Source organism: Engraulis encrasicolus, chromosome 11, assembly GCF_034702125.1.
Source record: "Engraulis encrasicolus isolate BLACKSEA-1 chromosome 11, IST_EnEncr_1.0, whole genome shotgun sequence".
Lineage (NCBI taxonomy): Eukaryota > Metazoa > Chordata > Actinopteri > Clupeiformes > Engraulidae > Engraulis > Engraulis encrasicolus.
In genome coordinates, this window is record NC_085867.1 from 55526944 (window position 1) to 55629443 (window position 102500).

At 42.0% G+C, this 102500-nt stretch overlaps 2 protein-coding genes across 4 annotated transcripts; one reads left to right on the top strand and one right to left on the bottom strand.

The window, feature by feature from the left end:
• Nucleotides 1-20177: 20177 nt before the first annotated feature.
• gsna (gelsolin a) lies at nt 20178-48364 on the top strand. 2 transcript variants are annotated; one of them, XM_063211034.1, is made up of 17 exons: nt 20178-20347; nt 28525-28722; nt 29212-29366; nt 31624-31785; nt 31990-32139; nt 33275-33364; nt 33965-34097; nt 35888-36192; nt 37300-37433; nt 37862-37952; nt 39077-39103; nt 41438-41608; nt 42197-42371; nt 43085-43206; nt 45308-45385; nt 45546-45606; nt 46475-48364. In XM_063211034.1, the coding sequence occupies exons 2-17, from the start codon at nt 28530-28532 to the stop codon at nt 46642-46644; spliced, it is 2217 nt and encodes a 738-aa protein (XP_063067104.1). In that variant the 5' UTR covers nt 20178-20347; nt 28525-28529; the 3' UTR covers nt 46645-48364. The 2 variants fall into 2 exon arrangements, with proteins under 2 accessions (XP_063067104.1, XP_063067105.1); XM_063211035.1 differs by lacking the exon at nt 39077-39103 and having other exon boundaries at nt 20179-20347.
• A 959-nt stretch (nt 48365-49323) lies between these two features.
• Nucleotides 49324-67639, bottom strand: stom (stomatin). 2 transcript variants are annotated; one of them, XM_063211037.1, is made up of 7 exons: nt 67480-67639; nt 64962-65071; nt 59322-59394; nt 55046-55128; nt 54340-54543; nt 51364-51498; nt 49324-50974 (listed from the first exon to the last, which is right to left on the bottom strand). In XM_063211037.1, the coding sequence occupies exons 1-7, from the start codon at nt 67523-67525 to the stop codon at nt 50783-50785; spliced, it is 843 nt and encodes a 280-aa protein (XP_063067107.1). In that variant the 5' UTR covers nt 67526-67639; the 3' UTR covers nt 49324-50782. The 2 variants fall into 2 exon arrangements, with proteins under 2 accessions (XP_063067107.1, XP_063067108.1); XM_063211038.1 differs by having other exon boundaries at nt 67454-67638.
• Nucleotides 67640-102500: the final 34861 nt, after the last annotated feature.

Here is a 102500-nt window from a genome sequence, read left to right on the forward strand (position 1 = left end):
TGCCTGTGCAACTCCACCGAAGCAAGGACACGTAAGGCACATTTTGTATCTCACTACTGACCTACATTGACAATGTGTTTCCAGAAAATCCCAGTAATCTGCAGAAGGCGCAGGCCTTTCAAACCCTCCAACCAACGGAGAAACCTGGCCAACCTTCAGCCACTACAACCGAACACAACTTCAATCACCTCCTTCACTGTTGGTCTCTGGAACTGCCAGTCAGCTGTCAACAAAGCAGACTTCATCTCTGCTTACGCTAGTAGTCTCTCTGTTGACCTGTTGGCACTAACAGAAACCTGGTTGAAGCCTGAAAACACAGCCACTCCAGCAGCACTCTCAGCTAACTACTCATTTTCACACACCAGTCGGCTAAAGAAAAGAGGAGGTGGAACAGGGATCCTTATCAACAAGCATTGGAGCTATGCCCCCCTGCTGCCTGCCAACAACTACAGCTGCCTGGAATACCATGCCATCAAAGTCACAGCCCCAATCAAGGTGTCTGTACTTGTGATCTACCGTCCTCCAGGAACACTGGGCGACTTTATTGACGAATTGGATACGCTGATCTCCTCCATCACGGACCTAGACGGCCCCCTACTTGTCCTCGGCGACTTCAACATACACCTAGATAAGACTTCAAGGCCCTGATGAACTCATTTGACATTCAACTGGCCAGCTGCCCCCCGACACACAAGAGTGGTAACCAGCTCGACCTGATCATGACTAAGGACTGCCAAGCGGACAACATCAAGGTAACACCAATGCATGTTTCAGACCATTTTTTCCTCCATTTCACCACCTCCCTACCCAACCCTACACACACCCCCCCTCCCTTGGTCACATATAGGCGGAATCTACTCAACCTGTCACGCACTACCTTCGCATCAGTGGTGGCAGATGCCTTGCCCTCAGCAAGCGTTCTCTCCTCACTCGATGTTGACACTGCTACGGATTCGCTCAGCTCCACACTGACCTCTTGCCTCGACAACCTGTGCCCACTAGTCACTAAACCTGCAAGACCTTCACAACCGCGACCATGGCTGACAGAGACCATCCGGGCTCTACGTACCACCCTCAGAGCAGCGGAAAGGAAATGGCGCAAAATCCGCAACCCATCTGACCTCGAAAAACTTAAATCTCTACTAGCCTCCTTCTCCGCCTCTGTAACAGCTGCCAAGACGACCTACTACAACGACAAGATCAGCAACACTACAGACCCACGTAAGTTGTTTTCTACATTCAAGTCACTGCTCAACCCTCCCCCCCCCTCCTGCGCCCTCAGACCTGAAACCAGACAACTTTGCCACCTTCTTCACGGAAAAGACGGAAAATATTAGCAAGCAATTCTGTGAGCCAACCTCCCGCCCAGAAGACATCCCCGTGGGAAACACGCCGACTCCTGCAACACTTAAAGAATTCACTCTGCTCTCTGAAGAAGACGTTTCCAAACTCATCACAAGAAGCCGTCCCACTACCTGCCTACTAGACCCAGTGCCCACGAACCTTCTTCAAGACATTGCCCAAACAGTGGTCCCAGCAATCACATCCATCATGAACTCCTCACTCTCCTCCGGCACTGTCCCCTCCGCCTTCAAACAAGCAAGGGTGACACCACTACTGAAGAAGCCTACACTGAACCCTGCTCATGTCGAAAACTACAGACCTGTCTCACTGCTTCCCTTCCTATCCAAGACGCTAGAAAGGGCAGTTGCAAAGCAGGTCACCAACTTCCGAAACCAGAACGGATTACTGGACCCAAAACAATCTGGTTTCAGAAGCGGACATTCAACTGAAACTGCGTTACTCTCAGTGACTGAAGCTGTAAGGACTGCAAGAACGGAAGGACTATCCTCGGTCCTCATCCTACTAGACCTGTCTGCAGCCTTTGACACAGTCAACCACAAGATCCTCCTGAGGATACTCACAGCCATGGGAATCACAGGCGTTGTCCACTCATGGTTCAACTCCTACCTCTCTGGACGCACCTTCAGTGTGTCATGGCAAGGGAAACTGTCTACGACTCACACCCTCTCCACAGGCGTACCCCAAGGATCAGTGCTGGGACCCCTTCTGTTTGCAATATACACCTCCTCCCTGGGACGTGTCATTCAAACACATGGGTTCTCCCACCACTGCTATGCTGATGACACCCAGATGTACCTGTCGTTCCGTCCAGATGACACCACGGTTTCGGAACGCATCTCTGCCTGCCTCACAGATTTGTCAACATGGATGAAGGACCACCACCTACAGCTGAACCTGGCCAAGACAGAGCTCCTGGTGATCCCAGCTAAAGAGTCGCTCAGTCACAACATCAACCTCAAGATAGGCTCCACCATCGTGACCCCAAACAAAGTCGCCAAAAACCTTGGCGTCATGATTGATGATGAGCTGTCATGCTCCAACTACATCAACTCAGTCACCCGGACCTGTCGATTCCAGATGTCCAACGTACGGAATATCAGACCTGTGCTGACACAATATTCTACACAACGACTGGTGCAGGCCACTGTCCTGTCCCGCGTTGACTACTGCAACTCACTCATGACAGGCCTACCTGCTTGTGCGCTAAAACCTCTGCAGATGATCCAGAATGCGGCGGCACGGTTGATATTCAATCAACCCAAAAGGACCCATGTTACTCCTCTATTTATTGAGTTGCACTGGTTACCGATCGCTGCCCGGATCAAGCACAAGGCATTGACCCTTGCCTACAAAACCATCACAGGAACGGCCCCAGCTTATCTGAAGGACGTACTAACGCCCTATGTTACTGGAAGAGAACTGCGCTCATCCAGCACAAGCCGTCTGGCTCTGCCATCCAGTCGCTCTAGGTACTCCCAGTCAAGATTGTTCTCCGTTGTGGTACCCAAGTGGTGGAACGGTCTCCCAGAGGCAGCAAGACTAAGCACATCTCTTGCAGCCTTCAAGAAACAACTGAAGACCTTCCTCTTTCGAGAGAATCTACTAGACTAATGCTTGAACTGGCCTTGCCCCAGGGCAGACTCCTGACATGATGTTTAGTTTAGTTTAGTTTGTGTGTGTGTACTCGTTATTTACTCTTTAATTTAAAAAAAAAACGAAAAAAAACAAAAAAAAACAAAAAACTAACCCCTCTGCAACTGCACTTGTTGTTCTGTATATCTCCTGTGCACATTGTATTTGCTTGTGATGTTGGCTTGAATATGTCCTCTTTTGAAAGTCGCTTTGGTTATAAAGCGTCTGCCAAATGCAATGTAATGTAATGTAATGTAATGTAATGTAATGTATGCCGCTGCAACAAATGAATTTCCCCACTGGGATGATAAAGGGCATACATACTTAGCCTACAGCAGGGCTTCATTCTTTCTTGCTTGAGCTTTTGTTTGTTTTCTCATCATCATTTCATTTCTCAGAATTGAATTGTTCAATTAATGTCATTGTGTAAGTCAAATTGGTAGTTTTTGTACACAATGGTTTTTGTTGTATTTTGTTGTGTATTTTGTGTGTTGAAAATACAAATACTGTATTTTGATATTAGATGCTGTTACAGTTATGTATTTTGTATCTTATTTGTAACATTTTTTGCTGTTTTTTTGTATTTTGTTTTGAAAATACATGTAACTGTATCTTTGCCCATCCCTGCTCTGACTGAACATCACACAGGCAATGCACAAATTTTAAAAAACCTATCACAAAGCTAATACCAGTAAAACAATGACACAAAGCACGAGACAACTCGTCCCTCCTCTTTCTTTCCCTTAACGTCTCTTTCTCTGTGTTTTTCACTTTCTTTCTTTCCTACTTTCCTCCTCTCTCTCTCTCTCTCTCTCTCTCTCTCTCTCTCTCTCTCCCCCCTCTGTCTCTCGGTACAGATGTGGTTAATAATTTGATCATGCACAGGCCTTTGGCTGCACCATCCACTAGATTCAAGTAACCAAATAATCAGAATATCTGAAAACAATGGCTTCCTGACTTCTGTCTGAACCCTCATCTTATCATCCCGGGGTCACGGAGCCTATACTTGACCCACTGTCACAGTGTCTCAGAATACCTTCAAATCCACCTTCTCTCTCTCTAAGGAGGAGAAAATTGGGAAAACCTCTGGCTGGTTGCCAGCTTCCATTGTAACTCTTAGGCTGCCAAAATTCAGAAAATGTATGGAGTGTGAGTGCTTCATCAAAGGTCTGGAGCTCTCTCTCTCTCTCTCTCTCTCTCTCTCTCTCTCTCTATCTCTCTCTCTCTCTCTCTCTCTCTCTCTCTCTCTCTCTCTCTCTATCTCTCTCTGTAATCTATAAATACCTTTATAAACTGGCTTACAGCTGAGGGGAATGGGCAAAAAGCAGTCCATAGCAATAGGATGTGGTTTGAATCAGTACAAATTCCTTATAAAATACTTAACTGTGTGTGTGTGTGTGTGTGTGTGTGTGTGTGTGTGTGTGTGTGTGTGTGTGTGTGTGTGTGTGTGTGTGTGTGTGTGTGTGTGTGTGTGTGTGTGTGTGTGTGTGTGTGTGTGACGTGAATGCAATTGTGCATTTTATTAAGTGATTCAGCAGCCATGATGAGTGACCATCCTTATTAACAAAAAAGAACACAGCACACATACATACATGATGACGTTGGATCACCAAGCCTCACAACAAATCGAGCGTCCTGAGAGGCACAACAACAAGTCAGGCAAAGATAGCAGCACAATGCGCTATTTGAAAACAACCACAATACCCACACTGGCAATTGGCAGATAAAACCGATAGGCCTACATGCAGACTGATTGAATTCACTCGGCAGACCTATAACGCTCCACTATGTCGGTTGAAGATGTGGGATTAATCTCACACACATGCAGAGGAACAATGCCGCAGTATCGCCAGGCTGATTTTTGCTCCCCCTTTCAACATATGGAACCACTCATAGAAACAATGCACAGTCTATTCTCCTGAAGCCCATATATTTACATTATTAAATAAACATTTGCAGAATAGACAGCAGATTGCATTATGTAGAAAGGACAGGAGGGGCCCTTAAACAGGACAATTAATCTCTTTTTATACCCATATTTTATTCTGTTCCAAAGGGGATTGCATGATGCCACATGCAAGCTGGAAAAAGTTGCCTCAACCAGTCATAAAGTCCTATTAAATAGTCCCTGTTTGAACAAAACAGACAATGTTTGTTTCTGCATTCATTTTCCCTTTCCTGCCTGCCATGTGAAAAGAATGTGACAACTTTTTAGTTTTAAAAAGGCTTATAGAAGTCATATTTTGAGAAAAGGGGAAAGTGTCAACTTCAGAGAACCTCACATATTGCCCCAGACAGTGGTCTCAACATTTTGGATGAAGTAGGTTACCTCTTCATGTTCATTGCATGGACATTTCTTGATTGAAGCTAATTTTCCTCTTCAACAGAGTAATGACCAGTTGGTTTGGTATTGTTAATCCAACAGTAGTTACTTTCAGGGAAAGCATCAGGGTTGGCCAGACGATGTGGTGTAGGCTATTTTGCTTGTTTTTCTGTTTTCTTATATTATATTCTTATATTTATGATGTGTTGCAACATATGAATGAAAACAATGTAATTCTATCAAGCAACAGTGGAGTGGATGAATCGCAAGGATGATGGGTCCAATTTATATAATAGCCATTTACATTGTATCGACTGAAGAGCTTTTTCATTTTTTAGGGGGTGGAGTTGCATAACCAGATGATTTAGCATTTTAGGGATTGCATTGTGCAAGTACTTGATAACTTAATTCATTTGCAAAAATGGAAATGGATGGATTTTTTTGTTGAAGAAAGATTTGATTTATATGCATCATTGCTGTGTGTGTATCACTGTGCGAACCCATGACTCCACAGCCATTGTAGTTTCTGATTAATCTCTGTTTGATCTCTGTGTCTCATCTCTGCTCAGAGGTAGATCATTACAATAGACATCTCTGCAACTCTTTGATATGGTCTCTTGCCTGCATGTTCTCTCCCCATCTCAGATGACATGAATATTTTAAGCCTCCGAATACACGGATACGGCCTCAGTAGGACTATTAGATAGCAGGTATTAGCAGGTATTAGAATCGGTGTGAAGCGAGCCAGGCATCTGCCTGTAAAATCCTCAAACCAGATAAGCCTCCTGATGTGCCTCCTAAATCCTTGTTTGAGATAGTGCTTTACGCTTCCCAGCCGTAACATGTCCTCCCCTCCTGTGACAGTGAAAGGCATAGGGTGTGTGATTGTGCGTGTGTGTATGCGCGCGGGCGTGTGTGTGTGTGTGTGTGTGTGTGTGTTCGTTCACAGTCCACTGATGAAAGATCCAATGACGAAAACTGTGGAAAGGTGAGCGAAAAGCAACTCACTCCCACACACTGTTCACTGGTCCCTTGGTTCTCTCACAAAACGGAACACATTACACATGACATTTTGAAATTGTGAGTCTAAATCCTCTCGTTTAAACCCTCTAATAATTATACCAAATGGCATGATCACATGCCAAAGTTCTCAATCCAACCAACAGCATCAGCATGAATGATTGCTTCAGACGACAGCTACGACTGGGACCAGAAACCCACCCAGGCATTTTAGCTTTAACTGGCCCCTCTCACAAACAAAGTCCAAACCATTTTCGTACTTTATCCTTCCTCAGTCTTCTGATCCAGTCCACTGTAGATATTGAGATGGATGAGATGGCGTCCCTCTCTAAACTGAGCGCCCGTCCCTAAGAAATAAATAAAGAAAGAAAGAAACAAGCAAACAAACAAAAAAGCATCATCGGCACATGAGGACTGTCGACCCACCGGGAAAATGCCATGTATGTCAGATGACCAGTACAGCCCTGGTTCCATCAAAATCCTCCAAATGAAGCCTAAGAAAGCTATTACAAACTTGGCCCCCTACCCACATTCAGCCCTGAAGCCAAGCATTACCTAAGGTAAGTTGCTCATTAGAAAATATGAGAACTTAATGATCCTTACCCACTTTCATTTTTTTTCACTATTAGAATTACTGTGTCTAGTGTACTGTGTCTATTATCAACTGTGTATTGAGGTTTTTTTGTTCGTATTGTCTTTCTGGGACGTCCAGCCTAAAAATATGGAAGGCAAAATGAAATACGATACAGAAAATTGCTTTTAATCCTTCCTGAGAACAACAAAAATGAGTCGGTCTCTATTCCTCCTTTCCAGTGAGGCTGTTGACCGCTTAATTACAATAACTGGTGCTGCCAAGGAAATGAAAAAGTCATTATTTTCCACACCAATGCCACTGGGCCCTTCCCTCAGCAGAGAAAGCACAAGTGAGAAAAAGACAGAGAGACACTGACTAAGAAAGAGACAAGAAGTTGAATCCAAGACATGCTTTGGCGACTCGTATAAACACAACAAAACTCTCTGAGCTACCAGAACCAGAGCATGGCCAGAAATGTCATCTGCTTCACAATTAGGCTGTCTCGTTGCATCAATTCATACCAGGCCAACGGAACAGTGGGTGTGGCTGTGGTGGTGGTGGTGGTGGTGGTGGAGTGTGTGTGTGCATGTGTCTGTGTGCGTGTGTGTGTGCATGCATGCGAGCGCGCGTGCGTGCGTGTGTATGTGTGTACTGCACCAATCTACCTTCGTGAGGCCACTGCTATTGGAGCACACCAACCAGGTGGGGCCTTCGCTCCATGTGGTAGCCAGGCCGCGCCCTCCTAGTGATGCAACACCTTCGGCGTTGCAACTAGTCAGGTCAAGAGCAATGCAAGTACTTTCTGAGTTCCCGAAAATACGGGAACTCCTTTCACTGTGTCGGGAAGCAAACAACCATATAGCAAACCAAGGGAGGCGGGTCAACCATGCCGTTTGGGAAATCTTAACTGTTATGGTCTTGGTCAGACGTTGATGATAATCAGGCTACCATGTGGGGCCCAAATCCTGAACCACACATGTTTTGACCCCTTTTGCTGTGGTAGTTTTGTTGTTACTGGTAAAAGCAAAAGTGTAAAACAACAATTCCTCACTGACAGGTTAAGGTTAAGGATTGTTTCGGTTTGGGCACAGTTAAGCATTCTTTAGCTATATTGTAAGGGGTAATACAGTATGAATGGAAGTCAATGGGAGGGCCCCACAACGATATTAAGGTGGGGCTGTTTGTGTGTGTGTGTGTGCGTGCGTGCGTGTGTGTGTGTGTGTGTGTGTGTACATTTGTGAATGTGTTAACAAAAAAGGTGGAGAAAGTGTTGATGGAGTTGATGCTCAGACTTGCTATAATCACTGCCACCAACAATTTTCTTTCAACATGAAGTAATGGCAAGATAATGGAAGCCATATAAAGCCAGTCTTCATTTCAGAAACCTTCGACTCCTCATGAAGAAAATATTGTGAAAGAGGGGGTGAAACCCATGTGATTGAGGAACAGAGGGTGAAGGGAACGCGTGTGTGTGTGTGTGTGTGTGTGTGTGTGTGTGTGTGTGTGGGTGTGTGTGTGTGTGTGTGTGTGTGTGTGTGTGTGTGTGTGTGTGTGTGCGTGCGTGCGTGCGTGCGTGCGTGCGTGTGTGGTGTCATCTAAAGGAACTCTGAGATGGCAAAACATGCTACCCTATCGATGGTGCTCTCTTGTGCGACACCCTTGTGAAATTATTCATTGCTTCATTTCTTGTTTATAGCACACAGTCAGTGCTGATAATGACCATTTATAATGGAAATGCTTGTCTGCTGCTGAACAAGAGTACTCTGCGATGCATTTTGATGCTATTCAGCAGGACAGACAGAGGTTGGTCAACCAGTAATGGTTCAGGGATGGGATCTCTCCCTCCACACATTCTGCTCTAAGCCATCAGGAAATGAAATTAATCCCCAAACATAAGCAGACTATGATTTCAAAATTCAACCTCAGACACAGCAGGGGGAGAGATCAATTTCCTGGATGTGGCAAGAGAACAACTTGGGAAAGAATGAAAGAAAGAAAGAAAGAAAGAAAGAAAGAAAGAAAGAAAGAAAGAAAGAAAGAAAGAAAGAAAGAAAGAAAGAAAGAAAGGTGAAGTGATCTGGGATATACTGTTTGCATGACTTGAAAGAAAGTAAGTGCAATTGAGAGGCTGAAATATCTACATATACAGGTACTGTGCTGTACTGTGCAGCAGTACATTGCTGTAGTGGTGAACGACTTGCTTCTAAAAGACTCCCTTTGTTCTCCCTGAATTTCCAAATCGGTCAGTGGTTTTAAGACAGTGGCACGCCGGCAGAGCACAAAAGCTTATTCTCCGTCACTTCTTTGGTTAATGCAATTTACCTCAGCCTTCCCAGGGCCTGTTTCCCGCTGCCGGTCCCCATGAACTCATTCCCCTAGCGTCCTTAAATATCCCTCAGATAAATGGTGAAAATGTGCCTTGTCCTACTCACATGTGTCACTAAGACAACATGGGCCAACAGCCCATGTAGTAAACCATAAAGTCTTGTGTAGCAAACCATAAAGTTTTGTGATGATTTCAGGACCCGGGAGGAATAGTTTTATGTGTCATTCATCTGATTGGATGGAATCAATGGAATCAAAGAACCACAAGCCCAAACAATCCAACTGGTGTTAAAATATATGACAGTAAAAGTAAACAGAAGTACCGTACTTGAAAAGCCCAGGCAGGTGTCTGGATGATGCTATGTCACTTGTGTGGATACATCGCCATCACTCAGTGGGTTGCCCTCTTGGGGACATTGGTGGCATTGCCCATGACTGAAGCCTTGAGACGGTGAAACCTTTTAGTCTGCGGCAATAACTGTGGCCATGGCCTGCCTATCAGACAGCGTGGTAGCTGCACTGATGCTTCCCACCATGACATTATCCCTGGCCTGGCCATGGCCCGCAGGGAAGTATAGAGTTGGAAAGACAGGTTGACAGAGGAACAGAGAAGGGAGAAATGTGTATGTCCCGTCTCTTGCCTTGACAAAAGATATGGCAATAATTGTTTGTACAGATGACAATAATTGTAGACACATGATTAAAAAAATCGGTTTCAAAGAAGTATTTTGGTTGCATGATTCGTGAATTACTGATGACATTTATTTTTCCTTTCAAATTCAGTCAGCACTCCCTATTGGTTCACAGAGTGCAAAACCTTGAGCTTTTCCTACCCTGTGTAGTGTGTAGTACACACAGCCATTTTTTTTTTTAAGATGCACGACACAATGAGGACAGTCATACATACAGTAACTTTTGTTTGTACCTTACTGTATTTTGATACAGAGAGACAAAATAAATGCAATTAATGTAATTAATTCATTTATTCATTAATTTATCTATTTATTTATTTACAACGATCCTCCCACCAGTGTGGGTCTCAATTGAGACAATGATTAAAAAGGTATAATGAGGTACACTCCTCAAAGGGACATGCCCCAACAGTGTATCTACAGTAGGCCTATTTTGTTTCCTTCTTACACTGGTACTGGGGTGTCTTCACTGACAGGTATTGCTTTGACCTCATCTGTGTGTCATTTGCCCAAACATTACGAGTGTCTCTGTGTCACATGAGGTAATTAAAAAGTTGCCTGTTGCAGTGTTGGCCCGATTGGGGTTATAGGTGTTCATCTCTGATTGACTTTTTTTTTAGTCAATTACAGCCTATGGTGTAACTTCCCTCTTACTTTCCATCTAATGCTGTTTCTTTCGTGAGCTCTGCATCTAAATTTTACCTCAGACATTTGATTGGCATCTTTGGAGGACCAGTGGATGCATGTGTGCCTGCACTCAGGATCCTGTCATTTTCTCTAGCAAAAAAAAATCCTTTGTCTTGTCCTTCACAAAGTCAAAACAGCTATTGAATGATTTTGTGCAGTCTTTGATGTCAAAACGAAAGGCAATTCTTTTGATCTGTGTTGAAACCTGTAGGAAATGTGTCAGATAAAAGTATTTGTTCATTTTCAAGGGCTGCGGCTCCCTGTTCCAAAGAGTGAGGGGAGGCCTAGTCTTGGTGGTGCTGAGGTGATGATGATGATGGTGATGATGATGATGGTGATGATGATAATGATGATGACAGTATTGTTTTCTTCTTGTTTTGTGGTTGTTATCTCATGAGGATGATCAAGCTAAGCAGGGTTCCTCCACCTTTGAGCGAAGAGAGAGATAATGAGAAGCCAGGTGTGCTGTGCTGTGCTGTCGACTACTGTACATCCTCATAGACAGCAGGGTGACAGCTGTGACATATTTCGTGCCAACCACGACCTAGGGCGCTTTGATGTAATCCAAAATGACACAATAATAACTTAATGTCAGTACCTCATTGTCTACCTTCTGTCATTGACATTAACTGTGAAGGTAGTGATGCAACAGCCTTGTATTTCAAATATCCATGACATCTTTTTCGCATACCCAAATATGGCAATAGTATTCTGAAAGGGCATTGCCCCGTCAGATTTCTTTCTAAATCTCACTGACTATTAAAAGCATCTCATGACCAGTAATCAGAAGGCACATTACCAGTTGCATTCCCTCGATTTTTTTTTCTGAGCAGAGCAGCAATCTCAAACTAAATATCTCTGAATGACTCTTGCCTAAGATACATGCACCCATATGGTATGGGGCATTCATGCGCTGCACCGCAGCAACCCCATAAAAATCACATTCTTGTGGCACAAAGTTGCACTGCAGAGTACTGAACTATGGCCTGCCGACCTCAAATCTGTTTTCATGAGCATAATGTTGAAAATCTCTCTAGAGCCTCCTAACTGTCCATGTGGACAAAATTATAACCGAATCCTAGGCCTTAATGTAGGTGCTGTTGAATGACAAATCTGGAGAAGAGTCTCTCTTGAGCATGGGTGGAGATCAACTACTTCTGAGGGTGCTTACCTTTTATTGACAGTAGCATCTGAACCTTCCAAGGCAAAACACGGAAGCCAGTTGATTGTCTTAGTTGGCAGTTACTATACCTATGGCACCGTCCCATACGTTTCCAATAATCTTGTCCCAGAAAATATTTACTGCAGTTGGCAGTTACTATATCTACAGTACAGACCTATACGTTTCAACTAATTCTGGCTCTGAAAATATTTACTGGAATAATTTGAACAAACAGTAACATTTCAGTTCTCCGAATCCAAAACGATATTTCCATTTTTCACCACATGGGCCTGCTTTGACGTACCTGCAACGTAAAGAATAATCTAGATGTGGCGTTCCTGTTGGGGCAAACAGAACGCTGCATCTATGGTATACGTATATGCCTGCCACTGCTGCTGCGGCGAGGGGGCCCAAGTACAAAGACGGTTTTGTGCTTCCGTTGCACTGCCAAGAGCAATATTTTCATCTGGAAGCTATACCTGTCCACAGGCTTCCTGCCTCATGTAAAGCCTGCCTTATAAGCAAGATAAGACTGGCCTGAGTGAGAAAAGAAGGAAGGGGGAGGAGAGAGCGTGGCTGGGAGAGAGCCGGGTGATTTAATGTTGCCGCAGGTCCAATCGCTCCCCATCCAGAGCCCAGCTGTAATTAAAGCCTTCACCTGTGCTGCTGTCTTGCCTGCAGCCACACCAGACAGAGAAAAACAGGGAAAAGAAAGAGAGACGGGGAAGGTAAAAAAAAAAACTGAGTCATGAAAGAGCTCATGTCTTTATGCTGCAGAACACACACACACACACACACACACACACACACACACACACACACACACACACACACACACACACACACACACACACACACACACACACAGAGTAAAAATTGATAAAGCTCTTGATTGTTGCTTGTCTCCAAGCTTTCACTAAGACAGCCTGGGCCCACAGCACGTTCAGCCCTTGTCTGGTGCTGGGGTGCGTTTCTCGACATCTTAGTTAGCAACTTACTTGGTCGCAACGCAATTTTCCAATGGAAACCCAGTAAGTTGCTATCTGGTTAGCGATGATGCTTTAGAGAAACGGGGTCTTGGTTTTGTTCTCAGTCTCTCAGCACTCAGCAGCAGTGGCAGCCACAGTTTGTTACCGTGGCTACAGTGGACTCGATGCTTTGGCCTCCTGACAGGCCGAGGAGGACAGCATCACTCAGCATCTTGTACTGCGTGGCATTCTCAGTTAGCCTAGGAAACAAGACAGACCCGACTTGCAACAGAAAATATTGTTGCCTGGCGAATTGGTCTAGTAGCGCCAACATTAGATGTCAGAGCCAGACACAAAAGGACAGCCAACCCGTCCTCCAATTACAACGCAAGCTTTCTTTCTTCTTTCCCTTGCTTGAATCCTTGGGGTGCAGGCACTGTTGGGGTGAATCACTCTCTGTTGTTCTGATTTGCCCTAGCATGCCCAGACAGTTTCAATGACGATTTGGTCCCACCCCGTCCCCGACAGCCCTCAGTTTTCTGAACCATGCGGTGCCAGACTAAAGTTTTCATGTCATAGTAGCTTGCATGGCATTCAGTGTCCTGTTCCAGGGAGGGACTAATGGCCATAGTGCCAGCTGACACTGACACAGCATGCAACCAACTACACAACTACACAGGCAGCGGGGTGATCAGTGTTTCCCTTGTGTTCTGCGGCTCTGCCTCTGGCGTTCTCGTTCTGTCTTTCATTACTCCTTGGACATCTCTTTTTCACATCCACCACACCTCAAATCACATATCTGGCTTTCCTTTTTTTGCTTTCTCCTATTTTCTATACCTCCTTGGGTGAATTATGTTTCTTGGCTTATCATCTTTCTCCCTAATGTAGGCCTATCTTGTTTTTTTGTTGGGTTTTCTTCAGGCCTGTTTTATTTTTGTCCATAGTCCAGAAAGCCTATCTCGAAATATATGGCATTAAGCTGTCACTGCGATTTGGACTAGCCGTCTAGCTCCAGCAGTGGGAAACGAGGCTGAGTCGAGTAGCCTATAAGCAGAGAGCGAGCAAGTGTAGGAAGGGAGAGACAGGCATGGGATGAAAGAAGTGGGCAAGTGGTGAACGGAACATCGGAAGAAAAGAACATGACTGGAGCGCGGTGGCTGGAGCAAAAACTAAACGCACTTCCACACGTTAAAGCAATTATGGTGCGGCCACGGTAACGGCATCCGCCACATTATGAGTACCGCAGAATGGAGGCGAGGGGGAGATTTACGATAATGCGCCGCCATCATTTTTACCGCTTTCCCCCTATTGATGCTTTCCCCGCATGTCTAAGTTCCATCAGTGGCTGTCTCTTGCTCCCTCTTTGCCTTCGTTCTCAATCCATCTTCTTCTGTGTTTCTTGGCCCAACCATCACCACTCTTCCCTGTGTAAATAAATAAAACATTAAAGAGAGGTCTGTCTCGCTCTCAAGTTTTCACTTCCCCAGGCATTCTCATGTCTGTTCACATCTGTTTTCACTCTCTACCTATCCGGCTCTCGCGCTTAATCACAAGCTATACGCCTAGATATTTGCTCATCAATAGTCTATCATTAGCCGACACAAGTGAATGTCAAGTCAAAACTTGGGAGGAGAAAAAGAAAACCTGAACGCAACAGAATACAGATGGGTTTCACACAGGCGATTTTTACTCAATAAACTGAGCCAATAAGTAGCCGACCGGAACCCCCTTGGTTCCCTAGGCTAGCCTACATCAAGAGGCCTCCGTGTTAAACATGAGTGCGTCAAACAAAAAGGCCCAAGTCTGTGAATCGCTATGAAACAACACTTTAACCTCAGTTTGAACTCCAGTCGCTTCCCATTGCAAGGGTCGCAGAGTTCAACTCAGTCATATTGGCGTTTTATGCGCTGGTCCATCCTCACTCGAACACGCTGGTAAATGTCTCCACCTTGTGGATAGAGGAGTTGCACTGTTTGTTCCCCGTTGAATGAAACATCTCTATTTATTACTCTGGTGGAGCCTAAAAGTTCTCCAAGGAAGCCTAAAAAGTTCTGGGGAGTCTCAGACAAACCTGTATTGGCAAATTAAGGTTCCTCAGAGAACATTAGTTTCAAAGCTTTCAAGTCAAGGGGCTCCATTCGATCACAGCAGGTTCCATTCCAAGTTAGCCAGGTTGTAGTCAGTTGTAGTTCTAGCTCTAGTTTAATTTTGTTCCCTTGATTACAAACAAACAAACCAACAAAACAAAACAACAACAGCAATAATAATAATAATAATAATAGTCATATAATAATAATGATGATGACGATGGTGATGATGATGAGGAAGATGATGGTGATGGAATAATAATAACAATAATAATAGTACATTTTATTTGTTAGGCCTAGCCTACATGTTACCTTTCACAAACAAACAAACAAACAAAAGCAAAAACAAAAAAATGAAAAGAAAATAAAGTCAGAAGATAAAAAGAGAGAACAAATGAATTTAAGTCCATAATGCTACTTTGAACAGGTCTTCAGCCCACTTTTCGATCTTGAGTCCTGTGATTGCACTTCAGATGGCACGGCGTTCCATAATTTAAGAGCAATATGTGAAAAAGATCTGGCTCCTATTTTGGTCAGTAAGGCCTTTGGTTGGACCAATAAACTTGCATTTGATGAGGGTAGAGTGTCATGGTGTGTAACTCTGTAGACTAACAGATCGGTAATGTATGCAGGGGCAAGGTTGTGGAGAGCTTAAAAAGTTGAAAGAAGTATTTTAAAGTCAATCCTTTGAGTTACTGGACGGCAGTGTAATTGACACATTGGAGTAATATGCTGGGAGGACTTTGTGCGGGTGATAATTCGTCCTGCAGAGTTTTGGACAAGCTAAATTCGGTGAGTGAGCTTGCATGGGATAGTCTACCTGATAGAAGAACTGTTTTGCAGTAGTCGACAATAATTACAATAACTGTATTTGTATAGTATAATTCATACAAGATATGCATCTCAATGTGCTGAACAATTAAATGAACATCAACAATATTAACAAATAGTAAAATGTAAATAAATAACAGAAAATAAAAATGAAATAGATTTAAAACAAGACAAGTAAAAGGGAAAAATTAGGGTCAAAGTATGCTGAGTAAGGCCCTTCTGCTATAGGGCACTCGACCAGAGAAGGTTGCTACTAGAAACCATCTCTGACTCGACTGCTACATGGCTGACCAGGGGTTCGATTCCGGCCTGGGTCCCCCCCCCCACCCCCCACACACAAGAAAATAGAATAAAATAAAAAAGTATGCAGAAAAATAATAAAATATAAGAATGGCATACAATTCACTATAAAAAGAAAGGCATATAATCACAAGGATCACAGAATGTAAATGTGGCCCCCTGGTGGAGATTTTTGCAGAAAATGTCAATGCGACATGTTACAAAACTGTTCACAAGTATTTCAGTTGAGCGTTGGCTCAGTGCAGGTTGGGGTATTGGGCGTAGTGGACAAATAAAGATGGTTGTCATAAGCATATGAGTGAAATCATACTGGCCATTCCATACTGGCCATGCTTACATGATGTTTTTAATTCCGAATGACTAATTCTGAATTAAATAGTTCTATCGAGTTTACATTGCACTTTCAATTTATTCCGAATTGTGTGCGATTGTTTACATGATGTTTTCAAAGCAAAATTGAGTTTTATTCAGAATTTAATTGAGTCAATTCTTAATTAAATGTGTCATGTAAATAAGGCATTGTCTAAAGGTGTTACTAAGGGGAAGAACATAGAAACAGAAGAGGTCCCAGATCCTTGTGGAACTGTACTGATACTTAGTGTGGAACTTTCAAGTCGGTAGTTCTGTATCTAGGCAAAATACAAATCCCAACTCTGATGAACTTGGGACACTTGGTAAACATAGGCCTATTAACTGTTAAAACTGAGAAAAAAAAGTTTCTCAGGACATAGCTCCTTTACAAGTTGACGCAACATGCCAAATAAAACAGTAACATGCCAAATAAGTTGGGACACGGCCAGCAATAGAATAACCTCAAACAACACAAAGAAGAACATTTCAAAATGAATTATATTGTGGCAGTGAAGTGAAGTGAAAGTTCAACTGGGAAACTCCAACTCCCATTGTCATTGTGACACAGCACTCCACAACACACTAGTGCACACTGCACTCAAGGAAACTGCATTTATGCCTCACCCGTGCAAGGGAGCAGCACCCGAAAGGGAGCAGTGTGGCGGGATGGTATCATGCATCAGGGTACCTCAGTCATAGAGGAGGATGGGGAGAGCACTGCTTAATTACTGCCCCCACCAAGCGGGTCGGGAGTTGAACCAGCAACTTTTGGGCCATAAATCTGATGCTGTACCGCTTACCCATGACTGCCAACATGAAATTCTAGGTATAAGACCATAACAGAGAGGCTGAGTCACTCAGAATTAAAGATAAAGAGGGAATAATTACTTAGTCATTGCATAATTCCCTTTGAATTTCCACGATTGAGTGTGTATAAGACATATTTATGTCATTAAATTCATTGTAGGCCTATATAGGTTCATGAGATCATGAAATCTGTGTTGTCTGTACTCCACACTCCAACAATTAGAGCTAGTGAAAACGTGACCATATTATGTAAGAATGCTTCATGCTTACAAATGATGCAGAGGTTTAACATTTTTCTATGTACCTGAGCTCAGGTGAAAGAGGTGAAATAGGTGAAATAGACCTAGAAGACATGGGGAAATTGTTCTTTGGTCACAGAAGTAAACAATGTCAATCTTGTACAATCTTGTATCAGTCTTGTACATTCTGTGCAGTGAAAATGGACTTTTCTACCTTTTTAGTGCTCATTTTGAAAGTCAGTATCTATGAAGGCATGGGGGTGCAGTAACAAATTGGTTAAGCTCTTCTCACTTATCTGTAGACTTAATGATAATGATGAACTCTTAAAGAGTATAAGACGCCGCTCAGGCATTATATTTTGAAGGGAGGCCTTCTATTATTTCCCTATTCCCTATTATTTCTATTATTTCTATTATTTCCCTGTCTCAACTCGTTAATTTCTCTTTTTAGTTTTTCATATTCATGAATATCCCTAAAACAATAAATTTGCATAGTTCTGACGGCTGATATATTAAAAATGATTATGTTGTTATTATTCACAATTTGGAGTTGATGTTTGTAGGTTCTTTTTGGTGAGTATCTCTCCAGCCACATTCCAATACTCTATAGAACTTAATGATTACAGACCCGTTGCCCTCACCTCACACCTAATGAAAACTTTTGAACGAGTGCTGCTGCGCAACTTTCTCAAACCCCAGGTACGCCACGCACTGGATCCTCTGCAGTTCGCCTACCAAGAGAACGTGGGAGTGGAGGATGCTATCCTGTATCTTCTTCACAGGGTACACGCTCACTTGGATAAGGATGGCTGTGCTGTGAGAATCATGTTTTTGGACTTCTCCAGCACATTTAACACCATACAACCACTGCTGCTGAGAGATAAATTGGTGCGGATTGGAATGCAGCCTGGCCTGGTAACCTGGATCACTGATTACCTCACAGAGCGGCCCCAGTTTGTAAGGATGGGTGACATTACATCTAAGACAGTGATTAGCAACACAGGAGCGTCACAAGGAACGGTGCTCACCCCGGTCAGCTACAATTCTGGGACATGCCACATGCAGAAGTTCTCAGACTACACTGCAATTGTGGGGTGTATAAGAGACGGCCAGGAAAAGGAGTATAGGGGACTGGTGGATGACTTTGTAGGATGGTGCCAAAACAATCAGCTGCACCTGAACACCACCAAAACCAAGGAAATGGTGATTGATTTCAGGCGCTCCACCCCGCCCTTGGTGCCTGTTTCTATTGGGGGAGAGAATGTGGAGACTGTCTGTACTTACAAGTACTTAGGAGTGCACCTCGACAATAAACTGGACTGGTCCACAAATTCAAATGCACTTTATAGGAAAGGCCAAAGCAGGCTCTATTTCCTCAGAAGGCTGAGATCCTTTAATGTCTCCAGCCAACTTCTGCTTATGTTCTACCAGTCTGTCATGGCCAGCGTGCACTTCTATGCTGTGACTTGCTGGAGTGGAAGCATTAGGAAGAGAGATGCGGTACGTCTTGATAGACTGGTGAGTGAGGAAGGCAGGGTCAGTGGTGGGCATGGAGATGGAGACTCTCACCTCAACAGCTGAGAGCAGAGCCCTGAACAGCCTGGACTGTATTATGGATAATCAGCTACACCCCCTTCACACCACCTTCAGTAACTAGCTGAGTCTGTTCAGCCACAGACTCTGTGCTCTCACTTGCAGGACAGACAGGAGGTCCTTTGTCCCATGGGCCATTCAACTGTTTAACAGTATACAGAAGGACACTAAGAAGGACATCATTATTGGGGATTGGACTGTCTGAGATGCCAGAGCTGGCCCAGATCGGGAAACCTCTTGGCTTGTGTGTGTGTGTGTGTGTGTGTGTGTGTGTGTGTGTGTGTGTGTGTGTGTGTGTGCGTGTGTGCGTGTGTGCGTGCGTGCGTGCGTGCGTGTGTGTATGTCTGTGTCTGTGTCTGTGTCTGTGTGTTTATTTATGTAGCTACTTGACACCTGAATTTCCCCCTGGGGATCAATAAAGTTTCTCTACTCTACTCTACTCTACTCTACTCTAATAGGCCTATGTGTGGCTCTGCAGTCATATCCTTCTTCAGTTTGGGGGGAATGTATTTCTCCACAAATATTCTTCGGAATTGGGGGAAATCTGTCTCAGGTCAAATCTGTCTGGTCTGCGGCTCTGCTTCGGCACGAATCTTTGTGGCTCTGCTGCCGTCAGGGCCTAACATGACTGAGTTTGGGGCCAGGTTTTTTTGTGTGGAGGTTGGTGGAGGTGTGCTATTTTTAATGGAAGTGTCACTGATTTAAATTTCCTTTTCATTATGTTTGTCTCATAGTCTGTGCCATCTTTGTTCACTGTATTCTTATCTATTTTGGTAGCCTCTGTAAATTCCTTATTTGCCTGATTGCACAAAGAACGTAGGTTCAGACCTATGTAGGCTATCATTGCATGTGTTTCCTCCGTTTCTCTGCAAGCCTGGTAGGCCTATGCCTCTCCTGTTTATTTGTGTTATTATTGTATCTTGGTTAGGACGAAGAGAAGGGGGAATAGCCTAGGTTTTAAGGCCTAGGCCTATCTCTCCATAACCTGGTAAAATAAAGGTCGAATAAAAATCGAATGAAAATGCTTAAATAAACGTCACACGCGTTAGTTCTGTTACGAATCTTCAAACCAGACTGCCGACTGGCACTACGGCGCCATGCTGGGAGAGACGAGTCGACAGATTTGCGGTAGCAACTCGGTCGTCGCTCGCCCCCAATCCAGTCTAGTCGCTCTTGTGTGGGGGAGGAGTTTGACATTCCAGGCTTCCCTCCGCAGTCAGAGTGCTCAGTGACTGGAGGCAGTGAGTCAGAGGGGTGTTGCCCTAGCCTGAGAGACGCAGACAGACGGCCAACACCAGCGACCGAAATTCTGCTGCTAAATCTTTTCCACTCATTCGATAGTTTAGTTTTACAGACAGCTGCCATTGTACTCTTGATTCAGTAAACATAAGGTAAGAAAGCGCTTTTTTTTTACCATCCATAGACTGATCCTCCTGAAATCTGATGCTTCATAGTTGTTACACTCGTAGCCTATAGTCGCAGCCTCGTTCAAGATCATATGCAGGCTGGAGCGACCCGTTATTTATTCTTTAACTTCCAGTTTTCATGTGCGATGTAACCTGAAACAATCGGCTGCAGAGGGCTGCAGGTCACTTCATCAGTGTAGAACGCCCTGAACAGCCTAGGCCTACTTTCTGTAGCAAAATAATCATGCAGCAAGCCACTTCCTTGCACCTCAAAACAGTTATAAAAATGAACTTCCATGAAGTCAGTTACTGTAGGCTAGCCAAAGTCCATATTTAGACAAGAAAAGCAAGTGTCACAGAGAAAGGTAAAATAGATTAATCTGGTAGCAAGCCAGTAGGCTAATGAGGCCCAACTTTACAGCTGTGGTGTCACACCTTGGCCTCTCCATGATGGTGAATAGCAATGTCCAGGCACAAGGAAGTGTGAAAATAACTGTTAAATGCTCTAGGCCTATATTAACATTTATGTGGCTTTAAATTACAATCTGGAATAGATGTAGTATGTTTATCTGGATAAATGTCAGACTGTTTTCCCCTTGCGCATTCGGAAACCTGATAAGGCAAAAGCTTGCTATCAGCAACAACATCCATGTTAGGACAGTGCAAACAAAGAGATCCAACATCTGCTAGGTGACAGCAGAGGGCTCCCGATTGATCTGTCACATCTGTTCCTAAAATTGTAGGCCTACATGTAATGTTTCAATTATGTCAAAGTAGGCTACACGTTCAGTGTTTCCCACACTGAAAACAAACTATTCAATCATGGCACAGGTGAACTGCAGCAACAAACCCAAATCCTTGCTTTTTTGCATATGTTGCCGACTTATGTAAATGACTTGTTGCCATAGAAACGCACAGTTACTAAACATAATCACACTCACAGATGTCTAGGGTGGGTGACACTAAATATATCCATGAGTGAAGCATTAGGAAGTTGATGACTGTACTTGCTTGACAAAGACATAGTCATTCTTCTAGCCTGTGTGGGAGCAATCAGTTAGGAAAAAATATGTTATGGGAACACTGAAGTGTTAGGCCTATACAATCAGGCCTAAACAATTAAAGTGTTTTGCAATTAGAAAAATCTGTGCAGTTAGTTGACATCCATGACATGCAGTTAGTAGTTGACATCCATACTCTGTTCTAGATGGGCTACCCACCGCAATCAGCCAATTTGGTCTCTTTGAGAAAGGTTGCAGACTCAAAATGAAAAGCATGCCCTCCTTCGCAACACAAATAAAATATCCTCCCGCTTATCAGATCTCAATCCCAAAATGTATCTTGCGGATAGGCTTGACACATATTGTAGTTGACTGAAAGGGGAAGAGGAAAAACAGGAAGAAGGATATGAGCAGAGATGGTAGCATAGATCAAAGCGTTCTGTATTGTTAATTCACTACAAGCACACAGATGATTGACAGTGGTTTGAGGGCTGGCTAATGGAGGACAAGCCCATTTAGGGGCATTGGTACTCTCCTTTAAAACATGGCATTTTTCCCGGATGGATGAGGCAAAAAAAAATCGCTTGATATGGCCTGCTTCAGTCATGACACTAACCACAGCCAAAAATGTATCTAAACTTTGCCATAACCCTAATGGTACCCTTATCATGTACACTGTCAGTGGAACGGTGTTGAAGTTGTTGAAAGGACTTTACCGATAGTTTGGCACTACTATGACATTACACAGAGCCTATAGTAATACACTATGACTTGGTCACTGCTATTCTGGTAACAACAACATTTATAACAGGGGCTTATACCTTAGTCTGCCGTTGAAAATAAGCATATAATATGATTATCAGGGGTACTAGGTCGCATCATTTACTCACAAAATGTTGATCATTCACATTATGTGTACTATTACTTAGTTAAGAAGTCTATCACTAGTCTAATTGATCTCTGGAAATAGAAATTTAATGAGTGGCACACACAGGCATGCAGTGCAGAGATAAAAGAGAAAGCTAGATGTCATGTAGGGCAGAAGAGTTTTTCCCCATTCAAATAACACCTCAAACAAACCAAGTCCAAGAAGTGTTACTAAACAAAAGTTTGGTGTAAAAGTAAATCATGAAAGCTGCAGTGCTTGCAACATTAAAGTATAGGCCTATCAATATGGAGATATGACCATAAATCTATTTGTCTTTAAACACTATCGATATTGTGATGAGCTGGATATATTGCCTCGCCCTAACATGTAGGCATGTAGGAAGGAGCTGAACAGATGGTAGGGTGGTGGTTTGACCAAAGCAGCTGTGTCCAAAGACTGAGGAACTAGTGCAAAAAATGCTTTCCTCTAATTGCGCTTGCCAAGTTTACCACGCACTCTGAAACAAAGACCGGCTTGGTTGACAGCATGTGTAGGTCAATGTTGCAAAAGTTTGCATGCGCTGTAATGGATGTTGTGTCTTTATTCCCGGCATTTGCCTCAGTACTAACTGGTAAATAGCAGAGCACAGCCACAAAAATGCAAAGCAGCCAACTAACTCCAGTCGGCACGATAATAAACCCCCCCAAAACTTCTTCCTGCTGCCGGCCCCTTAATGCTGAAGAATTCCTCTGGAGACAACAGACCTCAGATGTAAACAAAGCAGATACGTAAACAACCGCTGGAGCCACCAAACATCAAAATTGATCTTTTACATTTCGTAATAAAAAAGAATTACCCAATGCTCATTGAACTGCATTGTATTGTCATATTAACAATGGGACAGGCTCCCATTAATAAATAGAAGGACAAAGTGGAAGACAAAGAAATACACACGCACAGATATGCACACACACACACACACACACACACACACACACACACACACACACACACACACACACACACACACACACACACACACACACACACACACACACACACACACACACACACACACACACACACACACACACACACACACACACACACACACACACACACACTTTTCACTGGAGGGAAAAAATGAGTCATCCTGGAAATACCACGAAGCAGAGGGAAAATACTTGAATCTGCCCTGCAATCGTCTGACTGACCAAGGTGCAAACAATTGAACAGCAGTCACTGGACACCACCAGCAGCAGGTTACACACTTGATTTAAACAGTATATGCCACACTGCCCACAGCAATGACGGCAACCAAACCTGCAGACCTTGTCATTGCCTGGTCCATTATTGTGTTAGGCATTCCAAAACACATGACTATCGTTGTATCTCTTTTGCTGACCTGTACCTCCATAAAACTAAACTGCTGCATCTCTGCCTGGTTTGTATGACTTCCATTCCTGTGCTGCAAAAAAGTGCTCTTCTGAACAAAATCTGTAGAATAAAATATGCCATTTCAACCTGGGATGAGTCAGTAGCAGGATGGGCCTGCCCAGCTATCTCTTCCTTCTACCCATGTGCCAGCTACAGTACCAGAAATCATGTGACCTAACTCTGTTATTTATATCCTGAGTGGAGGGATCTCTCTCTCTCTCTCTCTCTCTCTCTCTCTCTCTCTCTCTCTCTCTCTCTCTCTCTCTCTCTCTCTCTCTCTCTCTCTCTCTCTCTCTCTCTCTCTCTCTCTCCTCATAGAGATGGGTGGGATTCACAATAGAGCTCCAAGATACCTGAAACTACTCAGTCCACAGGGACACCGAAGATTTAGAATTGAACGCAATTAGTGAATTTCTCCCTTCTGACACGTACCACTACTGTAGTTCTCTACTGTAGAACTTTATTGAAGTAGGCTGTCTGGTTGTTGAAGATCAACCCTAAAACCACTATGTCAACAAAGATGTCATCATGTCTCCTTATCAGCAAACTTGGGAGGTGGGAAGTTGATATGGTGCCATGTTTGATTTCCTATGCCAAGGAGGATGTTTCTGTTGGCATGTGCAAGATTACACATTTAATTACCAGGGTGGCTCAGAAGCTTGCTACTGTAAACCTTGGCAGAATGTGGGATTTAGACAGCCAGACATAAAGGATGTGAATGAGTACTAAGGGAAGGGAATTGAGAATAAAACACGCTACCCCACACTATGACATCATGTTAACACTTCATGCAATTACACCCCAAATCTAAAGGTTTGCTTACCGGTAAGTTGATTTCATAGCATCTCAAGCTATTTGCAATGAAAGTGGCCAATGCCCAAAACATCATGCTTTTGCCTAGTGGCTACCCTAACCTCTCGGACCTTGTTCAGAAGGAAGGCTTTTCTTTTCTCTGCCTTTTCAGAGGCAACACAAACAGCTGCAGCATTCTTCATATAAACAGCTATTATGTGGGCAACATGGTTGTTGAAATGTCTTTTAACATCATTAGACAGACAGGACAAGGGATATGTCCCATCTCACATTTGAGTTACTCAAAGATGTAACTCATTGCATTTTCTAACAACTGCTTAACACCCCATAAGACTAAACTTTGTGCTTCACTTGAATTACATGGGTGAATTACATGTTTCTGTCTGTGAACTGAGAGAGATGAGAGGCACAGGGAGCTCATATTGATTGTAGGCTGGACTCCTAACTTTTGCAAGCCATACAGCCAAGCCATACAATATACAGACAGCAGAGGAGAGCACTGTCTACGGTAGCCTATACTCCTTACTGTACATCTGGTTATGGATTTGCTCTGAAGTCATGTGTTATAGATACTTCATCCAGTGAGTAAGCGATCAGGGCGCTGTTCCACCTTTATGAAAAAAAGGCAGTAGAGTTTAAAATAAGATGCTGGGTGGTGTAGTGTCAGTCCACTCGTGAAAAGAACTGTGTAACAATGAGAAGTCAAACTTTGATTTTGAAGTGATTTAAGCTCTCCACTTAGGTCTACTTGTTCACATGCAGTATGTTATTTGCAATGAAAGTGGTCACTGCAGTCAGGGCAGCTGACAGCTTTTGCTGGGCCTATGACAAAGTCATCTGAAAAGGCCCCATATCCAGTACAAAATATGTAGTGAGGACCCATATTTGGGGCCCCTGTCTCCCTGGACCCGGGACAAGTGACCCCTTTGTCCCCCCTGTCGGCTTCCCTAACTGCAGTACTCAGTAGGTGAAACTCATACCTAACACAAATTAGACTGGAGACTTGAGTCAGAACACACATCTGACAGGGGTACTACTAACTAGAAGATCATTAATGGCATTCAGATACACATAATTGTTCTTAGTAATATTAATTATTATCTATAGTAATATTGCATCATATTTTATGACATTGAATATACAGTACCTTCTTTATAGTTGCCCGATTACTGGAGCTATGGTTACATATTAACAGAATCAGAAAAGGCACTGTGATGCTTATGGCCCTGCAGTAGTAGAGAAAGAGGAAATGGTTGGCAAGGGAACCTTTTCATAACAATGGCAAACATCTGTAACCTCACAAATTACACATCAACATCTCTGTATGACTCGTGTGCTTGCATACATATGCACGCACACACACACACACACACACACACACACACACACACACACACACACACACACACACACACACACACACACACACACACACACACACACACACACACACACACACACACACTCACACACACACACACACACACACAGACTGGTCATCAAAACAACCATAAAGGAATACAAATGGGGAAACACCTTAAGGGGAACAGGCTTATACGGTCTCCCAAAAACCAAGCTACTTCCTTTTCTGAGTGAGGAAACCTCAGCATATACACGTGTGTGTGTGGGTGTGGGTGTGGGTGTGGGTGTGGGTGCGTGTGTGTGTGTGTGTGTGTGTGTGTTTGCGTGTGTGTGTGTGTGTGTGTGTGTGTGTGTGTGTGTGTGTGTGTTTGGGTGTGGGTGTGGGTGTGGGTGCGTGGGTGTTGTGCATACGGAAAGATTGGCACACAGGGGGTTGATCTCCTTGTCTGAGGGGAAGTGCCATACCAACCACTGCATAGCAAAAGAACATGCAAGCACTTCCATGTTTATGTGCTTTGAGCAACGCTCTTGGCTTTTCGTCTCAGCGAAAAGAACTCAAGAGCACTGGAATGTAAACCGGAGACTTTAATTGCCTGCAATGTGCAGAGTGGTGAAGGTTTACAAGGGGTCCCTGGATCCAGGTCTTTTAGAAACATCTTTTGCCAGTTTAAGCTGCTCTCTTTTGTTGGACACTAGCGGTGTAGTGCAATAGTAGTTGTAGTGCTGACTTATAGTGTGTGGGGGTGAGTGTGTGTGTGAGAGAGAAAAAGAGAGTTCCTGGGGCATAGTGTGGGTCATGAGAAATGCAACAAAAAGTCATAAAAGCCCACAACTGTGTGAACTATGGACTTGTAGTTTACTACCCTACCTGTTTGAGAGAGAGAGAGAGAGAGAGAGAGAGAGAGAGAGAGAGAGAGAGAGAGAGAGAGAGAGAGAGAGAGAGAGAGAGAGAGAGAGAGAGAGAGAGAGAATTGGGTTGAGGAGTTGCTGTGTAGTTTCTTTTGACTATTTTGAAGTTTGACTCACAGCCCAGGCATGCGAGACCTCTTCACAGCACGCACATCTACAGTGCAGCACAGTAAGTGGGTGTCAACTGGGCCCTTGTGTGCAGGGACTGTGTTCCCTCTTCATAGGCACAAGGCCTCCACCTGCTCCCTCTCACAGTTGGCACCACCATGAGCTCACACTCTATGACTACTGCATTTGTATGTCTTGAGTGTGAGTAGCTACCTTCAAGTGCTGCTCTGGTCTGTGTGTGTGTGTGTGTGTGTGTGTGTGTGTGTGTGTGTGTGTGTGTGTGTGTGTGTGTGTGTGTGTGTGTGTGTGTGTGTGTGTGTGTGTGTGTGTGTGTGTGTGTGTGTGTGCCTGCGTGCCTGTGTGCGGGTATGTATTTCCATTATAAAGTATACACTATATGCAGTATACGTAGTAGCCTATGCAGAATTTCATTATGTACAGTATATCTAAATTGAATGGGACACACCATAAATTATTTTACTAATCTGTAAAACGAAGCCACTTTGCCCACTGGGACACAACTAGTCATAAACATCCCTCACAGTTCAGTTTGCTCGGCTGGATTGACAGGAATGTCCTAATGCATATGGTTTTTGGAAGTTCAAATACTGTATAAGACTGATATAAATCACCTTAAAGTCACCTAAGTCACCTAAAGCCTATTTCAAATTAAAATGTTAAATATTTCAACTCAACGTATTACTCAGAACTAAATGGCGAGCATGGCTTTAGTTTGAACACAGACCTGAAAAATTTGGCACAAAATACTGATTTAACAAAAGTGACCTCAGTTTTCCTGTGTATAAAAATGACAGAACTGTCAAAAATTCATCATGTCATTAAAACTTTACACTTCTGTATTCGTATTCGTATTCGTATTCGTATTCGTGTTCGTATTCGTATTCGTATTCGTATTCGTATTCGTATTCGTATTCTGTATGCCCACTGGGCCCCCTATTTTTCTCTCCCTCTACAGGTAGAATTGTGCGTGTGAACACCAGGTTATGTAGAAACAAAAGTAACCTCAATTATACTTTGTGAGAATGAAAGCAGTCTCAAAAAGTTCATCTTGCCTTTTATAAACACCTACTGTCAATTACACGGATTGTTTCAGCCTACATGTAGAATGGTGTACCAAGACCCACACCAAATTCATAACAGCAAATATTTTCAAATAAAAGGAAGCTTAACAATGCAGCCAAGAGATAAGAAGCAAATTTGGTGCTACAGAATTGTTTTTATGTCTGTTAGAGTTAAGACATGGGTCGAACCCGAACACAAGGGAAGGTAACAGGAATGAATCAATAATTAAAGGAAACATTGGATTTTTCGTCTATGTGTTTGCGTTGCCTTAAACAGTATAGCCAAATTAAGCATAGCAACGCAAGCCTATGGGATCAAACAAAACATAATCAAATGTACTTATAAACTACTTTAAAATCTGTGTAAAATTGACCAGAACAGCTATTTAATCCCATTTACTTCCTTCCAGTGATTATGCTAAACTATGCTAAATTAATCTAAGTACTGATAACACTGAGAAGAAAATGATATGCACATTCATGAATAATGCTTGGAAATGCTGCAAATACCGGTATATGAAAATAAAAAAGCGTGGACTGTTCCTTCAAATGTGTGTCCTCTTTTCCACACACCCCTTGCAGGTAGAATGGTGTACCACCCCGAGTTTGAGCGCGCTGGGCAGCAGCCTGGTCTGCAGGTGTGGAGGGTGGAGCAGTTTGAATTGGTGGCTGTCCCTGAGAACCTGTATGGAGGCTTTTACAACGGAGACGCCTATGTCATCCTCAACACCATCAAGCAGCGGTCCGGGCACCTGCAGTACGACCTGCACTTCTGGCTGGGTGGGTAAAAGTCCAGTAATCCAAGACAGTGCAAGACTGTAACACATGTATGACTCAAATTCATTTTACTGTATAGTTTCTTTAAGGATGTGTCAAATCCTGACTTTTAAGGTTCTACCAAATACCAAATCAACTGCTTTAGATTTGGCTGAAACAGAATACAAAATTCTACTCCCATCACTGAAACGAAACCGAACTCCGTCAACATGCTGAATCTGTTATCTGGGGCAGACTTTGTGCCAGACAGGCACCGTCTCTGGAAACACTTTGGAATTAGACAAACTTTACAGCAGTTGAAATAAACAGGCAAAATCAATCAAAATGGCAAAAATCATGCCGCCTCAATTTCTGTGTGTGTGTACACGCTCGCACACTTGGGTGTGTGTGTGTGTATGTGTGTGTGTGTGTGTGTGTGTGTGTGTGTGTGTGTGTGTGTGTGTGTGTGTGTGTGTGTGTATGTGTGTACGTGCGCACACTTGTGTCTCACAGGTGACCACTGCACCCAGGACGAGAGTGGATCAGCGGCCATCTTCACTGTGCAGATGGACGACCACCTCGGTGGGAAACCCATCCAGTATCGTGAGGTTCAAGGTCACGAGTCCAAGACTTTCCTCGGCTACTTCAAGAAGGGACTCAAGTACATGGTGAGAGTCGGTTACACTTTACTTGACGCTGGCTTCATACGTATGACATAACAATATCATAATAGTGTCAAAAGGTGTCATTACAGTCATGGACGAGTCATAAACATGGTGTCAATGTCATAAATGTGTCATGGTCATGAAAAGTGGACTTTTTTAGGGCTGCCTTTACCATAACCAAATGTCTTGTCATGACGAAGTCATAAAATGTTTATGACTTTGACATAATGTTTATGACACTGTTATGTCATACGTCTTATGGTGACAGTTGTGGCTGCATCAGGTTAAGCACTGTATGCAGTTTTAAAGATAGGAGTGTGCAATTTTAAGATCCTTTTTAGTTTTGGTAGAGCAAAACTAAAAAAAAAAAGATTTTAAGTATGTGGACGCCAATCAGTGTGTCCTGCACCTTAACCTTACCTACTTTACCTTTACTTTATTTCACAATCTTCCTCTTCAACTGTAAGTACTGTATGTACCGTCACATATTTGAGTAGCATGTTGTGTCAGTAAAATAAGGTTTAGCACTTTTCCTGAAGGAGTCCTGTGCAAACAGATGTATGCATTTGAAAGACCCCCTATGATACACTTTTTCGAATTGTTACTGTTGCGTTGGTATAAAGCTATAAAAACATTTTTCACAATACAAAATCTAGCCAAGGCGGTAGGTGGTTCTGTTATCAAGGTGGCCAACATAATTGTGAAGTGCTGGGGGAAACCCTGACCTTTCAGAATGACTCATTTGGGTCAGTCACATGATGTTAGCTTTTCACATAGTCTAGATCCTAGATGTCCTAAACTCTAATCGACTAATGATTGACAAAGTTCTCCAACATTCCATACAGTAGTTGTAAGCAACTGTACACATTTCATCAGCAGCCAGATAACATAGGCATGCATTGGCAGCCAGATAAGAATGACTGTATGAGCAGAGTTGAAGAAGTAGAAGTACTCTTACATGTAATAACACCACATGATTTCAACTTTGTAATATCATACTTTTGTCATTGTAACACGTACAACGAAATTGAGCATTCCTTGTTGATTGAAGCAATAAATAATTAAAAAAATGTTTTACTTATAGATATTAAATCTATGCTTTAGTAGCAGAATTTAGTGCAGTGATGGGTAACGCTAGCCTGGTACTCACCATCCCATAATACTACAATTTCATTTAATGTACGGAGCCAAGGATGTAGGATGGCGCCGCGAGACTAGGTAAAAGCTGTTTTTCATTCTATTTTTCCTGGTTTTCTAGGATCTGTATCTACTGCCAGATGGCAGCAGTTCAAACAGCTTGTGACCTGGGTGTGATATGTCTCTTAGAATGGAATTTGCCTTTTTTAGGCAACGGGTGCTTGAAAGGCCCTCCAGAGATGGAGGAGGCTAACCAAAGATGTTCTCTGCTGCCTTTTTGAAAATATGAAATGAAATGTTCATTGGAGAGTTCTGTACTCAGGGATGGACAGTCCTAGCTTCCTTGCTGTCTGGTGGATCGACCAGTGGGTAGAGAACAGAGAGAGAGAGAGAGAGAGTTCACCATAACTGCTGCTCACACAGTGATGCTGGAATGGATGTTCTCAATAGTTCCTCTGTAGAATGTGGTCATGGCGGATGGTGCAATGCTTGCCCACTCTAGTTTCTGCAGGGTGTGGCTCTCTTTAAAGTACCAGTGAAAGAAGTGTTAAAGTTGTCTATTATTACTAAAACATCCTTTTGTTCCTCAGCTCTTCAGCACACGGCCTAGGATTTATTACTTGTTTCCCTTGATCCTTAGACAATTGTATGATACATACAATGTAGCCCTGCCCAATTTTCCTGGAAAATAAACATCCTGACAAAATGCACACAGCCTTTACTCACAGAAACATACATATAAAACACACATATGCAAATGTATCAAACAGAACAGTTTTCTTGCTCACAGGTACCATTTACATGCCATTTCCCATTATTGTGCAAGAAGGCCCCTACAGTTACTTGCAGATATACAGAGTTAAGTTCTTTTTATAGCAGCTGGGATGGGGCGAACATTTGTCAGGATCAAAGAAGGGCATTCAACAAGTTTAAGATAATGTTTCTTCTCTAATGGTTCTCAACCTTTTTTGAATAAACCTCATCATAAGCACGTAAATGCCCCCCTTAGTTTTAAAAGATAAAAAAGACGAATGCCACCCAATTGCAGCTAAGCACCACCCCCTCTCCTTCTCAACAAACATTGCAATTTATGTGTCTTACCATTCTGTCCTTCTTTTCTCAGCAAGGAGGAGTGGCATCTGGATTCAAACACGTGGTCACCAATGAGGTTGTTATGCAGCGTCTGCTCCAGGTCAAAGGTCGCCGCGTTGTCAGGGCAACAGAGGTGCCCGTCAGCTGGGACAGCTTCAACACTGGAGACTGCTTCATTCTTGACCTGGGCAGCGTGAGTCCACAAATTTACTTTCTTTCTTCTTGCGTGACATACGTGTTGCATCACAATTACGTGTACCCTCAACCCGAGTTCCCTCCTAATGTTTGCATAGAGATTCATGAAAAAGCTCTCCTTCCTGTAAACAATCTACTGACAAAAAGAGCTTGTCCTATGTAAACTGTGTTGCTTAAAATTTACCTTCTAACATTTCCACAGGAGATTTATCAGTGGTGTGGCTCCAAGAGTAACCGCTTTGAGAAGCTGAAGGCCACCCAAGTGGCCAAAGGCATCCGAGACAATGAGCGCAGCGGACGTGCGCGAGTATATGTCTGTGAAGAAGGGGTTGAAAGAGAGAAGATTATTGAGGTACGTAAGGTGTGTGTGTGTGTGTGTGTGTGTGTGTGTGTGTGTGTGTGTGTGTGTGTGTGTGTGTGTGTGTGTGTGTGTGTGTGTGTGTGTGTGTGTGTGTGTGTGTGTGTGTGTGTGTGTGTGTGTGTGCAAGGATGGTGATGGGGGGGGTTGTCATTTGTCCCGTGCCCAGGGAGACAGGGGGCCCAGAAATGGGTCCTCATTACATTGTGTTTATCGGATTTGGGGCCCTTTCAGATGACTTTGTCCTGGGCCCAGCCAAAGCTGTCAGCGGCCCTGTGTATGTGTGTGTGTGTGCGTGTGCGTGTGCGTGTGCATGTGCGTGTGCGTGTGCGTGTGCGTGTGTGTGTGTGTTGTGGCGATCCTATAGTGACTGGTGCCCCCGGGCGACACCCCTTGCCGCGCCACGCCGCAAACTGCAGCCGTGCCACCAGCAAAAAAAGATAACATAAACGAACGCTTATATCTGCTGATAACAGTTAATGCCATGTTATTCTTTCAATAGTGTAATAGCATGGAAATAACGTGTTAAAAGCGTAAATTCGCTTTATTCGCCATGTCCTTGGGGGCGGGGATTTGCAATGGTGCAGCCCCCTCACGGGTGCTGCCCCGGCCAATTGCCCAGTCGGCCCGCTCCTAGGACGTGTGTGTGTGTGTGTGTGTGTGTGTGTGTGTGTGTGTGTGTGTGTGTGTGTGTGTGTGTGTGTGTGTGTGTGTGTGTGTGTGTGTGTGTGTGTGTGTGTGTGTGTCTGCGTCTGCGTCTGCGTCTGCGTGTGCATATAGGGAGCATGTTCATCTGGAAGAGAAGATGTTTCCTGTATCCTTAATGATGCATTTCCATAACAAGATGTGTCTTTTGGTCAAAATAGTTGTTGGATTATTCATCATATTTGGTTCCTATTGATTTTAACTTGTAATGTGGAATCAAATAAAGTACATGAAATGTTTGTGTGTACAAAACTGGCAAAACCTTGTACACTCATATTTGTGTTGAATGTGTTCTGTGTGTGTGTGTGTGTGTGTGTGTGTGTGTGTGTGTGTGTGTGTGTGTGTGTGTGTGTGTGTGTGTGTGTGTGTGTGTGTGTGTGTGTGTGTGTGTGTGTGTGTGATCACTATGTCGGCACATGTTCAGGTTTTGGGGGATAAGCCAGACCTGCCAGAGGGAGTCTCTGACGACATCAAAGCCGACGCCTCCAACAGGAAGCGAGCCAAGCTGTACAAGGTGACTGTGTCTCGGCACACGTGCCACATATTAAAGGCACCTAAGGCCTGTTGTAAACACTTTTGCATTGATTATCACCACATCAAATTGACATGTGTTCTAAACAACAAGAAATTCATTTCCAAGGCAACACATCAAATCATTTTCAAAGCATAGTTGTTGCATAATTTGTTAACCTGTCATGTCCATGGTGCAGATAGAAGAGAGGGGCAAGCTATAATGATGCACAGAGCTCAGGCTTCGGCAATTAAAGCCAGGCTCAAACTACACGACTCCTTGTTTTGTGTCCGATGTTGACGTCGGATTGCGCCGCACATATAAAGAGAGTCGCAACTGTCAATCTTATCCCTGATCGTAAACGCAGAAACAATGCCCGACATTCTATTTCGAGTCGTAAATATCAAGCTGTGTTTGATATCTACGATCTGCGACTCTTTGACTCTTTTCTATCGCGTCTATTCTAACGTCGCACACAACAAGGAAATCTTGCCCGTCGAGGCAATCTTGCCCGACAATCACTTGCGATGGTCCTGGGGGGGGTAACGTTCCACTGATTGTCCAAGGGGGCTTAATTTCTACCTTTGCTTTTTGTTTTCTCAGGTGTCTGATGCTAGTGGGGACATGGCCATCGCCCTGGTTGCAGCTGAGAACCCGTTTTCCCAAAGTGCTCTGGAGTCCAGCGACTGCTTTATCCTTGACCATGGCTCTGATGGCAAGATCTTTGTCTGGAAAGGTAAACAGAATAGTGAAGGTGTAAGCTCTACTTTACTTAAAAAAACACTAACCCTACTTTGCATTTGCACTTGTTGCTGTCTGTATATTTCCTTTGCACTTTGTATCTGCTAGTGATGTTGGCTATGATTATATCCTTGATTGTCACTTTGGTTAAAAATCAAATGCAATGTAATGTAATGTACAAGCGGATTCCAAAAAAGTTGGGACACTTTGTATTTTGTGAATAAAATCAAAATGCTGGTATTTTAAAAACGTCTAATATGTTAATAAGGTAGAGCATTATGTACAGATAACATATAAGTTGTTAAAGTCGAGCAGAATTATTGTTTTTAGGTAATTATGTGATCATTTAAAATTTGACCCATGCAACAAATCTCAAAAAAGTTGGGACAGGGCCAAAACATGTTGTAATAGTTGGATAATTCTAAAAATTACACAAGGAAGAATATTTTAAAAGGAACTATATTGACTGCCAACATGAATGCACAAATAAAATACCATCACATAGAGGCTGTGGCACTCAGCAGCGAAGATTTTGAGGGACTAATTACTTATCTATTACACAGAAAGATTGAATTATCAACATTGCAGGTATATAAGGCCTATTTCCGTAATATAAAGTTCTGTGTATCATTGCATGAGTTATGAGATCATGACATACTCGTGGTAAATAAGCAAACTATGACACTCCAACAATGACAGCTCTCGAAAAAATGGCCATAAACACAACACTTGATTAATGCACATGATGCAGACATTAAACCGTGTTGTGTGCGGAAAGGCTCATTCTATGGACCTAGTAGACATGTGAAACTGTCCTCTGATTACAGAATGGAAAATATTGAATCCTTTTTGAAAATTATGGAGTCATGCACCCTCCAGGTTATATAGAAAATGAATACTTCAGCTTGATTTAGTGGTCAGTCTGAAAGACAGCATATATGATGGTAAGGGGGTGCAGCGGTGACTTGGTTAGGGTCTCCTTACTCATGTAGAGCATTAAAATGAATGCTGAATGATGTATACAGAGTTTAAACAGCAAACACAGCTACCAAGGCCTTATATTTTGGAGCACCGCCTTTAGATATTGCCCCATAATGGTGGCAAATTTCAATCTCTACTATGTTCCAACAGTGTGGTTCCATCATAAGAGTAAACAGGTCACAAAATTGTTTTCTTGCAGTCAGGATATGCCACATAATAAGCATAACAAAAAGGTAAACAAGTTGAAGAACACACCTATCAGTTGAGCTGCTGAAATCATGTCTCACATATCAAAATATCTAATTTTTGAATAAAATTATGCCAACAGTGAAAGTATTTAACTGTTCAGTCTCATCCCTTGTGTTGTGTTTAGTCTTATCCAATATAAAAAGCATTTTATTGGCCCTGTCCCAACTTTTTTGGGATTTGTTGCAAGGGTGAAATTTGAAATGATCACATAATTACCTCAAAATAATAATTCTGCTTGACTTTAACAACTGATATGTTGTCTGTGCATAATGTTCTACCTTACTAACATATTAGATGTTTTGAAAATGCCAGCATTTTGATTTTATTCACATAATACAAAGTGTCCCAACTTTTTTGGAATCCGCTTTTGTAATGTAATTCAGTTTATGGCTGATAGAAGTCCAGTGGGGAAGGTAGTGGTCTAGAGAAATACGTATAACATCAACCAGAAACTGAGGACGTTGCCTGGATTTTTTACATGGGAACAATTCTCTCATGTGGTTTCTCTTCTCTCCAACCCCCCTCCCCCATTTTCCTTTCTACACATCTCTCTAGGAAAGGAGGCCAACATGGATGAGCGCAAAGCCGCCATGAAGATGGCAGCTGATTTCATCAAGAAGATGGGCTATCCCAAGCACACACAAGTGCAGATCCTCCCAGAGTATGGCGAGACCCCGCTCTTCAAGCAGTTCTTCAAGAACTGGCGCGACTTGGACCAGACAGAGGGCCTGGGCGTGGCTTACATCGCCAACTCCATCGCCAAGATCGAGAAGGTGCCCTTCGATGCCGCCACGCTGCACGAGTCCACCGCCATGGCCGCCCAGCACGGCATGATTGACGATGGCAGCGGAGAGAAGCAGGTGAGGAAAGGTGCTGCGGTCTGAAGTACTGAGCAAAGTCAATGAAACAATGTGGTCTGAAGTACTGAGCAAAGTCAATGAAACAATGATGTGTTCTTGGCTGGAAAGTTTTTAGTTTTTCCAAGTTACTGGATGTTAACTCAGTGTTTACACTGTCTGTTCCAAGGATGCTCCTTTTATTAATTGATGGCACTTCATTGTCAATTGTGTAATGGCTTTTAACAAAGTTAGTGTATACTTTTTAGTTTTTTGGTGATGTCATTATTTTATACAAATATTTTTTATAAGAGACAAGTTTTTGGCGGAGGTTGGAGCAACTTTTTTTGTCATGACTAATCGTTACTGGATCTATAGATTAGTCGACTATCAAAATAATCGTTAGCGGCATCCCTACTATTTATCGGTTGCACATATCGGTTATCGGCCACCCATTTCCATAATTATCTGTATCGGTATTGGCCCTGAAAAAAACATGTCAGTCGGGCCCTAGAAAGGAGCTGCAGTCTGAAGTACTGACCAAAGTCAGATCATAGGTCCTCATAAGTACTTATCTTTGAACTTTTTGGGGTCAGAAAGTCTTTGGGTCATTGTTTATATGTATATATGACTGTTTATGCACATTTCAAAGCTACTCAACCCATGTCGAAGCAAGCAAAGATTACAGATCAAAGATGATTAGAGCAGCAGCAAGTGATGATGTGAGGAAGTGACAGTGGAGGTCCTCATATGGTAGGCACAACTGATTTGGTACTACTGATTTGACTGCACCTTGATTGCAAGGTCCAGCTAGGAAGTCACATGGTTTGAGAAAAGAATAAAGGACTCCTACTGTAACTACTTTTTTTGTTAAATTCTTAGGGCCAGGAAGGGAAACATTGTTTACATGGGGCAGTTAAATACATATTTCAAAGCAATTAAAATTTCTGTACATATTACAGATACAAGATTACACTGGAATGGTTAACTATGGCAATACAGTAGTGGGAAAATATGTCTGGACATCTCAAACAAGTTTAAGGCATCATTTGGACCTACTGTACATTTAGCTTAACATGCACTACCAACAGGATGAAAAGGCACAATGTAATTTGAACTTTGACCTTTTAGATCTGGCGCATTGAGGGCTCAGACAAGGCTCCTGTTGACCCATCTACTTACGGACAGTTCTATGGCGGGGATAGCTATATCATCCTCTACAACTATCATCACGGAGGACGCCAAGGACACATCATCTACATATGGTAAGATACAGTATGGCTTCTGCTCAATCTCAATGAATGGGCAAACTTCATTCTGTTTCAATTCAAAACAAAGAAACTGTTTCAACAGGGTTTACCATTACTATTTAGCTCTGAGTTTCCTTTTGTCTTTTTTAGTTTGTTGTTGAGGAATGTTTTAGCCCTGTTGCATTGATGTGAAAAGGTCCCACTTTATGTCATTCTGATTACACAGTGCACAACACACAGTTCACATTACACTTCACAAAGTTGCATTTCTGCTTAACCCAGTGCAGGAGTGACAGCCTGATAGGTGTCCCAGGGGGAGCCGTATGTGAGGAGAGTACCATGCTCAGGCTCTGGTGTCACAGGGGAGAAAATTGGGCCCACCTACAAGCCCATCTCCTCAACCACTCACCACTTTTGCATTGATGTGAATTTATTTTCCACAGGCAGGGAGCAGACTCCTCTCAAGATGAGATTGGTGCTTCTGCCATCTTGGCGGCGCAGCTGGACGATGAGCTGGGAGGAGGACCTGTGCAGGTAACATTAGTGTTGCAGTACAATGGAATAATTGGATAAATCTTAGGTAGGGGTGTAAATCAGAGCCTTCTTAGCGATTCATTCAATTCCATATAGATTTATTAGGCCACTGATTTGATTTTTTTGATTCTTAGGAATGCTAATAATAATTAATCAATTCATTGAAATGCTGGCCGTAGGATCGATGTATCGAAAGAAATCAATTATTTTTTACACCCCCAACGTTGGGTCACATCTGTACTATAGTAATTTAATGTAATTATACTCATATTTAGGTCAGATACAAGTTACAACTATATCGCCTATATGGCTTACTTAATGACAAAGCAGCAGCACTCATGTCACATTTATTGGTGAGTTACTGCACCAGAAGCACTTCCTGCTGTCTACACAATGAACAACAGGAAATCTAACCACAAGCATACAGTATGATTTGCAGATGCACTTACTAGACAGACAGGCAAGACAGACAAACACCTTAGATAGATAATAGATAGACAATTACATTACATTGCATTTGGCAGACTCTTTTTAACCAAAGTGGCTTACAATCGAGTACATAATCATAGCTGACATCACTAGAAGAAACAAAGTGCACAGGAAATATACAGAACAACCAGTGCAACCTGTGCTAAGTAGGTCTACAGGAGGGCTAAGTAAGGTTTGTAATGGTAACACACAAAATGGTAATCATTTTTTTGCCAGCAGAGCAGTCTGGCTGGCTCTAATGGGAATTATAGTGTACCCATTGGAATGTGTTTATAACATTCCCACAGGAAAGAGTCCAGCAAGCGCGCTCTGACTAAGCCATGGGGGAACGCCTGACCCAGCTTCGGTTCAGAATATTCACAATAATCTTGAGTGTGTCATGAGAAAAACACAATACCACAACACCCCTCTCCTTCCCATTGCTCTGTCCATCCACACCTATAATATAATAGAGTTATTGTCTATTTATTAGAGTGCTGTTGTTCTCTGCTGTGTCCTTTCCTTCACCCCTGACTCCTGCATCTGCCTAACTTTCTGTCGTCTATCCATCCACCCGCTGTAATTGCCTTTTCCTCCCTCCTCTCCTCCTCTGCAACCTTGTTCATCTTCCTGCTTCTTCGTTTCTTCGTTTGCAGATTGCTGGTGCTCGTCTCACCTCCCAGGTATCTGGCGTGTTGGTTTAGATGTTGTATGGTGTACAACAGGGTTGGGGGGGGGGTTGGGGCTTGGATGTTAGCACATTGAGAGCCAGTATCCTAGAAAGAGATTTGATTACATTTTGGATGGGACTTGAGGAGTGTGATTTAAAGCCAAATGAGTTGTACAGCTTGGCAACAAGCTTTGTGTGTGGAGTGCAGATGCACAGTGGCCCTCACTGTCTCCTATTACGGGTTTAAAAATGAATCCACCCGGTCAACATTTCAATATAAAGCTCTCATAGATCACACGTAGATACAGGTTGGACACAAAACAAAGTACCCCTCAAAACAAAAGGCCACCAGTTTGCCGGTAATTTATGGCAATTCTGGTAATACTGGATACGCATCTGATTGGTTTGGTAAACAGGATACGACACTGAGATATCTGTGAGGGACAGTGTCATGTGTTCCCCACTGCTCTTGTATACAGTATATACTTATTCTTGTATACTTTATAATGTTTTAAAACAGCTTTTATCCCAGTTCTTTCCATGGAGATACAATATACACTTCTCTGTAACACTTTATTTTAGGGATACATCTATTAGCACTAATACATACAATGTTCCTGTATAAGTAACTTGTAAGGCATGTACAAAGCAAAATCAAACATTTGTTAGGCATGTATACGCAAATGTCTTGTTCATGCACAATAAGAAATTTATTACCAATTTAATCTTAGTAAAGACCTAGTCGGCCTTTGCATTTGCTTAGTACATGCCTTACAAGTTACTTATGCAGGCATTAACATTGTATGTATTAGTGCTAATAGATGTATCCCTAAAATAAAGTGTTACCCACTTATCTTACATACCTAGTTTCGAAAGCTGGCAAATACATTCTCTATTCTGTAACTTAAGACTTCTTAATATCTGGCATCCTCTGCGTGCTCTTCCCAACCTCCAACTGCATTTCATCTCACTCTGCATGGCTGTGTGTATTTTCATTTCATAATTGTGTGTATGTATGTGTGTGTGCATGCCCACCAACTTGTCAAATGGTCCAACTCTATAAAATGGCTACCTGTTTCATTAGGATAATGGCAGTCACTCCAAAATGGGAAACAGGTAGCCATTTTATAGCGTTGGACCATGTTCTAAAGGGGTAGGGGATTTGTTTGTACACACGCTTCTCCTGCACCTCCACATGTTGACTCCTGCATGTTTACATTCCTCACCACATCCCATTCCAGACCATGCCACCAAAGTGACATAATGTCCGACAAACAGGGTGCGTCAATTTCAGTTTCCTGAGGTTGAGTGCCCTCAAGTAACCCACCATGGGGTTTTAGACTTTTATATAATATCTAGCGCTGTCAATCGATCAAAATATTAAATCACGATCTTATCTTATGAAGGCCACAGTTAACTTGCGATTTATCACATTTTAATCGCATAATCATGTCCATTTAAAATCATTTTAATACTATGAACAATGTACACAAACATGGGATAGATTTTTTTAAAGTTGATCCCGATTGAAATGTTAATTAGTTAATCGTGATTAAAACTCATTTTGGTGTCCGTAGTTTGCTGGGGTGAAGTGAGATTGCAGCCAGACCCAGCTAATGTAATATGAAGCAGATGGGATCAGACTCATGATCCAGCTTGGCAAGATATGGAAACAGTGGAGTAAACAGACAGCCTTTCTCTGTGTTTCTGTCTAGTGGGAGGGGATGAAATTGCCTTTTTAGCTCCACCCTGCACACTCAGGCCAGAGCAGGGCAAGCACACACACACACACGCACGCACACGGGCGCACACACACACACACACACACACACACACACACACACGAACACACACACACACACACACACACACACACACACACACACACACACACACACACACACACACACACACACACACACACACACACACACACACACACACACACACACACACACACCCAACTATACAGTATATATACCACAAAGGCTGCAGCTGAAAACTGATGCTCTTGGCTCCACTGCAATGTTCTTTTTGGTGTTCACTACTGCCACGTTGTGGTCACAATGATTGACACAGGCTACAAAACAGCATGTTTACTGACCATGCGCATAAGCATTTGAATGTCCTCCTTTTACACTGCTACAAAGTTTGTGTGAAGTTTAAAATATTAAAGTCTGAAATGTGTAATGCTGAGATTTTGGGGATTCTCTGTATCATGGCTCCCAGCATGCAACTAAATATGCAACTAACTGGGTTTTTTTCTGTTCACCTATTTCCACTGTGTGTGTGTGTATGTGTATGTGTGTGTGTGTGTGCGCGTGCGTGTCATGTGTGTGTATTGCAGGTGCGTGTCGTCCAGGGCAAAGAGCCTGCCCAACTGATGGGCTTGTTCGGAGGCCAGCCCATGGTGGTGCACAAGGGGGGCACCTCCAGAGACGGAGGCCAGTCTGCACCTGCAGACACGCGCCTGTTCCAGGTCCGCTCCAACTCGGCCGGACACACACGTGCCGTGGAGGTGAGTGGGCCTGCTCTTTTGGCATAATAAGCAAAATGGTGTCAGGTGAGTGGTGACACAAGTATTACAGGCTGTGCACCACTGGTAGTTTGCTATTTTCCCCGCACCTCTGTGTTATTTTGTGGCGCATTCAGACGAGATAAGGAAAAGTCTGTTATTTACTCAATTTACAGATATTAAGACCGGATTTGTCGTAATTTAACAACTTACTGTTTATTTTTGTAGAGTTCTTGGAGTTCATCTTAGAGCTGATTTTGTTTATTTGGCTCAATGTACATGGGATAGGCATACTACCACAGTGAAATGCTGTGAAAAGTTAATCAAACTTTTATCTGTAAAAGACGGTAAAAGACCAGGAAAAGACAAGAGACATGCAATGGCAATATTTTCCCTTCTCTTCTTGTTTTGATTCTACTAAATGTGTTCATTTGTCCAGCTTTGAATACCAGCAGAAAAATGATAGATAGATAGATAGATAGATAGATAGATAGATAGATAGATAGATAGATAGATAGATAGATAGATAGATAGATAGATAGATAGATAGATAGATAGATAGATTTTATCTTGCCTTCACTTTTCCCAAAGGTTGACGCTTCGTCCTCTAATCTCAACTCTAACGACGCCTTCATCTTGGCGTGCCCGTCCGGAGCGTTCATGTGGGTGGGCCAGGGGGCCAGCGATACGGAGAAGCAGGGAGCCCAGCAGCTCTGCGACATCCTGGGTGTGTCTGCCTCCGAGCTGCCAGAGGGTGGAGAGAGTGGTATGTGGCACGCATGGCAACAACACCCACTTACACACCAACCTGTTCACAGAAATAATAATGATAACAACAATAACAGCAACAACAACAACAATAATAATAATAATAATAATAATAATAATAATAATAATAATAATAATAATAATAATAATAACAGTGATAAGAGTATAATTAACAGTATAATAATGGCTGTTTATAATCAATATTATTATCAATAGTGGTAGTAGTAGTAGTAGTAGAGGTAAAAGAAAAAAATATTAAAAACTAGGAAACTAGGAAAGGCAAGTGAGTATTTAAGTTATTTTATTATTTAAAGGTGCACGGCGAGGATGGTGACCAGAGTAGGTATTGCAACTATGCCTCTCATTGAAACTGTGCTGGCTATTGCCAAATTTAACCTTTTCATGAATATGTACTAAATAATTAACTAATATTGACTAGTACCAAAGTACAATAAGTGTTGTGGATCAAAATGGGAGACATGGAGAAGATCCACCTTATCATGTATGGAAAGTGCAATTTTCCCAGTCATAATGAATACTTTAGGGTGGTGTTAAGTATTTTTGAAAACATACCATTAGTGAATGGGCAGCATGAATTCTGGAAAGAAACGAAAAAGCAATGGAGCAGGCCTCTTTTACCTTAGGTTAAACAACAGTGAGTTTCTTAAGCAGAGCAGACATTAATCTCTTAGCTTTTATTTGCTGGCACAGATGACTTCTGGGGGGCGCTTGGAGGCAAAGCTGACTACCGCACGTCTACCCGACTCAAGGACAAGATGGATGCCCATCCGCCTCGACTCTTCGCCTGCTCCAATAAGACAGGCAACTTCATTGTAAGTCCTTAGCGTGCCCTAGCCTGCTACACATGGTACAAACCCCAACTCCGATGAAGTTGGGACGTTTGGTAAACAGTGAATAAAATCAAAATGCTATCATTTTCAAAACATTCAATCTATTCATTAGATGGAGAATAGTGAAAAGACAACATATTAAGTGTTCAAACCGAGAAAAAAGATTGTTTTGGGGGACATATGTACTCATTTCTAATTTGATAAATCCAACACGTCTCAAAAGAGTTGGGACGGGGACAATAAATGGCAGCAAATGTCGAGGAAGACTACAAACAAAACAAAAGATAACACTTAACAGTTAAATACATTAACCGATGAGATGATTTTATATAAAAAACAGTGTTAATTCCTATCTTGGACATGATTTCACCAGCTTAAAATGGTGGGTGTATTCCTTGTCATGTTTTGCAATGTTTTCCTTTCTGTAGTGCTTACAGTGTGACAGGTCTTGACCAAAAACCCACCATTTTATCACCTGCTGGTCCTTATGATGGAGCCAAACTGTTAAAACATAGTAGAGAATGCAATTTGACCTTACTATGTGGCAGTAATCGAAGATCTCCCTTCAAAATATAATGCATGAGTGGCTTTTCATGCTGTTTAAAACCCATTTATACCATTCAGCACTGTATTTAACTCTACAGATGAGTGAGAACATCTTAACCAATGCACTACTGCACCCGCATGCCATCATGGAGGCTGACTTTTGAAGCTAGCACTAACACAAGTTGGATGGTCCATTTTCACTGTAGCACAGGATGTGCAATGCTCTATTATTGTCAAAAAGAATGGACGTCTACAACTTTTGCTGACTTCTGTAAGCAAAGGACAGTTTCCCATGTCTTCTGGGTCTATTTCAAGTGAGCTCAGGTGCTTAGGAGAATGTTACACCCCTGTATCATGTTCATGCATTAAGCATTCTTAATATGGTCAATTTTCAATAGCTCTAATTCCTGGAGTGCTAGAGTGAGACTACAGCCAATATATATTTCATGATGTCATGAACCTATACAATGATTTTATTAACAAAAATATGTCTTATATACACTCAATCGTGCTAAATCAAAGGGAATTCAAAAATGTATGTAATAACTATGGTAATTATTCCCTTTGCATCTTTAATTCTGAGTGACTCAGCCTCTCTGTGATGATCTTATACCTGGACACCTATATTGTCCGTCAGTACAATTCATTTTGAAATGTTCTTCTTTGTTGTTTTATCTTATTTGGATGTTTACTAAATTTCACTGATCCCCGTCCCAACTCTTTTGAGACGTGTTGGATTTATCAAATTGGAAATGAGTACATATGTCCCCCAAAACAATATTTTTTCTCGGTTTTAACACTTAATATGTTGTCTTTTCACTATTCTCCATCTAATGAATAGATTGAATGTTTTGAAAATGATAGCATTTTGATTTTATTCACTGTTTACCAAACGTCCCAACTTCATCGGAGTTGGGGTTTGTAAATAAAACTGTTCAGAACAGAAAAACACCAGGCATTGCTGGCCTGGCTAAGGACTACGTCTACTGTACGCACCTCTGCTACTTCCTTTCTATACTGTAAGCCAGGTGTGTCAAACATAAGGCCTGGGGACCGGATGTGGCCTGCCAGCTGGTTCAATTCAGCCCAAGATTTGTAGAGAAAAACAAATGTAAAAAAAAGACTTTCCTCTGACCATTACAAAGTTGCTGCAGGTTTTCAATACTTGACAGCAATTAAGTTTTTTTTTGCTCGTGATTTATAGTCAATGCTCCTTATCATCCACCTCAAGATGTGATGCCGATATGAAGCATAAATTTGTGATATTTTGCAATTATGTTACTGGGGTCCGTTTCTCGATTATTGTCGTTGCTAACCGTCTAAAGACCGTCTAAAGACCGTCTTAAGACGTAACACCATTCCCTTGGATTTAGTGGTGAGCGTCGCTGTCAAGATGCAGTTGAGTCGCTCGTACGAAGGACTTTGCTAACGACGATAGCAAAGACGCTTTCGAGAAACGGACCCCTGGTCCGGCTGAATGTGGCCCCCGTGTGTCCCAATGTGCATCCCTGATGTAAGTTCTTCCTCTTTTTCTTAGATTGAGGAGGTACCTGGAGAGCTGGGACAAGATGATCTTGCCACAGATGATGTCATGATCCTGGACACCTGGGAGCAGGTGCTGTTATCTGAGGCTTTTGGATAAAAAACTGTCTTTTAGTCTGTTTGTTCTTGTGCACAGAGCCTTGTAAACTTGCAAATGTTTTCATCACATGAGAGTACAGATTAATGCATGTTATGCAGCTAATGAAGAGCAATCTGACTTCCCTTCCGTGCAGGTGTTTGTATGGATCGGCAACGAGGCCCAGGAAGAGGAGAAGACGGAGGCCATGGCTTCCGGTACGTTCCAACAAATACTACCTGAAGAGTTTTGTTGCAAAATGACTCAAAGGCCAATGTTGGACTTTTACATTTTATAACTGGAAATGATTGTTCAGACGTCCTTTTATCTATGTGTTAATTCTTGTCATTTAAATATTTTGAGAACATACTTTTTAAACCTACATAAAATGCATTTTGCAATGCACTGCCCAATACAAAAATGTCAATTTCCCAAAATGTTCCAAAAAGGATACAAGTCATTTTGCAACAAATCTCTTCACATCCATCATTGTCTCTGGGCTATGTGTTTGTCTTAAGTAGTGATACCATGTCTGATATTGTTATTAATGAATGCCCTTTCTCTGTGATTGCAAAACAATTTGACATTCTGGACACGAATTTTGAGGCATTTCAGAAATGTCTTCAATGTTGCGATATCAAGAGCTATGCTCTGAGAGCTGTTCTGGGGTGCGTTTCTCGAAAGCGTAGTTGTTAGCCAGTTAGCAACTTGGGTAATTGTCTATGGGATATTGCATTGTAAATAACAAAGTATATCTAATATAGTTGGCAACTATGGTTTCGAAAAAAGCACCCCAGGTTTGTCACCACGTTGCCAGACATGACCCAGACTAGTCACAGTTAGAGGGAGATAAGGCAACATTTTCAAGTTAATTAATAACCTTCACAAGGCATTTCATGCTTAAATGAGTCATTAACAGGTGAACAAGGATTCCCCCGACCTCTTCCTTGGGAAATGCTGAGCATAGCTTTAAAGCCTCTTTTATAACAAATACACTTACTGTGTTTTTTGATGGCTGTGGATGGCTTATCGCCATTAAAAGAGGTACATTCAACTCAATCTCTCAAACTCCATTATTCCCTCCAGCTGTCCGCTACATTGAGACGGACCCTGCCAGCCGAGACCCTCGCACGCCCATCGTGAAGATCAAGCAGGGATTCGAGCCACCCACATTCGCCGGCTGGTTCCTTGGCTGGGACTATGACTACTGGACCAGCGACCCCTTGGAGCGTGCCATGGCTGAATTGGAACTGTGAACTCTGACCCCCTTGACCTTTTGTACCCTTTTCGCTCCTTTGCCTTCATCACTCTGAGATGCAATCACAGGCACTCCTGAAAAGAAAAAAAACTGCTTTTTCTGCATGTCGCAATCACATTTACAGTATAATATTTGCTCATTTTTGGAAACATTTTTTATTTATTTATGGCAATTTGAAGCATATGAGGCTTAGCGAAGGCTTTCTTCATAGAAGTAAGATCTTGTCATTTTTGTCTTGCCAAACCACCACAAACGCTACCATATACAGTAACTGTTTTAAGGATTTATTACGCATCGCTGATTGATTTGTCATCTTCCGCAGTTTGTAGAAGTCCACTGTGTGTTTTTTATACAGTAGTAGGTAATTTACTATATTACCTGTTTTAAAGTAGACTTAATCAATTGCAAGGGCTTACTTAGAAATACCATTCAGGGTGGTCTTGACAGATGCTTTTGCAAAAGGCTTATTCTCACATGTAGGGTTCTATGTAGGTATGCTATTATTTTTTTTCTTCAGCCAATTGGCTGACAATCAAACCGAAACAGGCTCCTGAAATCTGAAGGCACGACTAGTTGAAAGATGAAATTCAAAATCTAGTCTGCAATGGTGGAAGAATCTGCAACACTGCCAAGTGTCCTTACCAAATGACTACAGCTGTCTACTGCAAAATATTACAAATTCAGTCCTCATTCCCTTTTATACTGACTGACTGTTAAATCACTGAAGCGACATTCAAGCAATAACTGTGAGTGACCACGAGAGGGCCAAGTTTTTCCATTCCTTCACTGGCGCCTCGGTGGCGGAAGTCCACAAGGCTCTCCATCTATTCATAGCCCTCTCAGAGCCATATTGCAAATGAGGACACTTCAGTCCCCCTCTCTAATGGGACTTACACATACAATTATGGAGATTCACTGTCATAAGCTCCAGAGACAAATGGGAGTGCTCTTGCACAGTTCTTGTTTGCAATTGAGTGAACAAGCCCTACAGCCTTAATTACATTAGTTGTGCTCTTCATGCGTCAGGGTTGATGAATGGGGCCTTTGGATGGAATGGGTTGGGGTCTAGTGTAGAGTGGGTGCTGTAGGATCCTAGGCTTGAATGCTGGAGCACTTGCTAGCAGTGGCACTTTAAATTAGTATTGCTATTCTGACGTGATTAGATGGATTAGATGAGGTGCAGGGAATAAGGTTATGGGTGGAGCTGACTCGTTCCATTGGCTGTAGAGTCCATCAAGAGGAAAGGGGCTCTCTCCATTTCATAATGCCTACCGTGTGCTTTCACCCAGTCCCCACTCGCATGAAGAGCAAGTCAATTCAGCTCATTTCACTATGCTGAACTGAGTTTGAGGCCAGATTGCATAAGGTGTTGTCGTGGATGGAGAAGCCATCAGACGCAGTATCATCACACATCTGGCAACTCCAGTTCGCTCTCTTTCAGGGAAATTTGAAGCAAGTGGAAGTATAAAACTGGCGTGATCTACGATAAGATACCCAGCTAAGTGACTAAATTATTTTCTCCGGAATACCACCGGACTCAAATGGCCTTGTCTGTAGCACAGGCTAGTGAGGGGATTAACCCTACTTTGCTGCTTTCATGTTCACAACTTTGAATCTCATGTCAACTGCAATCTGTTCATTTGATTTGCCTTACCTTTTTGTTACAACAAAAACCCCTGATTGATGCAAAAGAAAAATAAACACATTTGTGGTTCAAATCACAACTGGTATTTTGCTGAATTTCATTCTAAAACCAAGAACAAAATCAGTCTCAGAGCTCTTTTGGTAGAACCCTCTGTTTTGGTTGTTTTATTTCCGTTTATGTTTTTTATACAGTGTCAGATTTTCAATAACTGTAATACAAGGCATATGGTATGACTTTTTTTTTACACATTTAGGCAATGCGTCACATAAAAACATCTCAGTTAATACAAGGATAATTATACCTTTCTTTAGGCAATATGCAGTACCTTGGCACATACACAGGTAACATCAAACAAAAAATCAGAAAGCAATAGCAACAGGAAACAAGCTGTTGCATTTTCACCACACGAGCACGCACGCACGCACGCACGCACGCACGCACACACGCGTACGCACACACACGCACGCGCACGCACGCACGCACGCGCACGCACGCACGCGCACGCACGCACGCACGCGCACGCACGCACGCACACACACGCACACGCACACACACACACACACACACACACACACACACACAGGGGTTACGTGGAGGTGTAAGCCTGGCACAAGTAGAAAATAGGCACAGTAACAGTACAGGGCACAGGCATCAATACTGTCAAAATCATTCTTTGGCGAGTAATTCTCTACTCCACTACAACTTGCTATGACCGTGATTTAGAAAGGCTGTTGATTTGACCCATACTTACAGTATGAACAACTCACCTGTAACAATTTGCTGATAGCCTGGCTATCACGACTACAAAGTTCTTCGGAGCTTATAGTCTGGCCAAGCTGCTGAGGAACTTATTACATCTATGGACCTTACACATCTAAGAATCCAGGTCCTTTCCTACGTTGACCTTATGACTCTACATTCTCTGTCTATCTCTTCTTCCTCTGCCTTCTGCCTCTCCTCTATACCTCTCCTTTTAAATCTATCTCTAAAAATGTTTTTTTTTCCATTTGTTAAGCACTTTGAGTTAGATGCCTTGTATGACACAGTGCTATACAAATACAATTATTATTATTATTATTATTATCTATCAAATACTTATGTATGCCACTGGCCAACGCTAAAAATCAATCAGACCCGTCTTTCCTCTGACTCAGCTACCAGCGGAGTCAATGACAGAACTAGTGCGTCTCACCTTCAAATAGTCTCAAACAAGTTCCTGAAAGTGCTCGATTTTTATTGGAGCCTGAATTCCGGCCATGATTCGAAATCCATTTTTTCCAGACTGACTTCACTACTGCAGCGTCGAAAGAGGTACCTACTGGCAGGCCCTAGCTACTTTGATCCAACATTTTCCCTTAAAACAAGCTAAAAGTAAAATCAACTAACCCTATTCAGTAGTATAGAAGTAAGAATATCCCTGTTCTAAGGCTTTATGTTGTCAAATATGGGCACATGAGGGGGGGGGGGGTGTTGAGGGGGGAGAGAGAAAGAGAGTGAGAGGCAGAATTAGAGCAAGAACAAGTGAAGTTGAACAAGAGGGAGAGAGAGATATAGCAAATATGATAGAGTACAATACACAAGTTTTCAATTTCAAGTAGGTTGACCACTCTTGGCAAGAAGTATGTACATATACCGCTAAACACTTGTTCTGTATTATATTATGCAATAATAATTAGATGTTGTCTCAACAGAACTGATGTGTGGCAAGTAAGAAATTACCTAACAACTGCATTTTCAATTGTAAAAAATATAGTACAAATGTACATAGGTTTCACGACACCTACACATCACACTTAACAAGTAGTAATATCAAGAAAGCCTGTATGCTCACATCATATAGTATGACATATATCATGGCATATACGTAGTCTCCAAATTCAACACAATCTTTTCAAAATAAAGGCTTTGAAAACTCAGCTATTTCTTTCCAACCATTAACCACACATCGGAAACGGGGCTGCATGGTCTCTGAAATCTGGTGCGGGACAGTAAGATACGTTATTTACAAGTCGATGATCCTAATCCTAAATGTTTTGGAAATTTCAGGCACAGTAGAGATACTTGTTGTTTAAAGTTAAATGTTTTGATCATTTTAAGACAGGCATAGAATTTTTGTCCTGATAGAGTGGGAATGACTGCCTCATGCCAGATTGGTGATTCAAGCCTTTTGTTTTTGCTGCAACACCTGGGGCCATCTGAGTACATACAACAGTAAAATATTTCTGTGTGTGTGTGTGTGTGTGTGTGTGTGTGTGTGTGTGTGTGTGTGTGTGTGTGTGTGTGTGTGTGTGTGTGTGTGTGTGTGTGTGTGTGTGTGTGTGTGTGTGTGTGTGTGAGGGATATACGAAGAAGCTGGTTCAGGAGTAAACCAGGTTAAAAGAGGTAAATCATCTAATAGAAGAGCATGGAGTCCTCAGGTTGGTTTGCTCCTAAACCCGCTTCTTAGCATAGGCCCCTGGTGTTTGTGTAAGCACAACAGTAGAGGGGCGTCTTATTGTTGTTTGAGGAACACCTGCATCATGTCAATCGGCAGTGGGAAGATGATGGTGGAGTTCTTCTCGGCGGCGATGGTGTTGAGGGTCTGCAGGTAGCGCAGCTGCAGGGCTGAGGGAGACTCGGCAATGATCAGAGACGCTTCCTTTAGTGCACGGGACGCGTTCATCTCCCCCTCTGCTGCAATCACCTGCAGAGGAGAAAGAGGACAGAAACAAATGGTGAGAGATGGAGGGAGAGCAATGAAGAGAAGCAGTGTCTCTACGAAATAGTTTTGCTTCATTCCTGAATGTTTCTGTGCTGGTCATCAAACCTTTATGAGCAACAAGGACATGGAATATAGTTTATGCTTTAGCTTTAGTCATATTTTACAGCCCACTCAGGTCAGCAAAGAATAATCATGCCTTTTCAACTATTTCAATGGTGGTTTGAACGGGCTGCCCAGACGGGCACTGCATAAACTAAAATTAAGACATTTGGGTTGAAACTGTAAGACAAAAAAGACTTTCAAGCCCTTCTTTTTTTTTAAGGACTCGTAGACACCCTGTGTATGTGTGCAGGTGTGTGTGTGTCCCATACCTTGGCTCTAGCCTCCCTTGAGGCCTCTGCCTCAGCGGCCATGGCTCTCTGCAACTGCATGGGCAGCTTGACGTCTTTAATCTCCACGCGCTGCACCTTGATGCCCCAGTCATCTGTGGCCTCGTCCAGGGTAGTCTGGTGACAGACAGATGCACCCACAGCACTGTCACACACCTACTTAATAGCTATAATGAACTCCTCCACCTTCACATTACATTACATTACATTACACTTAGCTAACGTTTAATAATCCAAAGCAACTAACAGTTACAGTTTTTAGGTACAAGGTATTGGTGACAGGCCCTGGAGCAATGTGGGATTAGGTGCCTTGCTTAAGGGGGCTTCAAACATTGTGTTCCTTTTTAGTGGCCCCAGAACAGAACCCCAGAACTGCTTTTGCATGAATCTGGCACCAATATTAAAGGAGAAACAGACAAAGAAATTCTTCATTAAGAGGGCAGGACACGGAACATTCATCGTTGATTATTTCAGTCGAATTAAGTCACACACGGATGTTTTTGGTGCTTTTTGAAAGTTTTTTTCTTGATCTTACAACAGCATGGAATAAAATAATCATCTGACTATGAATTATGATATATCAAAATATTATTATTTTTATATACAAAGCGCTATATTTTAAAATTATTCATTCCCCCATTAAGTTAGGCTATAATACCAGAAACGTGAAAATGTGGTCTTTGGTTCTTGAGTCATTGCAGAGATAATGTGACTTAAAGGTTGAAATAGGTTGTAATAAAGTAGTAATAGAGTAGGGTTAGAGAAGAGTACTTATTTTGGGCAGCGTGATAGGTGGAGTACTCATGTCAGGTGGAGTAATCTCCTCTATCACTAGTCTGTTACTCTTAACTACAACTCATCTCATCTCAGTCACAATATCTCAGACTCAAGAACCAAACAACACATTTCCAGGTGTTGTTCATGACATTGCAGGCTAGGCTTACAGGTGCACTGTGTAAGATTTTTAGTTGTTTATTTCCAGAATTATGACTGGGAAAATTGCACTTCTCATACATGAAAAGGGGGCTCTTCCCATGGTCCGCCATTTGGAATTTCCAGAAATAGACATTTCTAGCTGCAAAATTGACTGTACTTTGGCCATACCAGTAAATATTAGCTCATTACTTAGTAAACATTCATGAAAAGATCATATTTGGCAATGGGCAACCCAGTTTCAATGAGCAGCATAGTTGCAGTACCCATTTTGCCATATTCTACACAGTGCACCTTTAAGCAAGAAAACAAATGGCCATTTTAAAATAGTTTTTTTATGTTCAATAATATCGTATCAATATTCATGCAGTTGTGAGGTTGTGTTTGTCATAGGTCAGTTTGTCATGGGTCATTCCACAAAGTGGAATAACCCATGCGTTAGTCATCTTGATTGCTTTAGCCAATTTTAAACTGGTATTTAAAATTGGCTTTCATCACCATCTTGCTTTCTATTTGCATTGATACATTGAATTGAATACATTCATACATTGGACACAGTTTTTGGTAAACCATTAACATGGGTTTCAATTCAGTAGTACACCAAGTCCCCCACTAGTAGGCTAAGCCCCCCACATTTGGGCCTTCATGCCCGCCCCGGGGTCATTTCCCAATCCTCCCCCATCTCTCTCTCGCACTCAATTCCTGTCAGAATCTCATACTATCCTGTCAAAAAAGTAGTACACAATTCATTGTTTAACTTAAATCAAGCAGGACATCCATATCTGACATTTAGAAAGTACCTCACATCCCTGAAGCACCTGTTTGGCAACCCCTCTCAAAATCTTTAGTTAGAAATCAGTCTGCAAACACCATGTTTTGTTGTTTGTTCCCGGCAGGGAGAATTATTGTATTAATGTAACTCTCTTGTTTTTATTTCACTGGACTTTCCATTTCCATTCCATTTCTGACACAATAATATATTTCCTGTAATATTTGCTCTTAACACACAATTTGATATGACGTCCAGAGTGTTTTTCACAACAGCATTCTAACAACATCGTTCTTCCCATGCCACCTACTAATCAGGAATGATATTTAGAAAACAACACAATAAAGACCCCACTACTTATTTATGAACATAAAATTATTAAAAAACTATGGATCGTGTTCTGGATCACTACCAAAATGTAATCACTTGTTCTTTTTGTCATTTCCAACTACTCCACAAAGTTTCATCCAAATCTGTTCATATCTTTTTGAGTTATCCTGCTAACAGATAAGCAAACAGACCAACCCGACCGAAAACATAACCTCCTTGACGATGGCAACAAACTCCTTCTGGCTATGTGCACGAGTTGTACCACAGCCCTTATAGAACAGGCTTGTCACTTCCTATTAAGCCCCATTGTACCGTTTAAAAAAAAAATGCTATGGTTTTTTGGCTGCAGTTCCAATGAGTTCACTAGTCGCGCATCGGAGACCAGAATGAATGGGACCCAATGGAGCTAGATGCTAAAAATCATACTTTTCACAGATTTTCAAAGATCTCAGATTTGAATGTCGTTCTGGAGACTTCAATAAGGGTTTTACTCAAAAGTTTAATAAAAAAGCACATACAGTATGTCCGTTTGATTTTTACAGGAGGAGTTTTTGTTGCTCACTACTTGCTAACATTTTGCTAAAAATGTGACGTCATAGACACTTAAAATCACTTCTTAAGCATATGCGTGGCTCAAAAAATCTAAAACTCAGCCGTGGGTATTTTCTATATATACTCTTTCGAAAGCAACATTCGAATTACAAGAGAAAACACCATATATTGAGATAAAGGCACCATGAGGGGTTTTGCTCCATAGGACTCCATTCATTCTGGTCTCCGGGCCGCCACGTGGATAAGGGTGGGAAGGCAACTAGAGCTCTAAACCTGCCATAGAACTAATACAAACCTGCCTCGTTACGCAAACCGGAAATACACCGTGAAACCAACAAGTGCCGTATCTGGACTTATACAATCTGTGGTTCTACCATCATGCTGTGTGCGATTTCCTCGCGGTCGGACAGGATCTCGGCCAGATTCTTGGTGCCCAGGACGTTCCTCAGGGTGGTCTGGGCCAGCAAGCGGGTGGCGGCGTCCGCATTGGTGATGTTGGCTACAGCCAGAGTGGCATTCTGAACACGGTAATACACCACTCCGTCAACGCTCACCGTGACCGAGTCCTTGGTAAGGACCTGGGGATACACAAGTTTTACACACACACACACACACACACACACACACACACACACACACACACACACACACACACACACACACACACACACACACACACACACACACACACACACACACACACACACACAAACACAAACACAAACACAAACAAAAACTGCAGTTAATCAGAAGTTTTGCCGTTCACTTCTTCAAATTGCCTCCGACTCCGGCAGGGGCCTGACCTTTGTTTTTGGTAATTGTCTAACTTTGCTTAAAAACAACGAGACATCAAGGGCCTAAACTAAGAAGCTGGTTTGGGAGTAATCCAGGATAAGTTAAGAGGTAAATCATCTCATAGAAGAGCTTGGAGTCCTCATATTCTTAAGAAAATGAGGACTCCAGGCTCTTCTATTGGATGATTTACCTCTTAATTTAACCTGGCTAACTCCTGACCCAGCTTCTTAGTATAGGCCCCAGGAGCTCTTCAAACTGTGCATGTGTATCCACAGAATACTTCACCTCTTGTGGGGGAATATCAAATGAAATGGTCCGCATATCCACTTTGATGAAGTTGTCTGTGCAGGGCAGGATGAAGAACAAACCTGTGACATACAGAGGAAAGAACGGGGGAAACGCAAACACAAACACATTATTACATTACATTATATAGCATTTCACAGTCACTTTTTTCACCAAAGCAACCTACAATCGAGGACATAATGGGCAACAGGGCATTCAGTGTTGTTGGCCCCAAGCTATGGAACGCACTGCCGCTGTCAATTCGTCAACGTTCTGCACTTTCTGCTTTTAAATCCAAGCTCAAGACGCACCTCTTCACTGTGGCATATTCATCACACCACTGACATGCACTTCCACTTCCTTTAATTATCACTTTATCATTTTATTTTACATACATATGTATTCTACTTTATTCTCGTATAAGTGTTTTTATTTTTATATTTTAGTCATTCTCCTATTTTTATGTATAAATTCATGGATGCTTTGTTATTACTTTTTCTACTGTTATTTCTCTGTTTTAATGTAAGGTGACCTTGGATATCTTGAAAGGCGCTTGAAATAAAATGTCTTATAATTATTATTATTATAATCATAGCTGACATCACTATTAGAAACAAAGTGCACAGGAAATATACAGAACAAGTGCAGATGCTAAGTAGGGTTAGGTTTTTATAAATATATTTTTTTAGGTACATTAACACAGGGTTGAGTACACACACACACACACACACACACACACACACACACACACACACACACACACACACACACACACACACACACACACACACACACACACACACACACACACACACACACACACACACACACACTTTAGTACTTTTATTTGGATCGCAGCACATTAATAGTTATACAGACCCAAATACTGATGGAAATCACAGAGTTGAATGGGGATGATAATGTTGTTATTCAGTCCAATATTTATGGATAAATATGCATCTCCGTCTCCAAATGGACAATGGCCTATGATGGCAGAGATGGGACAGTATTTTGCCAGTCTCTTTGCTGTTGTTTTGCGCAGTCCAGATAGTTGCAGTCCTGTAAGGACAAGTTTGTGTACATGCCCAAGGCTCCCAAATACTAAAACAACTAATCTGCATTGGTACCCAAGGCCCACAATGGTATTGAGTAATGGCTGATATTTCAACATTTTAGAGTTAAAACATATGTCCATATACAGGTCAAAAGAGCATTCTATTTCTATAAGTGTTACAGTTCTATTGTCTTCATTAATGATGGCTATGTCAGGGCTATTTGGAAAGTTATGCATGTCCACATTGATGTTTTCAGTATTAAACCAGTGGATTTGCACTGCACTGTGTGTATACATGTCTATTGACTCCACTAACGTTTCTTTAATACTTTAATTTGTAAACGCTGCAGCCGTTCAGTATATGGGCTATTGTTTCATTTTCATTTGTGGAAGAGTGGAGAATGCAGTGTGGGTCATGGTTTAAGGGGTACCAGGTGGCCAAGTTATATCTTGTCTCACACACACACACACACACACAGACACAGATACAGACACAGACACAGACACACACACACACACACACACACACACACACACACACACACACACACACACACACACACACACACACACACACACACACACACATTTTTTTAATAGAATTCACAGTTAAGAAGCAGAGAAAAAAGGTGAGATAGCTGTCGGAAAATGCATGCGGAAAAATTAACTTCAGCGGAAACACAAGCATGCACACACACCAACACTCAACATTTTGGTTCACATGGAGCAGTCTCTCCATCAGGAGCTTTAAGATCCAGCTAAAATATTTACTGAAAAACAGTCAAAACTGTAAGCACTGATATATGGTGATGATGACAGTGTTTTATGCTCAATGTTTTTATTTTATATGTATGTTCATATGTTGCTGATGGTTTTACTTTAATTTTACTTTTTATTTTCATGGTCTATGTCCTGTCAGGGACTACATATGTAAATTAGCCTAAGGCTAACACTGGTACAATGCATGAAATGGCAACATTTATGTTTTACTGTAATTGTACATGGTCCCTATAATAAAACTGAATTGAATAGAATCTATGGAGTTTGCAAGTATGATCAAATATGGGCTAGGTATGGATGATTACAGTGCAGTATGACTAATTGTGATTGACAATATAATTTTTAAACTATTAATCTCAAGATAAATCCTATGAAGATTTTTTTCACCATAGCCTAGAGATGACCTTTACCATTCACAGTTAAGAAGGTGTGAAATAAAGGTGAGGAAAAAGGTGAGATAGCTGTCGGAAAATGTAATTCGGAAACTAGCTTCAACGGAAATGTCACAAAATTAGGTGCACGTTTGAAGAGTGCAGAGTCTGATAAATGTGCAATTAGAAGCCAAAAATTTTAGACCTCCAGGTTTCTCATATTTTGGTTAGGGGTGTGCAAAAAATTGTCATGACAATGCATCGCGATATTTAATTTCACGATATACTGAATTGATTTATGACAATGTATCGCCTTAGTTATTGTCATGATAAACTGCATCAATTTATGACAATCAATTATTTAATAATAAAAAAATGTTATTTGCCACTGGTTCATTTTGTTCGCTAGAGAGTAGGTAATATTTCTGTTGTAAAGGACGCTCTCTCCCAGATGCTAAAATGCTTAAATAAAATAAATTGACTTATGAATATGTCAGGGCAGTCATGGGTAAGCGGTTAGGGCATCAAACTTGTATCCCAAAGGTTGCCGGTTCGACTCCCGACTCCCAGTGTGCAGTGTTCACTTGTGTGCTGTGGAGTGCTGTGTCACAATGACAATGGGAGTTGGAGTTTTACTGTTGGGCTTTCACTGAATGCTACACAGCAACTGACAAATAAGCTGTATTTTGACACATTTACTGAAATAAATATCGCAATGCATCACGATAGTACTGTCCATGAATCACAATGCATTGTGATAGAATCGCATTGTGGTATGTGTATCGTGATGGGCATTGAATCGTGAACCCTTTTCCAATACCACCCCTAATTTTGGTCTACAGCTGCAGGCTTCCCTACGACTGAAGGGAGCCCTCCGACAGCTGGCCAACAGCTCATGTTACCAGTGGACGTTGTCCATTGTCCAGGCTATCCCCTGCTCCGCAGTGGTCAAATAGCTTTCTAAAGATAGAGCGGTTGGGAGAGCCACGTCCATCTCCTTCAGTTATCTTAAGGCAGTCATGGGTAAGTGGTTAGGGTGTCAGGCTTTGGGCTTGTGGGCCTTTGTGGCCCAAAGATTTGCCGGTTTGACTCCCACCCCGCCAGGGCGCTTGGGAAATACCATAGAAGTAATACTTGTATTAGTTCTATGGGGAAATACATTACTGACTGTCAAAGTGGGATTCTAAATTCTAACTGCTCCAACTTTGAAACACTTCAATATTATGTTGTCAGCACAAAAAATGGTGATGCACAGTGATGCAAGAAACTATTTTTCTGTGAGTGGATAATATTTGCAAAACTATTCATGTACACGGACGATGTGAACATGTGCTCTTGTTCCTTCCCATGCTGATTACAACAAAGTCAATAATAACACAGCCAGATGAAGTGTACAGCACTTTGTTTACATCAGCTTGAATCTTAGATTACATATTTGGTCCCATGGACATATGGGATGTATATGGGCATCTATATATCGTATATGGGCATCCATGTTTGGTCCTGCATGCCAGTTGTTTATATTCGATTTGAACTGTGTGGCAAGACCCCAGTGCCAAATATCCTACGTTGGAAGGCTGCACAAGTCTAAATGTGATGTGTTCTGTTAATGTTGTATACTTATTTTACAGTCACCATTTTCACATAATTAAGCATTTAAGATATTGCTATTTATCCTAGATATTGCAGTGATTCTTATTATTTTGGATTTAGATTTAACTTTTATGTTGGTTCAGCAAATAGGATTGATGAGAGTTAAGCAAGTCTAGCCAGTCCACACCCTCCTAGTGACGCAACACCTTCAGCGTTGCTACTAGTCAGGAGCAATAAAATATTGTTTCTTAGCTCTGGAGAAATCGGGAACTCCACCCACTTTGTCGCGAAGCAATCAACTCTGCCTTAGCCTTTTCTAGCCTCGACCAGCAGTAAACCGAAGGAGGCTTGTCAACCATGCCGTTTGGGAAACGTTAATCGCTATGATCTTGGTCAGACAGGTCAGACAGGTCTCGAAAAGAGATTTGAAAGTCAATGATAATAGGGCAAACGAAAGTCCACTTGACATGATACTCACCTGGCCCTTTGGCACCTCCTCTGAGAATTCGTCCTAAACGAAAGATGATGGCTCGCTCATACTCCTTCACAATCTGCAGGACAATAAAACATAAGACTGTTATTTGTAGCAGCATGTTTAAAAACATTAAAGGAACTCAAGTCTTCTACAAAGAACACTTCAATTGAAAGCCACAAGAAGCAATGATAGGTAATTGCATGCTCAGCTCTACAATTAATGACATTTACAGTAGTTTTGTTTACACTATTTTTTTAGTCCACTTTAACTATGCATTTCATCATTGCCAATTTGCCAGGACATGTGGTTTTCATACTAGAGATACTGAATAAAGACTTTTTTTGCTAAACCATAGCGAGGGGAATCTCGAATTTCGTTAGATATCCAAAACGCCAACCCAAAACAACTGGGAGGTTCTCTCTCTCTCTCTCTCTCTCTCTCTCTCTCTCTCTCTCTCTCTCTCTCTCTCTCTCTCTCTCTCTCTCTCTCTCTCTCTCTCTCTCTCTCTCTCTCTCTCTCTCTCTCTCTCTCTCTCTCTCTCTCTCACACACACACACACACACACACACACACACACACACACACACACACACACACACACACACACACACACACACACACACACACACACACCATCAGAGGGTGCTGGAGCATGTTGGGGCATGGAGGTGGTCAGAAGTGTTTGGGCTGGGGTTCCCCTGGGGTTGCTGGAGGTCCCTGTACAAGCCTCCCATTGAGAAGCGTACTGCTGATCTGCAGTGGAGACTTGTTCATGGGGCGATCGCTAAAAACAGACACGTGGCATACCTGGACCCAGCAGTGGGGAGGGGTTGTCCATTCTGTGGGGAGGAAGAGTCTTTAACTCATTTGTTTTTGCATTGTAAAAGGTTGGAGGGTCTTTTTCACTGGTTCAGGGAGGCTTTGGGAGGGTTTGGGGAGGGTTTCTCAGAATCCCTTTTTATTAGTGGCCCAGTGTCAAACTCAAGAGGGAGGTTTGTCTGGTTAATTTCCTACTAGGGGTGGCAAAGTTGGCTATTTGGCTGACCCGCAAAAAGAAAATGCTTAATCTTGACTCTGTAGACCCCTTGGAGAGTTTTCTGGGACTGGTCAAAAATCGTATCAAGGTTGAGTTCATGTACTACCATTTGGTCAATGATGTAGGGACTTTTTCAAGCATTTGGTGTGTGGGGGGGGGGTGTAATGGATGTATTGTGAGAATGTACTATGAGTAAGCGGTGTTAAAATAAAGGCATTTTTAAATATCTCTCTCTCTCTCTCTCTCTCTCTCTCTCTCTCTCTCTCTCTCTCTCTCTCTCTCTCTCTCTCTCTCTCTCTCTCTCTCTCTCTCTCTCGCTGTATAGATCAGCAAGTTGCAGCAAACCTGCCTCAATCAGTTGAAAATGTCTGAATAGTCTATGATGATATAGTACATTTAATTTCTAAGTCAGGGATTAAAGCAAAAAAAAGTAATCTGACTGAACTTTTTTACCGGTTAGGCACCCGATCGAGTATCACTCCGTAACCCTACGAAAACCAATGTAGCCAGGCTCTGCCCTCATGACGAAACATACATGCAAGGAATGGTGCCAGAGCCAGCGGCATAGGCAGACGGGGCAGTCGCCTAGAGCAGAATAGGCCTATGTCTTGAGGGCGCCAGTAATACCAAAAAGTGCCACAAAATCAGAACTTCAACCAACATAAATCTTTACACTTCACATGAACAATGAATATTCATTATACACTCAGTATGAGTGTACCTCTAGGTACTAGATCAGATGTGCTCAATCAGATGTAGGCCTACAATGCTATGTTTACAGATGCCAATTTCTAAATACAAAAAAAGGAAAAAGGGGGGGCAGGCCTAGGCCGCTCACCAGATTGACTAGAACTGGCCGAGAATGGAGGGATAATGGATACTATATCAGACTGCAAAGATTGAACTGAAATTTGGGGCATGTTTTGGTTATTTCCTCTTATTTCTACCCATTGTTTATGAATTGTTCCCAACATCATGCAGAATGGATTCACAATGAATGCTGCTTCAAAATGGTAGCTGATCTCACAGAATTATTGACTTGGAATTGCAATGTGTTGATACAGTGAGTGATCCCATTATGGGTTTTTTTTTTTGTAGTAGTAGGCTATATTTTGTCTTTCACATTAGAATGGGCAAACACTGTTCTGGTGAAAGCACTGGTGCGCATTGCTTGCAGTTGTATTTCTGACATTTAAAAAGCCCTGATCATAGCAATCAGAGGGAGAAAACTAGCTTTAATTATTTGTATGTTTTTCACTCTTCGGCCTTTTTCAGTATTCATCCTGTTACAAATAACTTGTTGACGTTTACAAACAGGGTGCGGTATGTCTACCTCTGTGTTCTACCGTTTTGAAAACTACTGGCTACTTTTTTGCTTCTCGATGTGCGGTGCCAAGCACACGCTTACCATTGATTTAAAAAACGTCCCCGATTCTTCCTATGCGCACGTGTTCTACAAGCTGACAGGACGCAGCAGACACGACAGTCACAGACATACGTCTATCGTTTACAAAAGTAACACACTTTCCCAAGCTTGTCGCGCAGCTTTCCACTCGAATCAAGGGAAATCACCCACCCATCAGTCCTGAGTGCGCAGTGCGCAAATAGGCTAACTGAACTCAAACGAAACGCAGATGGGCACAGACGTTGAGCCACTCAAAAACAAGCGCACACACAACTGTTGCTGCTGCACACTATTCCAGTTAGCAGAAATAGCGTCACACAGTAACCAGCCTTGAAAGTGAAACAAACGTCGAAACGGCATTTATCGACCATGAGTCCACCCATCAGAACACTGCTTCCCAGAACAAGACGCATAAATTGGCTCTGCCAGGGATAGCCTATCCGTGACCCAAATGCAACCCATTTTAACTTATTTCTTGAATATATATATCGGCAACAACAAAGTTAATCTGCTATGAGTACAGATGAGACTGTGAATTATCCGTTGTCAAAAGACAACTAGCTCTACACGCAGCCAGTCAAACGCGCTAAACTTTGAGGATGAAACGCATGGTAGGCTATCCTAGTTAGCTGCCATAGTCGTCCCATTGGGGCTATGAATAATGCTAGTAAGAGTCACAAGGCAAACCCTTCATGAGAAGGACATCATACGCAGTCGAAGTAAACTATTCATTTTTTTTTCTAAATATCTGCCACGGCAGGTGCAATGATATGGAAACGTCACTGCACTTTATACATTATTAAGCGGGCTTGCGGAGCAAGGACCATGCAGAGCATGGCCCTTGCAGAGCAAGGCCCGTTTATAGTAATCTCTAAGTCCTGTTTCTTATTATTATTTATTTATTGCTTGGTCTTGTGCAGGGGCAGCAAAAATAGAAAATGGATGTCCTCCTAGGCCTTTCGAGATAGAGACACCGTTCAAACACTAAAACGACCGGCTCGGCTTGGAGATCGCGTATATTAATAGGCTTTTTCGTGTCTCTTGTCGTTTTCCCGTTTTTGGCGATTTTGTGAAAGCCTGGGTCTCCATTGAAAACTGTGGTGGAACCTTCATGAACCAAAGTTCCGCCACTCTAGAGATTAGAGTGTAGGAGGCTTTTTTCGGTCATAAAACATCAACACTTTCACCTAGAAGTTTAGTTGACGCGTTGTTAGCGAGCTCTATGGGATGTCTCCAAATTGTCAAAGTTTCATCTCCCAACTCCCAATACTTTTTAAATGGCAGGTTTGTAAAAAAAAACAGACCTGGCTCTATGGAGAATCCCAGTCTTTGGAAAAGTGCATTTTTCAAGAGATCAGCGCATGTCCCACACGGAGGTCCATTTGTGCCTGAAAAATGTAACCTATAAACTTCATTCAAAGACTGTTAGAGACATCACAAGCATGACTCCGATCTGTGAAAAGGACACGTGCCAACTCCTTTTAGTTTTTTTACAACGATGTTGTAAAGACAAAAAACTCATTCTCATTTTCTCCCCTGTTAAAGGCTCAATACTAACTGTCTTTCAGTCAATCACAACAGGTTGCAGCCAGTGAAGGATTCCATTTCAACTGTCACTGTCTCAAGATTCCATTCTTAACGAGCAGGTGCGAGCAAGCATTCTAGAAGTCCATTGTTCAGCTCTGCAATGCAATGTAATATAGTCTTGCTGGACTATGCATGACAATTAGCTGCTTGGCTTAGTGGTAATGCATGCTGCTGCATTAGAGATATGGAGGTTGAGAGTTCGAAACCCACACGAAGCAATGTTGATTTTCTAAATTATATCATATGCAGCGTTCCTTGGCCGACTTAAAATGCCATACATGTATATCATTTAGTATGAATGGCAAATGTGCTGAATTACAGATATTGAGGTTGGGGGTTCGAAACCCAGTCAAAGCCATGTTGATTTTCAAAATTACATCATATGCAGTGTTCCTTGGCCAACTTAAATGCCATGTATGTCATTTAGTATGCATGGCAAATGTGCTGGATTACAGATATGGAGGTTGGGGGTTCGAATCCCAGTCAAAGCCATGTTGATTTTCAAAAGTATATCATATGCAGTGTTCCTTGGCCAACTTAAAATGCCATGTATGTCATTTAGTATGAATGGCAAATGTGCTGAATTAGGGATATGGGGGTTGGAGGTTCGAACCCCAGTCGAAGCCATGTTGATTTTCAAAATGATATCATAAGCAGTGTTCCTTAGCCAACTTCAAATATCATGTATTGTATGTCATTTAATATCAATGGCAAAGGGGTTGGATTACAGATATGGAGGTTGTGAGTTCTAATCCCGCTCGAAGCCATGTTGATTTACAAAATTATATCATATGCAGTGTTCCTTAGCCAACTTAAAATACCATCTATGTCATTTAGTATATCCCCAAAACGCAGAGCTACAACACTTTCAAGATGGCTGAATCCAAGATGGCTGAATTGTTTGGCCCATAACTTCTGACTGGGTGGATGGAGTTTTTCCAAGATTTCTTTTAGCTTTGTTTTCTCAATAGTACTTTGTTTCATCTCTGCCCCAAAAGGCAAGCCCGCTTCCAGCATTTTCTGTGAGAATGCATTTCTAGTATTACATAATTATTTTCTTTTCTGCCATCAGCAACAATTTTGGCTATTTATTTTTTTAATCTCTCGCGTTGCGCTGCCACAGAATTGTTGACCGCTCGTGTACTTTTTTTTGAAACACGGAAGAACAGGGCATGACCCAAAACTAGGCTACTGATGAGTGAATGTTGTATCACACCGCCAATGGTGGAGTGTATAGCCTAACTACATCCGTAGGCCTACACCAAACATACCTCTCGTCCCCTTCTCATGACCAGGAGTGCTCTCGATTTGAGTTCAGTTGGAAAGTAAAAATTGTAAATTAATTGACATAAATTATACGGACGGAAATCCGTCAAAACGAAAATCCAGTTGACGGAATTCCGTCGTAGTGACGGAAAACTTTAATCCCTGCTAAGTGCTTGTAATTAATACTCTGTAAGTCAGTGACAGCCAAAACAACGGCAGGATTCAAGTCCACCTTTCTAGAGTCCGAGACCAGGCCTAGTCAAGAACGAGACAAGACAGAGTCCAAAAACTTCTTAGTACACTGGACGTATAAAATAAAGTAGAAAAAACAATGTTCACACATGCTTACCTTGACACACATCCATATTGAGATAGGCAAGGTGGCCAAAGTCAGCAAAATAGAGCATATAACAATGAACCATCCACAAAAACCAAGGCTTGCGTCTGCTTCCTCTAGGGCTGAGAAAAGAGATAAAAGAAGAGAGAGGGGGGGGATTCACTCACAGAAAAAGAGAGAGAGAGAGAGAGAGAGAGAGAGAGAGAGAGAGAGAGAGAGAGAGAGAGAGAGAGAGAGAGAGAGAGAGAATAAGATAACATAACATAACATAATAATGATAGGGTCATTTCACGTGAAATCAGACACTTCGGGACCCGACCGACACAGATTTCAATCATACTTGCTGTGCCTGTTTACTAGCAAGGTAGCACCCCGGAACTGTATTTGTGTGAATCTGACACCAAGATATAGACTAGGAAAGGTTTACATACAGTATGAAGGTAGGACACTATACATTCAGCCTTGATTATATCAGTCAGTGTAAACAAAAAGATGTCTGAGGTGTTGTTTGAAAAGTCTTCTCTGGTTCTACAAATTACACACACAGCATGTGTGACGGAGGTCATCTTGCACCTGTTCACCCCCCTCGGGGATCGAACGTGCGACCTCGTCAACTACAACGGTTCGGCAATGGGAGACACAGTACGATACCGCTGGGCCGAGAGACTAGTCTCTCGGCCCAACGGCACGAGACTGTATGAGGCTATCGGAGGGAGGTTTACCAACGTTCCACGCCAACTCTGCGCTAGTTAGCCTCCGTTACACTCTCCCCCTTAAACCTCACTCCCATCCGGGTCACGGCACCACTGTGACGGAGGTCATCTTGCACCTGTTCACCCCCCTCGGGGATCGAACGTGCGACCTCGTCAACTACAACGGTTCGGCAATGGGAGACACAGTACGATACCGCTGGGCCAAGAGACTAGTCTCTCGGCCCAACGGCACGAGACTGTATGAGGCTATCGGAGGGAGGTTTACCAACGTTCCACGCCAACTCTGCGCTAGTTAGCCTCCGTTACACATGGAATACAACAACCTTCAGAATATGAATTATAGTACAGCGGATTGGTGAATTGATCATGCACTTTTGAGTAAAAGCATGAAAATTGGTGCACATATTCTTCTTCCTATGCTTATTAATATAAGCGTTGGAGGCAATAGCATTGATCAGCATATTAAGAAGGACATGTGTACCAATTTTCAGGCCTTTACTACAAAGTGTCAGGTAGTTTCATTAATATGGGTTGGCCATATTGGATTTGGCGGCCATCTTGAAAATTCATAATTTTTCGCGGCGCCTCCAAGTCTAATATTAATCAGCATATCGAGAAGGACATGTGTACCAATTTTCATGCACTCAAAAGTGCACGATAAGGCCCTTTTGTGTGTCTAATCTGCGGGACTATTATGATAGGCCTTACATTGAAAGATTAAAAATTGAATATCAAAAAAATTATAGGCCTATTTCAAAATGGCCGGTTTCTTGTCTAAACATAGCCTGTAAGGTCATAAACAACACCTGAAAATGGGGTGTTTGGTTCTTTGTTTGGTTCTGTACCGCCCCCGTTGAGAAACACTAGTCTGGACCCTACCCAACAAGTGAGCTAAAACCTGTTGACGTTTCAAGCTCAGTCAGTAGTCAGTAACCCTAGCAAATGTCTTGACATTGTTCTGGCATTCATTTTACCAATAAAAATGCATTCATAGCACAACAGGCTACAACTACAAAGCTGACTCAAAGTGATTTGCACAGTCACACCATTCCAAAGCTATATGCAATTTCTCTTATTTCTGTAAACGTGGATTTTGTATCAGAAGTTAAAAAATATGCAATTATTGAACAAAATTTACTGTATGTCTACTTTGGGTCAGTCAGTCATAACTACCAGTAAATAGGCCTATTATTTTTTAATATTTTTTAGCTTTTAAAAACCCACAGCAGTATGAAAGCGGGGATACCTGTTTGGCACTCCCTTTCAAACACCTTCAATAATCAGTCTGCAGACATCAATTTCGCAAAAAACAAAAACATTCGTCAAGCAGAAAATAGGCCTAATAGGCTATTTAGGGGATGCAAGTCCATTGCTTAATTCATTCTGCACTGGCTTGCGAACACCATCCAGCTGCAGTAGCCTACCACCCGGAAGAGTTCATGATAGCACTTTATTTATTCTTCATTCACTTATAACGCAGAGGGCATGTTTGTTTGCCGATGCTGCCCCGTCCCGTCCCTATAGAATAGCCTACATGTCCGACAACACGCCCATGTCCATGAGAATAGCTGCTGCTACGGCAGTCGACTTAACAATTTCTTCATTCCAGAAGTACCGACATCGCCGTAGTATGCTTTGCAACACAGCACATGAATCGTTCGGTCCCACTGACAGGGAAGCGAAAGCGTAAATAGAGTTGAGTAGCCTATACGTAAACACACCACCGCACGGAGACTCAATCGAACGCCAGATAAGACAAGAGAGGGATTTCCTTGTTGAAGAAAAAGTTACCCTGTGTGGCTCCAATTAAACCTTACCGCGTCGTTCGTCTTTGTCCACCGACAACCGACTTCGTTCTGCCATAGTTTGGGAAATATGGCGCAATATTAGGCTACTGCTTCTGAACTTTCCTCTTGGCGCAGCGGTGATCAGGCGCGTTGGCTCCTCTTCTTCAACACAAGCTACTGTTAGCTGCAGGCGTTCCTCATTGAGCGAGGAAATAATAAAAAGGGAGGAGTTTTAAAGGTACAGCACATTTCCGACACAAGTCGCCCAATGCAATATTCAATAGGCTAGGCCTAGGCCTTGGTGGCCTGTCATTAACCACAGCTGAGTGGAAATGTGTAGGTCTATAGGAAAGCTGTCCCCTATCAGCCTTTCTACTCCATTATTAGGATATACAGTATACGTAGGCCTATCCCTTATCCAGTGCTGTTTATTATTTATTTAATAGAGTAGGCTAAAAACAGGGACGCAGAGCCGTGAGGCTCAAGTGCCAGTCGGGCCGTATGCGCGCGCCAGAGGAGGCGCACAGAACATGCTGCAATATTTTATGTCCTTGTAGGCCTACTCCAACTCCAAGCAATTCAGTAAGCTAGAAATAAGAAGGGGTTCCCAAACTTTACCATGGCAAGGCCAGCCATATACCGATAGATTCCAGCCAAGGCCCCCCTTACATGGGTCATGCCACACTATTTGTATGTGCATGCCCTTTCACAACCATAGTCTAGGTCTTTTAGTCAGTGCCAATATAACATAACAAATAAGAATATTGTTCTGCTTATTTTTGTTTATTTTGGTGTACATTAGTTATTTCATTTATTAAAAGATTTATTTTGTTTTGCTATGTGTGACATCCCGGTCACGGCACCACTGTGACGGAGGTCTTCCTGCACCTGTTCGTCCCCCTTGGGACAGCAAACCTGCGACCTCGTCAATTACATCGGTTTGGAAATGGGAGGCACAGTACGATACAGCTGGACTAAAGGACCAGTCCCCCAGCCCAACGGCATCAACACTGTTTGAGGCTTTCGGGAGGGAGGTTTACCAACGTTCCACGCCAACTAGTCCTTGTGAATTAGACACAGTTACATATGCTTTTCCTGCCAACCTTCTGCAGTCCCCCAACCACCTTCTCTCGGCCAGGGGTCAATGGCCCCCACTTTGAAAACCGCTGAGCTAGATAATAGACGACAGCATAAGTGTTCTTTCTTTTCCAACAATATGCAAGAGATGGGTGAGTGATTATCATATAAGTTATTTTATTCAGCTATTTCATTTCCTCTTGACGTCAAAATATACAAGTTTATAAAAACAAGAAAATAAGTTTAGTTGAAAAAATGACTTCATCACCTTTTTTAAAAACGTTTACATTTTATTTTTGGAAATGACTGTTCAGACGTCTTCTCATCTATGTGTGAATTTTGCCAGCAAAATATTTTGAGAGCATAGTCTTTAAACCTCTATAAAATTAATTTTGCAATGCAATTCAATGCAATGCCCAATCTCTTTGACAATAGCCACGTTTATGATTTTTTTTAAAATTCAGAATTATTCTGTCGAGTTGCATTGCACTTTCATTTATTTCTGAATTGTGAGGTGTTTGCATGATGTTTTCAAAGTGGAATGAAGTGTTATTGGTAACACTTTATTTTAGGGATACATCTATTAGCACTAATACATAGGCTACAATATTAATGCCTTAGTAAGTAACTTGTAAGGCAAAATCAGACAGTTGTTAGACATTTATTCGCAAATGTCTTGTTCATGCACAATAAGGGATTTATTACCAATATAACCTTAGTAAGGACCTAGTAGACCTAGATTTCTATTTATGAGTAAGCAGTAAGGGCCAGAATACAATGTGTATAAGCTCCTGGTACACTGTGTGAACAAACCCTGAACACTGTGAAAACAGATGTGGAAAAAGGGTCCCTATTCTAAAGTGATGCATTGCTCAGCCCAGATGCCTTAGGGCCCCCGCATTACCTAGGGCCCCCACTCTACCCCTCGGGAAGGAAAGTGCAAGAACATTTCTGATTTTGCATTAGTCTCATTAGATATGTAGATCTCACTTATTCTACTCAGTGAAGATGAGTGTAATTGGAAGCATTATATAGCAAGGATTGGACGTAAACTTCTCAATGACGGTGGGTGGTGAGATGTCATTTTTTCATACACCAATTAGTTTTAATTGTAAAAACCCTACAATAAATGCAGAATATAACGATGAGTAATAGTTTGGAAGCGAAACTAAGCTATTCCTTTGTGATAAATAAGTTAATGTTTGAGAAACTTAGCTCCAAGAAGTGCAGTGCATGATGAGTACGCCCTTAGTCAGAAATGGCCAATGCAGCAATGATAATATTTCTGTTGTTACGTACATGGCAAATTGTTTGGATAGCAACTAAATTTCACGAGTGAGGGGAGGAGCTAAGGATGTAGGCTCAGAGCTGGGTAGGTTGTCTGTTGGCCTAGATTGCGTACCCATCATGCACTGCACTTCTTGAAGCTAATGTTCTCAAACATTAACTTAATTATCACAAAAGAATAGTTTAGTTTTGCTTCAAAACTATTATTCTAATGTTCTGCATTTATTTTGGGTTTTTTTACAATTAAAACTCATTGGTACATGAAAAAAAATTACATCTCACCAACCCACCGCCATTGACAAGTGTACGTTCAATCCTTGCTATATATAGGCCTCTTCCTTCCGAACATAAGAGTAAGAGAAAACTAGATATTTCAGCTGGGCCAGTATAAATTATTTAATATACCCTTACTCTTTGTAGATTGGGGGTGGGGCTGGATAGTGTGGGCCTGGGTGGTGTGGGGGCCCTAGGTGACGAGGGTGACTTTGGTAGTGCGGAGGCCCTGAGCCGTCTGGGCTGACCAATGCATCACTTTAGAATAGGGACCCTTATTCCGCATCTGTTTTCACACTGTTCAGGGTTTGTTCACACAGTGTGTCGGGAGCTTATACACATTGTATTCTGCCACTTACTACTTACTAATAAATAGAAATATAGGCTTACTGGTCCTTACTAAGGTTATATTAGTAATAAATCCCTAATTGGGCATGAACAAGACATTTGTGAATACATGCTTAGCAACTGTCTTATTTTGCTTAGTACATGCCTTGCAAGCTACTTACACAGGCATTAATATTGTATGTATTAGTGCTAATAGATGTATCCCTAAAATAAAGTGTTACCGTGTTATTCTGTAAAAGGGCAGCGATAACATGGTGGAGGAGGTTGAGTGATGGTCTCATGGCTCATACCCAGGAATTAACTAAATTAACTAATTGTTCAAAGACTAAAACTACTTGAAAAGTGGACAGAAGAATTAGAAACCTCTCGTTTGAACATTGAAATGGCGGGTAGGTCTAAACAGGAACCCAAAATAACGCAATCCATGACGTGTCCTACAGGCCTACTGTACTGTACAAAGGCTGGCCCATGCATCACCCAACAGACACAAAGACTCTGCACTTCACTTATTCACTGTGTGTGCTGTGCCCGTGTAATGATTCGCTGTTCTCTGCAGCACAACACTACATCATTAGCCTCCCGTGCCATCCTATGTACTTCGGCCAAAAGATTGGCTGTGTAGCCTACTAGTCTGCCCGCTTCCTGCAATCGCGTCAGATCAAACAACCTCCAGACCATGAATACGAAATGAAATGGTTGTATTATGGGATGGTCAGGACCAGGTTACTACATCATTACCATGGCATCGACATTCTAATGATTTATTTCATTACTATTTTTCCATTAGGCCTACCATTACGGCTGTAATAAATTAATTTGTGAATGTTGTTAATGTGTAGGCGTACTAAGGGATTTAATTAATTTATGGGTCACACCAGCAGTCAGAAAAGAATTCCTGACAGCCAAAGATTTCAACTTTATCATAGAAGCTGTTCAGTGCAATATTAGTTTAATTAGTTCCATCATTCACACCTGTTGCTGTCTTTCATCTGTATAGAAATACTTCAGCCTACTGTGAAGTCTTCTCTAGCCTGTGCTGTGGACGTGGAAAATGTAATGGAAATCCATTTGATAATTTGGTAACAATTTACTTGACGCCGGCGTCATACCTATATATGACATAACAGTGTCATAACAGTGTCTTTACGCAGTCATGCATGTATCATAAACATTGTGTCAATGTCAAAAACAATTTATGACTGTCATTAAGAGACATTAGTTTATGATAAAGACAGCCCTAACAAAAGCTTTCATAACCACAAAACGATCATTACATTCACATCACGTCTATGACTCGTCCATAATAGTGTCATGACACTGTTTATACACTAAACGCCGGCGTCAAGCAAAGTGTAACTCATAGTTTAATCTAGATTTGATATAAGATAAGATAACATGATAAGATAATCATTTAATCTCTGTGTTGGTATCTCTCATAAAAAAAGGAATATTGTATTGGCCAGAAATTAGAAAGCCCTTTCATGCAAAGCGTTAACCTTATTGTCACCAAAATGACAATGACCATGGGTAACACTTTCTATGAAGGCCATGTCTGTAGTGCATTATAAGCTCATTTATAATGAATAATGTGCATGATAATTAGTCACAATGCATTATGACATAATGCTCCACGATGCAGTATGTCAACAGTTATGAATAACTATGAATTCAGCTTATAATGCATTATAAATTCAAGGATGAGTGCTCGTTACTGGTTATAAACTACAAGGGAAGGGAATTCTCACAACTATAGACTGAGTTATGGGGCTTTTAAGGATAACGCTTATACACCATCTGGTGGCGAAGAGCTACAGTATATATTTACATTTATGATTGGCCTATAAGTTATATCTGTAGATGTATATAAATGTTCAGTCGACAATAACCATGGCTAGCAGCTTGTTTACGTCATCCTTTTTAGGAGCTTTGGGTAAAATGATCTATGTAAGGCCATATAGACATCCTGTAGTCAAGTGCATTTATGACTTTACCCCAAACAAACCTAACAAAAGGTTTCTAAGTGGTTTACAGTACTTATCAGATGTAGTTGACAACATATTAAAAGTATACCAAAGTTTGACTTCAGGAAAGGCCTCATTTTCAAGATGGCTGCCACTGGGGCCTAAAAGTATTTAAAAAATTCAAAAAGAAGTTCCTGCGCCTTTCAATATGGCTTTAGTTATGTGGTGGTGCGTTGGCTTGGAATATGGAGTAATGCAAAGTCAGAAAGTCTGGAACTCGCACTCAAAAAAGACTTGAAAAGAGATGCCCAAATAAAGTGGGGTTTTAATGATCTCACATATGCCGTGCTATATTTACAAAAGTGCAAACGTTTCGGGTGATCCCATCCTCAGTGCAAAAAAAAAAAACAGAACAAACATTCACATAGGTTTAAAAAGGAAGTGACATCAGAAGCCAGGAAGCAATCAGTTACGAATAGCCAATCAGGACACGTTTTCAATAATGGGTGATTCAGTTGCTGTATGGAGAGATGACAGTGATTAACAAGTATTTAAAAAACAGTAGATCATGTGGTCAATTACAATCACTGCAAAACAGATTAGACTATTGTATCATGCTGTGTCTATATTTCAAAAATCATGATTAAGCAAGGCAAGAAACAATTATAGGAAACAGGTCCAGTCCAAATCCTCATTGAGGCCCTTGGGAGACAATGTTTGCATATAAAAAAATCCATTTGGCTTCACATTGTAATAATTTGGATTCCACAGCACGGTTTCTGTGGCTGGGGGTCAAACGGTCAATCCCGATGAATTGCATTTGGGCCATGTGATGCTGTGGAGAAATGTCTGGCAATGGGTGACTTTGGGTCATTCCTAGAGATCGCGCTCCTGTGTTCATTTATGCGGACCCTCAGTTGCCTGTTAGTCTTGCCAATGTATTGTAGGCCGCAGGGGCTTGAAAGTAAGTAGATCACAGAAGAAGAGCTGCAAGTGATGAACTTGTTGATGTTATATTCTATGCCCGACACATTGCACATGAATTTGCTGGTCTTCTTGATGCCTGTGGTGGTACAAGATGTACAGTTACGGCAAGGAAAAAAACCCACAGCAGCATCAAGTCTGTCTTTTGGCTTGCAGTGGTCAAAGGTGTTGGCATGGACTAGAGTGTCCCGAATGTTTCTCGACCTGGAATGGGTGAACAATGGAAGCTCTTTGAACAAGGCTGAACATACAGGATCTGTGTTGAGAACATTCCAATGTTTTTTGATGATCTGTGTGATCTGGTTGCTGAGGGGGGTGTAGGTAGTGCAACATATCAGAGAGTGTTCTTTCTTTTTCTTCCTAGTTAGGGTCCCCATGTGTGTCTGGTTCACTTTGGTCAGTGCCTGGTTCACTGTTTTCCTGCCATACCCAATGTCCAAAAATTGTGTGTTCATTTTTTTTTTTCAGACTCAGTCTGGAAGTCATCGTCATCATTGCATATTCGCCTGACCCTTAGAAATTGGCTGTAGGGCAGTCCTTGTTTCAAAGAGGAAGGGTGAAAGCTGGAAGCATGTAATATGCTATTCTTATCGGTAGGTTTGACATACAGGGATGTGTGTATGGAGTTGTTTTCAAAAATCACCCAAGTATCTAAAAACTGACTTTGTGAGGGTCACACTCCATGTTGAACTTAAAGGTGTTGTGCAGGCAGTTCATATACAGCAGAAAGGAATTGAGCAGTTGTTCCGAGACCTGCAACACCAGAAGACAATCGTCAATGTAACGTTTGTAAAAGAGGATGTTGTTTGAGCAACCCCCATCTTCTGCAGGTAAAAGTCCTGGCCAAAAAGAAAATAGTTCCTGCTCAGGACTATGTCTGTCAGCTCCAAAATAAATTGAGTCGGGGGAGATTCATTCTCACGCTTATCCAAAAAATGCTGAAGTGCCATAAGACCACTCTGATGTGGAATGTTGGTGTACAAAGATGAAACATCCATGGTAGTAAGTATTATGCTGTTATCAGTTACATTCAACTGTGACAGCTGGTCCAAGAGGTCACCAGTGTCTCTGATGTATGAGGGCAGATCAGTCACCAGTGATCGTATGTGGTGGTCGATGTATTTGGAGAGGGGCTTTGTCAAGGAGTTGTTGCTTGAAACTGTAGGACGTCCAGGAGGGATCTTAGTAAATTCCTTATGCACTTTGGGCAATGTGTAAATCACAGGAATGGTTGGGTGCTCATTGATAAGAAACTTCTTTTCTGAGCTGGTAATGTGTCCAGCTGCAAGAGCTGAATTCACAAATGTGTCAATTTCTCTCTTGAATTTGGTTGTGGGATCACTAGGGAGCTTGCTGTATGCGACTGTGTCTGCCAGTGGTTTAGCAATCTCTGTCTCATAATTGACTCTGTCCATGCAAATCAGACCACCTCCTTTGTCAGCGCCCTTGAAGATTATGTCTGACTCTTTGGATAATTTCTTAAGACAAACCCTTTCTTGAGTATCAAGGTTGGAGTAGTGCTTAGTGCCTGCATTCTCAGTCTGCCACTGGGGCCTTAAATTCACTATCATCTTAAAATTACATTGAAATGACCAGGAATAGTGCTGTATGGTGTATGTTTCGATCATTTAATGTTGTAATTAGAATTTTTCCTTGATATTGAATGGTCATAAGTGCGGTTTGATGTTTAAACAATCCATTACAACTGTATGGTACTGTAATATTAGTCGAATTTGGACTACCATGTGTAGACTAAGTAGGCCTCCTGCTGACCTCTTCTTTGTATGTATTTTAGTTCTGCTGATTGGTCATTTTCAAAATATTATTAACCATATATGTTATGCATGTTTTAAAGTGTATTTATTTATTTAATTAATTATTGCACGTAGGCCTATGTTATTTAGTCAGTGATGATGAATGGTGAAAAAGCAAGGAATCCATACGAAGGGTTCAAATTTTCACTTTTCACTGCCCCCTGTATAGACAAGACATTGGCATCCTGGTGGGTGGCCAAAGTAAAGAATTAAGCATCCTAACAATGCACCAATGCAACAAAGTGGGATCAAGTTCAGTCTCCTAAATTGGGGTGACTTTCCTTTCCTCCATTCATTCTCCTAGTCTCCTAAAGTGGCATGGCTGCCATAGGAGTGGTAGATATCCATGAACCACCTTATCAATCGTCTCTGATGTGTATTGCAGAGACAGGTACACCAATGATCTTGGCTGCGCCTGCAGAGCTCTATTGTAGTCAGTGTAGCTCCTTGTCCATACTGTGGTGAAAATGGAATGGATGCTCTCAATTGTTTGTCTTAGAAAGGTGGTCATGATGAGTGGTGAAGCACTTGCCCGGATTGAGATTGCTCTGGAAGTTGAGCTACAACTTGGCTTTCTTCACTCTCTACTGATGCAGTGTTGGTCCAAAAAGGTCCTTATTGATGTGCAAACTCACATCTCTCATCGTTGTGCTGCCCAAAAGGTCTACCTCTTTCCTGCAGTGAATCTCGTTGCTCTTCTTTAACAAGATGATTGGAGTGATATGCTGTTGTGCAGTCGTTATTAGTAGGGTATTGGAAGGCTGAGCATGATAGTGGAAAAAGTGACTTGGGCAGAGCAGGAGGACTACTTTGTCAAAGCTGTATCCCAGGGCAAGCAAGGAGCATGGACCTGGTGGGAGGACACCATCCATGGGGTCACAAATTGGCTGGACATCTTGCAAGGGCACTCCAGTTGCGCCCTGTTTGGACAGCTACTGCAGCTCCTTTTATTGTGTGATCCCAGTACTCCTTCAGCTGTAACACCAGTCATGCCTTCTCTTGCTTGTATTCAACACCTACAGACTTCAGTGGAAGTTGAAGCTCATCAAGAGTCCTGCATTGGAGAAGTAGCGATGGGGGCCTGACCCTTTCCTGATGTAGGAGTTGGCAATGCCATCCAACCTGCTGGCTGTGGTACAGGATATTTCACACAGACACTGGAAAAGTTTGAATTGGTAGCATCATAGCTTAAGGGCCTTTTGACTCATTGCTTGTGGTCTCTGGTCGACAAAGTTCATCAGACATCAGGTCATTTCAAGGTCATTCTAAGGCCATGGTCATAAGGGCCTACATATATAGCCAGGCCGTGCCCTCCTAGTGACGCAACACTCTAAGCGTTGCTACTAGTCAGGGCCTCGTTTCCCGATAACGATGGTTCTTAGCCTTACGTGTGTCGTTAACCAGTGATCCTACGAATGTTCTTAGATTTCCTACGACTGTTTCCCAAAGACACTCGTACATGAACGCGCGTGCACAGCCTCTAAGATCATTCGTAGCGTCGCTCTTAAGGATCGCTGTCCACATATGTGGTGCTGAAGTGTCCTCGGAGTGAACTGCGCCGTTATGCTGCTAAACCATTTACAAAATGTAAGGCGCGTGTCAGTATCTAAAGTTGCTTTCTATAGGGGTGGGACTACATTTGTAGCAGTTTGCAACTATCGACAGGAGTTATTGTTGGCAAATGAAATAAAATGCACACACACAATGAAATCATGCAAAACCACGAGCTACGCCGCTAAACCAGGCAAAGCGCGTGTAGTTGGCTACCGTGCTTAATATTTAAGAAGACAAGTAGGCCTAGTAGTTCCAAATTGGAATGCGCGTTTGGGGAGCGGCGCGCAAAGTACCGCGCACTCAAGGCTTTAACTGTGAGGAACATTTTGCACGGCAGTCTGCTGTTATTAAAACAAAACATCTACACGAATCCCCATCGCTGCCTTTTTATGTCATAGTTTACCCTTAGCCTACAACTATCGTGTCTTTTCTGCGTCGCCTTCCCTTTCTTAGGGTAGGCCTACTTGAAAATGAAAGAGGGCGCAACGACTCGCTGACCGTTTTTCTTTTTTTTTTTAATGTTTCGGTAGTGACCTTCCGACATCACCACTCTTGTCTCTGGTCGCCGAAGCCCCCTATTTATTTTGCGTGTGGATGCCTTGTTCTTGTTCACGAAGCACCCACACAAATTATGATTGATCACAGTTTAATAATGCCCTGATTTATCAAACACAGCTGAACTATTTTACTGCCGGTAAAATATTTTCCAAACACATTGCTTTTATTTTATACACTTACACAATTAATGTTACCTTCTTATTTTCGTTACAGTGTCAACTGTGGTGCCATGATATTTACACTCCCGTCTTAAAACATCAACTTGAAGCGCAAGTTTCCTCTTTTCCTGTGGGTGTCTCCACTGTGCCATGCCGTTACGATCAATCTTAGCGCGTTAAGACTACTCCAGATCACTCGTGGATTTCTCTTAGAGTTACGTGTCAACCTGCGATGGATCTTTGCTAAGTTGGCTTTGGGAAACGCTCCGTGAGCTCTACGATGGTGTTACGTGTGAACTTAAGTAGCACGTAGCGTTAAGTAGTACTTAAGGCCCTTTCGGAAACGAGGCCCAGGTCAAGAGCAATGCAAGTACTTTCTGAGTTCCCGTAAAATCAGGAACTCCCCCCACTTTATCGGGAAGCAAACCATTAGTAATGCAAGGGAAGCTTGTCAACCATGCGGTTTGGGAAATGTTAATTGTTATGCTCTTGGTCAGACCAAGTCTCGAAGAGATTTGAAAGTCAATGATAATCAGGCTACTACATATATATATAAATATATGATGTAATAAATAAATATATACACAAATAAAAGTTCAGAAGCAAAGATATTTTTTAAATAAAGAAGTAAAAATAATCACGATTTAAAAAACTAAAATAGATGCAAACAATGGGGTTAGCTATCCATAGCCTACACATGCCAGGGCAGATTAATATTACAATACAATACACCAAAACAACAACAACCTGTAATTGTAAGTGTAACCGGTGGTTATACTGAACCTTTATTCTGACGGGGTAACGACGCTCCCCTTTCCTTCCGGTGGGTAGCATATATCATTGCGGTGGTAACTAGCTAGCAAAGACGCTATGTTTTTGATGCTGCAGAGGGTAGCGTGGGTGCACCGCTCTCTCTTTCCCTCCGTTTGTGGTTGAGCCACCGTACAGGAAAGGTAGGCGTCCTTCTCGGTTGGTTTATTGCTCTTTTTGGTGCATTGTAATGTACTTAGTTGTTGGTTACTGACACCATTTAACTTAATCGTAGCCCTGTCCATCGGCGGCTGGCGTGGGGTCGGCTGCTGTTCTGGGATGGTGTGCCGAGCTGGGCAAACTCAAGTGTCGCTGGTGGCGTGTCTCCACTTTGTGTCCTTTGTGGTTGACTGCTTGCGTGCCGCTTCGAGAGAACCAGAGGTAATGCCGGCATTTTCTGTAAGAGTCTCGACGCTTAGCTCTTGACTTGTGTAGGGAGTTGTGCATTTCCACAATACACAACTCCTGTTTAATCGATTTATAACTGCCGTGCCTAATGGTAACTTTCTCGTTAAATGTACATAGGAGGAGTTGGTGCCTTCGACTACACTGATGCAGTGTCACTAGAGAAGGGGGGCATCACTGTTCTTTTCCCAACCTGTTTTCCTTGTTTTGTTTTTGTTCTCTTGTGTACCTTGTAGAGGTGCTCCGATTGCTCGGCAGCCGATCATGCTCGGCCGATAATGGCCAAAAATAGCCTGATCGGTGATCGGAAAAACATGCCGATCAAAAAACCGATCCAGAGATATTAAATTCCTCACGCAACCATTTCGCCTTTACACCTGGCGCTGCCTGCATGTAGCCTAGGTGCTGGCTCTGCACAGCTGCTGCACCAAAATAAGGCATCTTTACTTGTCTTTAACTTTTTGGAATTCCCTCCTTCATTTTCACCATTTATAATCATATCTGCATCAACAATGATCTGATTTTCCGATCCATGCGCAGTTTACATGACGCTTGTAATTTGTGAATGACGTGTCAGTCTCGCCATGTTCACTATTTTGAGTTACAGCCTGTCAGCACGCAACAACTAAACGTTTCCAAAACAATCATCAACTGTATTGTTTTTAAAGTTGTAGCCTAATGGACAGCCAGGTCATTAGTTTTGTAGTCGCTGCAACACCAAACAGCAACTAGGGAGAATGGACGGTGAAACTCAATGAGTCTGTGCAGGGAATTCTACATTCTATGACAGTGTTACAGAGAAAGAGCTTTCCTCGCAGACACGCTGTGTTGTGCGTGTTCCCTGTTCTTTCAAGTGAAGTTTTTTTTTTCTTGTTTTGTGTACATAGAATCTCAAGTGTTTCAGTCACAATGTAATTTGCGATAGACTACTTCTCGCCCGTTAGCCATTTTACGTTATAACCTGTGTAGTTGCCTCGGTCAGCACGCGACAAGTTCACGTTGTCCGCACAAGCATGCCAACGTTATTGTTTTCAAAGTTGTAATTGACAGTCAGTCGATTAGTTTGATAGTCGCTGAAACGCCAAACGGCGACAGAAGTGAGAGGGAGAGAGCAGAACGGTCGCGGAGCACTACAGCTGTGGACAGTGAGTGACAGAGAGGGGAGGGGCTCTCCTCACGAGGCTGCTCATTTAAAGCGACAGGGTTTTTTCTCGTATGCAGAAGACGAGAGACTGAGATCCAGGTGTCTGAGCTTCAATCTCAAATAGTTAAGTAATTATATGCAATAACTTATAAATTGATGTAATGTTTCAGTTTCAATTCAATCTTAAATAGTTTAGTAATTATATGCAATAACTTATAAATTGATTAATACTGTAGACTTACTTGTAGGCTATATTACCAACACTAGTCTGAAAGAGCTGAAAGATAATAATAATAATAATAACTAATAATAATAATAATAATAATAATAATAATAATAATAACAATAATAATAATAATCATAATAGTAATAGCCTAATAATAGGCCTACATTGTGAAAGCGACATGTGCAAATTAAGATTGATTGGTTTATGGGCAGAAATATTCAATAAGGATAATTAATAGGCTATTAAAAAAATAGGAAATAATTTCTGTGATCGGCAATGATCGGTGATCGGCAGATAAAGATTTTTGGTGATCGGTATCGGTGATCGGGCCAAAAAATGGTGATCGGAGCACCTCTAGTACATTGTGTAACGTGATTCATGTATGAAACTTAGTGTATTTCTTGGGCTAGTGCAATTATTATTAGTGCAATCTCTGGCAGTATTGCCAATGACCTTTGGAACAGTTTTTGGTTGCTGTAGTGGGAGACCAAACATAGCATAATCTAACTAACAAGTGTGTGACCATTCCAGACTTTGCCTACGGGCAGTTTTGTGTGTTATTTATTTTATTTCTCTACTAACAGTGTTTGCAGTGCATTGTCTGCTGTTTGGTCCCCTCCTCATGCAATTGCATAATTTGCACCTTATTGTAACTATTGGTAATTGCCCTTTATGCCACTTTTGTATTGCACTGGTTCAGAAGTTACATGAAATCCATGACTGAGCCTGAGAGGCAGATATCTTGAAATTCAGAAAAGATGAGAATTACTGAAAGAAAATAAAAAGAACTCTGAATTGTATGACAGTTGTATCTCTTGTTATTCGCTAACCTGTTGCGGGGAAAGTCAAATCAAGTGTTTGATGGTTGGGTTCTCTCACCCTAACAAATGAGAGTGGCGTAGTCACTAAACATCTTAAAAATATTAAAAAATATTTTAAAAAATATTACGGTAAAGAGATAACGCAGGCCACATAAGCATTTATGCATCAAGGACATATCCTAATAACAACATTACATGGTAAAACAAACATCAAACACCTCTATCCCTGGTAATTTCAATGTCATTTTATGGCCACAGTCATTTTTAGGGCCCCGAAGCGGCCATCTTGAAAATGAGGTCTTTTCTGAAGTCAGATTTTGGTAGACTTTTAGTATGTTGTGAAGCACATCTGATACTACTGTAAACCACTTAGAAACCTTTTCTTAGTTTTTTTTAGGGTTTGGTGTATTATTTTCATAAATGCACTCAACTACTGTTTTTCAGTAGAAGTGCGAAGGGGGAGGGGATGGTGTGTGTGTGTGTGTGTATGTATGTATGTGTGTGTGTGCGTGCATGCATGCGTGTGTCTGTGTACATGTGCAAATGGCTGTGTGTGTGTGTGTGTGTGTGTGTGTGGGGGGGGGGTTGTTGTACAAATAGTGGCATTTTATCAAGATTTTTTCATCAGAGCTGTGAAGTGCAAGAGGAGTGTGTCGTGCGGTAAACAGGTTGAGGTTAAAGTTGTTTGCACAGACGTAAGTCACTTCAACTCCTATGAAAATAGATATCTGTGGTGGCCCAACAGATCTAATAACTGTTGCCAAAGTGCCCCATGCATGGACGCTTGCAGCAGTTTGGGCTCTGTGCTGTCCCTTCATTACCAAATTTGTCGAAGTCTGCATGTGTGCATTGTAAGGACTATTACACCTAAGTTAAGTCATTTCCCCTCATTTTACGAATGCCCGCCATTTTGTAAAATACATTACAGACGCCATTTTCTATACTGTACCTGATCAAATTACATACGTGGCTCAGCCCCGCCCCTTACCTATAAAACCCTGGTCAAGGTGTGATTCTGGGCCCGACTCCCTCATCCAGAGGTGAAGACAACATCTCGGGACCACGAGTCTCCTTGGAGACGTATATTTTAGAAATGATTGAAACTGTAAGTTATCTTGGCCAGGTTAACACTACGGTCGATATATTTCTTCCTTCAACCGGTTTTCGTTTGCATTGCATTCGGTTGCAATATTTCGAGTGACTTTTGCGAACACTGCTAGGAGAGCAGTGAGTCAGGACACACGAGGAACTCACGCGCTATAGGATAACTTTTGTACGGAATTGTTAAACAATTGTTAATCTTTTTCTAGTACCGAAATCAAAGTAACCTCGCCTAGACTCTACGGAGATTCTGCTGAGCCTGATGGTCTGTCCCCAACAGAGTGGACAACCCGGTACAGTTCTGAGCGTGTGGAACGGATCCACGTGCACCCCCCTTTCTCACTTGACCTCCGCAGGACGGCACTGCAAAGATCATCGGAGTACACAACGAAATACCCCTTTCCTTTCCCTGTTCAACGACGCAAGACTCTTTGGACATACCGCAGCCTCACGCGCTGGAAAACGCGATTGGAAGTTGGAACGCTCGGCCACACGACCCGAGCATCTTGGAGAACAAAGGAACTCGCGTGCACGAGGAAGCACGCATCCATCTCGCCCCGAGAGATCAAATGGTTCTCTCTCTTCCTACCAAGGATAACGCAGTAAGCACTGAATTGGGCATAGATATGCAGTTAGAACTGTTACATAGCTTTGAGGAGTTGTGCTTAAATATCCACACTTGTAGAGTGTGATATATTTTATTTTGGGTTATTTTGTTCTTTCTTTTCTTTCTCTCTTTCTCCCCTCTCATCACCACAAATAGCCACACGCTATTCTTAGTTTACATGCCGGTAGTTGCAGTATTGCAATAGGCTTACATGCACCCACATGTAAATTATCCACTCACAGAGATCCTACACGTACCAGTGTTTTTAACCCATAGAGTTATCGAGTCGAGGACGTAAGCTATTGTCGGAAAAGAGCGCCAAGCGCCCCTTTCCCTTCCCCCCTTTAAACAAAGGACGGTATTCTCTGATCAGCTTGAATTCTTATCTTGAAGATAGTTTCCCGCTTCATCAGAAGAAAGCTTAACGCCCCTCCTTGTAACTCATATTTCGGTTCTGCGCAGAATCATTTGAGACATAGTTCATACCGAATATACATCTCTCACTCTCTCTCTCCTCCCACCGCTACGCACACGCGGTAACAGAAGTGCGCGGCGCCCACAAAGCGCGCCTCCTTCTCTCTCTCTCTCTCTCTCTCTCTCTCTCTCTCTCGCATAGCGTACACACACACGCGCGCATAGCGCATCCTCTCATACCCCGTATATATATTGTATATTTTACCTAAGTTCTTATGCCCTGCAAGTCACATTGGCTGTATCAGTGTTATGACCGGATGATGCTTTTACAATAAATGTGCATTGTGGTGAACTGTGTTTGTCTTATTTGAACAATTTCTACGAAGTCAACCAGAAAAGAATTCACACAAAACCTTCAGATTATTACTCAATAATGGTCATGATTTTATGAGACGGTCATGAAACGTGTTTCATGCAATCATTAATTAGACAATTGACGATTCCATGAGTACACACCTACACATTATTGATGCCCAGCGCGAAGAGTTTAACACACTCTTCATGCATCATTTCTTATACTCTTATTCCTCACATATAGTTATAACACATTACATATTTGGAACTGTATAAGAATTTTATACTTATTGATGTAATTATAATTACATTACTGTACTTCCCTTACATTTAATGGTGCCCCTGCGTGAGGAAGAATATTCCTCACGCCCATTGCAGGATTACCTACATTTAATGGTGCAAGCCGTGTGAGGAAGTTATCCACACCCAATAATGTAATTTCGATTGCATAACTGCAATTGACCCTACAGCATTCATGTCTTTGTGCGTGCACCTGGTTGTGTGTATGCATGCATGTGAAGTGAAGGAAACTCCAACTCCCATTGTCATTGTGACACAGGACTCCATACAAGTGCACACTGCACACAATAAAATTGCATTGATGCCTCACCCGTGCCGTGCAAGGGGACAGCCTCCAAAGGTGCCCCATGGGAGCAGTCCCGTGGGACAGTACCATGCTCTGGGTACCTCAGTCATGGAGGAGAATTGGGGGACAGCGTTGGTAAATTACTCCCCCAAGAGGTGTGAAGAGGCAGGTGTGTTTTTTGTGTCTAAGAGAGAGAGAGAGAGAGAGAGAGAGTGTGTTTGGTGGGGTACAAATTGGAGCATTATGTCAAGATTCAGCATCCTGTGGTTTTCAGCTGTGAAGTGCAAGGGGAGTGCATTGAAAGAAAGTATGTGTAAGGCGGTTAACAGATTGTGGTACAGATGTTTACGCAGAATTCTCTTGAATTCCCCCTCTCCTTTACTCGAAATATATAGTGACATCACAGATAGCTTAGTCACTACTTGCAGCAACCATTATGTCAAAGTGTTTTATTTCGTCTTTAAAGGTGCACTGTGTAGGATGGTGGTTAGAGTAGGTATTGCAACTGTGCTGCCCATTGAAACTGCTGTTAATTGCCAAATTTCATCTTTTCATGAATCTTTACTAAATAATAATCTAATACTTACTAATATAACCAAAGTATAGCACATTCTGCAGCTAAATGTTTTTATTTCTTTAAATAGTGGCGGACTATGGAAAAGATCCCCCTTTTCATGTACAGTATGTACTGTTTTCATGTACTAGAATTTGATGGTGGTGGTAAGTTATTGTGAAAAACGTTACATTTGTGAATGGACAGCATGAATTCTGGAAAGAAAATACTAACAATATTAAGCAGTGCACCTTTAAGAATAATTTGTTAGGTGAAGACAAAGAATAGGTATAGCATTCGTCAGAGAACATTTGCTGAATCGATAGCCTCGGTCGCAACCAAGCAGATATTTTTGTGATCAAAACGAGATTTGCTTGGTCTTAAAAAGGTGGGGCTGAATGCTTGGCAAACAAAATTAACAATATCTAACATGATTTCCCAAAATATCTAACATGATTTCCCAAGACATAACAAACTATTACTAAGGCTCCCGTCGGATTGGTAGAAGCTAGGAGCCATTTTCACTTAAAGAAAGCTTCTCAGCTCAGAGATTCTCAGCTTTTAAACAAGACCTGAAGTGTGTCTTCAGGTCTAATGTCACAGGGTGACAAGGGCTGTTGGTGGAGGTCGGAACTGATTTTTTTTTTTGTTTCTCAGGGGAAGGTTTTAACCGATGGACAATAACAGAGACTGGTTTTATCATGGACTTATGGACTGGGACCCACTAGTTTGACGCCCTCTTGGTACTTACGTGGTACGTCAAACACTTCAAACAAACGATTTAGGGTTAGGGTTAGGTTTAGGGTTAAGGTTAGGGTTAGGGTTAAGGTTAGGGCTAGGTTTAGGGTTAGGGTCGTATGACGTAAGCGGTAAGTGCCGAAAGGGCGTCGAATTAGTGAGTCCCTTATGGACTTGTGCAGGTGCAAGGCGGGAGATTTGGGGAACGTGATTGGTGCATACGGGGTGGGTGAGGGTTTTTATGTGCAGGTGATTGAACTCACGGGAACGGAGGAAGCGGACGAGCGGCGATGCAGCAGGGGAGTCGAGAGGAAGAGAGAGGGAGCCAGCTGACGGGGACGAGACGCAGGAGACGTGACCTGACCGAGCCGAAGCTGAGAAGCAGACGCCGGAGGCCTGGGGGACGCCAAGCCGGTAGCCGGACGGGCCTAGGAAGAAGGCGGACGAGCACAGATCCTACGGATCGAGAATGGCCACCTGCGACCCGATGGAAGAGGCGGACAGAGTCCGTGACCTGGGCGCAGAGTTTCATGCCACGTTGGAAATGGAGGGGTGAGAACGCTCGCCCCTTAGAAAGATAAGTGCATTCCCGTGACCTAGTCTCCGTGGCACTTTAAGTCTAAGAAGCCCCCTCCCTCCAAGAAGGCAGACCGCTCGGCTCTCCTGTTCTCTCTCGGAACGAATCTCTCTCTCTCTCCCCCTCGCTCTCTCACCTGCCTCTCCACTCCTTCCTCCGACTCACACCTCCTGGGCCCCGCCTCAGCCTCGCCATAAGATGGTTAACGATAATAATCCTTAAAATGTGTAACCGGATGGCCGTCCTAGTATTTCACTATTTTTGGAGATTGCAGTGCAGTGTAATGCGTGCCATGAGCTATGGTGTGTAAATCACGTGTGCTATCAGAATCCGGCCATCCCGTGTGCATATTTATAAATCATAAGAGTAACGACGGTGGCATCACGTATGAACACTGGCTGGTGACGTTTCCTTGTCCTCCCCAGCATTCGTCGGATTGACGTGACTGCACTGTAAACCCCAACATGTTCCACGAACTATAAACTTTTGTGGAAACTTATTCCCATTAAAGTTTTAGTTTTGTGACCAAATGTTTTATGTAAATACTACATACATCCATGCATATGATGGACACAAAATATTTAAGAAAATGATCAAAAACTTTGAAATTATTGAAAAGATTGAAAACATTAATTCCATAATTAGATTTTTAGTTTTTAGTCAAGTAGGCCTATGTACTCCAAACTCTAAAATGCACAGAAATAATGGTTTACACAAAAGATTTGTGTTGAAAACTGAAACGTTTATGTAAGTCTTCCATAAAATCAGACATCTGGTGGTCCCATATCGGCTGCCTGTGGAGCATAAATAATAAGTGTAAGACTTTCATGAGGACTTGTTGGATTAGGACCCTAGCATGATCACTGGGTTTGATACACTGGTTTTTATACAAAAGTGAAATGTGCAATATGTCATCATGAAATTGCAACGCATCACTTGCAAATACACTGCAGATGTGTACTACAAGAAAAAGATTTGTATGAAAGGCCTACACTGTGCTAGCCTAACTAGCAGTAACTAACATACTAAGCTAAATTGCTAACATAACATACACACAGTGTAGCATCAAGAGCACCTAAGGTCACACACAGCAACCTAGTAAACAACTACATATACACACCAACACACTTTTATGGGTCTTTTCTTACCTGGAAGTGAGGTTGATAGACACATTTTCCCATGCCAAGTTGTCAGTTGTGGTTTGAGAAGTTTGTATTTTATGTTACATTTTAATAAAACAGGGTTCTATTGTTCTGACATGAATGGGTTCTTCTATACACAAGGCAGAAGCTGGTAAACAATACAAAAAACAACTAAAACAACCAAAAAAGCAAGTGCCCCGGCCTAAGGATTCGAACTCTCAACCTCAAGATAAGGACATGCTAGTGTGGCTATATGCAGAGGACTATCCCCTACACCAGTGTTTCTCAACTGGTGGGTCACGACCCAAAAGTGGGTCGCGGAGGGGGTCATGGGTGGGTCCATAGGCGGCGCTACAGCAAGACTCTTGGGGAAGCTAAACACACACAAAATAAAAAAGGGGGGGGGCGTGCAAACGTCATCGGAGAGACTGTGGTAGGAGGGTCTGGGGGCACTTCATCAGTCGCCACGCGAGGCCCTAATCGCAACTTTTGATATATTATCTGCATGACATTATACAAACCCCAACTCCGATGAAGTTGGGACGTTTGGTAAACAGTGAATAAAATCAAAATGCTATCATTTTCAAAATATTCTATCTATCTATTAGGGGTGTGCAAATGAATCGTCATAACGATGCATCGCGATTCTTGTTTTCGCGATAGACTGCATCGATTCATGACGCCAGAAATGGATTCTTTAAAGCGGAATTCACCTTTAGCCATTTTGCACTATTAACATGGTTAATGTACTCTAACTTTGTATTTTACTTTTTAAAAAAATGGAATTTTGCGTTATTGTGATAAATTTTACACAATTGCGTCTTCAAGCATAAATTTCACTGCTGTATTGGTTGACTCAATTGACCAGAATGCACTGCGCCGTTGCCATACCAACACAACACGCCGAAGCAACTTATCGAGTTGTAAACAGAGCGGAGACCGACAGCCATTGAGACAGCGACATAGACAGCGACATAGACAGCGACATAGATAGATAGATAGATAGATAGATAGATAGATAGATAGATAGATAGATAGATAGATAGATAGATAGCCTGGTGTAGCTTAGATAGATATTATAGATAGCCTAGATAGTATAGAAAGCCAGATAGTTAGTTACCATAGATAGATAGATAGATAGATAGATAGATAGATAGATAGATAGATAGACTAGCTTTAGTGTGTGTGTTTGTGTGTGAGAGAGAGAGAGAGAGAGAGAGAGAGAGAGAGAGAGAGAGAGAGAGAGGGAGAGAGGTAGCCTAGTGAGAGAGGGAGAGAGGTAGCCTAGTGAGAGAGGGAGAGATGACGAGATCCTGTGTGATTTGTGGGTGTAAGGATAATCGGTCCAGACCACCGGGAGTAAGCTTTCTGTGAGGGGCTGAGAGCCTGTCCCAGCACGGGATTGCATTCAAACAGAGGGGTCCTGCCTACTCCAGACCGTCTGTGGCTTCCCTCACCTCGAGGAAGCCCGAGTACTCCCCATCGGTCGAAGGGTAGAGCTGCCTTACCGCATTCACAAGGCAGGACGGCAGGGCTCTGCGGTTGTGCCGCCCCAACCGCTCGCCTCTCAGCAGCCACTCGATCAGAATGCGGTAGGCAACTAGACGAAGCTAAACAGAAGAGAACAACTACATTAAAATATGTCCCATCACGTCACATTTGAACACGATATATTCACTTATGTTGTCTCAGATGATCTGTATCACAACATGTATGTTTCTCTGTCAGAGATACATAATGGGAGTAACAACATAGTGGGGTTAACATCCAGAGTTAGCATAAACATATTAGCAGCAAACAGCAAGGAAATAGTACCACAACAAACAGAGAGTTAGCATACCAGTAAACACATTAGCAGCAAACAGCAAGGAAATAGTACCACAACAAACAGAGATATACTTACTTGGCGATTGGACAGCTGTCCTCTAACGCCTTGCGCTGTTCTCCTCCTCCTCCAATTTATGCGGTCCATCGTGAAAAATGTCTGCAGGACCCCTCTGTCCAAATGTGCCCGAAAGCTCCCGTGCTGGGTCAGGCAGGACAGCGCAGAGCCCGTTTCCACCTCAGCCCCTTCAAACAGAAACCCAGCGAGGTCCCATTCCCCAACAACACAGTGACTCCACTTCTGTCTGTTGTGTCTGGCAATGGCCACACAAACACCACCAGTTGCTGTCAGCTCGAGGACGGGTGTTAGCGTTGCTCTGTGAGGTGCAGCTAACACAACTAGCTCTCGTTAGACGCTCAGCTCTCCTTTGCTGTACTTCCTCTTCACTGTATTCGGGCTCGAACAAATAACCCTGCAGTTCGTCCTCCATTTTTTCAAAAGATATTGTAGTCTATTACTGTATGAGTATCTGACTTCACTACGTGGGCTACTAAGTAACTAGGCTACTAAGTACTAGGCTACTAAGTACTAGGTTACTAAGTAACGTCGTTGAGTGGCGCTGTGCAGCTGACACTGGCAGACAGGTGACAGTAGGCGCTAAAACACTACTGTCAACAAAGGACATGCGAGTGATCATAAGCGTCATCAACTTGATGACGCGTTGATTGTGAACGATGTTATTAGAACGGTTGTAGTTCGTTCTTATTTCTTCTGGTGATTTCACGACGGCTGAAATGACCAATTCTTAAAAAGGAAAAGGTTATATATTTAATATAGGCCTATAGTCATAATGTCCGGTGCCAGCCCAATCCACCATTATATTCTAGTTAAATATAGTGACTGGGCACAATGTTGTTTAAAGGGTGAATTCCGCTTTAATAATAACAAGAAAGTATGCACAGTGTTTGAAAAGGTCCTGCTTATAAACACTCCAAACTGAATAGCGGTTAGCGTTAGCGATTGCTAAGCACTTTTATTTGTAACTTTAACTTACAGTTGGAATAGTATAATGCTGTACTGTATGCAGATTGCATTAGTGACATTGTTTTTGATTGCTTTGTGAATCCATCCTGTAAAATTGCGTCTTTGGCTGTAGCAAGTTAGCTAAACATGCTAGGTTACGAGACAACTAGCTCATATATACGGAGGGAGACAGAGAGAAGAGGGGGATTTTGATCCTGCTGCTGCTGCTGCTGCGTGTGTGGGAGTGAGTGGGCGAGTGAGAGAGAGAGAGAGGCGCTTCTGATTGGATCAGCGCGAGTTTCAGATTAACCCCTGAAGTGATGGGGAACAGCAAGTATTGGCTCCTGTAATATTGAGTTGGGGTTTTGGTCAAAATGTACCAGGGTCATTCTACAGAAAAGGTTGAAAATGCTGTCACTGACATTGTAGATACCAATACAGCCAAAGTCGACCTGATAATCACATACTTTACATATGTTCAATAAATAGAGACTGTTTTTGTAATGTAGAAGTCAACTCTATTGGTCTACTTATTAATATTTTATTTTTTATCAACTTTTAAAAAAAGGATACCCTCTGTGTCACAATTATGATACATGAAAGTGTATTGCATATTTTTTGTTTAAAAATACATTTTTCAATGAAATTAACCTCATTTACATTTTCATTAACATTACATGGAATGACTACAACATATACATATTTAAGAAATGGTTTTATATTATTTATAATATTAAATAAATATCTGTCACTCAAAATTGCGTCATTGGTGTTACTGCTAGACAAAATACTGTTATTTTGAAAATTAAATTGGCTCTTGGGTGTTCCTTCAGGGCAAGAGGTCATTTAAGGAGGTGTAGTGGTCAAAGACATCATACGAGTCAGATATCTGTCTTCATTTATTCAAAAATGTCATGATTTCTTGAAGAATTGTACATGAAGCTACGAAGCCTGTCATTGGTGTTACTCAGTTTAAAGCCACAGAGGTGAGCCAATTCAAATAAAACTTGAATACATCAAATAAGTAAAGGATTTTGATATCACTGAAAGCATATTGTCTCCCACAGATTCAGCCAGTTTGTTTTAACTGTGGTTTTCCCCTAAAAAAGTCATTGGTGTTACTGTAATTTGTGGTCATTGGTGTTACTTTTCAGCCTAAATTAACCCATAACACCAATGACATTCATGTGTAAAAGCTACACCAAAAACATCAGAAATAAGGGAATTGGAGTAGGGAAACCAGTTTATGAAATCAGTTTATGAAATGAAATGCTAATAATATGAGTTTATGATTGAGTTTAAGAAATTAAAAGAGGTCATTTCCAAAATAAATTGGCATCTTTGCGGTCGTTTGACGTTTTGTGTCATTGGTGTTATGGCACGTCACTGGTGTTACTTTTCACCTCTTTTTGACCTGGTTCACTTGAATTATTGTTATATTCATCAATGTTTTCTTTTTCATCATTGATGTATTCAGTAGCTCATATTTTAAAGTTACTATTCAAGAACTTATTTGTATACTATTCCACTCCTTTTTGTTTAAAAATTAAAACATTGATGGCGAAAGTCACATAGATTCACATGATGTTGACTATTTACATTTTTAAATGAAGTTGTAAATGTTTAATCAGATATTTCTCTTGGTTTTATGGTTCCATGTATCTGATTTTAGTGGAATATTCAAGTTTATTACATATTTGTAAAAAAAAATGTTCTTTAATTTAGTGTGTATTGTAGGTAACACCAATGACGAAAAACAACAGATGCATTCTTTAATGAAATGTATATTAAAAAAAAAAAAACATTAAGCTGGCCCTGGTGTGGATTAACCAAGTTAAAAAGTTATATATTGACATTAAAGAAGTTTTAAGTGCATTAGAAGGAACACATTTCAGTGGAAATATGTTTCCCAGATTCAACCTTTTCTGTAGAATGACCCACCAGCAGTGAAAACAAGCAAATGAGCGAGAAATAATTCACTGCACATTCACTAACAGTCCATATCACATTTGAATTAAAAGTAACTTACTATGATATGATGTGTGTTATCCAAATAAATATCCACTCATGTTCTTGTATTTTGTGTCATTTTAACAAAATGATTTGGATGGGATTATTAAAAAAATGCTACTGTTTCAGTGCAGAGTAGACTATTATGACGGTGTTATATTGAGATTGGTGTGATTTGTACCGGGAGCTGGAAAAATATTGCATTACAGGACATAGAAAGGTTTTTTTTTTAATGAATTCTACACAGCAACTGACAAGTAAGCTGTATCTTTACGTATTTACTGAAGTTAATAAGTTTATATTTACTGAAGCAAATAAAAAGTAGCCCAAGCTACTTTTTTTTTTTACTGAAGTAAATATTTCAATGCATCGCGATGCATCGCAATGATGCAGGTATCGTGATGCATCGTGATATAATCGAATCGTGGCATGTGAATCGTGAATCGCATCGCATGGCGACCCCCTTGCCAATACCCACCCCTACTATTCATTAGATGGAGAATAGTGAAAAGACAACATATTAAGTGTTAAAACCGAGAAAAAATATTGTTTTGGGGGACATATGTACTCATTTCTAATTTGATAAATCCAACATGTCTCAAAAGAGTTGGGACGGGGATCAGTGAAATTTAGTAAACATCCAAATAAGATAAAACAACAAAGAAGAACATTTCAAAATGAATTGTACTGACAGACAATATAGGTGTCCAGGTATAAGATCATCACAGAGAGGCTGAGTCACTCAGAATTAAAGATGCAAAGGGAATAATTACCATAGTTATTACATACATTTTTGAATTCCCTTTGATTGACCACGATTGAGTGTATATAAGACATATTTTTGTTAATAAAATCATTGTATAGGTTCATGACATCATGAAATGTATATTGGCTGTAGTCTCACTCTAGCACTCCAGGAATTAGAGCTATTGAAAATTGACCATATTAAGAATGCTTAATGCATGAAAATGATACAGGGGTGTAACATTCTCCTAAGCACCTGAGCTCACTCGAAATAGACCCAGGAGACATGGGAAACTGTCCTTTGCTTACAGAAGTCAGCAGAAGTTGTAGAAGTCCATTCTTTTTGACAATAAAGAGCATTGCACATCCTGTGCTACAGTGAAAATGGACCATCCAACTTGTGTTAGTGCTAGCTTCAAAAGTCAGCCTCCATGATGGCATGCGGGTGCAGTAGTGCATTGGTTAAGATGTTCTCACTCATCTGTAGAGTTAAATACAGTGCTGAATGGTGTAAATGAGTTTTAAACTGCATGAAAAGTCACTCATGCATTATATTTTGAAGGGAGATCTTCGATTACTGCCACATAGTAAGGTCAAATTGCATTCTCTACTATGTTTTAACAGTTTGGCTCCATCATAAGGACCAGCAGGTGATAAAATGGTGGGTTTTTGGTCAAGACCTGTCACACTGTAAGCACTACAGAAAGGAAAACATTGCAAAACATGACAAGGAATACACCCACCATTTAAGCTGGTGAAATCATGTCCAAGATAGGAATTAACACTGTTTTTTATATAAAATCATCTCATCGGTTAATGTATTTAACTGTTAAGTGTTGTCTTTTGTTTTGTTTTTAGTCTTCCTCGACATTTGCTGCCATTTATTGTCCCCATCCCAACTCTTTTGAGACATGTTGGATTTATCAAATTAGAAATGAGTACATATGTCCCCCAAAACAATATTTTTTCTCGGTTTTAACACTTAATATCTTGTCTTTTTACTATTCTCCATCTAATGAATAGATTGGATGTTTTGAAAATGATAGCATTTTGATTTTATTCACTGTTTACCAAACGTCCCAACTTCATCGGAGTTGGGGTTTGTATGTTGTTGAAACAAAATGATGAGCTAATAAAACGGAACATTTCCATGCGCAACTATGGGTCTTGCTCGTGCGCCAATGGAACTCTCAAACAATGCGCACCTTCCACCTGTGACACTAACACAAAAATGTCTGTGGCTGTTCGAAAAAAAAAATTGAATGGGTTTCAATGGCACCAATCCCAGGTGACCCACCAGCAGCGGTAGATCAAACAAATTTCGAGGATGTGACGTTAACTGCAACCCAGGAATTGAGGACGTGTTTTTCATGCTTTCATTGTGTTGCTTGATGGAGAATAAAGCCTGCCACAAAGTGACATCAAAGGTGAGAATAATGTATGTTTGTGGAATACCATTTCATTTCAACAACATGAATATCGCCAGGCAAGAATTGAACCCGGCGCAACCATGTACTATGCTGCACACCTGCCCACTGGGCCACACTTGCACCTTCCTCACCTGGGTGGAAATTGTGCAATTGTGAAATTCTACGAAATTCAAAAGATTGTAATTATTGTAGTTTTCACTGTCATTTATCACCTCAGACTCTGTTATAGGAATACTGGTCCGCTTTGATCTCGTAAAATGTTTGGTTGAAATTCTTTGTAACACTGATTTGTTAAACCTGGTATTAAGCCTCTGAGCTAGTAGGTTTGGGTTGGAGCATAAATTACCAGGGCAACTCAGGTGAGATTCATGTTGGCATAGACTGATGGAACGGATCTCTGTCTGAATAATAGCACAGTTTCGCAGTTTGAACTCCGATCTGGGGTTAGTTCATCAACAGCGTTAACCCCAGATCAGAATTAAAGCTCCCTGGTCATGAGATAAAATCGCTTGTCGTTACCCGATGTAGGCCTACACTACACGATGTGAGACTCACGATTGACCTCCGATTGAGCAAGAAATCGTCCCAATTCCCAAAAAGTCGTGCGACTGACAAATCGTGGCAAACTCAGGCCAAAACTCACACAGTCAGGCACGTGCACTCCAATACGGCAGGGGAGGCACGGCCTCACCAGGTCCAGATGAGAATGATGAGATGCAGTTAATGTGAATAATAGTAACAATAACAGCTATTGTTTTCGAGCATCTGCACCATAACTACCATTTGAGCAGTATTTAAACAGTTTCACTCATTTTCAATCATTTCCGTGGCCAAAATCGTAATATTTGCCCATTTCATGTCAAATTGCTCCGAATACGCTGAATTTGGGCCAACTCTGAACTGGCCTCACCCCGGATTGCGCAATCCCTCGTTAACAAGCTTGAGCGCATGCGCCATGTTGCTCGTTCTGTGAATGCAACCTGGTAATATTGTATTAAACGTTTTTATACACTTAATAGAAGTATGTATGGTGTGCCCTCATTTCCTGATATTTTTTAAATATTTTCTACGTGTGATTATCATTTCTTTACTCTGGACGCTTTGGCATAACGCCCACTGAAAGATACAATGGTGAGGCGAGCAGTAGCCTGGCCGCAGACTCCTTCTGGTGTTGAGTCTTGCTGGACAGTTACGTCATAGCGAATCTGAAGTTCACAATACAGTCAGTCGGTGTTGTTGGCTAGCTTGTTCACTTTGACTGCTACAAGTGGATTTCATAACGAAACTAAGAGCATTCTCAAAGTTGGATTTCCAAGGGGAAAATATGTGATAAAGAATGGAGGACCGACAGAGCTGAAGGGTTTGCTACTCAGGTGACCGGTCAGAAGATTATAACTACCCGATCATTTCAAAGTGAGTGGTACAACACTGCAGAAAATATTTGTTGTTTCCCCTGTGTCTTGTTTGCAACCGGCGAGAATGTGTGGAAGACCATTCGCATGGGATTTTACGACTTAACAATTTACTAAGGACTAAGGAGCCTCACGAAACACAAATCCTCGCGGCTACTCATATTCAATGCCAAATTGCTTTGGACGTTTGGGGCGACGTTTGGGGCTTTGGATGAACAGCACCGGCTAAAGTAACGTTAGCATGCACAACGCCAAAGTGAAGGAAAAGAGCGGCGCATGGACCTGATGCACGAGTTCAGGTAAGACCAATTTCCTATGTGTGTGAAGCCTGTGTTTGTGAGACCCGTGGGGAGAGAGAGAATCCGCCGTGATTCTGTCCAGTGTGGTAGCTTTTGTGATGGGCACCGGATTCTCATGTGCCCGGTAACTGTTTGTAAAGTTGAGTACAGGGTACCGTTGAGGTAAATCAAATATACCCGTGTAACTACAAGACTCTGATTTAATTCCAAGGTGTAGGCATAACAGTCCCAAAATATTTGGTGACCATATCGAAGCGTGTGTAATATCTGTTTACGTTGACATTCGCTTCCTGCCACACCTTTGTCCCACATCGCTTGCCGTAGCCTCGTACAAGTAGATGTAGGCCTACATTTGCACGAGAATCCAGTGCGTATCACAAAAGCTATCACACCGGTTTGTTCGCCGTGGTGCTCAGCGGTCTATATGACACCATGTTTTGAATCCTGTGTGTCTTTCATTGAGCATCCGCCGTGATGCTCAGTCCACATTGCTGCTGCTGTGTGGTTTATGTGAGATCACTGTTTGAATCCTGTGTGTGTGTGTGTGAGAGAGCAGTGGGCTGTGAAGGAGCTTACACTCTCCACTACTCTCCCCTCACCTCCCCTCCTCTTCTCCTCTCCTCTCCTCTCCCCTCCCCTCCTCTCCTTTCCTCTCCTCTCCTTTCCTCTCCCCCTCTCCTCTCTTCTCTCCTTTCCTCTCCCCCTCTCCTCTCTTTTCCCATCTCCTCTCCTGTCCTCTCTTTTCCCATCTCCTCTCCTCTTCTCTCTTCTCCTCTCCCTCTCCTCTCCTTGAGCTCCTCTCCACTCCTCCTTTCTCCTCTCATCTCCTCTCCTCTCTCTTCTCCTCCCCTCTCCTCCTCCTCCCCTGTCATCCTCTCTCATCTCCTCTCTCCTCTTCTCTCCTCCTCTCCTCTCCCCTCCCCTTCTCTCCTCTCCTCTCCTCTTCTCTCCTCTCCTCTCCACTACTCTCCTCTCCTCTGCTCTGCTCTGCTGTCCACATTGGTGCTGTGTGGTTTATGTGAGACCACTGTTTGAATCCTGTGTGTGTGTGTGTGTGTGTGTGTGTGTGTGTGTGTGTGTGTGTGTGTGTGTGTGTGTGTGTGTGTGTGTGTGTGAGAGAGAGAGAGATCTAATAGCATTTTCTCTGCGGAAATGCAGTAAGCTTATGTCAAAATATGTAGGCCTACCTTATGTTAAGAAAGCTGCTATGACATATGGAACTTGTCGGTAGGCCTATTTGGCAATTATTTATTTGAAAATCTGATATTGAAAAAGTTGCCTCACCAGCCATAAATCCCACCGCACGTCACTGGTGTAGGCCTATGGCTGGGGTAGGCCTACCCAAGGATTGCTATATGGTACAGATTTAATTTGTATCATATGGCTACTTCACAACACCAGCAAGTTTGAAAGAGAACCTCACATAGGCTACGCAAAATTAAACAATGATTTTGCCTCACACAAGACACTGTCAGTAGAATTAAGACAGAAAGTATAGTTTAAAGCCTGCACATCCAAAAATGTCTGACCTGGTAGCCGGACAAGCAAATGACACAGACAGCCAAATTCACTGTGGATTACAGACCGGAAAGCCTATTGGAAGAGATTGTACTGGGCACACTCCGCAGCATACAAAGTTAATTTAGCTCATTCATGCAAAAGTAACCACTACATATGGTCTAGAATGCAGCAGAACGGTTGATATTCAATCAACCCAAAAGGATCCGTGTTACTCCTCTATTTATTGAGTTGCACTGGCTACCGATCGCCGCCCGGATCAAGCACAAGGCCTTGACCCTTCTACAAAATCATCGCAGGAGCGGCCTCAGCTTACCTGAAGGACTTGCCAAAGCCTTATGTTACTGGAATAGAAGTACGCTCCTCCAGCACAAGCCGTCTAGCTCTGCCATCCAAGACTTTTCTCCGCTGTTGTACCCAAGTGGTGGAACGGTCTCCCAGAGGCAGCAAGACTAAGCACATCTCTTGCAGCCTTCAAGAAGCAAGTAAAGACTCTCCTCTTTCATGAGTATCAACTAGACTAATGGTTGAGCTGGCCTGGCCCCAGGCCAGACTCTTGACATGATGTGTATGTATGTGTATGTGTGTTTGTGTGTAACTAACCCTTCTTTGCATCTGCCCAGGTGAAAAACCCATATACTTAAAGTGTACTTTTTTTGACCGTACTAAGTACAAAGTGTACTATTTTTGGCGATTTAAAGTGCGCTTCATTGCATTATTAGTGCACTGAAGCACTACTAAAGCAGTACTTCAGCACACTTGCAGCACACTGAGGATGCTAAATTGGCACCGCTTTTGGACAACTTTAAGTGCACTACAAGCATACTTTTGAAAGTATGCTCCAAACACGCTTTTCATGCATTCCTATGGCATTAATAGTGTGCTTGAGTACACTTCTATAACATTTTATTGTTACTAGAAGTTCAATAAAAGTATATTTACTGCATGCTTCTTTGGACTACATTGGAACATTTTAAGTCTGTAAAAAGTACATCATATTAAGTATTGTAAATATATAACAGGTATGCTTGAAGTATATTTACAGTACACTCCCAAGTACATGAAATAATATAAATGTAATACTACAATCCATGCTGGTCCTCAGAGTTTGTATATTACACACAGCTACATGTCACAGTAGTGATACAGTATGCATGCCTAGCACAACTGACATGTACAATCATTGCATTATTACAGAGATTTCAGATACATATTTTGCTTTATTCCAACTTCTTGTATATGATCAATTGTTTACTAACGGTGATACTCTATTCTACGTTTAAACAACTAGTTCCAACTTACCTCCCACCATGATATCATGGGAAGTGTGAGCCTATATATACCAGAACATATACGTGACCATCATAATGACGGTGGGAACATGGTCATTTTTTGTGTACCACTTTAAAATTTTAAAACTACTACAATAAACACAGAATATAACAATGAGTAATGTTTTCATGCAAACCAAAAATATTCGTTCAGGATAAATGGCTTTCTGTTTGAGAAATTTAGCTCCAAGAAGTGCATTGCATGATGGGACATGTATGATGGTGCATGATGGGTAAATGCACTTTGTGTAAGCACACTTTGAAGATATTTGGGTGAAGTACAATCATGGTGCACTTAGAAAAAGTGTACTTGCAATATGTTAAAGCGATTTACTTTAAAGCGCACTATAGAAAATCACACTTCGAAGACATTTGGGTGAAGTGTAATCATATTGCACTTTAAAAAAGTACAATTGCAATATGTTATTTAAAAATACACTTTTAGTAAGTTCACTATTAGAACACTATTAGTATATTCCTCTAAATACACTTTAGCCAAACATCTTCGAAGTCCACTTGAAGTATGGTTCGCTAAGTGTACTTTCTTTGAGAGCAACTTAATTACATCTAATTTTAAGTACACTTTAAATAAGCATATTGTAAACGTACTTTTTCTTAGCACAAAAAGCATGAGTGCAATTTTAACATGCTAAGTACATTTCAGTCACGCTTTTATTGTACTAAATTGAACCACTTTTTCACCTGGGTGCACTTGTTGTTCTGTATATTTCCTGTGCACTTTGTATCTGCTAGTGATGTTGTCTATGATTATGTCCTCTTTTGAAAGTCGCTTTGGTTAATTGCCAAATGCAATGTAATGTAATGTAAAGTAACAGTGTTGGGATGCGTAAACCCGTTTCTCTCTTGTGGGGTTCATTGGGTTCAGTCATTATTTTTTTTAGACAGAATCACAATATACACTATTTTTGTAGTATAACACGCCACATACACACATACACACACACAGGGCCACTGACAGCTTTTACCAGGCCCTCGACAAATTAACCTGAAGGACCCCCCCCACCCATCCCGTACATACAATGTAATGCAAACTTAGTTCTGCCCCCCCTCCCTGGACAACTCCCCTGTCGACTTCTCTGTGCACACATGCAAGCACAAACTAACATCCCTCTATGCCTCTGTGATTGACACAAAATTTGGAGATCAGTTTGTACAAAAAGCAAAGATTATCTAGTTTCTAATCTGTCTGTCTACCATTTCTGTATATCGTTCTCTCTTCAACACTTTTTTATGTATGTTATTACAAGTATCGTAGTACGTATCGCACAGGCGTAATTTTAGATGTGGCTGGTGGGGACATGTCCATACCACTTTTGAGATAAGCCTAGCTTTTTCACAAATACAACGCAAAAATAGCACACCCAGACAATTTGCCATTGTAATGTCCACACCACTTTCCAAGCAAAACTTATACCTTTGACGTATCGGAATGCTTCTAAAATGTGCTACTAATATGCTTTATTACTTTTATTTATTTGTGTATTTGAAGAGTTCAGATGCAAAACCCCCTAAGTGCCTTTTCAGAAAATAATTTTAATTCATTTTTATTTAATACAAAGCTATCAAAATTGCATATTTTTTAATTGTATTTATGTAATATAACAATTTATAGGTATTATCAAGTACATGAATGTAACCCAAACCAACAACGGGGTTCTCTAAAAATGTAGAAGTGCAGGTCTTCAGAAATGGAGTTAGGGGGTTTTGCATCTGAACTCTTCATTTATTTCTTATAGCCAGACACTGTACATCTCATTGGTTAAGTTTGCAAAGCTTTTAAATGTGCTTTATAAACAACATTTACTTGTGTCAATTGCCATGAAAAGTAGGCTAATGCAACTGATCTTGATAGGGCTATTCCCCAGTAAAGCACATAATTACACCTTATTGCCCACCAGGCCAGTTGGCCTAACTCAGTCAAGAGGCCCCTTTGGACATGAGCTTTAAGCTACGGAAGTCCAAAAAGATGTAAAAGATGAATCGTGATTTCACATTAACAGCACTCGGGTCAGGGGATAGGGGGCTGGGCCTGTGGCGAGACTCACAGCTGTACGGTCAAAGTGACCGCAAGCTCACCGCGTCCCGTCCCTCCACCTTGGCTGCTTTTATACTGGGCGTAGATCCAGAACCACCACTCCTCTTTCAGCTTAGCCTCACAAACTTCCTCCCTCCTCCCATCGGCCTACCTCTCCTATATATCTCTCTTTAGCTCTCTCTCTCTGTCTCTCTCTCTCTCTCTCTCTCTCTCTCTCTCTCTCTCTCTCTCTCTCTCTCTCTCTCTCTCTCTCTCCATTGCTCACTCTCTCCGTTGCTCTCTCTCTCTGCACCCCACTGCTCCTTGAGGTGCGATTATCTGAAGAAAGTAAGGGGAACGGAGGCAGGGTGCATTGGACCGGCTTGGGACTCCGGGGCGGATAATCCTCTTTTAATTAGGCTAAGGAGAGGGGGATCGGGGACCCCCCCGGACCCGACGCAGCACACTGACAAAGCGCCACGCTGGGATGAGCGCGCCAAGCCGGTGGGCAAGCTGCCCGCTCACGCCTGGCGCCGGGCATCTCAAGCGTGAAAAACTGCTCTTCCTCAACACCTGACCACTACCTGGGATTTGACCTTTTACTCTCTCAATGCCACAGAATTTGATTTTTACATCTCTCTCTCTCTTTTCCTCCCTTCTCCTTCTCTCTCTCTCTCTCTCTCTCTCTCTCTCTCTCTCTCTCTCTCTCTCTCTCTCTCTCTCTCCTGTTATACCCTCCATTTTCACAGTACAATCTTGCAGTATTTCTCTCTGTGATTATCTATTAGAGATAATGTGCTGCCATGTAGGATGTGTTAGATGCTGAGCTTAATTTTTTAAGTAAGTCTTCATTCCCTTACAGTATTTCCCCTGCCCATGTTGTCATCTCTCTCTCTCTCTCTCTCTCTCTCTCTCTCTCTCTCTCTCTCTCTCTCTCTTCTCTCTCTCTCTCTCTCTCTCTCTCTCTCTCTCTCTCTCTCTCTCTCTCTCTCTCGCACACACACTGACACACACTCACAGACACACACACACAGACACAGACACACACACACACACACACACACACACACACACACACACACACACACACACACACACACACACACACACACACACACACACACACACACACACACACACACACACACACACACACACACACAGTTCTCTTTCTTCTCCTCTCTGCCTCTTTGTCCTCTAAGGGTTTCTACTTCTTTCTGTCTTCATGTACGTACCACAGTAATCACCCCTTCCTCTACGCCCTAGTCCCTCTTTGTCTCCCACTATCAATCCCTCTTTTCACTCATTAACTGGCGCTGAACAATCTCTTTTCCTCCTGAGGCCAGGGATTGGCATGAGCTGGAGAGGAGAGGAGAGGTCCAGCCCCAGCAGTCCCAGGCCATTGTGCCACTCGACCATGACTGAGAGAGAGAGAGAGAGAGAGAGAGAGAGAGAGAGAGAGAGAGAGAGAGAGAGAGAGAGAGAGAGAGAGAGATCAATAATTTGGTGGAAAGTACAAACCACTGTGTGTGCAAAATGTGAGCTTTACTTTTTCTTTTATTTGAATTACTTCTTTGAAAATATTGTCAAGTCAGGTGTGAAATAGCTCTTGTTAATGCAACAATAGCTGCTTATGCTTGTTTTCTTAATTAAATTCACTTTAAATCACAGAAATGACACACAATCTCTTTGTAGAACAATGCAAAGAAGCTCACTTGCAGAGTGCACTGTGAACTAAAACTGCAGGATGGACAGCTGACCAGTAGAGGGGGCTGTTGTATTTCAAACCGCACAGCATCACAGGCACCGTGAAATCGTTGCCAACATCCATAAAATTGTGAAAATGCGATTGCATGGTCCTTAATGAGCAGAATAATATAAAGGGCTTGAACCTTGAGCACATCATATGGAAAATTTCTCCCTTTAATACAT

What these genes read in the sequence shown, in the direction of transcription:
- gsna (XM_063211034.1), top strand. Translation starts at nt 28,530, where the DNA reads ATGGTGTACCACCCCGAGTTTGAGCGCGCTGGGCAGCAGCCTGGTCTG. An exon ending in CGACCTGCACTTCTGGCTGG is followed by an intron (nt 28,723 to 29,211) that starts GTGGGTAAAAGT and finishes TGTGTCTCACAG; the next exon opens with GTGACCACTGCACCCAGGAC. An exon ending in TGGGAGGAGGACCTGTGCAG is followed by an intron (nt 37,953 to 39,076) that starts GTAACATTAGTG and finishes CTTCGTTTGCAG; the next exon opens with ATTGCTGGTGCTCGTCTCAC.
- stom (XM_063211037.1), bottom strand. Translation starts at nt 67,525, where the DNA reads ATGGCAGAACGAAGTCGGTTGTCGGTGGACAAAGACGAACGACGCG. An exon ending in AGGAGGTGCCAAAGGGCCAG is followed by an intron (nt 55,129 to 59,321) that starts GTGAGTATCATG and finishes TGTATGTCACAG; the next exon opens with GTTTGTTCTTCATCCTGCCC. An exon ending in AAATCGCACACAGCATGATG is followed by an intron (nt 51,499 to 54,339) that starts GTAGAACCACAG and finishes GTCTGTCACCAG; the next exon opens with ACTACCCTGGACGAGGCCAC.